Source organism: Myripristis murdjan, chromosome 14 (assembly GCF_902150065.1).
Source record: "Myripristis murdjan chromosome 14, fMyrMur1.1, whole genome shotgun sequence".
NCBI classification, from domain to species: Eukaryota; Metazoa; Chordata; class Actinopteri; order Holocentriformes; family Holocentridae; genus Myripristis; species Myripristis murdjan.
Window position 1 is genome coordinate 23,036,533 of NC_043993.1, and position 144,179 is coordinate 23,180,711.

Consider the following 144,179-nt stretch of genomic DNA (forward strand, 5'->3'; position numbering starts at 1 on the left):
ACAAATATTAACTAACAAAACAGAAACAGGAATGCAATGTGCATCACCAATATGTTTTCTGGACACAGTTTGTGTTTTAATGATCACACCAAACACAGGAAAAGATAAGCCACTTGTCATATCATTTTTATTAAGACAACAAATGGAGTAAATAGCCTACAACACCCCTTGTGTTTTCTACACCAGGCTATGGTGTAACTGAGAGCAAAAGTGGTTCAGGGACTCAAACCAGGCCCTTGAGAATCTAGGGGTCCTGAGCAAAAGCATGGATAGTTTAATTGAACTTCACCTTAATTTATGTGAAGTTAACCCAGGACATTGCAAGGATAATATAGAAATACTTATTTTCATCACAGGTTTCACTGTCCCCTTGTCATATCCTATCCTACAGCCTAAAGTTATGGTATTTCTGTAATAAATTAACCAGCGATGGCTATAAAAATTCTGACAGGGACACAATCTTGGTTAGTGTAGGTCTCTGAGCTAGTTAAAGTCGAGGAAGCACTGGTTTCAGAGGATAAAAACCTCTCAGGGACGCCTCATCATAAGAAAACTACAAATCCCACGATGCCTTGCGGCTCTGACTTTGGCCGCATTTCTTGTCGACGTGGGAAGGGAGGGACTCGGGCACAAACAAATGTCAGTTGGTGTAATGTTGGGCTACAACACCACAAATAACCGTGACATGCCAGGACGTTTTGATAGATAACTCCATGACATTGCTGAAACATGTGGCTTAAACCCGAGGAGATACTGCTGAAAAACGCGTTTAAATTATGGGTCACCGAGAAGGATAATGAGTATTTCGTGTTGCAAAGGAGACGGGGGTACGGAGAAGGTGGAGGCGGGCTGACAGGTAACGTTAAGGTTTATGTTTTCACTCACCGCTTGGCTAGCTGTCTTACCTCACATGTTTTGTTTCGGCAAGCAAGACGTGGCGCCGCTTTAGGCGACAAGTAAAGGCTCCTGTTGGGGGTTGTAGTCACATATTTTGTTTCTAAGGTGGTTTCTGCCATGTAAGGACAACAGGGTGGGTACCGGTGGGTATACGCCGCACAGCTGGTCCAACGTACAGAAATAAATCCGTATTGCAACAGGTACTGCGTTAAGTAACAGCCGGTTGGTGCAATTATCATACTTTTCACGAAGAGTTTACACCAAATTTACACGAAGAGTGGACTTGCCTGTTTATTTTGTTCGTCTGCTTAGTTTATTATCGTTAGCACTCGTTTAATAATGTGGTCCGTGGAAAAATAACGGTAAAACATTTATGTATCCTATTACAGCAGGTCTATTATTCATACCGTTTGTTTGTTTCTCAGTTGGCTTTGCATCCCTGACGTTATGAGCTGCCAGGAAAACACAGGCCCAAAATATGGCCTCAAAACTTTCAGCTGTCTTGTGTGGCCTGGCTGTTTTGTCTGGCCACGGGATCCGGGCTTATCCCTCCTGTTATCTCTGGGGTCAATTTTTACCCCATTCAATGTTTAATGTCTCTAAATACATCATTAATATGTTTTTTTCTCCCTCGACCTTTCCTAATTCAAGTGGGTAAACATGAAATTAACATGTTTTCAATGTCCTGGACAGATTTTGTTCCCACTGGTGTTTCTCTGGGGTCAAATTGCCCCCAGGCTTTTTTTTTTTTTTTTTTTTTTTTTTTTCCAACAAGATCAACATTTTGCACAAATAAGTTTTAGTTGTTTTAGATGACACTGGGTTACTATAACATAAAATTCATAATCGTCAAAAAAACTCCTTCTACTTTAGGGCTCTAACCTAATATAACCATACCTGTAGTAGTGTGAGAGCCAGTTTAGTTCATATGACATTTGGGGAGGAAAAGCATAATTCCCATAAACTTTGATATATATATAAGTGAGGGTAATTGGGGGAGGTTATGCTTTATTTAAAGGGCTGTTTAAGTAGTCAAAAAGACAAATCAAGCGCCTGACACATAAAACAATTTTTATTCTAATCATTTTCTGGACGTTTAAATAAAATATATTTGTGAGTTTGAAGTTAACGGGAGGGTTAAGACGTGTTATAAAACTGGTCCAGGGATCGATAAACATTTCTTTTGGAGTGGCTAAGGCCTGTGGTCCCTCAGATTTTTAAGTGCAACGTAGATGTGCAAAATCAATCCTGTCCACACTTGTAATTTAGTCTAAATTGATTTTCTGATTGAGATAACACCTGTTTATTAAAGCTTAATGCCACCTCACAGTGCATAAATAGTTGTGGCAGTAATAACACTAGCCATCTTAGCCAATGGTCTGTGTTAACCATATTCTACAAAGTCACAGCTAAAAGGTAATTAATGATAATGAATGGTGGTTTTAAAGGAGAAAGAGAGAGCCTGTGTCTTGTCTCGCTGGTCTAATAATAGTGGAAGTTAAACACTGCCTGACATTACATTCAGAGTCCTACTTGAGGCCCCTCTCCACAACAAGAGCCTTTTATGTCTGAAGTATCTCATATGTATTTAAGTCCATCCCGTATTGTTGGATGCTGTTCTACACCTTGTCAGCTTGATAAATTATGCAATCTATGATATAGGCTTGGCTTTTGTGTCCTGTTAATACATGACAGTTCACCAGGAAAACATCTGGAGAGCCGTGCCGTGCTGTGAGCCAGGCAGGCAGGGCAGTATTATGCTGATTCAGTCTTTGAGAGCGTAGCTGCGACCTTGTTAATTATTCATGGAGGGCATGTCAGAGATAAGTTAGAGAGATAACAGATTTGGCTAAATTTAGGTGCTGCACCCTGACATGGACCTGGGGGGGATATCATTCATTTCCCCACTTGTGTTTCCTGTTCTGTAATTATGAGTGAAGTATTAGTGAAGCTGTTGTGCATCTTTATGATGCCATGGAAAACATTTTCCATGGCTAAAGGTTGGCTAAACATAAGAGTATTGGCTTAACATTTTAGCCCTGTATGTTGCAGGTCTTCTGGTGGGAACTCTGGACACGGTGTTGGACTCCACATCCAAAGTTGCCCCCTTTCGCATTCTGCACCACACACCCGACTCACAAGTATACTGGTCAATAGCATGCGGTATGTCACTATTTTTATTATCTCCACTTTTACCACATCCCATTAAGGCAGACAGTCAAGATATGGTCAAAATCAAATATCATGGTACTATTGACTGAATACTTTGGTACTGATATTGTAACGATGCTGTAAAGAGGACTATTGATGCTTTCATAGGAAATTTACACACAAGAGATTTTTGACGAACAATCATGAGTGATGTGGATATAATGACCAAACGGGTAGAGGCGATAACAGCTAGAACCATCTAATAAATTCAGAAAATTGCACCTCTTTACTGTAATGCAGCCTTTGAAACACTTATGCCATATCAGGCTATTCAAAATCCCAGATGATATCTGTTCTCATATATAATATCATATATAGAATAATGTTGTTATAGCTCCCAGCAGTAGTTTCACAACATTGGCTTTCAATCATCAATATTCTCATGATTGTTTGACTTGAGTTCTTTGTGGATTTTCACTTTGGTTTTGGGTCAGGTGCAACCAAAGAGGAGATTGTTGAGCATTGGGAATGGCTGCAGCAGAACATCATGAGAACGCTCTCTGTTTTCGACTCCAGCGATGACATCACCAGCTTCGTGCAGGGCAAGATCAGAGTAAGAAGTTACCTTAAATGTTTTTTTACAGGATGCTCAGAAAGAAAATGTCACATTCTCAGTGAAGGGTATACATTACTTGTATAAATTTGACAATTCCTTCAAAATTCTGCTTAGATTTACTCTTTTTCTTTGTTATTTATTTAAGAGAACCAGATGCATTGATCTGTCTACACCGCTAACCTGTAGCACCCTTCTTATGTCTTGTGTGTCAGGGTCTTATTGCCGAGGAAGGGAAGGTATCTCTGGTGCTGGAGGACGACCCTGAGAAATTCCGAGAAGCACTTTTGAGGTTTGAGAAATGGTTTGAACTCCCACAGAAGGAAAAGCTGGTCACATATTACTCATGCAGCTACTGGAAAGGCAGAGTGCCCTGCCAGGGCTGGCTCTACCTCAGCACAAACTTCCTCTGCTTCTACTCTTACCTGCTGGGTGCAGAAGGTAAGTAATTTCACTGCCATTTCTGTGCTGCCATTTACTAATTTTAGTTGATATTTATCTTGATTATGTTGATTATTGGTAAAAGCGCATGCAGCTCCAAAGTTCCATCAAAGTGGACTTTGATGGTCTGAGAGGAAATTTCATTGAACTTCTGCTTTTGATAAGCCAAAATTGATTTAAAAAGCTCTAAGTAATGCCGCCTTCCTAACTGTGGGAAAGCCATTATGGTTGACCCATAGAAACTGAATGGAATTTGAAATGGAACCCATTCGATTTCCATGGGTAGACATCACAGCCCTGAAGCACATTTATAAAGAAAGGTAGATAATGGACAGCACAGTCTGTTGTTGACATGACACATCATTTGGGACATGGTGTTTTTCACACTGATCCTGTCGGTGTTTTTATTTGCACTGATATAGTTTAATAGCATCATGTTGCTTATTAATATGCCCTTTCAAAATGAATCTGCCGTTATACTGTGTTGAGTGGATAAAAACAGCAAGCATGTTTCAAATACTAGTTGTTCTTTTTATATTGCAGTACTTTGTAATTTAATAAAATTGCAAGATTAAAACTATTGCTAAAAAGTAATATTTTTGCTATTAAGACCATGATTAAGTTTGCATTGTGCTGTCAAATGTAAAATTGAATGTATTATTGTGCTGCAGCTACATTAATTGAATAAAGAATTTGGTAGCATTCATGTTGGTACATCTAGAAAGCTAAACATGTAGTGTTAAATTCTGAAAAAGCCATTGATCTGTTTATTGTGAGGATGAATTTCCTTGTAGCTATGCACTAATAATTGGCCTTTAACTATTGATTGTGCTAATTCCACAGTGAAATTGGTCATCTCCTGGGATGAGATCTGGAGGCTGGAGAAAACCTCTAATGTTATTCTGACTGAGAGCATCCATGTCCAGGCTCATGGGGAGGATCACTACTTCTCCATGCTGTTGCACCTTAATGAAACATTCCTTATCATGGAACAGCTGGCTGACTACTCCATTAAGCGCCTTTTTGATAAAGAGTCTTTCCAAAGAGAGCCAGCCCTCTCCGATCCCCTCCAAATTACCAAGAGGTACCATCAGCCTGCTGCACTGCTCACCTTTACATGATCTCATTAGTATTGATTGCCAACGCCGAGAACCAGAGTGAAGTCCTGAAGACATAAATCATGTGGTGTTTGTAAACAGTTCTTCATGTTTGTTTTAACAAGACAGGACGAGTGCCAGGAAATTCAGCCAAAAAGGAAAATATTTGAAAATCAATTTAGTCATTCACTTGAACCATTTCAAAAGCAACTTGAACACCCATTCATTGAATCATTATGATTATATTCCAGTCATTGAGAATGCTTAACTCCTGCTTTGTAATCAAGCGTTATTTTCGAATAAAGTTAAACAGTTGTGTCTAGGCTTCAAGCTGTGTATTCCTCAATAAGCATTCCTCAATAATAGCTGGCTTTGACCCAGTTATACAGAAGATTGAAATGCAAGATGCACTGACATTTGGTAGTACAATCCACTGTTAGGTGTGAGTCTATGGAGGTTGCTGTGGAATGATCTTGACAGTTTATTTAAGACTTTAATTTCAAGTTCTGCTCATCCAGTTTCTTTGCTCTCCCCCTCAGAGGCCTGGAAACTAATGCAAGGAGTGAACAGTTCCGGGCGTTTTTTAGGCTTCCCAAAGAGGAGAACCTGTTAGAAGTGCATGAGAGCTTCCTGTGGGTGCCCTTCAGCCATTATAACACACTTGGCAAAATCTGTCTCTCTGAGAACTACTTGTGCTTCGCCAGCCAAGATGGAAGCCAGTGCCACGTCATCATTCCAATGCGAGAGGTACAATGTATCAAAGCGCATACTCCAGCTTTACTGCTATATTAGTGAGGTCATGTGTAAACCTTAAAACTCAAGTTTTGGTAATTTTCATGATTTAAGTTCAAAGATTAAATGTTCTCTCTCTGGATTGAGAAAAACCACAGAATAAACTCAAAACTGCGTAGTGATCAAAAAAAAAAAAAAAAAAAAAACGCCTTTTTTCTACTTCCTGAAAAGTTGACATGTTGGAAAGTTTTTTACTCAACAGAAGTGAAAAAGACGGGTAACGGAAAAACTTAAAATAATGCTGAGTCTCAAAATTTACCCCGCACACCGATGAGTGACAGGAAGTTTTTCAGCAACAAATCTCTGGCCTCCATCTGATGAAGTGTGAAAAATACTATCGCAACTGTCTGCATAACTGTTGAAAATGATGAAAATGTATCTTAGAAAGGAATAAGATTGCAACACATCATGTTGTTCCTAGAGGTCTATCTGATGCAAACAATCTAGAACACTGACTGAAACCTCACTGCTTCAAGTCCTAGCACATTTGACAGACAAGCTCGCAGCAGGAAACTCTGACATGAAATGCATGCTTCAGGAAAGAAAATTTGTACGTTGCAGTGTAATCTTTGGGAGCACATGGACAGCAGTGGACACAGCTATTTTATAATATGTAGCCACTCAAATAAATATTGGATGCTTTGTCTTATTTAAACATAAATGCCTGAGTTAGGGATGGAACAGTTACCAGTTTTACTGTAAACTCCGATAAACTATTCATTGGCTAGTTAAACTGTTTAAAATTTTAATTATCATAATAACGTTTTTTGAAAAGTATTATTATTATATTATTGTATTATTATCATTACAATACAAACAGTTCATAGCACTAAGTAATACATTTTTAGTTTGCAATACAAAACTGAACACAGACTGAAATGATTTCAGTCTGTATTAGTAATTATTTAAGATTTTCAGTATGTTTTAACAATAGCAGAGTAACCGAATTTTTATATCTTCTATATTTGAAGTGAAGATTTTTTTTTTATTTGGTGATGTTAAATTTTGTGTTCTTCCAGGTTGTTAATGTTGAGAAGCCAGATTCCAGCAGCAGGGCTTTAACGGTATGTGTGCGTGGAAAGAGGGCACTGCGTTTCTCTGAGGTTCGGGACTATGAGCGACTTGCCAACACAATACGTAGCAGGTGTGGGATTACTGCCAGCCCCCTGCACTCTGCTTCAACAGAGGTAACCCATTTCTACTATTGTGTGTTCTTGTCCCTGCAGGGTCCCTGTGTAACAAACCCTTTTTTCTCAATAATTGCAGTTTGTTGTTTATTCTGTATTTGTTATGGTTTATTAATGGCAGTAGCAAATAACTGTACTGTGTCTTCTTTCTGGAGGCCATTCGAGGGGAGTGCCAGTCACTCATCAACCATTTTGAGGACAACCCAGACGACGTAACTCTGATGGTGGGACAGAAGGGCAGCAGCAAAGCTGTCAGCACGGAGGCTCTCATGACTGTTTTCCACCCCCAGGATGTTGAAAACCTTGACCCCAAAATGGTAAACATATTATTTTCGCATTTTGGGAAACCAGAATTCACTCACAAAATATCATTAGATTAACACTTACTTTGATACAGTTAACGCAGAGCTTCAGGTGCCAGAATGCATGATGTGAATGAAGACAAGGAGGGTGTCACTATTCATGTCATGTGCATCTTATATGTACATGTTTATTATAGTAATGCACATTATATCTTTAAAAAACACCAATAAAAACCTGTTTTGAGAAATGCTATCAATAATAATAGCTTATAGTGGTATGGGACATCACTTAGCATAAACACCAAGTAAAATATTGATTGATGGACTGATTTGTTTGTATTATTGTCATGCATAATAAATATGCCCATTTTGCAAGGGTTTAAAAGACACCAGAAACTATTAGGCAGATCTAGAGTGCAGCACTTACATTTCCAAATATAGTACTAAGCAGAGTCCAGAGAAAATTGTACCAATTAATTATAAATAAATTATACAATCAGACCTTCAGATACTTGTGTGAAGTACTAGATTCACAGATTACAAAATAGGCCTAAATATTTGTAATTATATAGTACTGGAAAAGTCAATTAAGAAAACAATTAGGTAAATAAGTAACTGTGGTGTGTGTGGTGTATATGTTTAACAGCTTAAAGAAAAAATGAAGGAGCAGTCCTGGAATATCCACTTCTCAGAGTACGGACGAGGCACAAGTATGTTCTTCACCAAGAAGACACGAGACTTGATTGTACGTGGTGTTCCTGAGGCCTTAAGAGGAGAGCTGTGGATGCTTTTCTCAGGTATATATTCAGCAGATACGTTAACATTCAATATTTATCATGTTTTATGTAATTTAGCATCTCTTATATATTGCAATTAGTGATTTGTGAAGCACTGCATCATTAAATATGTTGCATACTAACTGCTCACTCAGCATAAATTATTAAGTAGAACGTGGTGAGAGAGATATCAGTGCTGCAGCAATTTTTGTACTGACTGAGGAGTCTGTGCCTGTGTCTGTGTGTGTGTGTCCTTTTTTTGCCTCTGTAGGAGCCGTAAATGACATGGCGACTCACCCAGGCTATTACACTGAGCTGGTTGAGCAGTCTCTGGGCACGAGCACCCTGGCTACAGATGAGATAGAGAGAGACCTTCACCGCTCTCTGCCAGAGCACCCTGCTTTTCAGAGTGACACAGGAATATCTGCTCTTCGCAGGGTTCTCACTGCCTATGCTTATAGGAACCCTAAAATCGGCTACTGCCAGGTATTACACTTAAACTCTGTCTGGCTGTAGTTACAGGAAAATTCCAGCCTAAAACACATCAATGCTATTTAAAACGTTTAACCAGTGATTTACTTTGTCTTTCTGGTGCCCTTTTGTTGTTTGATGTTGTATTTTTGCTATTGTATGGCTAACTAGCCAAAACCTGATCCACTGACGTCACTGGGAGATATTCTCAGCACGGCTACAGTGGCATTTACTAGGAAAAACAGTTCATCAATCTAAAACAGCAATGTTAGCTGTCAGGTTTCAGTATCAGTATTCTGTAAATGAAAGAGAAGCAGCTTTTTTGAATGTTAAATATACAGTGAGAAATCCAGCAGAGCGGAGGGAGATGCCTTCCTTCCATTAAGCTCCATTGTAGCTGCAGCTGCTCTCTGTGTTTTTCACATTTAGACAGTTTATCAACTGAAAAGCAGAAAACAGCACTAGAAGCAGAATGTAAATCACTAATCCATCGCATGTTTAAAACAGTGTCAATGTGTTTTACGGTGGAATTTTCCTCTAACTCTATACATACAACCTAAGAAGTCCATCTATTAAAGCCCATCCTTTTCTCCTGTTCAGGCTATGAACATTCTCACATCAGTTCTGCTGCTCTACGCTAAAGAGGAGGAGGCTTTCTGGCTGCTGGTGGCCGTCTGTGAGCGGATGCTGCCAGATTACTTCAATCGCCGAATCATCGGTGAGAGGAGCAACTTAGGGTGCAAATGTCTGAAATGGTTATTGACGTTTTTAGTAAATTGCATCCTGGTTGCAGCAGCTTTCTAACAGATAAAGACAGTCAACAGTCTGGCAGTCAGTCAGTCGACATGAAATTGAAACAAAATGATCTCAGGAATCAAGATGTGTTCTGAATCAGTGCCTGTGTTTCTTCAGGTGCTTTGGTGGACCAAGCTGTGTTCGAGGAGCTAATTCGAGAGCAGCTTCCCCAGCTGGTGGAGCACATGACAGACCTCAGTTTCTTCTCCTCGGTCTCCTTGTCCTGGTTTCTCACACTCTTCATCAGCGTCCTGCCCATAGAGAGTGCTGTCAACGTGGTGGATTGTTTCTTCTACGATGGCATAAAAGCCATTTTGCAGCTCGGCCTGGCTGTGCTCGATTACAACATGGAGGCTCTGATCAGCTGCCATGATGATGCAGAAGCTGTCACCATCCTCAACAAGTCAGTGTCAGCTAGGATACTGGCCATTTGACCGCACTATTTCAGTTATACTGTACATTACAACTTAAAACGAAAACAATACAGTACTTTTTTTTTATTCATGTCTGTCTTTCTGTATGTTGTCCCTCCCTGGGCAGATTTTTTGATAGTGTGACCAACAAAGACAGCCCATTGCCGCCCACAGTGCAGCAAGCTTCAGTGGGCAATAATGACAAAGCCTCCCACGTCAGTGTGGACATCAGTGAACTGATCCGAGAGGCCTACGAGGTATTCCTAGAGACTCATAAGCCAGCATCAGTTTTAGTCAGCACAATTTGATGTGGTTGATTAAATTAATTGTATTTCTTCCAAGAAATATGGAACCATCCGTTCAGAGGAAGTGGAGAGCTCACGCAAGAGAAACAAATTATATGTAATCCAGACCCTTGAGGATACAACTAAGCAAAATGTTGTGAGTGCCCATCCAGCCAGACATAATTGTTGTTGCATTCCGTGGTTTGTGCTGTATTTAGGATTAATTGAAATTCTGTTTTCAGATTCGTGTGGTCTCACAAGAAGTCAAATTCAGTGCCTCACATCTTGATGAGCTTTATTATTTGTTCAAAGTGAGTGAACAGTTCAGCAGTTTTATTCAACATATATACACTAAAAATCAATATGTGTTCATTGTTTGTAGTTGACACAGTTGTCATGAAAAATTGAGTATCTGAAAAAGAGAGATCACTGTCAGTGTCTTAGCTTACAGTTCTCCTCAATGCCTTTTCAGAGGCAGCATTTCCTCAGCTGCTACTGGACAATGAATAGCCCAGTGCTGCTCCATCATGACCCCAGTCTGGCCTATTTGGAGCAGTACCAGCTGGGTTTCCAGCAGTTCAGCATGCTCTTCTCCCTACTGGAACCGTGGACTCTCTGCACTGGGAAGAGCAACCTCTCCCTCTGGGTCTTCCGCCTGATAGACGAAAACCAGGACGGCCTTGTCAACTTCAGAGAGTTCTGCTATGCCCTTGGTGAGTTCATTCATTCTTTGTAAAGCTGTGCCAGGGCTGCCCTTCCCTTCCATTACACTGATATGTGAGGACAAACTAATGTCACATCACCCTCAGTATCTCAGCTATTACTTTATGTCGCCTCCCCCACAGATACGTTGTACAGTGGATCATTCACAAATAAGCTGAAATTCCTCTTCAAGCTACATCTGCCACCAGGTAAGTGAAGAAAATATAAAAAAAAAATGCTGCAAGCCTAAATTAAAATTACAAAATGATTTTTTTTTCTAGTATTTATAAAGATTTCCCAGAGGGCATCAAAACTCAGTTCTAACATTGTTTCTGCCATACGGTGTGGGACATTTTGTCTTTAAGGTTGCACCTGTATTTGTCTGCCTGTATATAGACACAATCTTATGAACACAGTAACTAGAAAGCAATACATGATGTGATACTTTCTACACCACAGGTGCATGATCTGATTGGATTTAAGATATTTTGATATTAATGAGGAACAGTTTTCCTCAAACTGATGTAACACATTAATGCTTCAAGATATTGAGTTCATATCAATACCACCCATGTGTTTTGTGAAGATAGAATGGTGAATAGAAGAAGTTTTTTTTCTAAGCAATTAATTAATTAGCATTATTAGTTATCCCGTTAGAATACTTGGTTGTAAACATACCATGGTGATGTGTAAGTATTAGGCAGCTTAAGTGCCTCTTGAAGGGTTGTGGAGGAAAGGGAGAGGTTCTTCAGAAAACATGTCATTATAGTTATGTTCCTCTGGTTATATCTCTCTCTCACATGTTTAAATATGTAATAGGCCGCAAGAGGCTCAAATGTGGTAAATGTTTAGAAAACAGGATTCTTAACAGTATGAAAATCCTCACCTACCAGCAACAACACTGCCATGACATCACGGCTTTAACTTAATAGCAACTGACAGTGCAGCCTTAAGTAAAACACTAGGTCAGACAGAACAACATGAGTTACAGACTGAATTATTTCCAGAACTCGGAGTGTAACTCAGTGTTTGTTGAGTGAGCAGACTGCCTGGGGATCAAAACTGTCCTTGAATGTGTGATTATTGTGTGCATGTTGTGGTGCTGCCCTTCCTCGAGGCAGGAGTAAGAATAGTCAGTGGCCTGGTGAAAGGACTTTGCCATGGCAACAGTGAGTTCAAAGCTTGATGGAACCCCATATTTCAGTCTCTGTCTGCCCCACTAGTCTGAAAAATTCAGTGCTTGGATGTGGAGAGTAGCAGTGCAGAGGGAAAGGGAGAGAGCAGAAGCTATCAAATCAATCTCATTACATAGAATCAAACTTAAGAAAGGCACCATATATCACTTACCTCTTTAACCCTAGACAAAAAAGACATTGGAGGTTCAACATAGCACATCTTGAGGGTAATGGCTGGTATTTTTGTCTTAACATTTTAAATAACAAAGTTTAATGTTTCTACAAGATTTAATGTTTCTGATCCCTTTAAGGGTAATTATGGATATTTTACCAATGGAATAGATTCCCTACATCAAGGACTTCTGGAGGACTTGGGGATCTGACCCTGTGTTTTACTGAAGGCTGCACTGTCTTTTGCTATTAAGTTAAGGCTGTGATGTCATGGCAGTGTTGTTGCTAGTAGGTGAGCATTTTGATACTGTTAAGAATCCTGCCTTCTACACATTTATCAAATTTGAACCTTTTGCGGCCTATTAAACATTTAAACATTTGAGGGACAGATATGATCAGGTCACAGTCAAGCAAAAGAAAAGCACTGAAAGAGTCACAGTTTGCCAAGCCAATAAAAACCAAATGGAGAACCTTGTTTCATGTTTTACATAGCGCATACTGCTTCAGCACCAAGGACAGGTCCAATTGTGGTGCCACAGTGCAAACAAAGCATCACACACTCCATAGATCAGGGATAGGAAACCATGAATGTAGGGGTCTGTTTCTGCTGTTTTTCATTACATCCAAATATTACACCAACTGATTTGAAACCTTCAACCAAAGAGGAGGAGCTGATCAGTAAAATTGACCGGTATCATACTTAGTTGAAATGAAAACCTGCAGCATCCCCTCAGCCCTTAAAGGCACGCAGTCGCCCGCCGCTGCCACAGATCAGTGAATAGTACAGATGTCATTTGTAAGATGTCTGACAGGCCAGATCACCATACAATGCTTTAGCTGCTAAAGCCCTCCTGGGCATACAGTGTCAAAGGACACTGCTTCTTTGCTGTGATAAGTAAAAAAAAAAACCAAACAAACAAACAAAAAAAAAAAAAACGCATTCATGCGTACAGAAGATCACGCATGGATAGACATACACACTCATCTTTGGCAGTCTGAGTAGAGAAGGTCAGGGCATCTCCATTTGTAATACTGGAGTGAGAAATGACGAGACAGAATGCTTTCTTATTTCATTTTTTAATAAGTAAATACTCATTACTAATATTATATCCTACTAATAATATCAATAATAATAGGATATCATGATAATATAATAATACTTATTGGTTGGAGGGATGGACAGTAAATTTCTTTACTGTGTTATATGTACTGTTTTGTATGTGTATATGTTTTTGTGTATATGTTGTGAATATGTACACACATATACATGTGAATGTGTTTTATCAAATACTGTATTTAATGATACTGTATTTTGTAAGCATCTATGTGCTTTGTGCACCTATGTGCTTACAGAACACCCAGGTGTAAGTACACCTGGGCTCTCTGTCCCAACAGTCTTTTCATCTTTCCTGTTCTAAGCCACAGACTATCTTCCAGCTTTCACAGGTAGTCCTTTACACTCAAAGCACGAAAGAATCCAGCACTTTATTCCAATGACTGAAGACTCTTCTCACTTCACTAGACTCACTGGTCAGCTTCTTTGCTCTGTTTTCTTTCCTTTTTCAAACTCCCTTCTCACTTTTACCTTTCGCCGCAAAATTCTGTCATACTGCTTATTTGAACTGTTGAATTGCCATTGTTGGCTATCAGTGATCACAGTTTCTATATGCAGTTTTCTCACATCCTGCCTCTATATTTCAGCATTTGATCTTCCAGAAGATGGTGTCATTAGGAAAAGCCCTGAAAGAGGTAATGGTTATCCTACATTCATCACTTTACTGTGCCGTTTTTGGATCATAACAAAATTTCCTTGTGTTTCAGTTTGTATGTTTGTTAGTTTGTAAGTTTGTTTGTATATAAGCTTAAGCTTCAGCCTACACCTTTTCGGTCATTATAATTTTGTTGTCGCTGTATCCTTTGTTATCTATTGATTTGTATGTGTATACGTATTATTATTAATTATGACCCAAATAAACTAAAACTAAAACTAAAAAATGTTGCAATTTGCTCATTAATTTCACAGGCAGAGGAAAGGTGGACCTGCAGGCCTACCTGAAACAATGGCAAGATGAGATACTTAAGAAGGAGGAAACCATCAAGGACTTACCCAGAATTAATCAGGTAATTAAAACAGCCTTGTGGTTAAAAGGTTATTTATGTTCTTGCACTGACAGTACTCCCTGCTGCCAGATATAACGATAAGGGAGTCCACCCTTCAGGGTTGAATCCCCAGTGTCAGCAATCATCCACCCTGCTGAAGTGTCCTTGAGCAAAACACTGAATCCCTCCCAGTTCAAAGCATATACTTCTGGCCTCTGACCTTTGGCCTCCCCTTTTTACAAGGGCAAACAGAAATGGAAATTTATGCAAAGGGTCAAAGCTTGTGCAGGTAAGTTTTCTCCCTCTTAATTTTGACAACTTACTATTATACATAGAGAGTCCGATCCAAAATAAATGCACTGAGAAAAAAAATCTGGTCCTGGCAAAACAGCTCAAACAACCAACCACGCCAAGGAAGCATTGCTCGCTCAATCAGTCAGGTTTTTTCACACACGCATGTCCACTACTGCTCTGCACGCTCACTTCCCCTATCCCTAAAAACTCCACCTAGCCTATTTAAGCTACAGTAATTTAGCGTACTTTACCTTTGCTACAGAATGGCAGAGAAGCTCGCTAGTTCCTATTCCCCCATTGCATCAGCATCAGAGGCACACACATGAGCGTGTATGTGGTTGTGAGCAACGTGGACAAATTCATGTGTTTGAGCTATTTGAGTTTAAATTTTTAACAAAAATCCACCACTAAAAAGTTACGCTCCCTAGCTTCAATGAAACTTTATATTATTATAATGTAATGGCCCATGAAATATGCCATATTATCTGATTTAAATAGCGTCAATACATTCTTTTTTTTTTTTTTCATATCAGACTCAGTTCATCCAGTTCTCCAAGACCCTATACAACCTTTTCCATGGTGACCCAGAGGAGGAAGCTCTGTATCGCGCTGTGGCCCATGTGACCAGTCTTCTACTGAGGATGGAGGAGGTTGGACGGAGGCTGCAGGAGCCCAGCAGCCCTACGAAGCCCGCCACTGCCACTCGGGAAGGACTTCCATCTGAGGAGGCTGTCACCAGCCCGGAGAGCTCGGACGCCTCCAGCACCCACAGCGGTCAAGATGCAGGTTCCAGCCTCTCAGAGGTGGAGTGGTCTTTCTCCTTTGAGCAGGTCCTGGCATCTCTGCTGAATGAGCCTGCCATAGTTAGCTTCTTTGAAAGGCCAACACTTATTCAGACTAGACTGGACCAAGCAAAGGGCACCCAATTGAAGGTAAAGGCAAACAAGTGAGTGGATGCATTGTGGATCTAGCCTTCAGTCCAAGTCTTGAAATTATCATGAATTTCCTTTATCCACTTGTTGAGGGCAGTGGATTTTGAGGATGCAATCAGTACAATGTAAAGCATTAACAATGCTGCCATGAATAAAGGAGGTGCATAAAGGAAAACTGCTTCTCCAGCCAGATAATGATAGTTGATCACTGACACAGCGTGAGAGTAACTTAACCTAAACTTAGGTCTAGGAGGCGCTACATCTGTAAGTCACTGTAAACATCATTGTAACCGTCCACTGATGAACACCTTCAGTGCATTCTCACATTTAGCCTCTTTGCAGACATACTGAACGCTGTGGTTCCTCATATCTTAGATCAGCCATTTTTACAACAGATCTGATTAAGTGATGAAATACATCCTTACATGTACCTAAATTCTGTAGAATTACAGTTAAATATGTGTAATATTGCCCTTATACCACAGTGTAGTTATAAATTGATATTAGTAACCATTCAGTACTGTCCTCCACTCAGAAATAAGACAAAATACTTCATTTCTAGACTTCTATTCAGCTCATGCTGAAATAAAAATCCATGAAGAATGACTTTGAAAAGATTAAAAGGTGACTGCGAGAGTCCCCACGGAGATTCTCCAGAGATGTATTTTCTGTTTCAGAATTGTTGCCACTGCTGTAAAGTGAAATGTATGGTTGTAAATGTTAACACCCATGAATTCACAGCTGAATCCCCTCTCTGTGACAAGTGAGCAGCTCCAGGATTTACATCTTGATGACATGACAGATTAGTCAGGATTCTGTGGCTTCTTGCTTTAACAAAGAGTTGTTTATACTAAAAACAACAACAACAACTGTGGAATAGCAACATGTGAATTATTAAATAGAGTGTTAGTCTCCTTTAAACCTCAACTAATTTCCAGAAACACCAGCCTTTCAGTTGGGACAGGCACAGGATATACAGTATGGGGAATAGGAACGTACTGTAGCGTTGTCCCTGGAAGCCATACATTGCTTTAAGTGTGTGGATATTGGATATATTATATTGAGAGTATAAAAGATGCAATTATGCTATTAAACTGTTGCAATAACATACAAGGGGGAATGCTATGCTGCTCAGCCACAGCACACTCATCAGTCTTGTTCCTACAACAGTAGCACACCCAGTAACCACAGTATAGCATTACCTCAAGTATGTCTTATGCTGGAAACATGAGGCTAATGTAAAGTAAAATAGTAGTGTAAGAAAAAAAAAAAACTCTACGAAGCTGGGACAGTTTGGGAAATTGCCTGAATCCTCATTCAAGTGAAACATTTGGCAACTCCAGCAGCTGTGTATCAGTGGAACTCACCCAGTTGAAATAGACTAGAAAATGTGCTCTTATGTTGAAGGCTTAAAGGGAAAATATGTTTGCTTCATGTGCTTTTTGCTTCCAGCATGGTTTATGTTTTATTCAATATTGCATTATGCTATTATTTTCTTGGGGGAGTACAGCATACTGTACATAAGGGTCAGTTAAATCCTGTGGTTTATTTGGTTATTGTGTTTATGAAACTTTGACTGAACATTTATAATAGGGCATGACATAGTGGATTGCTGTGGATAAACCTACACTTACCTTTCAGAATACATTTTGCTTTATCAAATCTCAGGGGTGCAATATGTGTACAACAGATAAAGAATAGGTAAAGAAGGGTATTTTTGGAACAGGAGCATATATGATAGGAGTTTAACATAGCCTACGTTTGCCTGTTATGTTAAAGCATAGAGCATTTGAGGTGTAGTTACAGGAACTGCCACTTTATGCTAGCCTTCAACAAACAGCCTTCAGCTATATCAGTCTCTGCGAAAGGCCAGATATGTATTTTAGTTTCTCTTTTTTCATAAGTGCATTTTGTCCTGCATCCTTTTCTTGTGTTTGCTTATATCTGAACAAACCTGTTGCACAAGTTTTGAAAAGTTTAAAGATTAATTAAAGCTATACGTAAAGCCTGTAGCTGGACCAGCAACCACAACAGACCTCAGACCCGTTGGTTTGCAGGCAGTCCTGACTGTTCCGGCTGCAGCGTCTCATTCGCAGGGGCCAAATTTACAAACATGACCAAGATTTGTGTGGGGAAAAAGTGTTAAAGAAACTTAAGTGCAGTTTGCTTGCCTATATTCTGATGAGCTTGCCATTATAGGAACTTGATAGTTTTTTTTTTTATTCTTCATTAAAGGACTACTTATTTTTGCATTTTACTTGTTTACAAGATAACTTAAAGCCCCAGTGTGGAATTCATTTGACCTTATGATTGTTAATATCACAGAATCTTTGGAAGTTTTACATATTCAGTGCAAGACAAGTAATCGTTTGCAAACTCCCAGTACTGTTTAGAACTGAAAGTATTTAACGTCATTGTTTACATGCCCAACTAAAAAAAAAAAAAAAAAAAAAAAATCTCAGTAACATCTAACACATTGAAAACTCAATTTAAGATTGATTTAATAACCATACATAATCAAAGCTGGTGAGGCTGCCGTTTGGCAACTTTGGCCCAGGTGTTTCCAAGGCCTAATATGTAATTATGTTATGGCATATTGAGAGCAATTTTATTTTCAATGTATAATAAATGATATCTATGATAATATATATGAGAATAATTTCTGACAATGGTCTGACTATTTCAATGTGACTGTTCACCTGCAGTTTTTGTCTGCATTAGCAATAACTTATTAACATCTTCTAAACTCGAGAAAGATATTATTATATGCCATAATACAAATTACAAGTTATAAAAGAGTAAGCCTAATAATTGCCTCACTTTTTTGTTATTAAAAAAAAATGAAGATTGGCAGGTTTTTGTTTATTTAATTGAGCAAAATTCTTGCCTGTTATAAAATCTTTGAGAGTGTCTTATACATTAGAGAAAATTAAAGTGACAAGTTTGCTCCCCAAGAAGAAATAAGGGAAGAAATGAAAGCCGATGGTTAAGAAGAAACAAGCGTTTTGAGGCTCTGCTTGTTTTTGTAATTTTCCCCTTTGGACAAAGCTTCCAGAAAAATGGCACTTTTTTTCCCCCAAAGTTGATTATGTTATTCCTGCTTCTCAGATGGGAAATGATTGCCCGCAAGGGCAATTTTTTTCTCCCCAGAAAAATCAAAGGTAGAGGGCTGGACATCTTCATTCCCCTGGCTTGCTGTCAGTTTTATCATTGAGCATGAAAGTGCATTGGCAAGGGTAATGTTCCAGTTGCTACACAGTATATGGTTCACTCAAGTCCTTTATATGTGCAAATGTAGTTTGCAGGATTATGTCAGTTGCTGTTGATTAAAAACTTGTTTTGGAAATTTAAATGAAGCATACTTATTTCTGTTTAAGCTGCTTGATGATGATTATTTTTATTTTTATTTTCCAGACAGATGTACAAGAATAAAGAGTAGTCATTCTATGAAAAATTTGTTTTTCAATCTTTCTTACTCAGTGCCATCTGTTCAGATAGAAAACAAAACGTGCTATAAATTTAGTCACATCCTTCTCGACATTGGATCATTTGCAGATAAATGCCAAGCTCTTGCTGCTATATCATTACTGTCTCCTGCCATTACTGCACTGTGGTGGCTCAGTCGCTCTCCAAGTGGCTCAGCGGGCTAACACACATGCTGCACACACACACACCCCAACATGAATTTGAATCTGACTCAAGTTATCTTGTCCTTCATGTCAGTAATATAACTCATCAGTATTTATTAGTGGGCCTATGTTAGCCTATGGGATGCATAGGCTTCAGTTGAAGCCTGTTTGAGTTATCTAGGTTAATAAATCATGTTTCATAATCAATCTGTCTGCATCACTCAAGATAGGCTGACCTATTACAATTAGTCCTGTAGTTCTTCATTGTATAATCAGTATAAATGAGTGGACAGAGACATTGGGCCATAAGAGATTGTCATATTATTAACCTCTTCAGTGTTTGATATAGATTCCATCCATGCCTATATCATGAAATCTATAAAACACGTGCCTGTCCACCCAGAAAAAAAAAAAAAAAAAAACTATCTGTGGCCTGACCAATACATCAACAGCTTTACTGCAAAAGGACAGTTGTAATATGTATATAAAATTTTAATGTTCAGCACTAAACTGATGAACATATGAGTAAGACAGCTATAAATATTAACTTACTGTACCTCTCACACTTGTGGCCACACCTCTCAGGACAATATTGGCCTTAAATTATGTGAGAAGACTGACGGGTCCATGGCCAATTAAGGGAAATCCTCTGATAACCTTTTTAAAGCATCACTGAGCCTGATGATGAAAGGTAATTATACAGTTGGCTTCTCACTTTCTGACCTGTCAGTCGGTGATGAGGATGCTCATCATTACCTCTTCCCTGGGAGCAGGATAGGTCCATTAATTTAACATATGCTTAATATAACCTAGCACTAGAATTCAGCAGTGCTGTGAAAATGATGGGGAGAGTGCACTGCTGGCAGGTAGAAGTTCATGAATTACAATGCAAGACCTAGTTTACATTTCCCAGGGCAAGAGAGTTCACTGTCAGAGGTACAAATCATGTTATCACACAGGTCACACCTGTCAGGCACCCTCTCACTTTTCTTAAAATGACTTGAAGGCAAACAGCAAGGAACTTGCATCAAAGAGAAAGTACTGGATTTGCAGTGGCAGCAAACCTCTTAATGTGTCATGTTTACACCTTTGAAACAGGCTTTCATGAGATTTGAAGAAACCGGGTTAGAAATGATTTCATCTCAAGATACACTATATTTTTTTCTTGATTAAAAGCACCATACACCATTTAGGTGTCTGGCTGAGGCTTGTGAGGCATGCCATTGTCACTTAAAGAAACAAAATTCATTGTTTTGTTGTTGACACTCTGTGTTAGGCTACATGCTGGATTAGTTTGGTATTGGTTTGTTTTGTCCAGTCAAACAATAATATATGAATAAATGTCATTCCCTTAAGCTGAGTGTGGTGGTCATTGAGAATGACTTTCCGCCCAGCTGATCAAGACATGAAGAGAATGTAATCAGCCACAGATTTGTTGTAGTGATGATGCTTATAATATTGTATTTTTCATTGAATTCATATTTAGTCAATAATGAGATGCAACTTCAGTTTTCCATACTGAAGTTGGAGAGTTGCAAATTGTATTGTGTTGCACTCCTTGTTATGACTCCATATCGCTGTAAGATGATCTTTGTTCCTGTCCTTGCCCGCAGATTGAAGGTGAAGGATAACACAGAAATGCTTGAATCATTTTGCACGTTACACGTCCCTGTGTTGACATGAGCCAAAGAAAGCGCTAACGTCTGTCTGATTTACACGCTGCAGTAGGACGCCGTGATGGATGACATCTAAAGCTATCCCTCATCGTTGTGGCTCAGAGATTTGGTTGCACAGGGTTGTAACCCTGAGTTCATAACCTCAGCCCCTGTCACCTGTCTTTAATTGTACAACCTTTCAGCCTGGCCCTGCAAAGGGTAATGAGGCTGCTTTGGGAATTTGAGAATCCTATTTTTGTTCAGAGCATCAATGCGAGTCGATGCAAAAATTCTCCTAAAATCACATAGACACAACTTGCCAAAGCATTTCACTGCTTATTGTTATTACACTGTACAGAACCACATGGAATAATTTGCATGCAGGTACACAAACACACCACTTTAAAACTGATATAAATTATCTTTACCCAATATTATGGTAAAAACTGTTTAAATTTAACATGTTTTATATGGTGTCTAAGTCAGTAAAATATGTTGTGTATTTCTTTTGATACAAGGTCTCTCCTTTAGATTAAAAAAAAAAAATAGCAGCACAGCTTCACCACACACAGCCAAAACAGATTTGCCTGAAGCAAATAATAATGGTAATTATACTACAAAGTTTTGCCTTTTCTATTCTTGGAGAAAACACACACCTGGGATCCTTGACATGTTTTGTTATTTACTGGTAGTTTCAGACTGTCTCTGAGCCCACCCACCATTGTGTGGCTATTTTAAGACAGTGAACAAAGTGAAACAGCACACTTTTCCACACATAGGGCAATTATTTTTTAGAAAACAATGTTTTGGGCCACTGAGAGCTTCGCCATGCTCTTCATCGTGTATTGTAAGACATGCCATCATTTTGTAAATATCACTGCCACTTATCTTATGGTCTTAGGTGGCTATAGATCCGGTTGATATCCACGTTCCTGGATTCCTGATTTGACTGCCTGTCATTGCTTTGGCCCAGTTGTTTGAAATAACTTTGTAATGCAGGCGTGGGATAAGAAAGTTTTGCTCCCCTTCCCCCCATTTCACTCACAATGCTTTTCTGAGTGTGCATGAGAGCTATTTATAGCAGCAGAGAGGAACCTTTGAAGTGTTGCTCTCACCAGTGGAGATGTACGATGGTATGTGTTTTGGAAATGAGTGTCTCCGTGCCACACTCAGTCGCTGCAGCTGTAGGGAACCAAACAGGAGAGGGGAACCAAGCGGCTAAAAAGTTGCAACAGGCAAAGAAAAAAAAAAAAGGCAAATCCTGACACAATGTAGGCAGCGTTTAAATTTGCATGATGTACACTCTATTAAATTATTTCAAAACTTTTCTGCATTTACATGTATGATCAAAGATGTTTAATGTAGGCATTGTTAAAAATGTTATTTTGTTTGAGTGGTTCCATTGAAATTAATAATGATTAGTTATTTAGAGTCATCCTTTCCACAGGCCATATGGGACAAACGGTGTAACTGCAAAGCGTCCACTCACCAGGTTCACCTCATTTGAATTAGAGGAGCTGCTGCTGTCAGCCAATCAGGATCCAGTATTGTGATTGTCCTGCCTGTGAGGGCTTCACATACACTCAATAAAAACAATGTCAACTAAACTTCATTTATGTGCAAAACATGATGAAGAGCATTATTCTTGGTATAAAACACAATCACAAGTATGGGTTGTTGAAGTTATTGATCATTTCTATTATATACTTCTGAATAAATCTTGTTTGATATATCAGTTTCGCAGTTAGGTTGGATAATAAATTTTTTGGGCTGACTGACCAAACTAGATGAACTGGAGGGACTTCATATAGTCAAGACTCAGTTTTGAATTAAAGGGCGCCTTATTTTGTAGATAATTCAGTGAGTAAATCTCAGCATTTAATATCAATAACACTGAGAAAACGTCACAGTTATCACAAATTTCTGCTGATGAAGAGGTAGTTATGATGTCTCTAGTAGCAATTATCATCCTCAAAACTGAACATTTTGTCTGTTTCATATTGTGCTGTATATTAGTATGCAGTTAATATCTAATCAGACGATTTTCAGAGGTTTATGTCAGGTTCCTCTTTTCTGTGAAGAGCTGCAGACTTGGAGGAAAATGTGAACTCAATTTTGTCAGTGTGTATGTCCATTGTCAGCACATTTCTGAGAAGCTGTGGCCAGGAGGGCTTTGCCTCTCTATCCAGACTGAGCAGAAAGTACTACACACTTCGATCCAAGTGCACTTTTAAGAATACTAAACATTTGACAATCAAAGCACACTCTCATTTGGAGAATTAATTTTGTACCTAACACATGTAGTTATGCACTATTAACCACATTATTCAGTTGTTGTTGTTTTTTTCTCTCATGTGTGCATGTGAGCAGCCTCTTGGTCACCTGACATAGGACACTTGTTCTTACTGAGGGGGGCCTTTTGGATTTTTCAGCTGAAAACTTTGAGTCCTCGTGGTTTAAATGTTGATTATGATTTGAGGTGATATGTATAATGTGCTAGACAATAATTAATCAAATAAGTGTTCTCTAGCACCAAACTGTTTTCCACTTTTTAAAAAATAGTGATTCATGGCTGATGCTATTATAACCTCTAGGCTACTCTATTTATGTAAGCCAGTAAGCTTTTTAATGTGCCAACTTAATAACTGATCTAATGAAAGTAAATTAACTCTATGCTTCTTTTTTCCCCCCACAGCTGTAGCCTAATGTCCAGTATAATGATGAAATGGTGGTTTGACCTCAGTGGCTACACCTATTACCTGCTTGTTTCTGATTGTCTAAGCATCAGTCCTATAGATACATATGTGTGCCTATTTTGTATCTTGAAACCCTGAAGATGGCTCTGCCTGAAACCTACTTAAAAAAAGAAGCAGTCAAGGAGCTGGAGCTTGCGGCTTTCCTTTGTTTCTAAGCCACGTGACCAGAATCAGCCAATTCATCTGAGGTCTCCTGAGTTGTGACTCTTTGCCCAACAGTGGGATGATTTGTTCTTTTTTCTGTACAGTGTTTATCTACATCATGCCTCCAGCGCTGGACAAGCCGTGGGGGAAGCAACGTGTGAGCATAACAAATAGTGCAACAACAATAGGGCTGTGGTTATAAAATGTGTATGATATGAGGGAAATAAATGGCATTGCTTTTAGCTGATGCCTTAGGAGGCACATGATGTTGTATTAGGTCAGTCATCACTGTGTTCATGATCACCTGATGCTGAGTGTATGTCTGTGTGAAGGCCAGCATATTAAGGAAACGCTCCTTAGGTATCCATGTAAACAGTTTAATCAAAGTATTCTCACAGTAGGACAGTAATTAGTTCAGTTTGTGTATAAACAAATATGATCCTGATCACTAATGTTCAGTCGGTGAAAGCAATGAATAAAACTTGTTAAGCCAGTGAAACAGATTTGTCTCTTAGCATGATTCGCTGATCAAATCTCTTGGCATATGAGCTTTTTTCAACTCTTTCCTGGTGGAAAAACTGCCCATGTACAAGTATAAAGTTTATCTCTGGTAAAAGGCAGAACAGACCCTTTCAGAGCAGAGTAGCTGCACACTCAGACACAAACCTCCTGCTGATTCTCAGAGGTTATGTCTCCAAAAATATCTCACATTCACAGTGAAACAAGAAATTCTTGTTATTTCTGCAGCACATTAATAAAAATCCTCCTGAATAATTTATCCATATGTATTCAGCCAGCCTGCTGCTGGAAACAGTGGGCTTAGTTTTCAAGTACAGTACAGTGCATCACCTTTTGTACAGTTTTATGTTTTTTTTTTTTTTTTCTGTATTCAAGTAAATTGCTTGTAAACAAAAACGATCTTGACTCAGCACATGCATTTTCATGAGCCACACATACAGTTTCACAGGGCAAGGCATGACCCCTGCACTAGGACACAAAAGCCATCAGGAGAAACTCCAGTGGGCCGCCAGCTCATGAACAGCGCACAAACCTTGTATTCTTTCTTTCTTTCTTTCTTTCTTTTTTTTTTAATCTTATAGTTTCTAATAATGAGTTTTGGAGTGGGCTCATCCTGTGCTCCAGACAGAGAGAGAGTTGCAGAATCCCATCAGAGGCTACTTTCAGACAGCCAGTAGAAAGTAAGTTGATCAGATTTTTTCCTCAAATGTGACACAGATCTGTTTTTTTTATGTCAGTGTTAATAGTAAAAAAAAAAAAAAAAAAAAAAAAAAAACATTGAATCTGACATTCTCAGTTCTGATATGGGCCACTTTCATATGTGGTCCTAAATCAGATATGGATCTGATTGCTGCTGATGTGACTTAATGTGGCTCTTCTCCCACTGAGCATTCTTTGTCAGCAGTGGACAAAACATGAAGGATTTCAGTAACAACGACAAGGAGACAGAAGATTACAAATTTAATAGATATAGTGGAAGATGCATCCATCAGAGCCCCTTTCTACTTCTTGCCCGAACAGCTGACAGACGGCCAGCAGACCACTGATACCACAGCAAGCGGTTCAAGATTAATTCCTGCACCTGAGTTTTATCAACTGTGATGATGGGCTGTCATGCAAATTACACTTTTTTGCTGTTCAGCAGCATGCTTGCTGTAAATATAGGGGCAGATCTGTCCAAACAGATGTCAGATATGGGTCACATACAGAGGTGAATGTGAATAGTCAAGCAAAAAAATCATAATCAGAATTGGGTCATTTCCAGCAGCTGTGTGAATGCAGCCATAACTTTTGTACCTCTCTGGTCTGTCAGTCAGAGCAGCCCTGCAGGCAGACCCCTGTGGCCCCCTCCCTCCCCACTCACACTCTTTTGAGACAGCTAGGAAGTCGGCACCAAAAGCTGAAATAATGGGAAATAAGAGAATGGAAAAGCAAAATAAAAAGAGAAAGTATGACGCAAAAAAAAAAAAAAAATGAAAGAAAGAAAAGAAAAGGCATCTGCCACCATATTCATAAAACTCTCCAACCTGTTTTGCTTTGTTTTGTTTTAAACCATAAGCTAGAAATGAGAAATAGAAATATAGATGTATTTTCCTCCAATGTTTATAGAAATTACAAAAATAACAAAAAAAAAAATAAATAAATAAATAAATAAAATAAAATAAAATACAGCAAATACAGTTTAAATTCATCTTTACATGCCATCAATTATTATACCTTGCCTTACGAGCTCAGCCAATCAGCTACTGAAATATGGAAATGTGTCTCCACTAATGATTATTGTTGCTGGTGGTTTATTTTGGAGCACAGACCAGGCTGTTCATATGAAGTGTGAAGGCATATGATGATGCTGCATTGTTCACTGGGTAAAGTGGAGTGTTTAGTTGTGTCTTCTGCTTCATATTAGAAAGTAGGTGGCTCCTCTAAGGCTTGTTTGGTTCAGTGTACTTGCACATCATAGTGTGCATTTGCTGTGATGCAGACAGGTGGTGGTGTTAATGTATACGTGTGTGTGTGTGTGTGTGTGTGTGTGTGTGTGTGGCAGTGTTCAGAAGGTGGGAGATCCAGTGAACCTGTATAGGGACTTTTTTTTTTTTTTAATCCCAGTACAGGTTCCTATATATGGTCACAAGTAAGCACATCTCTGCAAATGCATTACTTGAGTTTCTTTGGAATACTTTTTTTTTTTTTTTTTTTGTCATAGGCCTAATTGCATTACATCCATGGTATGGTAGGGAAGAAGCTGGTAGGAAGAGCTGTTGGCTAATTGTCCTTCTAAAAATCATAGTCCCAGTTTGTCCCTGGGCCAACCCTAGATTTTCAGATCGTCCTGCCTGCTCTTGTTGTTGCTGTGCTTGCTTGACTGACTGTTTCGGCGTTTATTTTCAGCAGGCATCTCAAAGACGGGACTAGAGCTTTTCTTTTCCCTCACATCGTCTCCCTCCGGTTTACCTTTCCTCTCCACAGCCAAATTATCCCTGTTCTGCTTGTAAACCACTTTGCTGTTGTAGGGGCTGTAAGCAGGGTTCGGCTCTGCCATGCTGTACTTGGAGTCTGCGGGGAAAGCCTCGGGGTCTGCAGTATGACTGGCAAAGTAGTTATAGCTGGGGACAAAGGGCATGACAGCCTCGCTCGGGGTCTTTGGAGGCTCACTTATATTGCGCGATCGTCTGTAGCGGAGCCCCTGGTGACATTTTGTGAAACCCAGGTGGTACATTTCCACCAGGTTGAGGAGCAGGGAGATGCAGGCCACCGCCAGCATGAAGAGGATGAAGATGGTCTTCTCCGTGGGTCGGGAGATGTAGCAATTCACCACGTTGGGGCAAGGCGCCCGGTTGCAGGTGTACATGGGTTTGAGCTCGAACCCATACAGGAAATACTGAGCCACAATGAAGGCCACCTCAAACAAGGTCTTGAAGATGATGTTGAAGACGTAGGTTCGCAGCAGCACCCCATGCAGACGCACATGTCCTCTGTCGTCTTTTACCGGAGCCTTCTTGGCCTTGTTGCCCAGCATCAGCTGCTGCTTTTCATTCTGAATGGCAAGATCCTTCTCCTTCTGTTTCTCCTTTTCCTCCATACGCACCAAGTGCAGGATGTGGCCCAAATAAATGAGTGTTGGTGTGGAGACAAAGATGATCTGCATCACCCAGAAGCGGATATGAGAGATGGGGAAGGTCTTGTCATAGCAGACGTTCTGACAACCAGGCTGCTTAGTGTCACAAGTGAAGCCGGACTGCTCGTCGCCCCACACCTTCTCAGCAGCAGTCCCCAGCACCAGGATGCGGAAGATGAAGAGCACGGTCAGCCAGACCTTGCCCACAACGGTGGAGTGTTCCTGGGCACTTTCCAGCAGCTTCCCCAACAAGTTCCAGTCCCCCATACTGGCTCACATGCACTGAATAGTCAGTTTTATCGACAAAACCAGGAGAGGCACCTGTAAAGAAAGTGAAAATTCAATCCTTTGAACCCTTATGTGGGTTCAAAATTAAGAAAAAACATTTTTTACCCCATATTTTATGACACTGTCACATACATATTCTGTATCTGGTGCTTGCAACGCTTCACTGAAGCTACATCACATTTATTTAATGAACTACTCAGACCTAAGATGCCATTGTTTTATGGCTACACTATTGCATCAAATAGAAAATATCTAGATGAACTGTGCATCATTTTATACATATTTCCCCGCTTGTGATCTTCACTTCAGTTTAAATTAAAATGTTGTGGGTGTGAACAAAGCTCGGCCACACAGCATGTATTTGTAATGATGAACCCACCATTTGGACCGGCAATCAGTGCTAGTGGTGGTTGGCCTGAATGTAAATGCATGTGGGACACTTTATCCATAATGTTCATGAATGTTTAGAAACCCATATGCAACAGTCTAATTTTTTTTTTAAATGAGGTTAGCCCAGTGTATATGCCACAGTAATGTATGGGCCTTTTTCTTTTACATTGTATTTTGTTGTGGAATTTTACATTCACAAATTATACAAATATGCTCTTTACCTTTGCTAATCTACTTTAAAGACTTTCCTTCATTTCATCCAATGAACAAGATAATCCTGGGAAACAGGTGTCAAATTTATTCACGGCAATCTTCACATACCCAAAACATCCATTACATAGTGCCTCAGAGAAATGTATAACCAAGAGGGGTCACATCAGACTTCTTGCAGAGATCCACTGAAAAGGGAGAGGGCTTTAAAGATGTCTGAAAGCCCAAAAATATGGTATAAAATGTCTTCTGATGCCTGTGGGGTTCAAGCATCCAGAAGCCGCTGCACAACAAGACATTTTAGCCACATTGTGGAAATAACCCCTTTTCAAAGTAATCTTTCTGAGTACTTGTGTCAAGCTGAAATGAAAGACCATTAAATAAATGGGATGAAGTACTTTAAGTGCTACATTTGACATATATGAAAATAAATTGAACATGACAACCTGTACTTTAGATTTCATGCCATTTCACATTCAGTGCACAAGTGAATGAAGTCAAAACAAAACTGTGCTGTGTTACAGCTGTCTAGTTCATTGTATGCACATATTATTTTCCTTTATTGTGATTCAGTGTGCTCACTGTATGATGGAATATATTGCCATTTGTCATCTTAAGTTACACTTATATGAACGCATAAGTGTTTTGAGAGAAATTATGTTGCCATAACAATATAAAGCACACACTCCACAACCAAGGGAGCACCTCTCCTTCTAAAAAGGAGAATAGCCCATTGAGATTTTTCATGAATTCAGTGTTTGTATGGCTGAACGGCCTGTCCTGTCCTCTGTTGTTGAAAAAGGCCTTGTACACAGTTGACTGTGTGTGAGAAAAAGCCCCGGAGCAGGTTGGAGAGCCTCTTTGCCCTGGCATAGATCTTGTGACACCCAACAGTGACACGGGACTCCAGATTTAGGTTTCTAGATCATAACCAAGGGAACACCGGATACCTCAAAGCAGAAATTTAATTTCAGAACTAATGACTAATCAGAAACTAATGACCATTATTCTGAATTTCTGAATTAATTCTGAATTTTGTGTGCCTGTTTGGTGTTCTCAGTGCCTTGAACTCTGATTTTTCATTAAATTTGTCATTAAATAGCCTCAAAGTAAAAAAAAAAAAAAAAAAAAAAAAAAAATCCATATTGTATCACAGTCAGATGGTTGTAATGTTTCAATGAAGCTACATCACACTTATACTAAGTGAAATATTCAAATCCAAGATTCTGTGGGTTTGAATAAGGCTTGACCTGACAGCAATCACAAACCCACCTGCGGGTGAGGTTAAGAATGGACTGCCTGGCATGCAGCAACACTTTCTTTATAATCATCATTTAAGTATTTTTACAATTTGGCTTGGGTGTCCTACTGACCCAATATGTGGGCATGTGGATTACCAAATTTGATTAACAGTCCTGACCTGTTGTTTGGGCTGTACTATTATGATAAAGTGATTCCCTGTTGTTTTTCTTATTATCTAATTGCACAAACAAGTAACTTCATCCAAAAAGACTTACTTGATAATGCTCATCTCCTAAAATGCTGCAGATCCGGAGTCAGACACTAAGTCTGTTGATTAGGTGCCTCTCCAGTCCACAGAAGTGCCATGTCCTTCTGGACTGGTGATGAAACTACAGAAACTAAACTTCTGCCAAACAGTTTGAAGTCGTGGCTCTGGGATCCCACTGGTTGAAACCCACAGCTCTGACAGGATAAATGACCAGTGTACACGCTGCCGCTGTTGTTTTAGTGTGAGCGCAGAAGAAAACATTCCTTCTTGTAGAAAATTTTAAAGCTTGTTGCTGAAGAGGTGTTTCTTTACAACTGAGTGGCAGCTGGAGAGTCCAATGAGGTTGCAGGTTAGTCTTACATGTCAGTGCTCTAAATATAATTCACCATGAAGGGAGTGGCTTTGGGGTTGCTCTCATGGTGCTCAGAGGTCTTGGGAGGTGGCCCTTAACTGTAGAAGAGCATCAGGCATGGTAGACCCTTCCTCAGTGCTGGAGTGAGGATCAATTGACATGGGGTGAAAATTAGCCAAATCCTTTATTTATAGCAGAATATTGCACTTCTGCAGAAAAACAACAACACAATACCAGTATATATTTACATTTTTACGATAGCAGCACTCCTGTACAGTGAAGTCTAATAAGGAGTTATTTCATCATATGCTATTGTAGTCACTCCAACCTGGTAATTAATTGATTGCTAAATGAGCTCAATTAAAACAGGGAAAGGTGAAAAGGAGCCTTCAGTGAGAACTAAAACATATTATGACCTTTGACTTGTCAGCTAAAAGTAGGTTTCACCTCAATTCCTCCTCAACCTTTTCGAGAAAGAGTGTGTGGTTGGGACCACTATAATACAAATAGTATGAATGTTGCTCACTATATTTAATTTGTAATTAGGAGAAATCTTCCTTTAGTTTTGCTGGACGTCAGCCTTAACTCTATAGATGGCGTGTGCTGACATGTTCCAGAAAAAGAGAAGTGCCCTCTAGCTTGGCCACGGCAGGTCCAGCTGTCCTCAGGGTGAATCAGTGTCACCCACACTGACCCCTTACATGGCATGGCTATTGATAACCTAAAACTTTGCTCCCTGCCCTTCAGAAGCAGAACTTAATTGCATGTGGGCTGCCTGAAACATTTCCTCACAGGTGGCAACACGGCTAAGACATCTCAGGCTAAAGATGGCACGACTAAATGTGTGAGGAGGTTTTATTCAGTGGAGGGTCCACTCACACTGCCGACAACTGAGAAGAATCAAAGTGGCCGGCTCCGCTGTGCCTCTGGCTTTGTTTCCTGATAAATATTGCTCTCTAGTGACTTGTGGCACCAGATGTACCAATTTCACTTGGTCAGAATATCCTATAAAATGCATTAGGACAATTTGAAAACACTGTACTCTGGAACATTTGAACAACATTGTCAAACATAAGTCTTAAAAATTGCATAGGATTCTCTTCTATCTCTGCAGTCCCGTTTCAGTCGGGATATTTTGGGATTTCCCTACTGAATGCCTAAAAGATTTTATGGTCATGGTGACAACATATGACAAACATAAACCATTACATCTATTTTATTCCAGTGTTTACAAACAATATATAAACATATCCAGCCTCAAAATGAATTTATAACATGTTTAGCGATCATACTAACAGTACTGAGAGTTCTGTTAGTAAATTTGAAAACAAAAAAAAACTGAGCGCAATTCAAATTTTATTTTTCTGCTGCCAACAATTACTCTGTTTACATGTAAATGAAGGGCTGAGCCTTAAGAAAAGTCAAGGATCTGTATGAAAACTGATCGATGATTTGTGTGGCAGAGTTACATCTCAGTAAAAACATTGGAAGAGAGGCCGTGAATACAGATAGGATTCCAGTCTGTTAGATTAAATGTGTTGCAATTCAGGCAAATGCAAGGCATTTAATATAACATATAATGTAAATAATAAGACAAATTGCTAGAAATATTATTGCGCACTGTATTTAAAATAACATGTAAGCATGACAGACTTTAATGTAACATATTTTCACTTTTATCTTGGCCTCGTGTAATCCATGAATAACAAATAGTATATGATAATAACCAAAAATCACATTTTCCAGTTGGATACCTGTTTCTCATGTCTTGATAATGAAAATATTTTCTTCATTACAATATACAGTAGGTTAACCAGTATAAGTTGATGGTATTCTGCAAGACAAATTTATGGTAGGCCAAAATATTGCATCAGAAAAGTTACTAATTCATTATTTTGCCAAAAATCAAGAAATAATACTATTTCAGTACAACGTACAGTACAGTGTTTGGGTTTTCAATATCCAAACAATGGCATAGCATATAACTAATTGATGCATATTTCCTAAAAGATTTTTTTTAGGTTTCACCTGAAGTTTGGTACAAGCAGTTCGTAGAGTTTTAGTTTTTTGCACGCTTGGAAATGTGTAGAGTAGCTTAGAGGAAAATAAAAATAAATAAATAAATAAAAATGGGTGGGTCTTTTGAACCAGTTCACCAGTGTTTGAAGAAATTCATCATTTAATGTTTCATTTCCTCCCATCCATTGCCAGTGAATGGGCTTTTCACTGAGTGGAGATGACGAGCTGGGATTAATTATGTCCAATTTTACTGGATTTATTGTACAACCTACAACGGAAAGCTACTTCATCCCAAAGTTAAAACTCCCCTCAAGCTGAATTAATGGATGTTACCTGGATCTATGGCCATTACTCTCATAGCTGGCACTTCAATGTCCCTTTGTGCCAGAATGAAATCCATGTCTTTGTTAGTAAGAGCAGAGCTTTTGTGCGATCCAAGCCCCCATGGTTGAGTCTCCAGCATTGTGCAAATGCTTACTGCAGGCCTTCCCCACTAGGAAGACCACCTCTGCAACGTTGAGCAGAATGCAAACCCCTGACACAGCCAGCATGAAGACGGTGAAGACCGTCTTCTCTGTGGGTCTTGACACAAAGCAGTCCACTGTGTTGGGGCAGGGGTATGAGTCACACTTCACCAGCCGAATCATCTTGTATCCTGGGTAGATCATGTAAAACACATACATAAAGGTGACTTCAAAGACGATGCGGAAGAACAGGCTGATGACGTATGTCCACCACAGAGCACCTGTAATTTTCATCTTTTGGGTCTTGATCTGCTCCAGGTCTTTGGGGCTGGCCCGGCCACTCAGTTTGTAGAGCTTCTTGTCGACGTGGCGGCGGTGGGCCACATGCATTGCCACCAGCAGGGCTGGAGTGGAGACCAGGATGAGCTGCAGAGCCCACAGGCGGATGTGGGAGATTGGGAAGAAGTGGTCGTAACAGACGCTGTTGCAGCCAGGCTGCTGGGTGTTGCAGGTGAAGCCCGACTTTTCATCGCCCCACACGCTCTCTGCTGCAACCACCAGCACCAGGATGCGGAAAATGAATAGCACAGAGAGCCAGATGCGACCAATTCCTGTAGAGTGTCTGTTTACACCACTGATAACAGCATAAAATGATGCCCAGTTCATCTTCGGTTCCGGGTCTGAAAGACAAAGATGCAAAAAACACACACCAACTGGTCATCATCACAGAGAACATTGTGTTGCAAAGTGTTTTCCTATTACAGAATCTTGTTCATGATATTATCATGATAATCATTATCACCAAGTGATGTGGTGATCTTTGGAAGTGGTGAAGAGCTGTGCACCACTGTGCATCAAACCAAGTCACAGATTTCCAAGTCACAGTTCATTTAAGGTTAAAAAGAATAGCGATCCACAGTGTTTTTCTCCCCTGTGCTAATTGTCATTCATTCTCCTTTGTCCCAAATGTGCTTAAAATTCCAGCACATAAACTTCAGAGTTGTTACCAGGCTCAGCAGGAGGTGTAAGAGGCATAGGCAGCAATGTAGAGGACGATGTTGACCCGCTGGTTTAACATGGATGTGAATCCAGAGGAGAAGGGAGCCTCTCTGCCCCCTCTGGGTTTGGCAGGCCACTTAAGAGTGCAAGACTGAAGTCTGGCACAGCGTGTCATGTGACTTCCTCTCACCAGTGGCCATGTTGTAGCATGCAAATAAAGCTGACATCTGCTCTAAAGGTAACCGGGTTTATGACATTCTGTAATGCTTGCCAAGTAAACCACCTGTGCTCCGAAAGTGAGATGACTCCATGAACATCAGATTAAGTACTTACACTGGTTATTCACTTGCAAATGATTCAGGCATTTTGGAAAGGGCTTGTACAGTCTATTTTTTTGTGAGAAGGGGGTAGTACAGACATTGGCAAACAAACCAACTGCAGGACAGCAAAAGAAATACTGTGATTCGATTATATGAGCATCGGAAAGCAAACAATACCTGTTTTTATTTGAAGATCAAGCTGCAATTAATATTATCTAGCAATAGCATCTGTTAAAACCTTCCAAAGGGATATCTCCTAAATCTTCAGGGACAATTTGAATATTAGGCAGACATAAGAGTGAAACATAACCATAACCAAACATATCACAAAATGTATGAAAAAAAAATCATACTAAATTATCTACCATTTATTCATTTGCAAGTTTTGGTAATAAAAATGAACAATGAGGCAAAGGAATCCATTTACCTTCAGATGGAGTTGGAAAAAATCACGCCCAGAAACCTTTACGTTGACATGAGCCGTTTTTTTTTTAAGTCCGTAACTGTGAACAAGAGCATCAGAGCACCATGACTTTGCATTGCTAATGATCTCTCTCACACTAGCCACTGCCCTGCACTGAAGAAGTCATATGCTTCTGTGTGAAATATTTGCATACAATAGGTCCATTTACGAGGTCCAAACAAATGGCCTTTGAATGGGGATCAAACGTTTCAATTTCTGCCTACCCTAAACCAAGGAATCTGTGTGGGGCGTCCAGCCTGTCCCCCGTCCCTCATTGTGCTGTGTTCTGGAAAGGAAGTGGAGGAAGTTTTTGACGCAATATGGAGTAAAATGTACAGCGCTAAAACAAAGAATCTCCCATAAAATCTCAAAGATAAGAGGACAGAGGTTTATCATAATGACTTAAGCATTGTTCTGTGCAACATGGCCATCACCCCCTCATTCTTGTCTGTGCTCCAGCTTCTCTCCTCAACCTTTACATGCAGAATATTTAACTATGTAGTTCAACCAGTCAAGCATTTTGCTGAGCACATCCCTCCCTCGCTTGGTGCTCTATTGGACCAGGCAGAGGCTGACGTAGAGTCTGCCAGTGTGAAGAATTGCCTGTTATAACACTGAATAATCTCCTCAGCCTACTGTTACAACATGAATGTGTTCAAGTAGCTCTGCAAGGCCTGTCTGTGTATAAATGCTATATATATCTGACGTATCCTAAGAAGTGTGTGTTATATAGTTACTTAATGATCTTTTAGGCCTGCATAAACAAAAAAAAACAAACACATAAATAAATAAATAAGTGAGCAAATGAGTGAGCAAGCAAGTAAATGGGTAAATAAATAAATAAATAAACGCATACATAACACAAACATAAATATTTGATTTAAGTGTTATAAATCCTTATCTCAGTCAGAAGCCAAATGATGATAAATTGCTCTATGATGCTCTTAAGCCGTTATTATTATTATTATTATTATTATTATTATTATTATTATTATTATTATTATTATTATTAACAATAATATATTATTAATAATAAACTACCAACAATATATTATTGCCAGTGATGGTTTTTAGTTATCAGCTCTAAAATATTGCTACTACTACTACTACTGCTTCTACTACTGCTTCTACTACTACTACTACTACTACTACTAATACTAATACTAATACTACTACTAACAATACTAACAACTACTAATAACAATAACAATAACAATAACAATGATAATAATGATAAACTTAGAAAACTTATAAACTTAGAAGCACGCTGCTTTTGCTGTTTCATCAATTTGTTAGAAGAAAGAGCAAAACTCTTTGAGTTTTCTATGTTTTCATGACACATTTTGATACCCAACTGGCTGTAAAAGTGGTGCAGTGATTGGACAGCTGCTAATTGCTGTCAGAGAATGATGGTCATAATGAGCATTCAGTCAGACTGGGGGACAGGTAGTTTAGATTAGGGATTATTAAGGTCTGAACAAGAGCTGCTTTCAGTGAGAACTGCTGAGCTCAGTGACTTGGAGATCTGCACAGACTCACTGGGATTAAACTATTTCATTATAATGTAGTACTCTTATAATGATGCAATTTGAGGATATGATTCACAAAAGGTGAAGCATTATTAATTATGATTGGTTTATTAATTAGAAGTATGATTAAAAAGCATGTGCTTACAAGGCACGCAGATAGGATTGAGTTCACATCTAATGTTTTGGGTGTGGGTGTCTCCTGCTCTCTCTCTCAGTGTGCGTATGTGTGCGTGTGTGCAGGCCTGTCTAGCTCAGTCTCAAGGGCGACATCTGGAGGCCATTCAAGATCACTGCAGCACATGAGTGAATTCTTGTCAGACATGGGAGTGCTGAAGCCTCATTAGTGAGCTCAGTCATGTGGTGGTGTGACATTCCAGATGCAGGCTGACTACAATGCCAGTGTCTTCCCAAAACAACTCCGCAAATATGTTCAGTGAGCCTCTGCACATAAACACAGGCCTGAAACATAGGCCTCTCGGGAAAGAATTATGCTTCCAGATGTGTAATAATTTTGTGATGCAATACTTGACTGGTCACTTCTCTTGTTTCCCTCCAGTTAGGACAGAGGTCAGCCGCAGCACAGGCCCACTGCAGCTGGTGGGGATCCTCTGTCTTTCTGACGGACAGAGGAGAAGTTTTCTCCTAATCCTTGGACTAAAACCATCTCCTGCTTAACCCTCTGATGCATGAATTATGAAAGCCTGAGTCCAGATTTTTTTCTGATGTGTTTTTACACTTCTTAGGGCCTGAATATTTCTGTGAGTCTCCATACGTCTTTGAGGATGCAGGACTGGTATTACCATGTTATTATACTAGTATTAATATGTTTGCAGCAACAAGAACTGACAGTCTCTGCATGAAGCTCAATGGGGGGGAGCAGCAGAGAGCACTCTAACAGCTGATATGCAATTCTGCCATAGAAACCATTGCATTTAGGAGAAAATGACTGTTTAACAGCTGTCCACTGTAGTGACCGCTATGCGCCAAAGGGTTAAAGAGCTGCCTCTTTTAACCCCCAGACCATAATACTTAGTTGAATCAGGATAGTCATAAAGGCTATAAAAGGCATTCATATTTTCACAGCTTTAAGTATGATTACAGGTTGGCACATAATATTTTGTCATCATGCATCAGTCGATACATGACAATCTTGATTATCAAGCTTTATTATACACCCCTGTAATATTGTTAAGGGGCTAATTGTGAGTGTGTGATACTGAGTTGATAGAGACCTTATCATTGGCTAGTTTAATTTACATTACTACAGTGATGTTTTGCAGTGATATTGTATTGTATTGTATGTTTCTATTTTTTTCAATAGGAGTACTGTAGTTCTTCAGTGGTAAATCACTGCTGTGCTTGTGTAAACTGAGGTCAGTGGCACAGTGCAGGTTATCTGGTGGTAGCTTTGTTGGGTGCCAAACAGCGACTTGAACACACCCTGTCATGTGCTCCTAGACCTACTAAGGAAGAATCACGTGGTTTTTCTTAACACACCTCAGTACACTCACTGTATTTACATAGCTGTGTTACTGGATATTTAATCTCAACCAAGATACTGCTTTAAAGTTAGACTGCAGTATTTTTTTTTTTTTTTTTTTTTTTTTAGCTTCAGCAAGGCCCCACAGTGATTTGATTTTAGATTCATTTAACTGGGGCTTGAAAGAAACATTTAGAGTCACAAGAGGTCTCATGTCATATCATATAACAGCTTGACGTACAGTAATCTCACTGATCAGTTTGTAATGAGAGGGTTTGGATTATTGAGCTATTTTGAATGGAATGAATGACGATGTTGTTCTGGTTCTGAGACCTTTGTAAATTTGACTTTAGAGTCTGTTGAAATGTAATATGAATCATACTGTCTTTCTCTTTTCTGGAGAGGGAGAGTAAAAAGAAGAGTATGTGGAGAATAATCTGCAGATGGTAGGAGTCAGTTGTGGAGGATGCAAAAGTGGAGGAGACTGCCTCTTGTCTGGCTGTGGCTGAACAGGAGTAGTACACCACCCTGCCACACACACACACACACACACACAAACTCCTCCATATTATCCAGATTATGTCCTCAGCTCTATCTCTCATCTTCGCTGCTGCTTCGTCTCCATCAGTCTTCATATGGAGCCACGTCTACATTTTGAGACCACACAGTATCTTGACTCTGGCCTCCAGGCTCCATGGATATGACTTTAAACGATATTAGACAAAGCCTGTCTGTAAATGCCCTAAATGCTTCAGACACAGTCTCTTTTTAGGGCATGAGCAGGATCCTGACCACAGTGACAAAAAGCAAAACCTCAGCTGGGCTCTCTCTCATTTAACGAGTCCTGTTTACACGGCGGGGGAGACGATCCTACAGCAGGAAAAATTAGACTGAACAGTGTCCTAAAGACACCAAGCACCATATGCTTCCATGCAGGACACTTATATGTGTATAGTTTGCAAATAGATTGTAAATATTTCAAATAAAAAATAAAATGTGACACAACTTAGGCACAGATGCATATTTTGAACAAAACACTATCACTGAAATGGAATACCACCCCAATGAATGGTTGAAGAGTTCGTGCTGCTGTGATAGGCCTATTACATTTCAATGCTGTGAATGTCGTCTCACCTGCATAACAAGGTATTCAGACTGTCACTGCGCGTTTTTAACAGCACAACATCGTGACCTTAACCCTGTAAAGAAACAAAGCCCAGGATGTCTGCTGAAAATGAATGTCATGTAATTCATGTTGCAGTTTTAGCACTCCCTTCCACCCAGACAGACAATTTGTGGGCTCAAATTTGCAGCTCGAAGATTTACGACAGTACTTGAAAGCAGCAGTATCTCCATTTGTCACTTTGGTGTGCAGTGTGTGTGGGGGTGAAAAAGAGCCGCCTGGCCCTTTAAGAACCGCATGGGTGTGGAAAAAGGGATGTTTTGTGCTCGTCCATAGCCAGCTGGTTCCGTTACATTCCGTTTTGCCATACGCTCCCTTTTCAAAAAAGGTTGCAGACATTCTCTCGTTCAGCAAATTTTGATGTTATGATTTACTTAAACATTTAAGAACACCTTGTCATAGATACGGGTCAGCTGCCCCGTTTCTTAATCTCAGGAAATGTAGGTAAAGGACGGAGGAGTTTGGTGTAAGTGTGGATCATTTTTGAATGGGACGCGTCCGAGCTTTTCCAACCGCTCTTCTCCTCACGACACCGCAACAAGGAAAAAAGTGTCAAAGAGGAGTAGATCCTATATCACACTTTAAAAACGCGGCCGACGAGGAAAAGGAGCAAGTATATGCCTCATTTGCATCGTTGTCGTTTGGTGCAGGTCGTTTTGGATCACGGGCTGTTGCGGGCTGCCATGGACACCCTGGTTTCTGCTTTTTTTAAGAGATGAGAGTGTCTAACTAAACGTGGACTCGCCTAAACTGAGTTGTAACCGCCAGCATGCAGTAGACAGGTTTATTATATTGTACGCCCGAGTGATTCAAACTTCTTTTTTTTTTTTTTTTGGCTAACTAACCCAAAACAATGGGGCATCCTCCTCTTGAGTTCAGCGACTGCTATCTGGACAGTCCGGAGTTCAGAGAGACACTGAAATGTTATGAGCTGGAGCTGGAGAGGACGAGCAAATTTCTCAAAGATGTGATAAAAGATGGCAACAGTGTAATCAGTGCAATCAAGGGTAAGTATAATCCCGTCTAATCTCCATTGTTGTGCATTGTAATAAGTCTTGTGCACGGTGTATTTAGTGGCGTGGTGAAGGGGTGACATGGGGGGTTCACCATCACTAGGGCCTTTTCAGGGCCTTGGATTTATCCTAAATGTGGGTGGGTGGGAGGAGAGGCACATTAAGGGAGGTGCTATGGAATGAATGCTCCCCTGGAAGGAGACAGGCCAGCCTGCTGTGAAAGGTCATGGAGATTTCCTATGGTGATTTTTGGGAATGCAGTGACAGCTAATGTAGTTTGTTTTTTTTTCCTCTCCAGTGGCTTCCCTCTTTGTAGCATCTGCATTTACAGTAACTTCAGTATCTCTCTCATGCTGCTGGTCCATCAGCTCTCTAGTGTAGGACCAGATCCACTGATAGTATGGAGCAGAGCCAGAGACAGCTCTGATGTCTATATTTGGGTCAGTGTTGCACCCATGAGTGGAACAGTGTTTTGTTTGTTTTGACAAACTAACCCCCCCCCACCCCACACACACACACACACACACCACCCAAGATGCCATTCTGCTGTCCAGCTCACCAATAAGAAGCTCTTCATCTCAAAAACAGAAACTGGCATTGTAGGTAGTGTAGTGGTGCTGCAGAGTGGAGAGCGTCATATATTCAACCTCCATAATAGTCTGAGGTCACGAGTGCTTGCTCTTAGTGTGCACTGCATTAACAGATATTCAGACAAATTGTTTTTTGCTGAACACTCAGTCTCTAGTGATGATGTCTGTCCATGCAGGCCTGTGACAGTTTTGCATTTGCAGCAGTGGATTCCCAGGTGAAGGTGTCATTGCTCTGCGACCACACCTCCTCTAAAAACAAACAAACAAACAAACAAACAAACAAAACAAGCAGTGTTTTTTGGTGCTCTCATGATTTGTTGTTTGTGTTATTTCTTGCCTCTTGCCTGCCAGCTGTGTGTTTGCAGAGTGCTTTACTGGAAGGCACAAAAACAGAAGTAGTAAAATAGAAAAGAAAACACCCAAGAAACACACAAATATGCATTTTGATTGAGAATAGTTACGTAAAACAAGCATACAAACTGATGAATTACGTGCTTTTTTGTGCATTTTTGTCCATTGAGTCTAACGGGTCCTCCCTTGAGTGCATTTTTTTTAATGACAAGTTATAAATATTCATTATTGTTCATGACAGCAATTATTTCACAGTTATAATAGTGTTGTGTCAGTCTCATGAACACTTCAAATAAAGTGTTAGTCAATAGATGATGCTGACTTTGTTATTGCCCACATTGCTCAGGCAGCTTGCCTCATAGTATTGATCAGCCAGGCGCCATTTGATTCCATTGTGTCTGAGTGATCAATACTGGAAGCCAGCTGCAGCAGAGATAATGTACTTTGTTGGTGTTCAGGTGTAAGACTGAGTGAACCCCCGCCAAAGCGCCTTTCATGCTTTACACTTTATGCAGAAGATAAAAACATAATGCATACAAATAAAAAAAATAAAAGTGATATGAGGGCCTGTCTTATATTGTAAAGTGATTTAGTTAAACTGTTTACATTCAGAATTGCCTTGGACTGATAAGAATGGGATATTAAAGGGGATTTCATAACATTTGGTCGAAATTTACTACTTCCTAAGGAAGTTGGGGCTTTGTTCAGATGTTTTGATAAGATCAAATCGGCTTTGTTTCAGGTTACTCTTTGGCAGTGCAGAAGTTCTCCCAGACTCTCAGTATGTTCCAGTTTGATTTCATCGGCGACTCTCTCACTGATGATGAGATCAACATTGGTAAGATACGGATGTTATGCAAATGCACACTTTGTGCTTACTTCCTCATTAAGTCACAGTTATCACTATTATTTCTCCAAACTATCAGAGCAGTCGTTTGAAACAGTCGTTTCAGTGTATCGAGCAGTTTGGATAAAAAAAGTTCAATTTCAAGTTACATTGGCCTTATTCCAGTGGTTTTTCATGTGCAGAAAGTTACATAAGAATTGTAAAGTGGAAAGTAGTCAATAACTCTCCCTACGTAATGTACATAAAGAGTATGAAAAATGCAATGGACCTGGAGTGGGGTTTATTGGAATTATTTTTGGCATACAGCAGATCATTTATCACAACATGAGTGTACTTGTATAAGTCAGGAGACATCACGCCATGGAAACACTGTTGTCTTAGAGCTTGATAAGCCGCAGCTTAACTTCGGCTAAAAAAAAAAAAAAGAAAAAAAAATGGGACTTGTTTTCAACGTGTGCTTACAGAAGCCTAAATTAATGCACATTTCCATACACTTAAATAGGTGTGTTGTATTTTTTATTATTATTATTATTTTATGTATTTATTTATTTGTTTTTGTTTTTTTAATTAAGTCCTCTCTGTGTCTTTATCCCCAGCTCAATCTTTCCAGGAGTTTGCTGTTCTTCTCCAGGAAGTTGAGCATGACAGGATGATGCTGGTGAGTTAATCTACTTCCTTCAGACTGATTTTGCATCCTCTTTTTGACCCTCGCTACTGTTAGAAATTGACCCCTGCACTAATCATCACACATACAGGAACTTTTGATATGGTAGGCAGTAGGGCTCAACAATAGAGCAATTGAAATATAAAAATCACAATATGGCCAAATGAAATATCCAGATCACAGGAAGTGGGTTTTTTTTATATGGGGTAAAATATGTGACAAAATACCATCATAAATGAAGTATTGTTGTGCAACAGAGATGCTCCAGACTATAAAATGCATTCTCCAGATGTAAGAAAACATGTTTATTTGGTGCAAACCCCACAAAAATCACATCATCATCATTTGAATAGATTTTATTTATGAAAAAATGAAAATTCTGATCCAAAAATCATTCCCACCAATATTGTGATTCTTCGCAATATGATTTTTTTTTCTTTTTACTACCATACGGTTCAGCTCTAGTGGACAGCTAGTAATGCTCACATGCAGATCTCCCATTCCTGTGCAGTTCGGTTATCTACCTTGTAGAATTGAAAATATCTGATAAGGTGAATCATTTTTCACAGTAAGCGTCTACATGCCTAGACATGGTACAAATGACCTGTCTTCTGTCGGGGTGTTAATTAAGCAATAGAACACAAGAGGCTGCGTGTTAGAGCACATAGCATCACAACCATTAAACAGCAGTTACAACTTTGTGGTAAAAGTATCGTTTTGGTATCAAATGAAAACTGAAATAAAGTTGTAATTCCTGGTTTTAGTGCTCGGCCAAAAACTACAGTTCCCCAAACTAAAACTGTGTGTAGCAACATAAATCAATATAAGGATAGACTGTTTACAGCAGACATGCAATGTTATATCTGTTACAATGCTATGTTTTAGTCAGCTGCTACACAAGACTAGGTCAAAAGCCAGTCTATGTCTGGGCTGTGCATGGTCGATATGATGGTCAGTTTGTTTCAGGGATAGTCAGTGTTAGTGTCTGTAATATGTATTCCTGCATATTAAATGTTCATCTGCAGTTTTCTGTAGTGGTCCTAGTTATATTTGTTGTTAAAGTCTGCTGAAGTAGCATATCACCTGACATGTTTAAGCTGCATTTGAGTTAGAAAAAGGTTATAAAAGGTTGTACAGAGAGCTGTTCAGTTTCCCTCTGAACAATCAGTGGTCTGCAGTGTTTTCACGTCACCTTTTTGCAACGATTCATTTTGAAGGAGCAACGGCCAACTCCAACTCGCTGCTGACAACGGTAGCTGCTGCTGTTACTGCCCGGCCACTTTCGTGTTTACTAGTGACATTTATCGGCTGACCAATCATGTCACTTCATCAAGTGCTGTAGGGCTGGCCCCGCCGTGGGGTCGAGCCAAAAAGTGGAGGCCCCATGCCGTCTGCCTTGTAGCTTCTCATTTCATCTCCAGTTTGTTCAGCTCATCTTCTGTAACACAACATGAAGAGGAGTTTAATCCATAATATCAGTGAAATAAGATGGATAGTAATGTTTGCCTCATTTTTTTTCCTCTTGGGACTCATAATCCAAACCAAAAGTTACATTTGGAAGCACATCCATTTTTAGCAACCCAGAGCGCTTAACAGAGGCAGAATCAGCTGTAGGTGACAGCTGTTCCCTTGACGGCTGTTGTGAAGTAATACAGATGGAGTGATGCGGCTCCCGTGATGTTATAGTAAATAACAGGTCTCTCAACCAGTCAGATTGCTTGAATGCTGTGAAGCGAATGCTGTGGATTCACGTAATATTATCATATATATTCACATATTTTTTTATACTCTCATATTTTATTCTCAGTTGTTTTCTGGCGGTTATATTGTACACACTCTTACACACTGTAAATCACAGTGTACAATATATTTAAATATTTTTCTGTTATTTCTACTGAATGTGTGCTTAGTTTCAAACATTGTTGGTTGTCTTATATTTAAATATTAACATTTCCTTTATTGTCATTTACATTGTATTTTAAGTGCTGTATGCTATAGCCTCTGCAACAGCTTAATTAAAGTTTTCTCGTACTTTTTCTCCTCTCCAAGCCTGTTAAACAAAATAAGATCCAGTCTCTATTAATCTTTTCCGGCCCTATGCATCTGAAATCATGTCATGACATTTCTTCGTGTGAGGCATGAGTAGCAGTTCCTGTTTGACTGGGTTTTCTGGATACAGATGTTTTAAATATAGCATCTAGTAAGTTTGGGATGCTGCATGGCACGGAAGAGCAAAATGGCTCCGATTGTCATTATTTTTCATCATCACCCTCAAAATGTTTTTGTTGTTAAAAACTCTTTTCCTCCAGTTTGTGCATAACAGCTCATAAGTCAATTTGTACATTTTGTAAATATGATATAAAGCAACGTGCTGTTGATATGGCAAGTTGGTGTGTATGTTTTTCTTTTCTTTTCTTTTCTTTTTTTTGTTGAAGTGTACAGGAGTAACAACTGTTCCATGTTTTTCTGTGCAGGTGCAGAATGCGTCTGATCTGCTTATTAAGCCGCTGGAGAAGTTCAGAAAGGAGAAAATAGGAGTAACAAAAGTGAGTATTGTTAATCATTAATTTGCTCCTAAAGTGAAATGTGGTCCATTTTGTGATAGTGGCACATCACCTTTTAGAAGTATTAATTTAATAAGTCATTACCGAAACCAGCTCTCTGGTGTGTTAACAGAATGTGTTTTCTTTCATTAGTTTGTCCTATTTCTGTTTTGTCAGTACAACATACATCATCACTCTGAGTTATTAAGTATGCAGGCTGCACAGAAGTTAACTCTGTTTTCAACAGTAATACATGCAGCTCTTCCTCTTTGGCACACCCTTTATTGTGCGAAGGCATTTGTAAGGAAGTAAACAAGTTGTACCAGTCAGGGAAAAAAGATTGTATGTTTCTTAGGTTACAAGCTGTATGTGTTCCACCATCACCGTTTTATTTTTCCGGCAAAAATCATCAGGAAACAGTGGGACGCCAGCTTGCTTATTCAGCCTTCCTGTTAGTTTACTGCTGAACAAACGGGTTTTAGTTATTTCTCAACTAACCACTGTCTGTCAGTATGCTGCTGTGAAGTGGCAGTGCTCGAGGTAACATTAATATCTAAGGGAGAGAGGGGACTACACCTGCTTTGGCTTGGGAGAGATACAGAACTCTTATGATAAGTTTATTTAGTTTAGAAAATTAACTAAAAAATAATGCATGTGTGTGTACATTGTTCAAACTGTGCTGAAATGGAGGTAATAATATTGAAAGTGATACAGAAAAGCTAAAAGGCTGTAGTTGCCTTGAGGCAGAGGGTTAAGTGAGATTGTTTTGATATGCTTTGATTCAAACATAACCTTTCACTGTGTCACAACTCCACATCTTTCCCACAGGAGAAGAGAAAGAAGTTTGAAAAGGAAAGTGAAAAGTATTACTCTCAATTAGATAAACACCTCAATCTCTCTGCCAAGAAGAAAGAGAGCCAGCTTCAGGAGGTTGGTTGAAGTACAACAGATATTTTTCATCAACATTATGAAAAACTTTGAATCTGCTGCCTAACATGCCACTTGTTGAAATCTCTTTTTATTCCAACTACAGGCTGATGAACTCCTGGACAGAGAGCGAGTGAACTTCTATGAATCGTCTGTGGAGTATGTTTACCAGATCCATCAGGTGCAGGACAGGAAGAAGTTTGATGTGGTGGAGCCTGTGAGTGATGTCTCTTTTCTTGTTTGTTGCTAAGCACAAGTAACAAGAGACCCAGGAAATACACACTGCCGAGTTGACAAAAAGATGTTGATGACTCAAAAATAGTAGTCACAGTCATAGCAGTGCTGGGCAATTTGGACAAAATCAAATATGACAGTATCTTTGACTGACTACTTTAATGACATAATTGTAGAGAGAACTGTTGGTGCTTTCAGAAGACATTTACAAATGTGAGATTTTTCATAAGCAGTTGTAATATAAATATGATGATCGAGCAGGTGCAGCAGAGGACAATATTGCAACAGCTAGAACAGTCTAATAAATTCATAAAGTTGCATACCACCTTTAAAACTAGAAAAAGACAATGCTTGTGTCATATTACAATGTCATGTGATAATGATATCCAAAATCCCAGGTCTTCGATGTCCAGTGAAACCCACATGTCTCCAAATTTTAACTTTTCAAAAACTAAGAAAAACAGTATTATTTTTAGCTTGACAGATGTTTGACAGTTTATCGAATTGGTTAAAAATCTTTAATAAGCCCAAATGTTACAGAGCTTTCTGAACCTACTGAGGAGAGGGTAAATTCTCAAACTAAGTAAAAACATGAAAATCATTGAAGTTGGAGATTAGTGGTTTTCACTGGAGATCGAAGAGATGATACCCAGTTTTCAGTCCCAGTATCGATTAAAATGTTGATACAAAGCCCAGCATCACTGCATGGTAGTCATTACTCTTGCAGACAGATACAGCATATTGTCAACATTTCAAATCGCATAACATTTCCAGTCATCGCCATGAATGTTCTTCTTTGTGTACTTTGCTCATACTCCAAAATTAAAGTAGTCTGAAGTTTATTCACATGCATGTATTTTTTGTTTGGGCTGTCCAGGTCCTGGCGTTTCTTCACAGCATCCTCACACTCAATAACCTGACAGTGGAGATGACTCAGGACTTCATGCCCTACAAACAAGAACTGCAGCTCAGCTTGCAGAACGTAAGTGGTGTTGCTAGGAAAAAACGATAACAGAATCAAGATTTAAGATACTTTAATGGGTCTTCCAGAGTACAGTGACCAAATCAAACTGGCTGTCCAGAGTCCTGACAAATATCTGTAAAACTGTAGAATGTCCTGGTTTTCAACATTCACTACCGATATTGTCCCAGTTATTCACTATTCATGCCTGCGGTTTCAACTGAACATAAATACATTACATACCAAAACTGGTCAGCGTTTTTGGCTGAATCTAATGATGCCAGGGTCGAAGCAAACTGACCTTTACTTTCAACTCTGTGGCCCTTTGGAAGTTGGCAACGTCATGTTCAATATAAACAGTTTTCAAGTAAACTAGGTTTTGGTGGATTTTGGGAGAAAAAACTATCTTTCGTCTGCTGAGGCGCTGTCCATGGTGTTGAAAGGTGCGTTCAGCAGGTGTGCAAAGTGCTGAATTAACTGTCCCATACTGAAGAAAATGCCTATAGTGGATGCATAAGCACGTACATGTGTATGTGCATAAACATGCGGTACACATAAAGGTCCCGGTTTGTGGGTTTGAAAATATTGTCACCGTATTCAAGAGGTATCTAAAGTGCTGTGTGTGTGTGTGTGTGTGTGTGTGTGTGTGTGTGCATGCAGACAAGAAACCACTATGAGAGCACGCGGGAGGAGATGGAGGAGCTGATGAACAGAATGAAACACCCATCCCAAATGGGTAAAATGCACAGTATGCGGACTATGGAGGGTTACCTGTACTGTCAGGAGAAGTGTAAGTACACCAGCTGTTCATATGTTCTGAATGTATTGTCTATGTGTATTCCCAATTCCACTATTGCCAGCTGTGATGTCACCTCTTGCACTTTTGTCTCAAAAGGGGCGTTGGGAGTGTCATGGGTCAAATACTATTGCAAGTACCACAAAGACAGCAGGCTGTTGGTTATGGTGCCTTGTGAGCAGAAACCTTCAACTAAACAGGTAATGAAGTCAAAAGAGGTTTTTTGCCATATCACTCTGTGCTGCAATAGACTGCACAATCAGTCCAATCCAATCCAATCTGTACACATGTAATACTCAATTACAATACTCAGTTACACAATTTATTTATACATGCGATATTAGTGAACTGCTTTGCAAGTCTTTATTTTCCTCTCTCAGCTGATGTTCTCTCTTTAATGCATATACTTACCACTTTTTAGCTCTGCTTGATTTATCTTTTTATACTTTCAGGGCCCTGTAGAGCTGACACTTAAATCCTGCATCCGCCGGAAGACTGAATCCATAGACAAGCGCTTTTGCTTTGACGTGGAAACTAGTGAGAGGTTAGTACAGACAAAACTAAGAAACCGTGAGATGGGAAAACATGAATGCCTGGTGAGATAAACAGGTTGAAGGAGTGAGGTGAACAGGTGGTCTACAAGGACAGAGAGTGAGGGCAAACTGGACTGTAGCCCAAACAATCCCTTAGCAACAGGCTTAGGCTGGAAACAGATGGCAAACTGTGATTTCAAGGGAAGGAACACAATGAACTCATATTTATATAGGCAGTCCATTCAGTACAAAATGCACTCTAAAAGATATTTTAGCCATAGGCTGCTATGTCATCAGGGTTTGTTGCTGCAAATCTGTGAAAACACTTGAATTTTGATTTGGTATTTTAAAGGTTTAAAATTGCTTCAATTTTGCATTAAGTGCTTGAAAGTTTTTCTCTGAATATTGAACAACTAATGCGTGCCAGTGTGTCAGCATAACCAACAGTGTAATCAGTCTTTCAGTCATAAGTCTTTGAACCGAAGCTCAAGGCCCATGCCAGCACACACCCGTCCTGCTGAGGTGTCCTTGAGCAAGACGTTGGCTTTGCCCCAGCACCCAAACAGTTCTACATCTGAAAATGCCCAAACACAGGTGCACCTAATGCACACTTGATGAACCCTTTCCCTAATACCACCTCTTAGTGATATTTAGATTTAAGTGTATCCCACAATTCGCGGTAAGCGGTAATTAAGATGACAGGCAAGAAAACATTCCCCTGTAAGTGAAAATTATATTAGGTTAATTTAGCTTCTTTTATTTGGCAGTATGCCCATCATAAATTAAGCATTACTATCAAATTATTTGCTTATATCTTACCATCTTTTTTTATTTATAATGTTGTCTGATCCTGTTGTTTTAATGTTTTGATCACTGATTGGGCCTTTAATTCACATTTTTACAGTGTACAGAAACTTCAGCCTCTTTATGTCATTCTACTGCTGTGGTCTCCCCTGTTGGAAGTTCTTATGAATAAACTAATGACTGTCACCACAACTGGAAACTTCCTTCTTTTGACAAGTGCATCTTGATGTGCACTGACAAAACCACAAAACCCCTTGCAGCCTTGACTTCTGCTTGCACACTGTCCGGTTTCCGAAAATATGCAACTGAAGTGCCACTTAGACTGTAAGTTTGGATACTGAGACAAAGCCACTGGATTCCTGTTAGAGCCAGATGCTGCTGTGTAGCTGACCATGACCTCTGACCTTTGTGGAGGGAGCGAGTTAGTAGAGAGTGTCCCTGCAGAAATCAATAATGCATCATTTTATTGTCAATAAACTCATAACTGTAGTAACAGATTGAATGGTTTTCTCCTCCACTGGCCTGTGAACTGATCATCTGATGTTTCCAGCCATGCTTGTACTAAATTGAAGAGCAGTTTACACGAGATGTTTTCAACTTAAGCAGAAAAGTTCTGATTGACATTACATGACTCATTGAGGTGTATTGATATGCATGAGCTTCGGATCAAATCAGTAAAATGCTGAATGGGTAAAAGCACATAAAATCTTAAAAGCACACCCCCGCATGAAAGCAAAGCTCAGAAACACATTTATTGCCTCTCTGCTCAGAATTGGGGCTCTCTTAGATAACAAGGTTACATATTTAATTGCCTTGGCTGACAGCTCATAAAGTAGCAAGACTTTATTAGAGCTGGGTAAGGAGTGCAGTTGGTAGAAGGAGAGGTAAACTCATAGCACAGTTGCTTCAGTTAACAATTGATCGGGTCGCCTACTAGCTAAAAAATTTGGCGCAGGATTTTGTTGCCTCTCCAGTAGGTCTGGAAGATGTGTTCATCATTTCTACACGCCTGTGATGTTTGTCTCCATTTTCAGCTTAAGTCATTCCCCGAAGGGGTTTAGTGAAGTTAACCAAAGCGTCGACAATGCAGTCCAAGTGCAGAGAACAATGAATATTAAATAGGCATTCATGACTTTAATTGCTGCCACACTCATGAAATTTCAATCCCAACTTAAGGAGAAAGCTGTTTCTATCACAATCAGATGAAATGTTGTTTTGCTGATGTAAAAGACTCATTAAAATCTTACCTGAAACTGGAGGGGTAGATGAAATAATGGGGAAAAATAATTGTATATGAATATTAAGTAATTAAAAAGGAGGAGGGCTACCTTTTGCCTTCAGATCGCCTTCAGTCCTCTTCATCCTGCTGTCACAAAAGTAAGTCCTGAACTGTGTGTACTGAGGTAAAGAGGTTTATGCTTCAGCAGCGGTTCAGCATCTAATGATCCCATTGTTTGGAACATGGGAACATCATTAGGGAACGGGGTTTGCACCCAGGGGTCACCTGGTCCTTTAAAATTACACAGGCCTTATGTCCCACTGATCCAAAGGCCTCCCATGAAATTGCTACCACTACAGACCAACCATCATGCTAAGCAGCTTGCAACAGAAACTGTGGGTTGTAGGCACTCTTGAACTTTCTGCAGACACAAATACACATGGCTTTAAGGAAACCATTACACACTATTAATCACATTCTTTTACCATTCCTTTTTGTCCAGTGTGTCCAGGTTTTGTGGTTCTTACAAGTTTTGAGTCTTTGTTTACATACGTAGATGCCTGTGTTGCAAGACTGGCTGAGACTGTGTCACAGAAGTGTTGATTCACAACTGTGGTCACTTCTGAGGCTGTAGTTGTGTTGTGTGTAGCAACTGTGAGTTTTAACTCACAATCACAGTTCCTCTTTGTCAATATATTGTGTCCGTGTTTGTCAGATGTCATGATTTTTGTGATTTCCCCTGTCACATAAAATACTTTTGCAGCGGTTGATGTACCTGCAGTTCGGCCTCTCTGAGACTCTGTCGACATGTGTTGTCATATACACGCATAGTGCTGACAGATGTATTGTAAAATATACTCAACCTGAAGAGACTCACCTGTGATTGACTTGTGACTTTGTGATCCACATACTTCAAAGTCAAAATCCTTCTTCATGTGTTGTTTACATTATTTTCTCCACCTCCTTTTGCTTGAAAATTGCTAAAATTTGACATTTGAAAAGTTGTGAGATTGTTAAATATTAGAAGTTCAGAGAGAAGCTAATTATTCAGAGTGGCTGCATGCTGTAGCACTGCGACTTGTTTGAAGTGAATAATCTAATTGCAACCTTTTCCTTTCCAATGACATTTTGTTACTGTTGCCATAGAAACACGCCCGTCACTTTCCAGGCTCTTTCGGATGAAAACAGGAAGTTGTGGATGGAAGCGATGGATGGAAAAGAGCCGGTGAGTTTATTTTTTTTAATTTATCTGTTAAGCTTGTTGTTCTCCAAGGTGTTATTTCTCTTCTTAACTAAGCTGCTTTCCTATTGGAGAAAATGAATTCAGCAAGTTGACTAATATTGAATCAGTTACCTTGATGGGATGGTGATTGGTGAATGTCAACTCCTACATCTTTTTACTTCACTTTTTCAAACTGTGTATAAAGTTCCACCTTAACATAAGTTTTATAAAACTGCTCCATAGAATGACAGGTGGTTATTGCAGTTTATGACATTTTTGGAAGAACAGTTATTGAGATTTATGTAATGTTCTGCTTCTTGACCAATCTGCACCAAATTACATGTATTTTATTTTCACAAAGTCAGTCAAAGCAAGCCTTGATACCTTGAAAAGTTGAACCAAAACAAGGCAAAAACTGCCAGATAGTGTAGTGTGCTACTGCAAATGGTACTGTTCACTGAATTTATAACTTTAGGACAAGTTCTTGTAAATAGCTGTGGAGTACTGTTTTTTGTTTTGTTTTTCAGATCCACTTTGTAGGGTAATGACAGCTCATATTTGATGTTTCTGGCCCTTGTAGGATTGCCTCATCCCATGATGGCTTCTCAGTTAGAGATGATGTGAGAGGTTGATGTGAAACCGCACATAGGGGGCCTCCACCAGTGGCTTAAATGTCTAAATGCTGGCATCTGGTTAATCACGGCAGCTTGATGAATTAATACTGAATTTACACCATTCTGTATCTTTCTAATCTCTAATTTATAATGTTTTTTCATCATTTCAACATTTGAGCTCAGGGTCTTCCTGAAAACAGTGAGAATGTAACAGACAAAAAAAATGCCAATTTTGTGATATCTGCAGATCTGAAAATGTTTCAGAAATGCATTCTGGTACCACGCTCTGTCATTGCATCAAGCAGTTAGAGTGTATGAAATACCACATTTAATACCTTCTTTTGGTTGTAGTGAAGATGTGTAGAGAGATGTATATTTTGCTTTCAGTTTTGCTTCCTTTCTGCCACTCTTGTTACCAAATCAGATGTCAAATGTTATTTAAAAACACACTTGGTTGAAACAGATTAGAATATATTGCATATATTACATATATGTAATTATGGTAATGTAAATCTTGTGAGTCCAAGTCCTGAGGGGCTGAAATTATCGCTCTGCTACCAGGGGATGTGAAAATAACAGAAGGCACGCTTTTCAGTTCCTCTACAACTTCCCCACTGACTTCTGTATATCAAAAATTTTACAAGACCTTTTTCCCACTCAGTCTGCCCAAAAATTCTGAAGCAATGCCCAGATATCCACTGCCAAGCAGATTTTCCAATCTTGCATTTGGGCCAAGGATCCGCTCTGTCAGATGAAAACAGACATTGCTGGCATTCTTTTAAAATGAGTCCTTTATCACAAGCATGTGTCGAAGGTTTTTACATTCCATCTGCTATTCTACATCACCATATTACTGTATTACATTAAACACACACGCTGTCAGTGTGGCCAAATTGGAAACCTCTCTGGACTATGGGAGGAAAAAACAACCGCAAACATACAGAGGACATCAAAGCACAGGAAGGACTGGGCTGAGATTCGAACCAACAACCTTCTTGCTGTGAGTCAGCTGTACTGCCTGATGTCACAATTGTCATCTTGGTTCACTGAATGTCCTGAAAAAAAAAAAACAAAACAAAACAAAGCAAAGCAATGAGCTAACTATTGCATATAATGCTTCCCATAACATACATTCTGAATTCACAACCCAAAATTTTGTCCCAAACACAGATATCGCTTATGCATTTGCTTACTCATATGATGTTTGATTGATATTAACTGGGAGGAACATGGTATATAGACATTAATGCAATTGGACGTGTCTCTTTTTGTAAATGAGCTCTTATTTTGTTCACAGTGTGTCAAGGAAGCTCAAACCTATCATACAGTAGTTCATCTAAGCAACCTGTTAACTATGAATTTTTATAAAGGCAATACTATTCTCCACCCTCTAAAACATCTTAATCTCCTGTGAGTACTTCATCTCTTGAACCATCCTCATCCTCTGCTGTCTTTTTATACATCCCCTTCCTTCAATTTATAAAATCCCTCAAGCCCAGAGCTTTTCTCTGGAAGCTTGATGGATTTTTTTGTACTTTTAATACACAGTGGTGAATCCTTCCTTTCTCAGTCTAGAAAGTATTCTCAGTCATACACTTAAAACCTGGAAAGATACAGTGGCAATCATTTCAGTGGTCCTTCCCCGTGTCTTGAAAAATAGCTCTGGGAGGTGGATGAAACCCTGCGAAAAGCAATCTATGGGCCACGCTGACCCAAGTCTCAACGGGGAGCCAGCCGCTGAATTGCTCCCTACCTGTGTTTCGTTTCCCTCCTAGAGCCATTACAACTCTGTTCTGCTGCCTCATGCCAGTTTCTGCCTCAGCAAACTTGCCATGCCTTAAAACCAAGAAGTGGTTAACATGCACAAACCCCTATAACTTTTTCCAAAACAACAAATGTTATTTTAAATCGACGTATCACTTGACAGTTCCCTTTATACATTCTCCACTGAAACCTTTTGTGAGAGCAAAACCACTTGGCTTGAATTCCTTGGCCCAAGACAAATGCTTACGCTCTTCTCTCCAAACTGACTTAACAATTTGATGTTTTGGCAACAAACTCAGCTGCTGAGATGCACATAATCATGCAAGCGTTTTGGAATTATTCACGTAACTTGGTGCCGTGTGAAAACGACAAAACAGAGCACATTATTGGTTCAGCAAACATTTATGATTGTGAAAAACTTCCTCCAACAACTAGCCAACAGAGAGTAAACTTGGAGTTGTCTGTAATTGTCTCAAAACAAAACGTGGAACTGTGCCACCGGCAGAGAATTGGAGACAAGCTTTTTGTTTTGGTCTTTGTGTCTTTGCAGAAATCCTTGAAAAAGTAATGTAAAACAGAATTCACAACCATCTAACGTTTCATCTCCTTTTGTTATCATCAGTACGGATTTACAAAGGACTGAGCCACAGATATTGATAAAATCCACCAAACCCTTAACAGTGATGAAAGTCTGTTGAATGTTTCTAGACCTTTCAAAGTTATACCACAGACAAAGACACAGATGACTTGCATTCGTAGTAGCAAACGGATGGATACTGAACTTGAAATGAAATGATACTGAAATATGTCTTTTGAAAACGCAAATTTCTCCTTTAGTGATCAAAGGAAGTAAAAGAATTCAGCTTGCCATTGCAAACAGTTTGACCAGAGCTTTAAGATAAAAACCAGTGTGTTTAATGGTGTCTGGCTGTGAGGCATCCATTTGCATGCAGTTGTAAACATTTAATTCTAATGAAGGGAACTGCAGCTGAAATGCTGCAAGAGTAACTGTGTTCTTCTCTTTGCTTTGTCTCCCATTGACTGATGCACCTTGGTGGTGCTGCAAGGTTGTGACAGATTTTTTGTCTCCTCTTAGGATCAATAAATCATCTATACCTGATCTATTAGTGATATGTCTTCTGTCGGATGGTATTAACTTTATTTGACTCTTTGATGTTTCCCAGCTGAAACAAGTGCTTGTTTTGGCATCGTCTTTTGATATCAGAGCAAAAACAACAATTTCAGTCAAGCAAGTTCCTGACCGCACATTGGAAAAGTGAAGATTGATAAGGCAGTTGATCAAACTGGAACACGGTGACAAAGACTTTTGGTGTATCATTAACAAAATTGATTGTTGGTTCATCGGACACTTCCCTAATTTTATTACCTTAGAATTTGGTTTACACTTACATCAGATACTGAAATGTTGCATTTCCCACCAAGATTCTCAATTTTTTGCAAAGTTTGGTTACTTTAAGTGTTTATATTACAATTTTGTTAAATAAACATTGTCTTTTTTTCAACATAATACACACAAGATTATTTTAATCACAACTGTCAACCAGAAACCCTTCCAGTGCCACACAAAAATTCATACTTAAAACACAAAAAACTTTGGATTTGACAGTTTTGAGTTGGATAAGATCTTGACTGTTGAATAGTTGTATTTACTGTACATTGGCAGTGAATCTGCACTGCATGCTTGAAGTTTTCCCTCTCATCCTTTTGTCTTTTTTTCTGTAAGCACATGCACATGTGTCTCTGTTTCAAAGGCTCGCCCACAGTCTGCATTTCTCCTCTGCTTTTTCAACTTCAACTTTTCTCTCCACCCTGGATACCGTCACTATGTTCATAAAGTCATCTTCCCTGATTTGCTGTGAATGCAACATGTTTGTGTCTTGGAGACAGACTTGATTAAACATACTAAAATGCTCCAAGATCACAGGAGTAAGACAAACAAGTTCTGTTTCCACAAATCCTATAGTCCTCACTTTGCTTTTATATTGTTTGTGTTTTAGATCTATCATTCCCCGATTCACAAGCAAGCTGAAAGTAAGTCTCAACTTTGTATTCTGTATTGCATCACAGTGTATTTTTTATTTGTATTTTTGTTTATGGAACAGGGACCATGTACAGTTAAAAACATGAACATGCAAGATGTTTGATGCATTGGACAGAGATAATGCTTGATAGGTCATTTTCATCCCCACACAAATAGCATAAATAAGTTTTCAAATGAGGATGTGAATTTCCCCGGTGGGCAATCAGTACCATTCATCTTATTTTATGATCAATCAATGAAACACATTTAAGACTCTTTATGAGTGCAGGTTTGATTTCCTTTTAGCCAGATTTTATAGCATCAATGAAAAAGTGCGGATGTCTGAGGTCATTTTGATTTCAGTTCCAATTTTGGAACTGAAAGGCAACGCAACTCTAGCTTTTCTTACTCACTGTATTTATATTCATGTTTTACTCTTACATAACTGTTTCAAACTATCGCTTGCTGTTAAATTTGTCTCTTGTCACCTTCATAGTGGAGCTAAATGAAATTGGATTCAAGTTTGTGCGGAAATGCATCAACTATGTTGAAACAAAAGGTAAAAGACATCACATTGAGTATTTCTTTATCCCAGTGTTTTTCCAGTCCTGTTAGTTTGCCTGTTTGCCCTTAGGGGGCACAGTTGAGTCATTCGTTGTGTGTTGATGCCACTTTTGCACACTGGAAGAGCTTTTTGTTGGGAGAATGTATAATGTCAGCCATTATAATTATCAATCATGGTAGTCTGCTTCAGTTTATGTGGAATATTACTTGTCACACGTCTTCTCACTGAGTAAATACAGCACACACGTAAGATCTGGTCAAATGTTTCTCTGGAACGGTAAATTAAACAACTGCTGTCCTACAATATATTTGCGTAGAGGAGAGACTCATTTTTAGTAGTGTAATCTGAAGCATCATCCAGAGAGTAAACATTAGGAAGCCTGAAACTTATTAGTTCAATGAGACATTCGCAATCAGGGAGGAACATCTGTCTTTTAATGGAGGAGGCACATGTGGTACATTTCCATTGCTGTGTATATTTCTGCACAGTACACTCCCCCTTTCTTACCTCCAACTCCTCTGTCTAGGAGTCACACAAGAAGGAGTGTACAGAACAGTTGGCAGCAACATCCAAGTGCAGAAGCTTTTAAATGCCTTCTTTGGTAAGGAAATTAATGAGACAGCATCGTCCCTCCGTCCATTGTGTGTTTCTCAACTGTGCTTCTCTACCTCACCATATTTATTAAGTTGAATAGAATTTGTAATCTTTTAATATTTGAAAATATTCTGACATGTTTTATAACTGTTTTCTTAGAATTCAGTCTTATGACTCCAGTATGTCGTCTCATTTTGCATATGTTGTATTTTGTCCTTGTTACTCTAATTTGTAAGCAGATTGTTTAGAAATTCATAAGATAATTACCTCTACTATGTGAAAGTACTTACAATGATATAAATTGTATTTAGTATCTTCTGCTTGTTTATTTTTGATCTGCCCCTTCACAGACCCAACATGCCCAGGAGATGTGGATTTCCACAGCAGTGACTGGGACATTAAAACCATCACAAGTGCCATGAAGTTTTATCTAAGGTTTGTCTCTCTCTGTGTGTGTGTGTGTGTGTGTGTGTGTGTGTGTGTGTGTGTGTGTGTGTGTGTAAGAAAAACAGAGTGGTATTGTTTCAGATATGTGGCTGTGACTATGAGGATCATGCTTGACATCATGAAGTGTTTATTTTCCTTGTACTCAGGCAGAACTCCACACTTTTTGTATTTTGATGTTGGATTCCTGTCAGGGGTGGTCTTCTCTGCTGAAAGACACTTTGTGGCCACCAAAGTTTTCTTTCTGCCCTGTCTGTACTTGGCAAATAAAAGCATTTGTACTCGAGATGAGGGCAGCATCGGGGTGCCGTGGTTACCACTGTTGCCTCACAGAAAGAAAGTCCATGGTTTTACTTCCAGTTGGCCGCCTGGCCAGCCAGTGTCCTTTCTGTGTGCAGTTTGCATGTTCTCCTGTGTGGTTTTCTGCCAGGAGCTCTGGTTTCCTCCCACAGCCCAAAGACATGTGAGGTGAATTGCCCCTTGGTGTGAATGTGTCTGTCTGTGTGTCTGCCCTGAGATGGACCGGCGACCTGTCCAGAGTGTTTCCCCGCCTTCCGCCCAAATGAGCTCTGGGATAGTTTCCAGCACCCTGCGACCCTAATTAGGATTGAAAAATGAATGAATGAATGAATGAATAATTGAGATGATTGTGACCCAGAGGGTTTAGCCAGTTTAGTTTATATAAGCTTCCTGACCAGAACAGTGAGATTTACTAAGTTTACCTTGAACTCAAACATCTCAGTCAGTTTTTTTTTTTTTTTTGTTTGTTTTTTTTTTTTTTTAATTCTGCAGTCAACCAAGTTTGACCAGACTAACCTTGGTAGGACAACAAGCTAACAGCCGACACTGTCAGTGTATTAGTGAGATTTTACTGCTCACAAAAGGATGTGGTATAGTTACTAGCTTCCTCTCTTGGGACATCACACTTCCAGTTAAGCATAGCAAAAATGTGAACGTGGAGGTGTCAGGTGATATTTTCCTTTTATATTCAATTTAAATGTTAAAATTGCCTGGACAGTCTTTCAGTGCCTGACGTGTTTTTCTTCGGCTGCCAACATTATAAAGTTTAAAGGTTGCATAAAGGTTGCATTACTACTGTTTACTTTTAGGAGCTAACACATGCCAGCACCACTATGGCCAACTCCCCCTCCTGAAATACCCTACAAAGTATAAAGGTTATTTATCAAAATGTTTATGTATAACACATTGTGAGATGCTGGAGAGACACAGTTTTCCATGAAATAAAGCATGCAACATTAAGAACAAGTGCAGGCCCTCTGCCACTCGTGCATGTTCTGGGGAATGCAGGTGGTGGGAGAATTGTTTTTGTATATTTTGGCCTGAGGGTGGGGCCAGAGGAAAGGGTTCATCCACTAGGTAGCATGAATGAGCTTTTCAAATTTTATGGCAAACTGGCCAATAGATTTTGAGATGTAAAATATTACATTTTGTCCTGAGGTGGTGCTAGAAGAAGGGTCATGGGGCCACCAAAATCAAGAGGAATCTTCCTTTGGGGAGAATGAATGCATCCACTAAATATGGAAACCCACTGATTAGATTCAGTGATGTCCTGTGCAAATTTAACATTTTGTCCTGGAGTGTTCATCCTCTGGAGAGCATGGATGTGCTTGCTGAGTTTCATGGCAATCTACCCAGTAAATTTCAAAATATGTTGCCTTGGATTAAAGTGTTGAACAGATGGATTGATGGATGGACCTGTAATATAGTGAGTCTAGTAAAATAATTGCGACTAGTTAACACAGCGTGGTGATCAGAGACTCAAAGCAGTCAGCGAGGTGTGCGAGCTTGCAGGTCAGCAGCAGTGCGTGTGTGTACCAACAAAGCTATTACTTAGAGCTCGGAAAAGAGAACACCTGCACGGTCCGGTTATTAAACATTACAGGACCAACATGGCCCTGCCTACCAGTGGGGCAGAAAAAAGACCAAAACTCAGTCAGCTAAAACCTTGAAGAGAACAGTAACATAACATTAATCCAGGGAAACAAATATTCCTGAGGTCATGTTGTAAGTCACCATTTAACACAACAACATGTATTTGGGATGAAATGTGTTGTCATTAGCTGAACTCTGAAGTGTTAGAAGTTTGTTCTACTCCAGCAGTTCAAGCCAGCAGGTAGTGAGCACAGTGATTATTGCCCACAGTTTACCACATAGGTAACCAAACCAGTAGAGAGTAGAAAAATGTTAACAGGCTTTGTCAGGCACCTGGAAATACATTGACTGTACATCAGGAAGGAATGTTTGCATTTTAGCTCTGGCTTCAGCTTTACCTTGACTGTGAGGCAATGACTTTGACCAAATTTTCAACAAGAAAGACAGACAAAGGTCTTTGAAAGAAGACACAAGAAGACACACATCCTTTCGCACATGTGAACGAGCATGCCAGTCAGAAAAAAAAAACTGAATCATGCTAATGCTTTGCCAGTGTGTTTCCAGGAATCGGAACACATTAACTTCCTCATTTGTTTTCCTAAGTGCAGACAATCCTTCATCATTTACCTCACATAAGAGCAGAAAATGATGTATTTAGGGAGCTTGCCAAAAGCTGGAACCATGGCTCAATTTTTTGGCCATTTTCTTAAACGATTGACTAATCAGACAGTTTTGTCTTCAAAGTTGATTAATGCATTATATACTGGAAGCAGCCATCCTTAACTCTGAAATGATCTGATGCTCACTGTTCAACTAGAAGCGAGGATGGGTACTTTTAAAACTTAGTCCATCATAGATAACTACCTGGTTAATATTAAATCAGTTGTGGTATCAGTCCAGTCACTCTGTCTGTGCTGCCTTGCCAAGTACAGATAGAGGTTCAGGCCTCCAAAAAAAAAAAAAAAAAAGAAAAAAGAAAAAAAGAAGTATATAAAAATAAAAATCAAACGTGGAAAAAAAAAAACAAGTAGCACTGAATAGAGTAGTGAGAAGTTGTAAAAATTACAGTTTTTATTTAAAATGTAACAGTTTAGTCTACACAGTTTAGTCAAGTCCTACACTGTAATTAGAATAGGGTTATCATAATTCTTAATAATTGTGATAAGTCATCAGTTTTGAAAAGAGTTTTCCCCATGAGTTTTGAAACAAAATGCCTGGGTAACCTAATTAATTGTAGGGAATTGCATTTAGGGCATTTAGGGTACTATAAGCAAATAATTTACACATCAGAGTGTGCGGTGATCAACAGATTCATTTGTGCCAAAAACATCTCTGCAAATATTTTACGACCACTTTGTGTTTGAAACGCATCAGTTTTAACCCTGTGATCGCACAGGGTGGTTAAAGAGAAGAGCTAACTTGCACCATGACCTGATTTTTTTTTTTTTTTTTTTTTGAAAGACGTGACCTTGTGTTTTGACTGTGTCTCATGATTTATTCATAGGATGTCCACCTACTCTTAAAGGAACACATTCTCTAATTTTGACCTTGTGTGCCACAACAGAGTCTCTTGTCCCTTGGCCCCTCCTGACTCTCAGAGTCAGCTGCAGTGCCCCTTGAGTGCGCAACTATTTAAAGCAATATGGAGGTTTGGTGAAGTATTGGTTTGTATATGTTACTTTTAGTGATTATAAAGCTGTAGAAAGTGACTCAGCCACATCAGTTATTTATGTGGTTGCATTTTGAGAATTGACAATTACAGTTTCAAGTCACCTTCTTATTCACCCCAATGTGTCAGCTAAAAATAAAGCTAAAGAACATGAAGATAGTTGACATCCCACAAAAGGTCATAAAAAGAAGCTGCAGGTTTCTGTTTGTTTACATCAGAAATTTACATCAATCTCATGTTGTCTTCCTCATGTTGGGTCTACTGTTTTCATGTATTTCCCTGCCTTGTCAGAGCATAGCACATGCTCTTCTTCAAAATCCCTTGCTGTCCGGCTATATCGGCTAATTACTGAGCTAAATAGCTTCTAGCAAGTAATTCGGCTTGCTTTGTTTACATTCTTAGTGCAGCGCGATTTGCACTAACAGGATCATGTCTTGCGGGTGGATGGCTTCGTTGCCTGTGCAGTAATAAAGTGGCATCTTTTTCTTTGCTCTCCAGACCCTGCCCCTAGCTATTTGTTTCAAGCTTCTTCATATTTTACTCTGACGTTTATTTTTTGCATCCCTTTTGAGTGAATAATGAGATGATTGAAACTGATCACCCACATTCAACATTTGTGAGTGAGTGACTTTCTCTGGCTTTATAATCACGATTCTAAAGCCAGGTAAATCGCCCATTTAAAAAAAAAATTCCATATTCCTTTAAGTGTCTTGCTCAAAGACACTTTTGCCGGGTGGTTGCTTGCCAATACCAGTCAAATCTGTGTGCTGTGGTTCAGGGACGATTTCTCTACAGACCACCCCTCCCTGCCACCCGTGAGAGAGCTGCTGCCTGAGAAGAGAAATTTGAGATTGGAGCTCTAAATTACACTATACACTACGAGAAGTGCTTGTGGCTCTCATTTATTTGATTGTGCAACCAGTGATGGCTGTTTTTTTTTTTTTGTTTGTTTGTTTGTTTAGCAGTGGGTTGGTCGGTTGGTTGGTCTGCAAAAATTGGGCAGCCACACTTTTCGTCCTAGGCGGCTGAAATTTGACATGGAGGTCAAGTGTGTCTGTGTGTGTGAAGGTGTGTGTTTGTGTTCATGCAAAGTAGTTAAAAGGGCGCTTGGGAATTGAAGTGGCCCATCCCAAAAAGGCGCATAACTTCCAAATGGATTCACAGACTTAACACAAGATTTTTTGGGAGGTTGGTCATGAGCCAAAGGAACTGATTGACTATTCAGGCCAACTGTCAAAAAAGGGGTGTGGCAGTGGGAGTGGCCTATAACACAATGATTCAAAGACAGACAAACACACCACACACACACACACACACACACACACACACACACACACACACACACAGACACCACAGAGGATCCTTTTTCAGCAGTGTGTGTTCACCCCACCATCTCTTTCTGTTGGTCCATCAGTTCACTGGTCCACAAAGCAGCTTTTTACCTAGGGGGCTGAAATTGCCATGGAGGTCAGGTGTTTGTGAGGTTGTGTGTGTGTCTGTATGAATGCATGCATGCGTAGACGCATGTGTGTACCTGGTTGCAGCTGTTTCGATTTTGTGCTTGTTTTTCTTGTGTCCTCTGTCCTCTGTCTTCAGTTTGATGCAGTGAGTTAAATTACACTGTGCCCCTCTTGTTTAACAGATTGTTTGTATTTGTTTGCAGGAGTCTGTCTGAGCCTCTGATGACCTACAGTCTACACACAGACCTCATTTTAGCTGCAAGTAAGACGTGATTGGAAAATTACCCTGCTCTAAGAAGCTGTATTTATGCCCAGCTTAATAGAAAGATAGTCCCTGTTAACGTTTATGTCTTTGGCCCCCAGTGCAGCTCACATGTTGTATCTGAATACAGTGAGTATCATGTGCATTCAGTTTAGACCTGGAATTGGTGTTTCCGGTATGAAATGTAAATACGTGTCATCAGCACCACAAAGTTCCCTTGTAAAAAAATTGTCAGCAAGATCTCACACGCAAGAGGAGGCTAAGAACTCCCAAATTGGCTTTTGATTGCTATTTTGCTGAAAACCTTATGCCAAGGCAAGCCAAGATTAAATACTGGGAGCCAAGAACCAAAAGTTTATTTTCTTTCCCATTCGGTCTACAAATAGTCTCTTTGTAATCTTGAGTTGATTTATTGTACATTTGTGCTACATGAGCATTGGTTCACTCAGAAGAGTTCAGTGGTTCAAGAGGCCAGCTGCGAATGTGAAAGAGAAGACAAAAACCTCCTACACCCTCCCCACACTGTAAATGAAATCTGAACCCCTTTTCCTCTGTTGGTCACACAACATTTACGATAAGAAGGAAAAAAAAAAAAAAAAGGTTAACGAAGTAGCGCCAGCCTCAGTCTTTCAAGGTCTTTCAGACAGCTTAGTTTCTTGGAAATGTCATGCACACCAAATGGGGGCTTGTTGTTATCCTCCAGAATAACTTTGGTTTGTGACATGCTTTTATTAGTCCAGTCCCATTGTCACAGTGTGGGCGTGCCCGGCTCTGTTTTGTAGTTTAACATCCCATGATTACATGATACAACCATATCATTTCTTTCTTTACTCGACACCAGTCCTGTTAAATGAGAACGTTTTCCTTGTCTCAAGCACTCAAAATTGAGTTTCAAATTACAGCAAAACAAGACCTGAAAAAAAAAATACAGTATGAAGATGTCTATAAAGTCATGTATATTTTTACATTCATTAAATATAGCAGGACTCAAGATACAATAGTGCTATTTTCTGACCTAAGTTAATTATATGAAGTATAACAAGAGATTGACCAAGGGGACTTTAATACTCAAGCCAGCTACAATAGTCAACAATAGTTATCACTTGAGGCATTAATTTTCACTTTGCCTCTTTCTCTAGGGAAGACTTTTATGTTTATGATTTGCAGTAGATACATGCACAGTTTGTGTTGCATGCTCTGTATATATGCTCTGGCAAATTCTTCTTTTACATAACTCGTTGTTTTGTTTGTATTGTAGAGTCAGATAATCTGGACTTTCGACTGAGTGAAATTCATTCACTTATCTACAAGCTACCAGAGAAGAATCGGGAGATGCTGGAGGTGCTGATTCAACACCTGGTCAAGTAAGAGCTGACTCCTCCCGACTTCCAACTTTTGCGATGTACTGCAGCTTGTCCCTGTGAATGATACTGCTGTCGATTGACCTTTTGAGCTATAAATAGTACTTCTTTTATATATTAATATATTACTAATTCATTGCTGATATTTGTTGACAGTGTTTGCAGCTACAGCCAGGAAAACCTGATGACCCCATCCAACATGGGCGTGATCTTTGGACCCACACTGATGAGAGCAAAGGAGGAGACTGTGGCGGCCATGCTGGATATCAAATTCCAGAATATTGTCATTGAAATTCTGATCGAAGGCTGCAAAAAGGTACATCCTCATCGGAGATTACAAGCTCCTTCCGTAGTTTGAGCCTAGAGGAGTTACAAGTCATCAAGCAGACCAACTTTTTAATGACATTTCATTTGAATAATCTGCTTCAAATCCAAATCCAAATCCAATTTATTTAAAAGTGTACAGAGGAGATAGTGTTTTGTTCATTACACAAAATGAGAAAATTGATGTGAGCATTCAGGATCATCAAAGCTTTAATGCTTGATGATGCCATTTATGCAACTTTTAGTTTGTGCTACTGAGTAATGAGCACTATGTGTTTTAGTGAAAATCTGTAATTGTAACTTTTTCCTGGTTTTTCTAATGTTGCTACTTTTGTTAATTGTTTTATTGGGCTGTATGTGTTTTGGTGACTGAACAGAAGTCTTATATTTTCATTGGTGTGAACACAGATCTTCAGCGGTACACCAGAGGACAGTGCCGCCCCACCTGTCCCTCCTCCGCGGATCACCCCGAGAAAGCGGCAGCCAATCACAATTTCCAAGCGGCCACCTCGAGTCTACCCGCCTCTTAATCCCGACCTGTTCCAGAGCACAGAGAGTAAGTTATCAGGCTCTTTTGGCCTAATCGTCATTATCATCCTTAATCATCCATTACCATTATTCCATATTGTCTGTCGGATATATTGCATATTATTGTTGTTATGATTTTTAACATGTTTAGCAGAGTGGTGAGCAAGCTATTTTTCCAACATAGAGCATTTTGTCATCAAATTCAGTTTAATTTTGGCCATCATTGTGACCTTTTTTCAGGTTCATCTTTTAATTTTTCCCTAAATGTCTCAAGCATGATCAAATGATTTATTTCTGTCTAAATCCATAATTGAATGTGTGACTTGGTTCCGTCATACACTGTGGCAGAGAAATTTGAAACATGTGCAACCTGTCCTGCCCTCCTGCAAATATTTAATTTGTTTTGCCTAAGACGTTTAGCAGTGGGCATTAAGTGTTTGTAGCTTGGCTTGCAGTATGACTGTATTAGATTAAAAACAGCACTTCAGTCATGTTTGTTTGTTTTTTTTTCCTGCATGAATGGTTAATTATTCTGTGGTGTTTAATTGGTTTGTTTCATTAATATAGCTCTTGTTGGATTAACCATTTCCACTTCTTGAACTTGATTTGCTTGTTAAAAAGCCCCTTTTTCTATTCCCAGACAATTCCCTCGGCTCCTACAGTGCTTTTAGCTGGTTCAATTTGTGCATTAAATTCATTTGTATTTGCGGGACATTCTGATGTTACCCTCATAGCAAAAAAAAAAAAAAAACATTCAAAAAAGTAGCACATGGTTGAGACCTAAAGTTACTTTGATAGCAAGTTATAAGGAACATCCATCTTATCTTTCATTTGAATGTTTAGCTGTTGCCACTGGGTCCACCCCAAGATTACAGTGGCTTGTTTTAACCATTTAACTTCTGTTGCTGCTCTCTGACAGATGGCCAAAGTGACAGCTCTCCACACAGACCACAGGGGGTGGACGTGGACGGCGATGTCCCAACGAGCCCCACACCCCTCCAGCGGACCAAATCCACAAACCATGCTCCACTCATTCCTAGAGAACCTCCTCCAAGGCAAGCTTTGCTGCCCAAACCAGCCGCTCGTCAGGACAGAAATTCAGACGGTGATGTTGGCAAACTGTTTGGCAAGATGGAAGCGAACGGTGAGACTAGAGTCACTGTGAACCGAGCGTCGTCCTTCCAGAGCAGAAGACCACCTCCCATGGGCACAGCAGCCATCAAAGAAGGTATCAAATTCCCTTTGCAGTTTTGTCAATATAATAAATCCTCTATTTGCAGCTGAATTTACTCCTATTTACTTCCTTGGCTGTGTTGGATTTTAAAATAGCTAGTAAGGAGTATCTTGAGCTGCCTTATTGCGTGCAGCTACAACCAGACATTCAAAGGTGGCTTTCTTAGCTACTTTATTATTATTTTCCACTATGCGGTTTAAAAAATAAAAACAGACAAACAAACAAACAAAAAAACAAAAAAACCTTCAGCTTTCCAGGTTTTAAGTGAGCAGTGTTACTTCATGAGGACATTGGTCATCAGCAGGGAAACCGAGTGATGGACAGTGTATTATGATGGCATAGCAAAGATAGCAGATTATAAGGGTAGGTGCTGTTCTTTGCCTGAGCGCTCTAAAGGCATGCGCACACTGCCAGTCTTTTAAAACTGCAGTGCAACTCTTTCAAACTGTCACATTTTACAGAGAGGAAATTTGTAATTTAGCAATGACTGATGTCTTCCTGACAGCAGTCAATCTGAGGAGTTGTTTTTCAATTGTATGTGAAATGCCTCTGCACGTGGTCAGTTGCACTCTATTGATTTCTTTTAAGCTGTTACATTAGGCTGCTTGGCCTCCCTATGACTCATGCATGACTTATTGCACAATCTACAAATGTTTATTACTGGATTGAACTTCAGAAGTGTAAAGGGAACTAGATGTTTCCTAGATTTTTGATGCTCTGCGCCTGCCTGAATGGACTGAGGTACAAATCTGACCATTTTCAAGCTTGTCAAACCACAACTGGTCATCATTTCATGAAACTTTAGCCAACTGCCACCTTAGAGAAAATGTTGAGTAAGCTTTACCAATTACGACACCATTTCCAAATTAATCAGCTCAGGGTGCCAAAATTCCCTCAAACTGATTTCCCTGAATCTGGTCGACTGGATGTTAGTAAATTTGCTGACTATTGGTAGTCATACTATAGACTTTGGTTGCTAAACGTGGCTGCTGCTTAGCTGACATGTAGCGCTTCATGGGTTCACAGGATTGAAACTTGATCTACCTGTCTGTAGCTCTAGTTTTAGAATAATTCATATTAACTCTTAAAATGACACTAAAACATAGTGGGATGACTTTATCTTACATTTTCGTAAGAAACACATTTTTTATTGCATATAAATATTGGACTGTACATTAGCAAGCTAGACAGCTTATTCAAGTGACTTGTGTGGATATTCCCGATTATCACGATTTACAGTTATCCCAATAATGGAAATTCACAAACATTGATCTTTCATGATTTTTTTTTTTTTTTTTTTTTTTAATTGTGATCCATGATAAAATCCTATATTGTCCTATCCTTAATTCCATATACTGAAGATTTTAATTCCAAGCATTCCCAAACAGCTCTAAACCCCCTCACACATTCCCATTCCCAGTCATTATTCTTGCTTATTCTTGTTTTCCAGGAGATTGCGAGGGACTAAACAAAATAAGGTCCCCAGAAAAACATGCCATTTGTAGACCTCCAGTCAGACCTCCTGAGCCCCCGACCCGACACCCTGCTCTGCAGAGGACCCCAAGTGCAGGCAACAGTGAGACTAGTCCTGCATCCTAGTAAGTAGTGTTCAGAGACTCACTCACCTTGTGTGTGGTATGACTGTCGGTGCCAGACGAGCTGGGTCCAGCATTTCACAATCAGCCTCATGGCACAGTGTGTAGGGTTTACAGAGGGCGCTGCAATACTCAAAAACAACAGGTGGGGGAAAATGTCTCGACAGCTCAGTGCAGCTGCAGTGTGCTGAGTGTATGAAAATGGTCACTGTTACAGAACCAATAATAACTAGAATAGTCATATGCATGTTTACTCTGCCTCCTACTCTGTTAATGTTTGTATCAAGAACTTGTTGTTTAAAATGTCTTCAGTGTAATAAACTCATTCACTCATTAACACAGCCTTTAATGCAATGAAAGTGGTCATGTCAACACTTTACTCTGACTGTGATCTGAGATTCTTTCATCTTTTTCCTCCTGCAGTGTTGCCTCCAAAACAAAGTTTTTTGAGAACGCCTCAAGGCAAGTGGGAAGGTATGTTAAAGCCATTCTGTCCATGCTCCAATTTCTGCTACTTTTTAGTTCAGGACACCAATCAGATATGCATGTTTGTTTATGGTACAGTTGATGACAAATGACAATAAAAAGAGAAGAATGTATGCCAAATACACAGCCACAGCCAGTTCAGTCAGGAAACGCGTGCACCATGAGGTATAAACATTTATTGCAATAAATGGTTCTTATAACCCTTGTGGTTCCTCACTGAAACCAGGAAGGTAAAACTCCTGCAGCTCTGGGATAAGAAACATTCAGCACATCCAGTGTAAACTGCCGTTCACATCATCCATCATCAGCTACAATTTTTGCAGCTGCAGGACGAATGTTATCCAAAATAGAGTCAGTGAAACTATAATATGGATATTCTGCTGTCCACTGCCCCGCCCTGACAAATGTTTTCTTTTGGTCACATTCCTTACACCACTGTCACACTCAATCTGTGGAAGTATGCACTAATCTGAATGTCATTCTGATTAAGTAAGACAATCTGTTACAGCCTCATTGTGTTTTATTATGATGCAGGGCTGGATCGGATTAATCCTAATTTTGCAATGCCAGTGCATTTACAAACAGAATTGGATGTTATCCCAAGGAAACCCAGTGTAATGAAAATGAAACACTGATGTTGCTCTGTGGAATGTGGCTATTTCTTGTAAGTCTGCCACTGGGAAGAGGTGATGAAAGTAATCCTGTCCTGATGACTTGTGCTCTGATAGATGCCAAAGCTACCTCTGCACATTTTGTTAAATTGCAAGGGGAAAGAAATAGGTCAAATGGACGAATTCAGTGTTTGTGCAAGCAAAATTCTCAAAGATGAATTTGTACATGTAGAAGAGATGCACACTCTAGATCTATAAAACCGACTTTAGGATTGCATTGTTTGTACTGTAGTACATAATGCAGTGCAAGTATTTTCCTTTTTTTAATGCTTTAGTGTGTGTTTCCAACTCCAGAGGCTTTGAAGGGGAAGCATGAATCTGTGTTTTTATTGTTGCTGTGTTTGTAAATTGTCATTGTTTGTGTGCAGGCACAACTTCTTCAACATAGTGTCAGATAAGGCTGCTCCCACTGATGACATAATGCCGCCACTGAGATGTAGAAAGGACGTAGCAAACTGTAGCACCCCCTGCTTTATGATCTGGATCCTCCATTGTAATTTTCGTTTCCTGTTTTCCTCTTTAGTCAATCAGTCTCTCCGCCAGCACCAGCGATGATGAATGTAAAAAAAGAGGTGAGCTTTACTGTGGTTTCACAATCTATTCACCAAATCTGTGTCTGTCACAGAGATTCTATGCAATAATAATGGATTAAATATCAAATTGTTTTCTCACCCCCACAATTGACACCAACTGTTTTTTTTTCTATTTTTTTCTCAGAATTCAAGTTAAGGAGCCTTAAGCCACCTCAGGGACCTGAATGTGACAGCTATACCTGTTGTTGGGAGCTGAATTCACCAATAAAAACTCAGCTGCACTCAGTCAGTACTGATCATCTTGGACAAATTGGGGGGAAAAGTCTCTTGTAAAAAAGTGAAATAGTTTTGTTTGATTTGTTGTTGTTGTTGTTGTTGTTTTTCAGCTCAACAAACAGTTGAGCTGAAAAGTATTCTGTTTCCTAGCAACACAGTAGCAAATTGACTTTGGGATAAACAAGTTCAAGTTGCAGCAACAAGTTCAGTTCGATCACTCCAAAGTTGGATGTTGTAAAACATGTTTATTTTTCCTGCTTTCATACCAATTGTCAGTGAAGCCAAATAATATTAAGATATCTTGTCATTTTCGGTGTTACAGTATATAGATGACTCTCAGCTGGTTGCATTACTTTGTGGGAACTAACTGCTGTAATTGGATGTGAAGCTTAATTTGACCTTTTCCTGATCTTCATGTCACTGCAGTGTGTTCAGCATGGCAGTGCATACACAGTGTTACACCCTGCCTAACATTGCCTGTGTTGCATGAAATAGATGTCCTAAAGAATACCAGCTGATTAGATTGATTCAGTCAGTTTAATCGTAATTCAGTTTAATGTGAAAATAAACAATTTAGCTGTTTATCTCTAGATTCCATGAAATGGAGCACGAGGTGGCCTTGACACACAAATACTGCATGTCATGTCAGTGGATTTGGAGTGAGCTATCAAAACCATCCGCTTCGAGAATCTATTGAACAGCATTAATAGAAAAAACACACAAAAAAAGTCTTAATTCTGTATCAGAATTTAATTTCTTTCTTTTTTAATGTTCTTATCAAAATAATTTTTATTGTTTAAAAATTGTGTGCTAAGTTTCTACAATAGTAAGGATGTCATGCTTGTTGCATGTCTGACTTGTCAGGAACTGTTACCTTGCTGGGATGAGAATCAAGCAGAAACTGAAAATGTCAAACCAACATGTTTTATATTTTAGACTGGCGCATAGGAAATACTGCTGGTGTCATCCAAGGAAGTTGAAAACTCTATAAGCTGACCAAGATAAAGGATAAAACTTTTTTTTTCTGATGTGGCACAACAGTAGGCCTGGGAAACAGGACACTTCTGTTCAGAAAGATTAATATGTCATCTGTATTGTTTATAATTTGTTGGTGTTTAGCGCTTATTGCCTCCATACCTCTTAAAACTACATTGCCACTGACAGAACATTCAACTAAAGTGAAGTTAAAGGGTTTGGGTTTGGGTCAGCATTCATTTGGATCTGCCGTCCTTCTACTCCTCCTGGGAACTGGACAAATTAAATTCAGATGAAACTAAAATCATGGACTGTTGAAAAGTCATCATGTCTGTGAAAACCAGTCTGTAATGAAGTTTTACAGTTAATGTGTGTCAGGGCAACTGGCTTCAAGAATTGAAAAGTAACTTGAATTAATGAAAAAAAAATTAAATGTATTTGCTTTACTTTTCGACTTGCAGCCTGTATTTTAGTCAGTTAAGCCCCTGTTTCCATTGGATCTAGGCGAATGTAGGAAATCAAAACAGAAGTCAGTTTAAAAATGGATAGTAATAGGATATTTAACAAAAAACACTCCAGATTTCCTACCTAGCTGTGTCAGTACATTCCCTCACGTTTCACGTCAGTGTCACGCTATACCTAACGTAGCTAGGTAGATGAGGTTGTACATTAGATGCAGCCTGTGTTCAGCTGAATGTGATGTGCATCTAATGAACTGTTGGGACTCAGTAGCAAGTTACTTATGAGCAGAACTGATTGTGTTAGAGAAAGAATAACAGCACTCCATTGTTTTTATTTTTTGTTTGTTTGTTTTTTATTGCTTTGTTCTTAAAATGATCCATTATTTGGGATAACCAGACTTCATTAATTTGGCTGTTTACTGAACGTTTTTCAAAGAGTAAAATAAAATGAAGAGTTCTTATGGCTTGTGAATATTGTAAAAGAATTGTGTGTGTGTGTGTGTGTGTGTGTGTGTGTGTGTAATAACAGAGGAATCTTTTTGTTAGTTTTTAATCCTGCACAAGGTTTGAAATTAACTTTTATATTACCAGCCGTCATGGCTACTGGATTTAAAAGTTACTAGCCATTCTGGATTTCCATCAGCCCAAATGCTGTTAGGCACGTCTGTAGTTAGACATGAATTGACAATTTGTGATCGAAATGCTATCCTATTACCAGTTTTAACATCTAAATTTATTGACAGGTCTCTTAATTAAGGACTACAAGACACAAACTAAACCTGGGTTTCAATTTTTTTTTTTTTTTTTTTTTTATGCGAGACCGTGTTAAAAATGCATTAATCTCAAACAGAGAGAGGAGATGAGGACATTCAGTTGAGGGAAAAGGTAAATTTTATAGTGTACGTATACAAGGCTGTGATATAACTGGGCAGCAGGTTGGTGTGATCAGTGATGGTGATCAGCGGTCGAGGGAGAGCAAGTTCTGGCAGCTCTGCAAATCCCGTATCCAGCAAGCCAATGTGCTTTTTTTTTTTTAAAAAAAATTGAGACTCAATTTTCAAAGCGAGAGCGAGACAAGATGCCAAGAGCAGTGCAATAAATGATCGATGGGTCTCCGTGTGTGTGTGTGTGTCTAAAGCATGCTTTGCTGTTGTGCTATTCAGAAACAGTCATTCCAAACAGGAGGCAAACGAGAATTGAAGGAGGTTCAATGTATTTAAACAGTGCAAACTGTGGCCTATTGTCAAATCAATATTTTTACAGCATTATACATTAAGGAGGAATGAGGCTTCACCTTGCATCAGATCTTGTGACATTTAAAGCCAAAACTTAGCTCAGCCCAATTTAGCCCCAATTCCGGCCTGGAATGGAGCTCTGCCCACTTCACCCCTTACACTAAAACACTGGCCCTCTGCCCCCTCCCACCTCACCCCTTCGTCTCTTCAACCTCATCCAAAGCGCCTCTGAAACTAAAGTCTGCTGATAAATCTCAGATCAGCTGCAGGAGTGCCTCTCGCTGCAATCCAAACTGCAGCCACAGAAAGTTTGTTCAAAGCAGTTGTTTACCTTGTCGCTGAAAGTCAGCACCTTCACCGCATTTTCACTGACTGTCCTCCAGAAAAAGAAAAAGCTACAAGCTTATTATAAGTTGCAGGTACATTTAAAAGTTAAGCAACCTCGGGGCACCCCGGTGACTCACCGGTTAAGAGCGCGCACCATGTACCAGGGCTTAGTCCTGACTGCAGCGACCAGGGTTCGAATCCAACCTCAGGTCCTTTGCTGCACGTCATCCCCTCTCTCTCACCTGCCTTTCCTGTGTATCTCTACTGTGACTGTCAAATAAAGCAGAAATGCTAAAAAAAAAAAAAAAAAAAAAAGTTAAGATACCGCTAGCAGTCTTGCAAATGATCTGGTTTGGCATAAAGACTTAAGTCTCAAAGGAGATACATTTCTGGTGGCCTGTGATGAGTTACCTCATTGTGGGCCACTGATGAGAATTATAAACCTGACGGTCAGCAGTCGATGTCATCATTGTTTTTTGGCATGAAGTTGATGTTATTGCCTCTGCCTTCCTCTACCGCCTGTAGAATCAAGTCAAACTGATATTTTTATCTTATATTTCTTATCTGTTAAAATAATTTGAAACAGGCCGATAGACCATACAACATTTTCCTCAGTGCTGCAGTTTGTGTAATAATATGTCTGATTTTTTTCTGGTTCTTTCTCTGCAGATTTATTGGCTTATATGAAGCACTGAGCAAAAATTAAAAGTGAAAATAACCCGGTCCGACAGGATTCACTACCCAACATAGGCTAAGGAAAATATAACATGCAAAAAACAAAGTTTGAAACACAGTTACCCCTTGAACATCACTTTAATTGCCTTCAAAAGGTGATGCAGCTAAACACGTCACAAAAGGTAAAAAATCATACAAGAAATTACTTTCAAAGTTAATTGTTCAAACATCCAAACAGACAAGCTCATCAATATATACACAGGTTTTGTATCATGTATACAAAGGACCAGCTTAATAGAAAGTACACTGAGCACATACCATTGACATTGTACAGTAAAGCACTGTAACCTACTGTGATTAAATGATATCGTAATAACTATTAAAAATCTTCTGGGGCATTGGGGTGGCTCATTGAGGTGCGTGACATGTACTGGCAATGGCATGGCTTCACGTTGAGCTCATGACCCTTGCTTTCCTGTCATTCTCCTTGGTGCATAATAAGCTACAATGGTGTTAAAAAAGGATCTAGAAAGTATTTCGAGCCACAGAAAAACTGAAGCACAAATGGTAGCAAAACGTTAATTGTTAGAAAGAGCGATCACAGAATAGAGAGCAATCGAGGAACTATAAGTGCTGTCAGAGAACAACAGCGTCGCATATCCCCAAAACGACGAAACTGGCTCTTCCTCCCGGAGTAATTTCCTCCAGGAAATTTGAGAAGATTCAAATAAACAGTATTTGAGTTATCATGTTCACAAACTCAAAGTGTCACCTACTGGTGGCATTACAGGGAAGTCAAAAGGACTCTTGCTCTAAGGGTCATGAAAATGCGCAGCAAATCTGAAAAAAAATTCAAACAGCATGTGAGTTATGGTGCTCATAGCCAGATCTGTGGTGGCAGATGCGGCAGCAGTCAGGGTGAATCCATCCAATGCCGCCGTTTCGGGGATACAACTAATAATGAAGGCATAGAATTATTGTATTTCCATTTCATTAATCATGGAAGAATTGTCAACTAAACCTGGACTTTAGCAAAACTTGAGCATGAAGTGCTGACCTAAAAATGTTTATTTGTTCAAAATTTGAGTTACCACTTTCTTTCTTCCATTGTCAAGTGCAATATATGTGTATATATATATATATACATATATATATATTACATTCCTCTTCCTCTTCTTATATATAAGTTTGACTCGATTGTAGTTGGGACTGTTGCTTGAGGCTTTCTCAAATGGCAACAGACATTTATTCAGGCGTCAAGAGTAGGCTACACTGATTTTTTTCTGGTGGGGTCAAATCTCATGGATGCACTAGTTCATAGCTGTTCCCCTGCCAGCGCCTCCCTATTAAATAGCAAATACTGTATAAAAAGACAAATGTTGGTGTAGAGTTAGAAGATTGTCACAAAAAAAAATAGTGCAGTTGCGGCAATATACCCTTCAACTTCACTGAATTTTATGAATGAATCGTGTGCAAAAATACTGTGAAATTTACTTTCATTTATAATCCACTTAACAATGTACACTGTCAACATGTTATCGTGCATTCAGATAGATGGTTCAATGCACTGGACAATGATGACACTATCAGTGACTTCAATGACCAGTCAATCAATTTACAACACAGACACTTGGAGGGACAAATGGCTGTCCATGCATTTCTTATGTAATGCTACAACTACTCATACAATTTAGCAAACACCTGATGCATGCATCTAAGAGTTTTTAAAGAAAAGTGGGATTGTTAAAATTGAATTTGGAATGTACACTTACTTATGAAATAAGGTTGAAAGTCATTGAATGATGTAGTATAATCCACTTGGTTAATTTGATTTTTTCCTATGTGCTCATGAAACAGCAAATAGATAGCATAAGAGAGTTGGAGTCATTTAATGAAAGTCACACTATCTCAGAACACAAAATCTGCATAATGTAGCCTATTTGTATGGAATATGCAGCACTTTCACAGAAAGTATTCAACCCCTTTGACATCTTTCCACATTTTGTGGTGTGCAACCTGAATCTTTTTTTTTTTTTTTTTAAATGAATTACAGATATAACTAATTTTAATCAATTGATACTTTGTAGAACAAAAATATTTACAGCTATCTGGAAGTAATTCCACATATTTTCACTGGGATTCATGTCTGGGATTTGTCCGAGTCACTCCAGGGCTTTATCATTCTTGTCCTGAAACCAATCCATTGATGATTAGGGTGCCTGTTTAGTGTTGTTACATCTGTCAGAGTACAGGGATTATGTTTTTACCCATTCTGTTTAATTAGTAGCAGGGTATCTCTAAACACAATAGAATAGATTTGCATGAAACTTTGTGAGGGGAAAATTATCAACTTTTCACACTAATTGGCCAAAGTGGCTTCATATGAAAATGCATGTAAATAAAAAGATTCATGCAACACGATGAAACTTTGGGGAAAGGTTTGTTTATGTGACTCACTTTTCACAACAACTGGCCAACAGGAGTGTGGCGGAGGGCAATATTAACTTTTCTGAGTATCCAACATGTGGACCTGGCATATCTTGACAACTGCATAGTGTTGGATGAGGAATGCTTTCTAGTGTTTTACTGGAACATAAGTCAATACCCTAAATGAGCTCTTTAGCACCATGAGGGTGGTTCTGAGGGTGCCTGTATTTGACTCCATTCATTATTGTCTCTGTGCTTGCAAGTGTCCCTATCCCGCCTGCTGACAAGCCCCCCCCACAGACTGATGCTGATGAATCATTTTGCTCTGTATTGATGTTGCACCTGGTTTCTACTTCACACAGGGCTTCGTTTTACATTTGATGGACTCAATTTTCATCCATGAGACTACATAATCTGTGGTCTCATGATTTCAGTCTTTCACATGCTATTTTTCAAACTTGTGTAAAACTTGGCTGCCATTGCAGTCAAGAGTGTGTGTGTGTAGCTCTGTCAGAGTGGGCCTTGGGTTCATGGTGTGTCCTCCCTGACCAAGGACCTTCTTGCACGGTTTAGATGGATGACCTGATCTAGGAAGAGTCTGGCAAGTTCCATCTTTTTTCCATTTCCAAATAATGTGGCTCTTGTGAACTCAACATCCAAGATATTGTTTGATATACCTCCCCAGATCTATTGCTCCTTACACCTCTGCAGACAAACTTCATGATATTGATCAGTGACTCAATCATTTATTTATACAGGGAGGGCCATTGAGAGCAAGCTCTCTTTTTCAAAGATGCCCTGATTACAGTACAAATATGAAGCAATATAAAATAATAAAAACAAGATATAAAAGCAACAAAACACACAAACAAACAAACACAAAGTATATGAGAACAATAAAGAGGAAGAAAGCACACAAAAGCAATAAAACAATAAAAAACATCGACTCAATAAAACAATAATTCAATGAAAATGCATGCATTCACACTGCTCCATGTCAGTTAAGAGACTGAAATTGAAAGGGATTAGCTTGTCTAATTTTGGAAGCTTCTTGAAGCTTGGAAATTGTTCCACTTGTATGGAACATTATCTTTGAAGGCTAGTTTCTCAATCTCAGTTCTGACAAGACTTTTGAGGATAAAATAGTCTTGCAACCCAGTGCAGTGTGAAAATGATCTGTAGTTAAAAAGACATGTATGATACCCAGGAAGTTTGCCAAGGAGTGCATTGTAAATAAATAGAATGTAGTGCCATTCCCTTCTCACTGCCAATGACTGCCACCCATCTTTCTCATACAGTATGCAATGATGTGTTTTAAGGCCATCCCCAGTTATGAAGCTAAGGGTGAAATGACAGACTGTATCGAGAAGTTTAAGTGTTGAAGCAGGAGAGAACATATAAATTACATCACTATAATCCATAAGAGATGAAAGGGTTGACTGAACGATTGACTCTCTGTAATGCTGGGTAAAACATGTCTTATGTCTATAAAAGAATGTCAGTTTTGTGTTCAAGGACTTAGTTAATTCATTAATGTTTTTTGAAGTACAGCATGTCATCAGTCTAGACACCAAGTTATTTATAAGAGGATACTCTTTCAATCAGTGTCCCATTAAGTGTAGTAATATTTACTTTCATGATTCTATTAGTCTATTTTCTTTAAAACAGTCTGTTTTGTTTTATCTAAGTTTAACAGTAATTTAAGATCAATCAATTCAAGTTTTGAAGCACCTGGCCATCAGTGGGTGCTGTTATATAGGTAATAGGGTCATCTGCGTGCAGATGAGTTGTGCTGTTTGTAACTTTTTTTCGCCTAATTCATTTATAAACATTGTGGTTAAAGTGGGCCTAAAATGGAACCCTGTTGCACACCTTTGTCAACACAACCACATGTTGTGTTCTACTGCTGAGATAATTTGCAAACCACTTACAAGGCTTCTCATCAAATCCAACACCAACATTCATATGAATAATTCCTTAGCCCTTGTGATGTAAGAAGCTTTCCATACTGAGAACTACCTACATTCTGAGTTTGCTCCAAATTTGAGTCACAACCTCCAGAAATGCAAGGGGTGCTATTGATCAGCAGAGAACATAATAACTTATGTTTTGAATTTGGGTTCATGACCCGTTGACTTGCTTCCTTCTGATGCAAGCCAACAGTCCAAATCATAATAAAGTTATTCAAATCAACACTCCTGCAGTTAGACAAGTGATACTTTAGCCAGCTATCAGTCATTACCACTGGAATATTAAAACCAAGGGGAGTGTCATAAAAATGACTCACCGAGTGTCAGTTGTAAAAATACTGAATGGACAAGGTGAGCTCCATATGCAGTGGCAGGATCCAAGATCCACACACATTCAGGTGAAGTCTATTGTTTTTGATGAGATGTGGGCAGTTCAGGAAAGGAGCAAAATTATCAACAAACAAAATACCTTGAGATTCACAATATCCCTTCAGCCATATGTGAAGCTGATGTCGTCAAGTTAGTGTGAAGGAAGAGGCCTAGAAATGACACATCGGATCTCCAAATACAGTGTCAGTAAGACCTATAAAGACGTTCTGACGCCTCTCAGCTTGCTGGAATTTAATGTTGTTAAAAGCAACATGTGCCAGGATGCTTTTCACCATCGGATGTTGTTCAAGGAGCGATGGAGTTTTAGCAGTGACATCCTCCTCTTGGGCACCACGATAACAGTACGTCACCACTCCAGGAACCCTAACATCCCTAACCAGGTTATTTGTCAGCTTGACGACCTGGGATGATATTAGACGTGGAGCACTCCTTCCATCTTTCTCCAACCAGGCCTGCCAGCAATCATCCATGGCTCCAGCTGTTGTGGGGTCGAGCTGAGTGGGACCTGAAGCCCGGCTCTTAGGCTAAATCAAGGTTCTTCAGTGTCTTCAGGAGAGAGACTGTGGCATTCAGCTCCTCCACCACGGCAGTTTGTGCTGGGCCAAAAGACACTAGAGACTCCAAGTGCTTCTCCTCCTCTCAAATCTTGTATAAAGTGGGTATTCTATCCCGTAGCTCTTAGACCTTTAGTAGACAAATGGGGTTTCATTCTAAATTGTGTCCTCTCAACTGAACTTTCCTCAGGCGGACTACTGAGACAATCAAGTTATAGAGACATGCCATGGACATTTAAAGGAATTTGGATGTGCCTTATGTGACTCATAGCACTAGCATTTCATTTAATTCATTTTATAAAAATCCTCTCTAACATTATGTGATTATGTGTAGATCACTGACAAAACATCCTAATTTAATCAATTCTGAACAAGACAAAATGCGGAGAAAAGTGAAGGGAGTTGAATACTTTCTGAAGGTAAACAGAGTTTGGATTGCTTCTCATCGCAATGCATGAATGGAACAGATGTTTTTGTGGCAATTCGAATTTTAGTGCAAGGACTGTTCACTGGTCAGAAAATGGTTAAAAAAACATTCAGGTTAGCATCTCAAAAATTGGAATCTGAATTTGAAGTGGTGCAGTGTAGAAGTACAGCATCAACATTTGTTAAACTGTCCAGTTTTCTCCAACTTCAGTTATGCCCATCAAATGACTGTTTTAGTAAACTTACCCACTAAATTCTTTAAAATGACTTGTAACAACATCAAGAAAACAGCTCTACAAGTATGCTACCAACATGATGAGAAAAAGGTTTAAATGCAGAGTGACAATAAGCATGCAGTATATTCTAAAGACACCTGCATTGTACTGCATTGGCACAGTCAAACAAAGGCCAGCTATAAAGCCAAAATGTATAAATGCTTTAGTCCTTTGCATTCTTCTTTGCAATCATTCTTTCTGATGAAAAGAATTCAGACTGTCAATCTGTTGGCTTGAAGGTTCGGCAAGCAAACAACAAAAGGTATCGTACTCAAGGTGTTACTTGGAAAAGTGTCACTTTCCTCAAAATTTACATGATCTTGCAAGTACCACTTGTCTTGTATAAGAATTATTTTCAGAAGATGAAAGTCAGTAGTGCCGAACAGGTGCATCATTCCCTGTCTCAAATACTGTCATTCATGTGCACTCTACTCATAAATACAGAGAGACTTTTCTACAAGACCTGAGTTGCCCAGATGTGACGTTGATGTTGGGGGCAGAGCGAATTAAAGTCAATCACTTATGGTTACAATGCAGTTTTGTATTGTACAGAGTGTTACTGTCTGGCATCCCATGTAAATAACTAATACTTTTGTCTATTAGTATTTGCACTCTAATTTTTAACTGCCATGCTGTTTTGTTTCTGATCAACTAAGACATCGGTTACATGCCTGACAGATTTTCTCTTCTTTTTCTCCAACTGCAGCACAAAGTAACACACTGCTGCCTGATTCCTGAAGTTACATTTCTGGTACCAAAAACCATGAAAAGTACTATTGTTATGTGATGAAAACATCTGCATGTGTGACAAGTTCTACTAATGACAACCAGTTTCAGAAGTAGGACCGTACAAGGATCACCTGAAAGCAGTAATTATACACAGATTTTTATTCAACCAATGAGAAATTACTTTTTGCTTATTTATGTTAGCCAATTCTCATTGCCAGCATTCTTATTTTCATCTTTTAGTTGTTAATATACTTGACTACCACTCAGTCGTATGTGTCAGGGCCAACAGGTGAATGAAATGTCATTTTTAATATTACAATTAAAGGGCAGTTTTTAAGTAGAGATTGCTGTGCTCATTCATCTTTACAGACTTGCTGCTGATGTAAAGCAGAACCTCTTCTCCAGTTGTTTACCCCCAACCACAGAAACAGACTCCAGCTGAGGCTTTGCAGCTCTCGAGATAAAAGTTGAAGTTTTAGAAAACAGTTCAATTACGTATAAATGAAAAAAAAAATAAAAAAAAACATGCAATAAGATAATGGTTACAAAATAGGGCTAAGTGCTATTAGACTGAAGATGTACAGACTGAAGATGTACAGAAACAGTACAAAGCCTTAGTTATAAGTTTTAGGAGGGAGCCAAGATGAGTCACTGTAGATGACAAAAAATTGTCTATTTGTGAAACAGGATTGGCTTGGCCAAACCTGCCAACATCTTTGGTACATGTACTGAGATTATTTCTGCAATCATCTCTGGAAAGCTGACCTTTGTGTTCAGTGACCGAGCCTGGATGAAAAGGTCAAACGTAAACGCATGGAGTTTCATTACAACCTGCAACAGGAGAGAGACACAAATAAGTTACATTATGAAATTTTGTTAAATAACAAACAGTATTTTGGCAATGATAGGTGCTCTACGGGAGGTCATCAAAATGTAAGATAAGACAAACAAATACTAACTCTGAATCTAAAGATCTCTAAATCTTTTGAAAAAGCTAAAAAGCACAATCATTTTATGTTACCGGTTGTAGAGAATCCATGAGGCGGGTGAGCTCATAAAATCTCTGAGAGCAGTTGGTCTTCCTTCGATAGTTAATGAGCCGATCAAGTTCCTTGATGTAGGTGAGACGCAAATCATCAAAGTACTTCTGACTCTTCAGACCCTCGACTGGAACTGGAAAAACACAATTTTCTGCATCAGCAATAGCACATAGGTAATTGCAATACACATACACTTCTAACAAGATTAAACAAAAATGTGGCATTTGTTTTCAGTCCATAAATAACGTACAGGATACAAGTTCTTATTTTCTGAGAGTTCTGCAAGCCACATTTATGTTCAGTACACAGGGACTCATTAAGCTGAACGTGTAGTGCAGCTTAACTTACTAATGCTTAAGAGGAGCAAGGCCTTCATGCAGAGGAACTCTTCCTGAGTGACCTGCAGCAGGACAAACTCCTGGGACAGATGTTTCATCTGTATGCAGTTCTCGTACATGGTTGAGATGTGCATCCGATGACTGTGGAAAAAGAAAATAGATGTGAAAAGGTCAGGGTGAGACGGGACATAATATTATAGGCTGAAATCAGAGATGGCAAGGGATAAGTTGCTTTACATTGGACATGAATGACTGTCACAGAGGGTCAGATCAGTGTGTGTTAACAGTGTAATGGGGGCAGTGAGGGTAAATTGACTTTATATCTATATAGACATATACTATATATATGCTCTTTGATCTGAGCAAGCTGATAAAAAAAAAAAAAATCAGGAAATCAGTTATGTTACTTTAGATTCCTTTCATTTATACTTAATATAGCCTAATATTTCAGTAAAACTTTCTATATAAGATGCTTCACACTCATAAAAGGTTTGTGAGATATGCCATGGCTGACCAATCTTCATTTATTGATTGGTGAGCTGAGAATATCATCCGATCCATTCTCCATACACACTTATTCATATTGAGTGTCACAAAGGGCTAAAGCCTATCCCAGCATGCACTGGGTGGAAGGCAGGGACAGGTTGCCTGTCCATCAGAGAGTGAAGCCACAAACAAACACACCCACATGCAGGCAAATTAGAGTAATCAGTTCAGCAGACGTCATCAGTCTGTGGGAGGAAACTCACGCGAGCTGAGCTGAGATTCACACCCAGGACCCTCTTCCTCCTTCCAATGAGGCCCCACCACATACGCCAAGTTTATGTAATATTATGTTGCTTATTAAATTAAATTTGTAATAGCTATTTTGAGTGGACAAATGGCATTTTTTATGTAGATGGCTGCAAACTTTATTACTAAAAATGTTTCAAAAAACTTGTCTAAAACAGTCTATGTGTCTCATTACCATATGTACCATGTGTATCAAAAGAAAAATCTTTGGTTCAAGTAGGTATTTAGCCCTCTTATGATGGCATGGATTACTTTTCTTACTTCACTGCTAAAAGTTTCTGGATCTCAGAAACAGTAAGAGCAACAGCAACCAAACTTTGCAGGTTGCAAATCTCACACACTGCTCAGGCAACAAAAAATACATCAACTGACAACATGGTGGCACTATAATAATGAACTTTGTGTTTGTGCTTTTACCTTTTGAACTGTGGGTCTATGAAAAAAGGCTTTTATTTTCCTAGATTCTGTGGGTTGAGTTGAATCGACTTTTGTGGGCCACACCCATTTGCACCTTGACAGATTTTCCACCATTTTGAATTTTGATTTTTTTTTCCTGCTACTTTCCGCTATCTGAACCATGCCAGTAAAAGCTGATTTTTTGATTTCTGATATTCATAACCATTTTTGAAGTTTGAAGTTTATGAAAAATGCTAACTCTCACAAAAGCAGCAATAATTCATCTGTTCAAATGTTTGTAAAATCAATATGAAACTCAGATCATGCGTTCTCTTCATACACCAAAAAGTTAAAATCTCAGAGCTCAGCTATGCACATTTATGTCAATTTTTTCCCCTCACATTCTTGTATCATGTGCAATTCAACATATAAAGTTTGGTCAAGATTGGTGATGACTGGTGATGAGATGATTGGTGACAAATTGACAATTGTCTTCTAATAAATAATTGCCAAACGTGGAAAAGTCAGCAGGTTCTGTTTCTACAGAAGATTATCCAACCCAGCACCAACCTTGACCAGCTCAAAAATAATTTTGTGTATGTGGCATGTTTACGAATTCTTCTAAACTTCATGACTGTGTCACAAATGCCAAAAAATGCCACCTAGTTGACAAAATATCAGGGTGTGAGGTTTGATTACAGCAGGTCACCCGCACGCTGCCAGTCTCACAGGCTTGCAGCATCATCAGATTGGTGTAAATCAGGTCAGGACCTCTGTTTGAAGTATGCATATAAATTCATGCGAGAGAGGATGATTTTTGGCAAATATCCTATTATGTTATCAGCTTTGCATTCAATTTTTTGACACTGTGGACACTGACTATGCTGTTGGTCACTAAAAAACATGTTTTATAAAACCATTGTGTTTGGATTATTTTCATTTGGTTCCACAAATCTTAAAATTTCAGTTGGTATGACAAGTAACATTCCTCACCAACATCCTGATCTAAACAGATTTCACAGTTGTTGTTGTCTGTGGTAAGTAATATTCAGATTTCAATGGCACAGTGTATCAGTTTCACTCGCCAGGGCCATAAGGCTTTGAATACTGAAAAACTAATCTTCGCTTCCTCACTTTAATGTCACAGTAACAAAAAAACGCAGAAAGAGGAAACTCGGTATAAATGGTGCTGAGAAGCCTGCAGCCATTTGTAATTTGGTTCTGAAGATCTGGAGAGATATTTCTTTGTGTATGTGCATGAATGAAAGAAAGAAAGCGATGGAGAGAGAAAGGCACAAAGATAGAGACAGAGAGAGAAACTGGCATCTGTGTTATGTACAACAGCCAACAGCTCACTCACAGGAGGTCACTGCTGTAATCACAATGGGGAACAAAGCATGTTGGTCAACCTCTGATAAGATAATTTAGCAGAGATAACTGAATTCAGGATTTCACAGCTGCACGTACTCATTGAACACGAGATCAGGGGCGAAGTAAAGCATCCTGCCGTTGACATTCTTGTAGGACCTCCAGCCCAAGGCAAACACCATCACTCCCATCCATGAATGCTGAATGACAGTCATCTGGTCATCCACATGCAGATTTCTAAAACCTAAGGACAAAAGAACCAGCAAAACTTTATCTATTACATTTTCAACGTAGCAGTTGAGCACAAACAACATTGTAAAAGCTGTAGCTTAGTGAATGTTGCTATGCTGTGAAATAAAATTTGCAACATTTTCAAACCTTTTCTATGTATTTGTATGGTAAAACTGCAACTGAACTGCAGATATTATAAATTTTAGGAAAACATGTCAGCTGATTGTTTTTATGCACAAAAACAACAAGAAAATCTAATTTTGAAAGCAATGGGATTTTGGCTTCATCATTAACTTAAAACTTTAGGAAACATGTATCATTTTAGATCAGAAATATGTATATTGAGGTAACTTATGCTCGATCTCTGCCTAGTTCAAGACATCAAACTCTTGATTTAAGTTAAAGTGGCGTCAAACACTGTTTCAGATTGACAAGTTAAGATCCCCATTTGATTCAACTATGTCACCATAGCAACAGGTCCCCGGTCCACATGAGTTAAAGTTGTAGCTGCTTCTTATCCAATCAAATACTGTTGTGAAGTCCAATTATTTCCCAGTGTCCAGTGGTACACATACCGCGTCCCAGCGAGGAAGCCACCAGATAGTTTGCTCATATTTCATTATGTGTTAGCATTTTTCAGCTCCTTATTCTCCTTATTTTTCTCCACTAAAAGTGTCTATGCCTTCGTATTCATAATTTAAGAGTCAATTGCACTATACAAATGCTCAGTATAACACGCTTATCAGCTGTGTTCACACTGGTGATTGGTGAAGATAGCATTTCCTCTTCACTTCACAGGGTGCAAAGTATATGTATGTCAGTGAGTCACACAAATTTCCATTGTATCATTAGGGCACTGTGTACAGCAAAATCTTCATTCAGTAAGTGGCGAGTTTTTTTGATATTGTGTGTCATCTCTTTATCATGTTCACTTATTGTGCTTGAACGCTGGTGACTGGTGCTTGTGGCTATATATTGTAATATAAGCCGTGTAAAGTAAATCTATTCAGCATGTGACATTGATGTTACCTAACTCCTTATACTCAGGATATGTGTCCAATAAGCTACGGCATCACTGTCAATGATAGTTTTAGGATTGACAGTTCTCCTTAACTATTCTGAATTTGCAGCACACAGCTGTTTCAGACTCACAAGATAAGGTCCTGGTTTGATTTAATTATGTCACCGTAGCAACAAGACCCCGGGCCACATGGGTTAAAGATGTAGCTGCTTCTTATCCAATTACATACAGCTTTGAAAAGCAATTACTTCGCAGTGTGCAAGTGGCATGTGAGTATGACAGTATTTTTTCCAATCAGGACCAACCCTACCTCTAGCCTGGAAGAAACTGTCCTGAAAAGGTAGCAATGCATCACAGAAAAGGGTGAAAAGTCTAATAAAAGTTGATCAGGACACGACTGAGGCAGATGGATCATCTATAGAAATTTTCTTGTTGTGGAAAATCCAACAACACCAACATGAATAAAGTCCTCTCCTTTTTAGTAGTCCTGCTCTTGACTCCATGCACTGTTAAACCTACCTGCTGCTGTTTTTTACACTGACTGCTGCCGTCACTTATCTGAGGTTTTTATTTATACAGCTGCTATTTTTATATATTTTTATATTTTTATACTCATTCTTTTATTGTGTTATTTGTACTTTATTGATTGTTGTCTGTTCGAACTTGTTTGCCGAGAAAGCGGCGAACAGAATTTCGTTGTACAATGTACAGTGGCAATAAAGAATTCCGTTCGTTTGTTCGTACAGCTGTGTGTGGACCATAATGAATTAATCTGCCGTCAGTCCATCTTTCTCCTCCTGCTAACTTCACTTTGTAAACTGGTATTGCTCTGCTACATTTCACAAGTTCCACTGACAATGACTTGAGTTGAGCTGACAAAGACTGATTGTGTTGTGGAAAAATCTGCAGCTTGAGCAAACAGAGTTGTGTTTCTGGTTCCTACATGGTGCTGCTGCAAGTAACATTTAACACATGCAGCACAGGTAAATATGACAGGGATAACTGGGATTTTCTTTGAACCAAAAGTTGCAGAAGTGTGGCATTTACAGGTAGACAGCCTTGTCAACAACTAATGGTAAAAGTGATACCTATATATATATATATATATATATATATATATATATATATATATATATATATATATTGCCATATATAATAGCCCAGTCACAGCAATTTCTGCAAAATGATTTGATAATTCATATCTGGATGAAATATCTATTTATTTTTATATGACAATCCTAATGACTACAATTAATATTTAATGTTGCATTAAAATACCAATAACAATAAAGCTGCCCTTACATTGAAAACAGTTCTAATGGAAATTTCCAATAAATTACACTGTTGTCATTACTTAAGGTGGGGAATGAATTCTTCCCAGAACCAAAATAATTAAATTTCCAGTTATCATTTGTGCTTTAGTTTGTTATTTATTGAGTTGGTAGACAGTTGTAAAAAGATGAATATAGTGTGCTGATCTGTTGCTGGTCTGGTGAGATCTGTGTGCTCTGCCCCACCTGTGCCCTCACTTCTTGTCACCTGTGCTCCTACATATACCACTGTGCATATAATGATCGCCCCCCAAGTGTTCAAAATAATAATCCTAAGATATATCTAAATTAAGCATTACATGCCAACAGTAAACATAAATGGCTCCTTCAACAGCCAAGACTTAAAAAATTTGACCTCAGCCATTGTCATACCTGGCAAACATTTTGCCCATTTGACCACTTTGACCAGTTGTCTCTCGCCGAGCTCGTTGAGGCTGGTGAGCAGAGCGACGGCGGAGTCTGGCTGAGCGTGGTCGTGTCCTGCATTCACCACCTCCGGCTCGATGGACTCCAGGATGTTGAGGAACACCAGCTGCGAGTGGTAGTTCAGGCCAGATTTAGGGGAGATAGACTGCATAACCTCGGCGGGGTCCTGCACAGGAGTGTCCTCCTCAGGGTTTCTCAGTTGTCCGATCTTCTTTAGTTTACGTGCTGGGAAATAAAATAAGAAGAAAAAAAGAGAGATTTAGCGGTGCAAAAGTATGACAGGATGACCTTATCAGTTTTTCAATCTAAAAAATGAAAGCACCAATTATTGTGGTGGTTTTCTGTCACTTCTTTCATTCATTTTCTTGACCCACTAGAGCCTATCCCAGCATTCCCACCGTGGAGCAATCAGCACTTGATGTTCACTTATGGGCAATATAGAGTCTAATACACCTGACGTGCATGTCTCTGGACTCTGAAAACAAACCTGAACATCTGGAGGAGACATACACAAAATCACAGTAAGTTCTAAGCAAACCCCAAATCTCCATAGAAATGGCTGGGGAACTGAACCTGATTCCCTCTTTGTTGTAAGGTCCTGGCACATGACACTCTTCTGTGTCATCAGGGATACTACTTTTTACACTTTTCTCAGTCTTTTTAATTCTAACGTTGACCAATTATTTTTTTCTTTATAGCTGTAGCGAACAGAGTCCTCAATGAGGTGATGTAAAAACTCGCATCACATCACAACTTTCATGGGGTTCACCTTTTCTCTGTTAATGGGTTTCCTTAGAAGCTACTGGCAGATCAGCAACCTCAGCCTGCAATGCACCTCGCTGGTTACCACCCACCATGAAACTGAAAAAAGAGGTAGAAGCAGGGCGACCTTGTGGCTCACCTAGGAGAGCGCGTACCACGGACCAAAGCTAAGTCCTTACTACAATGGCCCTTCCTTTCTCTTCTCTGTACTGTCACTGTTAAATAAGATAGAAATGTAAAACAAACTAACAAAAAAAAAAAAGTCAGTCTCATAGATGGGAGGGTTTTAGGTGATAGGTGGATGCCATGGTAGGGAGAAAAACAGGTCAGGAGCTGCCAGAGTGTAAATTGCTCTGATATTCTGCTTAAACAATGTTTCTATTTTACAAAATGACACTATAACTTTAATGCAAGATAGTCTGAGGCAGGCTGCCTTCAGTCTTTGTCTAACTGTTACATTAAGCAAGCTGGCGAGCTCTAGCTGGAGTTAGGGTTAGCCTTGCATTTCCACTGTGAGTATTTTACTGTGTGTGAGCTATAGATTATGGTTTAGCAAGATTCTGAGGAAATGAAATAGTGATTGAAATTTTGTGGGACTTTGAAAAGTCATGGAACGGTAGCCTGTGTATATACTGTCAGATGTAAATTAATTCCAGATTAATGTAACTATTAAAAGGATTGTAATATTCATATTATTTGGTGATAGTATTCACTCCCTTAGTGGTAACAACACGATTCCTATATTTGACACAGACACATAGGAGAGTCCACTTACTGAAAGATTTAATTAAGCTGTATATGTTTTATGTTCTACCATCAATGTACAGAATGACTTTAATTACCATTTTAGTGTTCACAGCAGAGGGTTGTCTCGCCATATTTTTTCTTCCAGTTTGTCAAATGATATTGATCATATTTTGTAGTCTATGCGCACACATGATGCACCCATGGTAACCCTGAAACCACAGAGTCGCCCCCACCCCCATCATAACAAATCCCAGTTTAACCCCTGGTAACTGCTCACCACTGAGCTACTGTGCCAAGAATTTATGTACTTCCATCTTGTGAATCATCTGCTGTGAATGTCTCATTTTGTAACTGCGCTTCTTAATTAATCTTTTAAAGGCAAAATCCATTTTAGTTTTGTAACCACCATGGGTAACCCAACGATTCAAACTCTGATCTACTAATAACGAAATAGATATCAAATTATGTTCCTTTTGGAAGAAAACTCTTGAACAGATGAGGCCCATCTGATAGAAAGCCTGTGGTCCTCATATGTGAGTCCTTGCTGGTTCAAAACAGTTGTAACTTAGAAATACATGTATGAATGACTTTTTTTTCTGTTCTACATTTACATATTTTTCCAAAGAAGTTATTACTGCAAGTGGCAATGGTTTGATTGAAATATACAGCTTACAATTTTGCACGAGTATGTGTGCATTCTTTTCTTAAGGGCATATAACAAGGACTGAGAGACAGAAAACCCCAACAAATGTATGAGAAGCCTGCTCTCCGACCCCCAGTAACACCGAAACCACAATTTCATATCCCACAGGGGCTGGAGATCAAACGGCACTTACAAGTTAAATTGGCTCTGTGACTTTGAATCTATTCGTACAACACATGGCAGTCTTCCACAAAATTTGGTTGAAGTAATTATATCCTGCTAATCAGTTGCCAAATACCATAGTCTGAGCTTAAACCTGTCCTGTAACAACAGTCAGGCTCTAAACAACCATTAACAATTCACAATCAATCATTCATTGTTATTTCTTGAGTTTCAGAGCTGCTGAGAAACAGTTTAACTCCGGTTTAACCATTTTTTTCAAAATCTTAGTAGTTTAGTTATGAAAGCTGTGTGAGAACGGGTCTCAATCAATCAATTACCTACAGCAAGCTAAGTGGGATACACAGAAACACCCTAAAGATTACATTTTCAAAAAGGGTGTATTGTATTTTTGAGATTTGACTAATTTCTATCATAAATCTTTTAAAATATAGAATGTTCCATGCTGTTCTGCCACTTCATTTACACCATTAAACGTAATGGGTAACAGTAATTGGTGAGTTAACGCACTTGCAACTTCCACCTTTTTGTGTAAATGAATATGTGTCATTAAAATTGTAACCTGGCATGTCACTTAAATTTTATTAACATTGAGATGCCATTATTTTTTAAAGTCTCTCTCTCTCTCTCTCTCTCTCTCTCTCTCTCTCTCTCTCTTTCTCAAAAATAGCAGGTTTGAAAATAAACTGCAAATTTGGAAGCAGTTTAATTTGCAGAAATATTTCCATTTCTGATTAAATATCCCCTCATGTAAAAACTGTTAATTAAAAATCCCTAACACGGAGCAATTGAGGCATAGGTGTTTTGCAGGTCTTTGCATAGTGCACTCTGTGATATCTAACATCCAGAAAAAACCTACAACACTGAAGGTCACAGTAAACTTGAGCCATTTTTAAAATTACTCCATCCCAACATGTCCAGCCACCCAAAACACTGACCAGGATCCCTCCTTGGGCTCCTGATCAGCCACCACATGAGGATAATGGTGCTGTCTGACATGGGCACTTCTTTATGAGAACCACAATGAAATGTTGAATATCTCTGGGTATTATCGTACGAGGAACTGGGTCATGCCTGCCCCTGACCATTATTTGGTCTTCTACACAAAATTTGATTCGCGGCAACTCACAACCCTAACCAGTCCCATGACTGTCACAGTCTGATGCTGCTGGCGGTTAAAGGGATCCGTTTGAGAAGGAAATTTGCCAGTTAAATTGATCTTGTCTGTCTCTCAGAACTTGCTATTATTCAGTCAAATCACTGATTTTTTATTCACATGAGAGGGTGAGAGCAAATACGAATGGATAAGCGAGTGTGTTCGTGAGCCTTGCAGTGCATGCAAATCAGATACTTGAGCATTAGATGTACATTCCTGCATTACTGCAAATCATTTCCTACTTTAGGTTGCTCTGATCAGTCCTATTGTAAATGGAAATATGGAGTGTGCTTTCCACCATTGTAATTATTTCCACATTATGGCTGCTTATGGGCATTTTTATACAGGACAAACATAAAAGCTGCAATGACATGCTAAGTAGCTAAAGATGGGCAACTAAAAGCTTATTGTTACAAAAAGAACTGAAATTTTAAGAACATATTTTTCACCCTCCACCCAGCTGAAATGTTTATGGAAACCTAAACATTTATTTAGCATGGGCAGCTGATAAAACATGCTGCAGCTGAGCATTATAGTAACAACTACAAATATTTGGTTTCCCGGTGCTACTGATGTTATGCAAAGTACAAGTAAGAGTACATATATACAGTATATGATCACTGCAGTTCACAGGTGTGGGAGGGTGCCACACTTATAGGAGGTTGTGGGAGGGGTACAAAGAATAACGAAAACACAGCCTTGACCCGCTTCTGTGAATACCCAAATTGTTGAAGTGAGTGTGCCATGAGTTATTCATTTTATATTTCCTCCTAACACTCAGCAACCCCTGCTGATACGCACTATAGTCTTAATGCTTCATGAAAGCAGAAAGTACACATTGCACTTTAAAATAGCCTAGTAGTCAGCAAGTACAATCTTCAAACCAGGACCGGGACCAGGACCAGGACGAGGTTTGGCGACCTTCCACCCGGCTGAAATGTCTTCTTGATGGAAATCAATTCAGTGTCACATCATTTTTGTTACTACTGGTTCCACCCTGTAATTCTGAAACTCTACTGTTTTTATTAGGATTCTTGTTCTTTTAAAATTATTTGCATCCCACAGACTGTGTCCAAGGGCAATGTAAATATATTTCAAATATCTCACACTACTGGGGCAATAGTAGTGTGAGATTTTTCTCCACTCAGAATACCTTTTGCGCACACTCACATACCCTTAAAATTTTCTATGATAGTTTACATGTTTTTACTACTAAAGTAAGAGCTTTGTAAAAAAAAAAAAAAAAAGTCCTTGTAAGTCCTTAAGTCCTTACAAGGAATTCAAGTCCTTACTTTTCTCTAATTCTTCCGCAATGTTGATTCAAACTCAGACATTTTGAATAGAGCATACATAGACTTGCTTGATTCCAGCTATTACCAAGCTCTGAAAATCAAAACCATCCTGCTGTCTTGTACACAGGAAGATGACAACAATGATATGCAAACAAGAACTTCCAACTAAATTGCTTTAATCAGATTTTACAAATGTATTTCAACTGACTGAATCAATTTGGATGCTTGTATCTGTTTGGCTGTGGCTCACCAAACAAAGGACATTTTTGAAATAGCACTCTGTCAGGCAACATTTCACCTGTAACTGCAGGTCCATTGCCAAAATGCTCTATTATTGAGATTTAGAACTTCTCTAAAATGATGAATCAAGCTTATATTTTCACTATCAAGTCATTTGCCTCATGGGATTAGACCCCAGGTTGCAGCTATAATGATTAGTAGTCGTATTATGGAATTTGGGTGATTACTGTAATAATTGGTGGCCAAAACGTGGCTAACCTGGTACCAGCTCCATGTAAAGTAAATGAATGGTACTAATGTTTGGCTGACCAACTCTGTGGTGGGAAAAAAAAATCCTGCCACTGTTAACTTTGCCAAGTAGAGTATGTTTTCGCCTGAGTTTGTTGGTCTGATTCTCTGTCTGTCTGTCAACATGATATCTTGAAATCTGAGAAGATTTCCATGAAATCCATGATAGGCCTGGGGCCACGGAACAAGTGATAAGATTTTGGTGGTAATCCAACAATAATGATCGGAGACAGAGACTGTTTGCAGGGTTAAGAAATCACTTTAACTTAAAATGTTAGTGACAGTGGTAATATTTTTGGGTGTAGCAGCTGTTGGAGAATTGCTCAGCACTCGCAGAGATTTGCCCTCTAGTTTCCCGATCGGTTTATTAGTGAGGGCTTTCACATGGGGAACAACTTCTTGGCAAAGTGAAGATTCCTCAGTTTGCATTACACACATATAAAGTGTTATGTGATACTCAGAAGACAAGTACTTGTGTAAACTAGGCAAACTAGATTCCACAGTTTGTGCAATATTTGTGTCACTTCATTTCAACATACACTCAGTGGTCACTTTATTAGGTCCACCTGTACAATCTAATACAATCCAACTGTTGTGCTATAAAGTTTACCTCTCTGCTGCCTATAATGCTCAGGTTTTCTTTTTGTCACAGTAACAGAGGTGCTCATTCAGTTCTATGTTTGGCATTGAGCTCATAGTTAGTGGTGTTGTTGTACTGCAGTTTACTGAGGGGTGTTTCCATTATTCTGTCCCCTTCATGTATGCAAATATGGAGGGCAAAAAATTAGAAACACCTCTCAGTATAATATAGTCCAATACAAGACCTCTACAAACTACAACCTCAGTAATAAACATATAATTAATTTTACACATTCTCCACAGTGTCAACAAAAACTGAACATTATGAACTTTGTTAAAAGGTAAAATTTATGGCAGAGCTGTTGCACTGAACTGTATTAGACTGTACAGGTGGACCTGATAATGTGGCCACTGAGTGTATATTACTACACAGAGGTGATAAGGAATTGGCAGACTGGAATTTCTAATCTGCATTCACGGCTGAATGCAGACGTGCACATGAGGTCCATCCAGGTTACTTTATATTTCCAATGCTTTGTCTTCACTGTGCTCCCACAAAATGAGACTGCTATGACAGTTTAGCCTTAACAACCCTGTTCAGGCTCTATTTCGGGGTGTAATTAACATTCCCAGAGTAATATGGAGTTTAGCTATTCAAAATGAAAATCTTCAAGCAATTCTGATCTACTCTTTTCAATCTGGAATGGAGGCAAATTCAACAAATGCATTATTAGATAGCAATCCAAGGTTCAGAAATCTCTTTCATGTTCCCTTCGACCTTCCAGTCTATTAGGACTGAAACTAATAATGCACCTTAATCATTTAAAATACAAATATTATGATTTCATTATTAGACAACTGCAACAGTACAATTAATTAATAATAAGCAAACAAACAGAAAATTTACATGGGCTTAATAATGAACATACTAAGTCAAATGACTTAAATATATCTTTTTTTTTTCTCAGTATATTATGACCTAGCTTTGAAGTATTTTTAGGAAGAAAAAGGTTGGGATAATAGGGCACAAATCTATAATTTTTTTCCTCCACTACTACGAATTATTGTCATAAATTTTCCTGTGAGATGCAGCAGGTGAATTAGATGTCTATGATGAGAACTTGAGTGAAAGAGGGCTCTTTTTAGCCACATCCATGGAAGGTGTGCCTTTTTACTGACAATCACAGCATTACATCGCATTTTCCCCCCATGGGCTTGTCAGTGACTGGTGGCAAAATTACCAGCATTTCTGCTGCTTTAATTCACATGTCTCATGTCAGCTTTGTGCTTCTCAGTACAATTTTCACCGTTAACAGAATGAGAAAATGGAAGAGAGTGAAAATTGAACACAAGACTAAAATTAGTCCACCACATGTCAATCTTTACGGCCTAATATGACGAACAGGTCTGGGTGACAGTAAGGAGAAGTGAATGGAATAGGTCTAAATTGCATGGCAGCTCAGTCAGGGGCTTGATTATCAGTAACATCCCCTATTGTGCTGATGCTACAATTGAAGAGAGCAGGCTAAGATGTGCAGTATGGAGAAAATCAAGTATTTGGTCTGGGGAGACCATTAATAGTGTCACCGTTAAGACTTCACTTTCTCTTTACCATGCTTTGCTCATACACGCTGAGGTGCACAGAGGCTGCAATAGTTTATACTGAACATATTCTACAGAGGGCAAAATTTGTCAACTGTGGCTGACAAACCCATGGAGGGAAATGCAGTGTAACACAGCAACTGCAAGCAAAGCAAACAGTACAAAATGAAGGAATGAGCACAGCAATGATACACTCCGAGAGTAATTGTTTAAAAATCTAGCACATTTTAACCCGTTTGTGTGATCAATATGTTTGGTACTCTGAACCCCCAAGACCTCCTACCTCCAAGAGTCATTCCAGCTTCAAAACACTTCTTCAGCCGACACGAAGGGCAATTCTTCCTTCTTAGCTTATCAATAGTACAGTCATTTCTGCTTGCACACAGGTATTTCTGCTTGCCTAGACAGAGAAACCATATGTTAATCATCACTTTAATTAAATAATCTGATGATGGCAGAAATGTGTCACTACAAAAAACAAAAAAAAAAAAAAAACACACACAATGGATGTTCCCCTTCATTCAGAGCATTAAAGAGAGACATTTTATTAGAACTGAAATAAAATGAGCTACAGTAGCTCAAAAAGGGGCATCAGATGAGGCCCTTTAGGATTTACCTTCTGCAGCTCTCTTGAAGAAAACTTTACAGCTGCCACATGTGAGGGCACCATAGTGGCAGCCGGACGCCTCGTCTGCACAGATAAGACAAGTCCTCTGTGGTGGAAAGAAGAACTCCATGGGGAACATGTGATCTTTGCCACCATCAAACCTGGAGCCAAACATAGCAGAATATTTATGAGTTGTATGCACCTATAGAAATCACAAAACATTTTCCCCAAAGGTTAAAACCCCAGAATGAAACGCAAGTGTTTCATAGACTTTCCATTCTTTTATTTTATTTTATTTTATTTTATTTTATTTTTCTCAAATCCATAAACTCATGATTTTTCATTTATTTGTACTTTTATTTATTTGTACATTTATATTTAGAAATTAATGGGTTTTCTGTTTTTTCAGTCAGTGCTGTCTTATTGTTTTGTATGGATGTTGCCATGTTGCAAGGCCAATTTGGGACAAATAAAGCTGGACCTTGAACCTTGGATCAGTGGGGAAAGTTGGTCAGTGCCATCCTGACCCAGCACATACTTCACCACTGGTTTTCGTGATGTTACATTCAGAAACTACAGCCCATTTGTGTTTAGCCCTGCTGACTGCCATGCCACCTTGAGGCTTTCAGGTGGCCTGAAGAGGAAATCTTTTCTTTGCTGTCCCATAACCAAGCTTCACACCAAGTGCCATGCAAATCTGTCTAGTATTTTTTTAGCTATCCTGCTGATGGACAGATGGACAAAGCTGAGTTTCACTTCCTTTGTGGAGCTGATGAGGGCAATACAGTATCCAACAAAATAAAACACAAGGAAATAACACAAAGCCCAAAACACAACATAGTATGCTGGAAAGACATAACAGGCTAACCTAGCCTAGCCTGTGTGGGATCACTGACCACTGAACCTCAAAGAGGATGAGTACAAACTTGAACAACATGAGGACAAAAGGGCAGAGCAGCTCAAAGGGGTATGACCAGAACGGCTGAGTGTCCAACAGGTGCCAAGACAAAACACACAGACTGATCTGGGTCTAAATGACATTTTATAACATTCACCAGCACCTGCTCCAGACCATGATCAATTAAATCAATCCAGTTTACACAAGTCTAAAACAACTATGCCCACTATCGCTGATACCATGGCTCATACGCACACACGCACACACACACACACACACACACACACACACACAGGGTCATGCAAACAATACAACCATAGCAATATTAAACTGTGCCCCGCCTATACAGCCTCACAGTTTCTGGCTAAGATTTCTGAATGCTTTCCAGTTGGGGGGAAGCAAAGACTGTGCCGACTCAGGATAGTGTGGGAAAGATGTGAGTGCCAGCGGCAGATCCGAGGGGGGCGCGATGTGTGTCTAACCTCAGCCTTGAACACAGAGAGACTAGAAAAGGCACAGACATAACGATACCTCACTGATGCGAAACTTAAGATGTCAAAGTTCTTTGTAAGACAGACAAGGACAGAGCTTAATTGTAACACTTCCATCGTCTTTAATTTACTAATTTGGGTGAGGATGGAGGGTGTACAAAAGCGTAATTGCTGGGTATTACTAGGAAAATCAAACCAAGAAGCAAATTGAAATTGCAAAAACAAAATGACATTTAACCACACTTAACTTTTGCATCTAGTGCATGAGATCTACACTATAATATAAGAACATAAATTTCACAGTACTACTGACTAACAGTTGTCATTAAATTCACAACTCTAATAAGTGACAAAAACCAGAGTGGGACTTCCAAACTGGACTAAAGAGATCTGTGACAGACGTCCACTGTTAGAGGTGAGAGTGATCAGAGGTCGTGAGACCACATTGCTTATTTACAACAAGCCCAGCTGCACTGACTGATAATTATTGTGGTATTTAGGCTCTATTGGCCATGGTAAATTTGTAAAATATGTATGAATGACAAAAAATTATAAGGCACAGTTTTACAAAGTAGCATAGGTAACTGGTAATAATCCCCAGAATGATTAAATAAAAAGAAAGAAAAGAAACATTTGCACTTTTGAGGCATTAATGATTCAAGCACTCTATTCCATAAAGGACAGTGTCCATTATGTACAGTTTTTACAGTAAATATATTTTCTTTTTTAATTCATTCTCTCACAGTGCAGCATCTCTACCTGAATAGAAATGTGATTTTTTTGTTATAGCGGTCATAATGTGTGGTTAAAGGATTTTTGATGAGTTGGTTTAGGTTTTAGAGTGTGTACAGATTTAGGGGAAAATATTCTATAATTTTCCATAAAATCAAAGAATTCAAAAACAAAGGAGAACATGCAGAACATGCACACACATTTTCTGGAACCAGTATGAATAGAAATGTTTTCTTCCTGAACATTCATATGATTTTTTAACATCATATTTTTATATCTTAAGAAAAATAAATAATAATAAAAAAAAAACCCTTTGAGAAATTAGCAATACATTTTTTTTTTTTAGATATTCATATAACATTAAGTTCTCAATACCAAATATTTACCATTACACCATTTATACTGTCTGGATTAGTAGCCAACATTAAAGAAAGTGCATCATATGTGCTTCAATGTCCAATTTGAAATCATCTTGAAATCAGCAAGGCTTGCAAGTCAGCCTGGAACCAGTGTGTGCAACAGAGCGTGCTTCATACACAAGTATACAGTATTATATGAGCAAAGTAGTTTAACAGTTACTGTGACTTATGCATATATGCTATACATTTAAGGTGTTGGAACTATTTTACAAAACTGCTAAAAGGAAATTAGGTTATAATCAAAGATAAAGAAAGGAACTATATCAAATGCCAAATTTTTACTTTACTGTAAGCTAGAAACATACTTGTCCTGAGATGAAAAACATTTTATGCAGAGCAAAGTGTGTTGAGGGCCAGTTACAGTGCATTTATGCCAAATACATTATATTATTTTATTCAACACTTCCTCATGTTAAATCGGCAATTGCCAAAACTATTCACGCCACCCTGGTGCTGAAAAAGCTATCTCTCTCTCTTTCTCTCAAAACTCTCTCTCTTTCTCTCAGCACAAGGTAGGGGGGTGAGGTGTTGGTGTTGAACAATGAGATGGGGGGTGAGGGACGGAGGGAAATCTCATGTCACAAAATAAAAATGCAAACAAATACCTCCTATCATAAACACACACTTGACTAAAAATGCTAAAATACTAAAATACTAAAAATAATGCCCTATATATAGACTCTTACATCGCTGCAAAAAATGGAAATATACTGTTCTATTAACTAATAAAATAAAAACGACCATGTTTTGAGTTGGTTTAGTCTTAATCTTTGATTGACATGGGCTACATGGGCCCTGGGGCGGGCAGGCGGGTGGGGGGTGCATAGTTGTGGGCATAGATAGTGGGCATAGTTGTTTTAGACTTGTGTTTAAAACAACTATGCGGCCTTATAAAAGAGGTTATAAGAGAGGTTCCTACTCCAAAATGTTCCAACATAAACTAATGGTTTGTCGTTGTGTCTTTTGGGGGGTGGCACTGTGTCATCTCGCCTGGGACTGCAGCCTCCTCTGGTGCAGGAAAATAATATTGATACACTGGAACAAATCCTGTGCACACATCCACACAGATGCACATATGCATCCACAGACACAATGTTTCAGCATTGATTTAACCAGCCGGCACCAGTCAATCCATCCTTTACCCACTGTTTATCCAGGACTGGATCACAAAGAGCAATAGGACATCTTTTTTCCCCGGCATCATCTCCCAGCTCCTCCAGGGGATCCTGAGATGTTCCCAGCCCAGCTGGGATATGTAGCCCCCCCACACATATTCATGGTCTGCCCCAGGGTCTCCTCCCAGTTAGAAGAGCCTGGAATATCTCCAAAAGGAGACACCTAAGATGCAGTCTACGTAGATGCCCAAACCAAATCAAGTGGGGTTTTTTTTTTCGACATTAAGGAGCAGTGGCTCTACCCTGAGCTCCTCCTGGACATACATCCTGTCCCAAAGGGTGATCCCTGGCACCCCACGAAGGCAGATTTGGAACGTAGCTCAACCACCAAGTTGAGAGCTTTGCCTTCAGGCTCAGCTCCTGCTTCACCAAGACAGTCTGGTACAGCGACTGCATACAGCTGTTGCAGGTGCTGCCCTGATACATCTGCTGATCTTCCACGACATTTTACACTAACTGGTGAAAAAGACTCTAAGACACTTGAATTCCCCCACTTGAGGCAGTAACTCACTCACAACTTGAAGGGGGCAAACCAGCATTTTCAAACAGAGACCCATGGCCTCAGCCTTGGAGGCGCTAACCCTCATCTCACCTGCTTCCCACTCAGCTTCCAAAAAAAATCCCAATGCTGGAGGTGACAGCTCGATGAAGCCAACAGGAGCACATCATCCACAAAAAGCAGAGATGAAACCTTGATGCCACGGCCTTGTGTGTGCTAAGCCCCGCCCCTTTATGGGCGGAGAGTGGGCCACTGCTACCTTGACCCGTGACCAACCTCTCCACCAGAATGTTACATGGATGAGTAAAGATAATGAATTGTTTTTAAAACAAGACCGTGGTAGTTTTATACCAGTAGCTGTTGCATTACGCCCAGCTAATGGGGATTCTAATAAACAAATAAAAAATGGCCCAAATATCAACAGAAAAATGATATTGGATCAATACTGTTATCGTTTTTCTGAGTTGCTCCCAGGAAGCCGTTGAAAAAAAATCTGAACAAACCACCTGAAAGATTCTTCAAATTGTAGAGCAACACAAAACATAATTAGGAGAAGACCAAGGGTCCACAACTGAAAAAAATAAGCTCCTGCCCACTGTCCACTTGATTTGCCATTAAGTCAGTGTTGTTAAGTCAGTGCTTTGGTACAAAGACCCTCATCAGGTGAGTATGTTGTTGTGTTCACCCACTGTAAAAAAAAAAAAAATGACCTGTATATTTACGGGCAAAGTAAAAAGCCAAACTAAATGCAGAATATCAGGTTCATGCTTGAGTAATCCAGAAAAATTTTGCCATGTAAATTTGCACTCTCCCTATCCAAATAAATAAATAAATACATACGTAAATAAAGTCATATATCAGAATAAAAGGAACACATTCCATTCATATTTTTTTTCATTCGGCACATTTACAAGTAGGCAAATGAGCTTCATGAATGTGGAGGCAATCACGCTTGTCCCAAACAGTGCAGAATTAAGTGTGGTTGTCCTCTGCTTCTGTATCATTAGATGGCAAGTTGAAATGATTAGTAAAAACTGTCAAGTGACAAACCACTGAAAATAATATTTATTTGCAGCAGGACTGCAAAAACAACAACAACAACAACTACTACTACTACAACAAAACTGTGTAGATAATACTGTGGAAAGCAACAAAAACCCAAAATGAAGCGTCTTTTTTTTTTTCTTTTGCTCTCCCTCTCACCTTTCCTCTCTGCCTCACATGAGAAACATGTACACTAAAAGGTGCATCTTGACAAAACATGTTGTATTTTTGTTGCTAATGAAAACATTAAAATTATGGCACTTATGGATTTTTTTTTTTTATCTTAACACAGATATTATCATTTAAATTTGTTTAAAGCATAGCCATTTATAAAACAATATTGTAAAGGAAACTGCTCAGATATTTATAACATGTGTAGGTGAAGAGTTAAACTCAAGCTTGTGCTTTTTTATTGTAGACTTTTCACCTCTCACCTTTTTTTCAACTGATCATCATCAAAAACTGACACTTTCAAGACATTTTCAATCGTAAGCATGCAAAAGTTTCCATCCAAGTATATTCCCGAGAAGCCTGTTTAAAAATTACACTACAATCTCAATTTGTAAAGTCTGTTTGAAAATGAACTTCTTTTCCAGTAGTTTGCAGAGCTAGAACATTCATACTAACTTATATATTTCTTATAAACTCTGCAAACATTGTTCCATCAGTGCAGAGAAAAAATATCCTTTTTCTGCAGCTCTGTGAATGTCAGAGCTCTCCTCTGTCATTTACTGCAGGTAAATCCCTTTGTGGTATTTGGTTTCCTACAGTAACTGGATGGATTTTTATCTGTTCCAGCATAAAACTAAATGACTTTATTGTCTTGAGTCACATCAAAACCTGAAACACAGCTTACCTTAAGAAACAAAAGCTATGGCTGCTAAGAAATTATACATTAACCATTATGCAGATATGTTTTTGTGATGACGAATAAGTCTTTTGGTATATTCTAGCATTACAGCAAAGTCTGATGTAAACTATAAAGATCTAAGTTATGGAGAGAAACACTTGCATCAATGACATGATGGTCTCTTGTGGATGGATATAAGCAATCTGAGTCATTTGTCACAATACACTGTGCTCAAAAATGTCCAAGTTTAATTAGAAGACATACTCAGCACTTCAGAAAAGTACACTGTGCATGATTTATTCCCAAACAAGTCTTTCAGCTTTTTCCATCCAATGACATCTGTTGTTATGTTAGTTATATAATGTTTAGATTTTTACTTTAAGCATACCTTAGTTTGTATTCATCAAGTCTATCCTGTCTGACCATTAAAAACACAATGCACTGTATCAGCCTATAGAGTAAGAATGAGAATGACCTGGAGAAGGAAATGATTTGTGATATCTTAAGTTACATAATGCGTAAAAAAAAAAAAAAAAAAACTATTTCTACGTAATTTCTACATTTACTTTCCAAAAGAAGCTCACCTGGCCTCGCTGTAGGAGACATCCATCCAGTCGCCGGCTTCATTTTTCACGTAGCTGGAGTTGGGATAGGGCGGCCTGCCCACCATCCCCGCAGGGTGCCACTGCTCGGCGCTCGGCAGCTCAGGGCGCATGGCGCTCCTCTCATATGGATTACATATGAACGTGGTGTTTGCTCCTGCACTGAGCGCATTTGCGCTGTGCCTTGAGCCTCCAAAATGAGAGCTGCGGTTGTCACTGTAAGTGTAGTTGGTGCCCCATACTGTCCCAAAAGGTGAACTGTTGATGGCCTCGGATTTTATTTTGAAGCTGCACTGTTCTTGCAGGTACTCAACATACTTGACCTCCATGGCTTCAGCGACGTCTCTCGCATGTCCCGGGTGTTTGTAAGCATGGGACGCTTTCTCCGTGACAGTGTGGCCGAAGTGTGGCATGCTGTCTGCAACTAATGGGCCATAAGGGCAAGAGTCAAGGCGCGCTGAGTCCAGATAATCTATCTCCTTTGAAGTTATGCCATCAGCCTGACTGAGTCTTAAGTCTTGCTCATCCGCAGGCGCACGAATGGAGGCGAGTTGTTGCAGATCCGCATCCTCTGAACTTTCAAACATTTCCACCAGTTGCTTTCCGCTGTGCAGAGGCCGGTCGTTTGGGTCGGGGCACTTGTACTCACAAAGAGCCGCCTGGGCTTCGGGACAATTCAGAGGGGCGGCTCCTGCTCCAAAGAAATTGTCTCCTGGCATCTGGTCATTTGTCACACTCGGGGAGAGGGGGAGAGAGGGATCCAGGTCGCTCATTTCATTGGGCTCCATGGCCAGTCCCAGCGACACAGACACAGCTTTACGAACCTCTCTGGCTGTTTCTGAGATCGTGGCGCAGGCAGAATTTGAGCGGCTGTTGCCCACACGGTCGTCAGCGTTTGACTCCCCTCCTTGATGAAGCGCAGCTGGATGACTGCAACGTTTTTCCGTGTTACAGACTTGCGGGTTCGTGTGTCCAGATCCGTAAATGTTTGCGCCTGCATTGTCAGAATGGCTCACCCCGCCGGCTCTGTTCCCCGCTGAGTTTTTAGTAAAACGGACACGACTTTCCTCAGTTTGTGGCGCCCTGGATACGCTCACTTGTACCATGTCGCCTTCCCTCATGTTTTCACCTCCTGGACATATTTTGATAAAATTAGATAACTGTCGGTTAATTTGGCTCATTTCCCAGGGATTGTTTATTCGTCAGGATCCGGACTTTGAACGAGTAAAGTCTGATCAGCTTCCAAAAAATTGTCGCTGTTACTCCTCTGTCCAACTCTCACGTTGTGAAAAACGTTTTGGTAAAGGTCCTCGAAAACTGTACAGTAGTCACAAACTCCTCCTAATCCATCTGGGATCTCCATAGACGCTCAAGTTAGAGAGATTTGGGGAAAACTGAATTAATTGAAGTTCAGATGGTCTATGTAAATAAGTAATGAAAAATTTCACTTTTCACCCCTTTCCAAGATAAATCATCACCATCACATGGAAAAATACGAAGGTTGAGGAGAAATAAACACAAATCCCCTCAGCATAGCTATCCATGTCATAAAAGATTAAACTGAAATTTGTGCTGCATCGTTAATTTAGTAACCCAAACGCCGACTCTGTCAACTATTAGCCTATGTTTTGTTTTCTGTCGCGTCTTCAGTTTAAAATTATTGTGTGTGTGATCATTACACAAATCAAAGTCTAACATATCGCCTGTGTCCAAAGGTAGGGTGTCTGATTTGGTTGCGTTACCAGAAATCATTTGTGCCAACTTGTGGTGTAGCCTAATAACCCTAAACCCAGCCACCTCTCCACCATGGTCAGGCACTGTCTTCTTTCATTGTTCTTCTATTACAGTATGAACTAAAAAAGCTGAACGTTTAATGTTTCCCACGTCCTCCAGTTTGTATACATGCAGAGTTAATAGCCTACCTTATTATTTGGAGTAAATCCAGTTATAACGGCATACAAATTAGGTATGGACCTAATGGGTGCCAAAGCAATAGAGTGGGCATTTAAGACTATGATGGGCAATCACACAGTTTTAGTCCTTTGTCATGAGCACTTCGCGTAATTGCAGTGACAGTATGAATGAAGGCGCGCTGTCTTTAACACCATTTATACCTTAGACTGCCCGCAGAGGTTGACTGGAGGAGACAACCCTCTACATTTGCCACACAGCTTCCAAACGTAACAATTATTGGGTCAAAGGGAATGCAAGCTGTTTTTATTTATTTGCTTACATGCTTAGTTTTTGATGCCATTGGATTTTGGGTTGCTATTTGTTTGTTTGTTTGTTGTTTTTTTTAGAAATAAGGGGAATTGCAGTAATGATAACAGTCTGCAGCAAATTTCCAAACAGTTATCAGTGGTTCAAAAATTATATTATTTAAAAAGTAGGTTACAGATTCTACCAGTTTCATGCATTTGAATTAGTTGTGACTTCCAGAAAGTATTAAAGATGGCTTCATTTATGTTGTAGTCTAATAATAGCAAAACAACAAATGCAGTAACGAGCAAAGATGCTGCGCCATCACAAACTTGCGCACTTAAGGCACTTTATTTGGTCCAGATGTGGGTGTTTAAACTTGATATTTAGTTAAATGTTAGAAGACTTTTCACTGCTCAAGAACTAAGGGGTGGTAAAGGGATGAAATACGTGTCTAGTGAGCAGCTCACTTTGCACAGAAAAAAGTTTGGATAATGTAAGAATTATTATTCAATTATCATCAGATCCTACAGGGATTACACCTCTCACAGAGAAGCCAACAAGAAATATTTAAGCACTATCATACTGTTGTTCAGTGAGTAGAGTGCAGAATCAGCACAGCCGGGGAAATATTTTTGATTATCAGGGTTTCATGTAGACTGAAAAAAATGTAGTGCTGAAAAGTGTTTTAGTTTAAAATGTTTAATAAATTATATATGCTTTGATGTTGACCAGGTTGAGGTAAAGTGCAATAAGCACTGTATAGTACAATAGGCATATAAGTACTGTGGTTAAGTATAGCTGCTTCTGAATGTTCACGTATTTGTCTGTGTCTCTGAAATGTAAAAAAAAAAAAAAAAAAAAGTGGTTAACAGGCAGCTAATCAACAAAGGGTACATTAGGCTTGGTTGGAAAGTTGGTTGTATTTATTTATTTTTAAAACAAGCAGTATCTCATTTTTCTATCTATACACACAAATTTATTTGTACAGAGCATTGGTACTAGTATCACCACCACCACTACTACCACTACTAGTAGTACTATTTTGGGTGCTAGGACCAATAAAACTCTTACTGTTGTGAGTATGACTACATTTAAGTACTTCACAGAATACACATCACTCTTTGTGGTACTGTACTTGTAATGGTTATGCAGAGAGGTGGACCCAAGTGCAAAATCAGCAGGCAGCAGACAAATGTTAAGCACAAAGCAGTGACTGACTCAGGAAAGACTTTTACTGGGCAAAATATTAAATTACATTATAGTTGCAGTAGGTGTGGTAAATAGGAGGTTAGGCGGTTGAACAGGCAAAGTCCAAAAGGAGAAGACAAGGGCAGGGTCCAGGTAATAAACAAAAGATCATGAACCACAAGGAAGACTAAATGCTAGGAAATAAACCGCTAGAAAGAATAATCACTAGGGGATAAACCACTGGGAAGATTTAACACATGGAGTAGAGTTGGTATGTATGACACTGGAACAAATATACACTGACTAAGAGACTAAATACATTAACTTATCACAGGCGAAACAAATCAGGGCATGGCAGCATAATCACAGTGAAGGCAAAACGCAATTAAGTTCTCCTGAAAGAGGAGAAATATCACAAAATAAAACAATGACTGAAGAAATCAATGGATGAAACAGGAAAGACATCACCAAGGGCAAGGCAGGATGGGAAATGATGTCCCCAAAGACCCCCAGGCTGGACACAAGATGGAGGGCCGTCAGGGGAGGAGGAGTCTCAGAAACATGAGGGAAGGACAGATAGGTGAGGATCTAGTAGGCGGGTGTTGTAGCTTCTCAATTTTATATGCCAAGGCCTTCTCAGTAAGGGTGACCGTTTTTGTGACATTCCAAGTATCAACTCCATTTACAACTGAACCAGCCTTTGATCTGCTCATACTGACAATAAGAAGCAGTATGCATGTAATAAAACATCAAAGAGCATCCACCACAATCCACCTTGCATCAATCTTCTGCATCCAACTTTGGCATTTTACATTCACAACAAGCGATCCACTACTCTACACGTGACTCAAAACGTGAACAACAGCAATAAACACGCGCATGCAACAATCAGCAACCACAGAATCCACAATATACGGAAGCAACCATATTCAAACTGTGTCCAAGCAGTAAACTCACGGTATGAACAAACTGAGTTACATATACCCTTGGTTGCTAGTATGCTGTTGTCCATCCATTCATCAGTCAAGTGGTCCATTGTTTGACACGCTGTGTCCAATTAATTGCACAAATCCTGCATTATGGCTGTTTATTATAAACATACACATAAACACTCTTGCATTTCATGATGCTCTTATAGGTATTGTGATTGAACTGGACAAAAATGATTGTGGTCACCAGAAAATAACAGCACCCTACTCACCCCCTCTCTGTTGCAAATAAGACTGACAATGAGCAGGTGCAGATGATAATTAATTGCTACTGTTATGCCCCAGTGATGCATATACACATCACCACCTAGACACACACAACCCTACAACTACTATTAATGACTGAGTGACAGGTGTGAAACCCAAATACATCACTTACTCCTACAACAGAGAGAGTCTCGTGGATGACCACAGAGCAGGACAGCCAGGCAGGTGAGGTCTGGGGCACGGCTGGAACACAGGGCAGAGGGGAAGGAGAAATTTGTTGGTTGGTCACAGCACTGAATACCAGAATGGAGGCGCTTAGGTGGGCATGGATGACCAGCATGCTGGGCTGACGGGCAGAGTAGGTCTGGAGGATGACCCAGAAACTGACCCTTCTGGAGTCCAGTGGTCTAGGTGGGACTGCTCTGGCCGTGAAGGCAGAACAACTCTGGCGGCCAGTGGCGCAAGTGGGACCACTCTAGAGGCCAGTGGCAAAGACCAGTGGCCTTTGCCACAGGACCAGCAACGGGACAGCTCTGGAGGTTGACCAGAGGGCAGGAAACCAGGAAGACTGCACCTAGCTAGTCTCTGGAAGTGGGGCTTCTGGAGTCACAGGAAGCAGGGAACTGAAGCTGACCTTCCTCGGAGGACTGGAGCACAACCACTGATGGGGCTCACAGAGTGAGACCTCAGGAGACCCTGGCTCAATGGCTGCAGAGGGTCAGGACCCAGGGACAGAAAGACAGGGACCTGGACCACCCAGACAGGGAGGACCCCTGAACCACAGGCTGTCATGGAAGGAATCCCACAGAGAGGCAGGACCCAGACACCTCTGTCAGACAGGAACAGGCAGATGGGGAGAGACCAACTCAGGAGGACAGGAGTCAGACAGTGGTGACAACTGGATGCTGGGCAGCACGGACACCTGAGAGTGAGACTCCACCCTCAGGGTATGGTCCCCAGAGGACAGTCACAGTCACTGTCCTGGCAATAAGTTTGTGCCAGGACACAGTGGCCATCAGCATGTTGCTTGACTTGACTCTGACTGACAATCACAGGAGAGCCAAGTAAGTGAGTCTCCACGTCCAGTGACACTAACGGACAAAATTCGGGGCTGATGGCACACTGACTTTCTCCTAGGAAGGGAACAGGGCAGCTCGTAACCCAGAGACTATGACAGTGATAACCCTGTGGAGGAGACTAGCAGGCAGGGACTGGGACATATAAATGATTTGGGGACATTATTCTAGGTCCAGATGGTGCTGCTGGGCAGACAAGACTGCAGTCTCAATATCAAGACAGCTGCAGCAACAATGCACTGATCTGGCAAGATAGTATTGGGCTCAGAAGGACAGTCAGGGGAGGCCAATCAATTAAAGAGTGTCAGGCTTGATGTTCTTGGATTGTGGACCGGGTGAAGGAGAATGAAGGGGAAAAAACAGAGCCTAGCAACCTTATCAGAAGTTTAACAATGCAGATGAATTACTTCTTGTGGTCAGTCCAGCCCAGTCTAACAAGTGCCTTCACTCCTCTTGTGCCATCGTTACTGCTAGCAGTTCCCAATTACCTTAACCATTAAGAAGGCAGAAGGGTAGAGTTTATTATCTACAGGAGAGCACATGGAAAGGACAGCTCCCACACCTTCCTCAGATGCATCAACCACAACGATGCACTGAGGAACTGGTTCAGGCAGGACCAGGATCACAGGCGAGGTAAACCATTGCTTTAGCACCTGAGGTGCCACAGGTGACCAGATGTACAGGACTGCCATAGAAGTAAGGGTCATTGGGTGCTGCGAGGGCACTGTAGTTCTGGACTTTGGGCCAATCCATATATGATTTGTGCATAGATTTACCCTGTCCAAAGCCCCTGTAGTTCTACAAGGTCTCACCGCTGGATGATGCCAATAACAACATCTGGCAATGAAAGAATTCCTGTTTTTCACAGCAGCTGGAGCAGATTCTTGACACACAGTAGATACTTATAAATTTTAGGTACAGTATGTTTTACACAAATTTGCCTTCACAATAGACTGACAGTTTGGGTTGAAAATTGGCAAAATGTTCCTTGAATGACTTTCTTACAATGCCTGCCAACATCATTACAGATTTACCACCATATGTAGGCATCTGGTATCTGTTCAATGACACTGACGGACATAAGGCATTGGAAGGCATCTGTTGGCTTTTTCCAAACACAAACATATTTGGATATAGGAAAAAGCTGAAAGACAACTCATCACACCATGTTTTTTTTGCCACTGTTTAGAGGTCCGGGTTTTCTGCTTGTTAAAAAAGTTTGTGTCTTTATATGCTGGACACAAATGGTTTCTAAATTGTAGCTGTACCCTACATGCTAGCTTTGTGTAGCTCACAAGAGAGTATCGCAGGTTTTGATTCAATGGTGTGGTAATATCTGAGACTGTACTGTTGTAATGTTTACTAATGCTTATGCTGTGTGTCCATCAATTCTTGTCATTAAGCTTCTACCCGTGATGCTTTTCTCTTTACCACAGTGAGTCTGCCTGGCATATGCTGTCACGAGACTGTCCCTGTGTCTCCCAAATGATTAACAGTAAATGTTTAAGTATAGTTTCTGTTAATTTTTCCACTCGGTGTATTTAAACATCATCATGGCATTTATGTAAGACTGACTTCATTGAAGTTTATTCACCATCTTTGGCATTATGTTTGATAGTAACTATACAGACTCTCCCATTTTATTTATTCTGGTTAGCATTCTGTGTTCGCCATCTGTTTCCAGCTTTAAAGAAGAATAAATTAAAGTAGATATGCCAACATTTAAAAGGGCTGAAAATTTCCAGGAATCCTTTGAAATAATTAAAAATACATATAAGTTGCTCTGGACATGTACTTATCAAATTTAACCAAAACCTGAATGACGGCAAGCCATTATCAGACAAAAATATATGAATTAAGCAAGCCATTAACAATCCTTCCATGCAGCAAAGCAGGAAGCCACAGCAGGCCACCTTAACACCATAACACCATTTTCTACCATGTGCCAATTAAGCCCCTGACTTTGCACTTGTGCTATTGGCACATAACTCATTTAACACAAACCTTTCATCATACAAACATGTCATTACCACACATTTTAATTCCTTGAAAGTTTTAGTCTTATCAGTTTTTAGTTAATTTGAAAAACTGAACTGACAATTCAGTATATTTTAAGGAAGCTAAAAAGAAAAAAAGTGTATTAATCTACCAGTCTCAAAGGAACAATTACCAGAGAGGACCAGGACTTCTGTATAAATCAGAGTTGCACACGATGGTTGCAAAGCAACACAAAGAAGTCCATCTGTGTCTGTGGAAAGGATCCACACATTTGGAATAGTGCAAAATGTGTTGTTAGAGAATGGTTAAACAGAATAATGGCATATTCATAGGTTATCCCTTGAAATAATAATCATAACAACATAAAAACTGCAATGACAATAATACAAATTATTTCACACCAATCTTCTAAAAAGATACAAAAGTGTATGACATCTTAGTATTATTATTGTTTTTTGCCAGGTTATGTCATAATAACCAAATAATAATATTGTCTTGTTATTTTTAAACAATTTTTCATTTTTGCAAGATCATTTTTATGAGAAAAGGTTTGGGAGCCTGACATTGGTTTCCAGACAAATTTGGTAACGTCGTTGGTGTTAAGCCTGTATTGTTGCTGTGCTACAATTCTCTGCTTGATTGCAACTCACTTGGCAATGGAACAGTGTCACCAGCCCTGTGACATCTTTTCCCTCTGATTTTCTGATGATGAAGGTAAAGCTTCTGTATATGGTTCTTTTTTTTGCTGTTCAGCATGGCTCCTACTGCTGCTCACCTTATCTACCCAGCTGTCCTGCTATTTATCAGGTGCTCCAGAGCAACTCAGGATGAGCTGATGAAGCTTTATTGCCAGTTCACAGGGGTACTTGCGCTGCATTGTTCACTAGTTCATTTGAATTTATTCTGGTCCAATCATGATGCTACTGGAAAAATAGTATTTCCAATCATATGCCCATGTGTGTACATGAGGAGACCTTCTCCTGGCCTATTCAGAGTATCCCAGTTAGGACCGGAGCACCTCCTCCATTTGCTGTGCTTGTGTATTGGCAACCACTCTAGGAAACCTCTTTTCAAGTTGTCTCCAACAGGGAAAAAGGTCCAGGCACGACAGGGTTCCTTGTATACTGCCTCATAAGCAGTGCCAGTGGCTGCGTCTGAATTCAGGGGCTGCAGCCTTCGAAGGGCCCAGCCTTCACAGTCCAGAAAGGCTGTGTCCTCTGTGGGCTATGAAGGCCAAACAGGGCACTCTCTGACATGGGACAGTCTGGTCAACAGAGCGCCTGGTTGTGTCTCCAGCTGTTCCTGCCCAGCCCTGGGCCTATACTGTATCTGTGTAATTGTTATATGCAGCATTTTTTAACATGTTGTCATTAATTAGTTAATCATAATTTGTCATTCAGTCAGTTTCTGGGTTAAAAAAATCCTTCATTCCTTCATTCAATTTTCTAAATTAAATAATTTTTAAGTGTCTTTTGTCGTCATTAATCAGGTTGTCATGTTATGAATTAAACAGTTTCTAAGTTAATTTTTATCCATTCATTCATAGTTATTATTATTATTATTATTATTATTATTATTATTATTATTATTTTATCAAATACTGATTTCCTAAGGCCTAATATTTATAAAATTGAATTCAAGACTTTTACATTACACACACTTCTTTTATTGAGGCTAACACAAACAGAACTATAAATTTTGCAACAGACCTAATGCATATATACATACATACATGCACATACATGCAATGTACTATATGTAATACAAAAACTAATCAGTTCAGCAGCTGTTAAAATTAAACACTTCACCTAGAAAATAAAGTTGAAGGCCCAGTAATATTAAGTTATGATATCATACAGTAATCATAACTTCGTATGCCATGTTTTTGAAATTGTCAGATCTCCCATGTATTTATACCAGATGAAGAAATACGTTTGTCTAGTATAAAAGTAGAGGCCAGAATAAAGGTTTATCATCTATACAAATATTCTCCTTTAGCCACAGCAACTGTTCTGGCCTCTATTGAATTTTTTTTTGATGGAGGAGACTATAATTGACACCATAAATATTGAGTTTATTGCAAAAATGGTGAGACATTAGAAATTCATGAATTTAGGAAATTTTGCATTGACATCCAGTTATCCCTCCTCTTTATTTACGTTGGAAATGCTTGTAAACATCGCTGTAAATAATAAAAAACAATGAATACAGACACTTTCAGTCAGATGATGGTGAATCATTTGAATAAACGAATTTCTGCTGGAACTATTTGCACCTTTCTTATCATCTGCTAGTTCATGTAGTCACTCAGCAAAGTTAACACATAAAATAAGCCTAAAAAAAGCATTATGCTTTGAATAATAGCAATAATACATAAACATTTAAAATAAGTACAATATTAATACCAATGCACAAATGAAACAGCATGTGCCTCTCTTCATGCTGCTTGTCCAAGGCTGAACTGAAAGCAGCTTCAGGCTTTGCAGAGGAGGCATGAATATCCATGTTGCTCTGAGAGAAACCATTCGGATGCTCCCATGAAGTCCAGCTGCTGGTCTGCCTGCTCGCTCCACATGGAGGCTGCAGCCATTTCCTCTGTTCCTGCTTCACTCTGGACCACCAAGCTGGGCAGACAAGACAATGACATACAGACCTGGCAGATTTAAGACTGCAGAGCAAGTTTTTTAATATTTGGAATAAAAACACAAATCTCTCCCTCTCCCTCTCTGTCTCTTTGTTTCTCTGACTGTACTGACAAACATGTCAAACTAAATCTGACTCAGAGGCAGCACTGATCTCCACCTGATATAAATCCTAAACATAACCCTCACCTTTCAAACCACTTCAGGCTACGCAGATGAGCTGCCGGGGAAATAAAAGCCTCTCGTCTTCGGTCAGAGCTCCAGCCAGCTCACAGCAGATCTGTGAGCAACTAGCAGGGCTGGCTAACTAGTTAACCCCACAGGCTGTAGCATGTTGTTGCTGCTGAGAACCACTCCTCCTAAACTCTGAAAACCTTGGATCAAATTTTTGATTCACTTCCAACAGTGTAAAACTAGAAAAAAAGCTTTATTGTCATTATACATTGAATATAATCTATAATATAAATACAACAGGTGCCAATCCATTAGTGCTTAAAAACAGATAAAACATGACAAGATATAATAGCTATAATAGCAAGTGATAAAATAAATAAAAACAAATAAACAATATTGCACAGTGAAGATATTGCACTGGATTATTGTTTGTTAAGTGTTCTTACATCCCAGGGAAAAAAAGTTAGTCTGGAGGTGTGGGCTTGAGGTCAAACAAATGATGGAGGAGTCTTTGAAGATCGATCTGGAGGCAGCAGGAGCAGGAGATCTCTTCCAAGGAGGGCAGAGGGCAGCCAGTATTTGAAATCTACACAGCTGATTTCCTGCCTCAAAAATGATTAGATGTAAATACAATGATGAAATTGTCAAAAAAAATTACTGCAGTTGTCCTGTTGCTGCTCTCCGCTACTCCCATCAGTGGCGAAATGAATTCTGGGATGTGTTGGGCCACGAAGGATACACCAGTTGTGTCCTCCAAATTCAGCCAAAAGAAGGCCGCATGTCTTGGCTGTGTTTGAAGGAGCCTTTCATCATCTTTTCAAACGGGACAGCCTGGTCGAGCTGCCGTGACGTAATCTGTCTTCAAGTGCAGTTTTGGAAGGCTGAGGCCCCTGAATTGAGACCCAGCTGATGTTACACACACTAGGCCTGTGGTGTGTACCATGTACCACCCCCTCTATGTTCATTTCTTTGGTATATAGGCCTTTATTTGCTTTTTTGTTTTATTAGCAACATGCTTACAAGTTAGTTTGGGGTTTTGCAACGATTAAAAAGTCTAGATTTTTATTACAATTTGTTTTAATTCTGTCTCTGTCTGACCTAGTCTCTTAAACATATCATATCATATCAAATCTTTTGCTTCTAATTATACCATCAGATGAAATGTGGACTTTGTTCTCACCTAAAACACAAACAATACTTTGTGTCCACATAGGATTTGTTTTTAATTACATTTTATTGTTTTATGTGCTCTTTGTCTCTCACTGTTATGTAAGAATTTATTGCCCCACAAATTTGTTTTGGTATTGTATGCCAAAAAAGTTTTCCAGATGCTAACACAACCTTGAAACAGAGCGTTGTAAGTGGTGTTACTCAAGGGTGTCTGCAGACAGCAAGGCCATCTGTCTCATGTTGATGTTGTTTATCTTTTGCTGCCTTTCTTGTTAGTGCTAATTCCATTTTAATATGATAAGAAATTATGACACTAAAACTAATATTTGAAAGACAATGTTACCACCATACACTGTTTGAAAATGTAAACTTCATCATAGCATCAGCAATCAGCTGCTGATGCAATGACTAAAACATTTAGGAAGGGAACAATAACGACAGAGGCCACTTGTGTCATTAAGAGGCTCATGGCAGGTATCTATTATAAAATATTAATGCAAATAGTAACATTTTCTTGCTGTTGATTACATCTGTACAGTTACTAATAACATAAAAAGCACAAGGGTCCCCAGTTTGTATTTATTAAATGATACACTGGATCTTCAGCCAGACCGGAAAAAATGCAGGATATTAATTATGATCACATACTTCGCTAAGAAATGTATACTTTTACTTTGGAATGATGATTCCCATCTGACTTTCAAGTTCTTTTTGGATCAAATGTCAGTGTTTTTACCACTGGAAAAATTAACCTTGAAAAAATACAACTGTGGTCATATTTTTCAAGAATTTTGGTCTCCATTATTTTCAAAATTGGAGAACTTTTCCAAGGGGGACCAATGATTATCTCTACTGTAGAACTTGTACCTTATCCAGATGAATTGACCTTAACATAAAATATACACTATGTGTATGTACTGTATGAGGAAAAAAAAAATAAGCATGTGCTGTGCTGTATGTATGTATATATGTGTGTATATATACATATATATATATATATATATATATATATATATATATATATATATATATATATATGTATACGTGTGTGTGTGTGTGTGTGTGCGTGTGTGTGTGTGTGTGTGTGTGTGTGTATATATATTTGGAGAGAGTTTATTGATATCAATGTTGCTGCCATTTTTTATTTATTTATGCATGTATTTATTTATTTCTTTTTGTTTTTTTTTTGTTCTCCCTCAATGTATTTGTCTGATTTTGCACCTTTTATTTATTTATTTATTTTTCTTTCTTTCTGTTTTGTTTCCCTAGGGAATAATGGGGAGGGTAGGAAATAATGTGGGGAAAAAAAAGAAATTGTACAAATTACTGTTACTGATGTCGTATCAGAGCGGACATTTTTTTTTTTTTTTTTGTTGCTGAATCACTGTGAAATAAAATGACGAAGAAAAAAAAACCACAAGGGTCTCAATTTTTTAACTCTTTCATTAGGTGTTTAAAGCATCTCTCAGCTAAACAAGTAATAATGGACCTGGAAATGCCTCATGGGGTTGCAGGACAAGACTGCATGAGGGTGATAATCTCTGTAACCCATACCAGCAGAGCTGTTTGAGAACTTAATGTTTTAAAGTAGAACATCTGTTTCTTTGGTCACCGATTTAGCTGGGACAGCAGAGTGCTTCTTGGCTCGGACTGGTATGGCCATCCATGAGTGGAATCACTGTTGGTCATTAATACATCCCTGCCCAAAAAGGCCTTGGGGGCTTTTTGCTATTATGGGCCCCAACCAAAACTCTCACTTCGCAGCAATTTTAGTATATTACAAAAAAGATTAGAAAATAATAAAATGACAAAATAATAAAAACTAACTGGTTTCTGAATGTATTTTGTGAATCATTATAAATGACTTAATGATTAATTTAGTTTCTTTTACTTTTTTTGTTTTTTATTGCTTTAAAAGGGCATAATAAGAACTTAGTTGTACATTTTCAGTAAGAAGTAATGGGTCGGGAGAAGTGATAGGTCTGGAGATCTCTGAGAATGAAAAAAAAAAATACTAAAAGACTAGCAATAACTGTTCATGGCTTCTCTCCTCTACAACATGTGAAATCTCAGATATTGTTGATTGTATTTTAAACGTAAACTAATCATAGGCTAAACTTGAGCAAATAACAAGTCATCACTATGCTGCAGCATTTTTTTAGAATTATGCTGAGAGCCCAACAATCATTTGTTTTCTCATCTGTGAGTCATGTTGCAAAATCCGCTTTAACTGGATTTTCATTAATAATGGGTTCATGGTGCAACTAACCATAGTTATGTGGCATTTCCAAAAGTACAGCCATGTTCAGCAGTGCCTGATGAAGAAGTTTGAGAATCAGGATCATTGTAAGGATGGCTATGTGTGTCCATTTATATGTCCATCCAGCACTTTTCAAATCTATTGTGTGGATTGCCATGAAATTCAGTGAGCACATTCACGCTCCCCAGAGAATGAACCCTGTCAGCTTTAGTGACCTCACTACCTTTCCCCAAGCACCGCCCACAAGACAAACCTTTGACTTATACGTAACATACTTTTATTGTAACAGGCAAATTGCAGAGTAATTTGCAAAGTTTGTGAAATGCTGATGCTCATGCCAAATGTGCTGACTCAGAATCTATTGTGCAGATTGTCTCACCAAAGGGTGAACATCTAAATTTAGGTCACTCATGACACAAGATATCACTAAATATAATGAGTTGACTGCCATAATATTTGGTAAGTGTATTTATGTAGATTTCTCTTGATTCTGATGTCCCATTACCTTTCCTAGGCCATCCTTAGGGCAAAGTTTAATATCTCAAAATCTGTTGAGCAGATTGCTATGAAAATGAGAAAGCACATTCATGCTACCCAGAGGGTGAATCCTATCAACTTGAACTGATCTTTCCTCTGGCGCCAACTTCAAGACAAAGTGTGCAAAACCCAATTCTCCCACTACTTACTTATTTACCACTAATTTCCCTGACCAAGCCAGTGGACCGTCTGCAGTGTGGGCAAACATAAATGTGACAAAGATATTCATTATTTTACATTATTATTTATACTAAAAAAAAAAAAAAAAATAGATAAATAAATAAAATCCCTGACTGTTGTTTTTGCATAGACTGTGAAGACGTGATGCAGATTCTACCTGTAGGGACAAAAACAGCCTTAACATCATGGAAATATTCCCATTATTTTAATTTTATAGGTGTAAAGCACAAGTGTGTTTGTCATTCCTATTACTTCCCTGCACAGTTAATTACAGGGGTGGACGGCTATGCAACACAATGACTATGATATTAAGACATAAGAATAATCAACATATGCAAGACATTGCAATGGGACTAGGTTTTTAGTAATGTTACTCTAAAATGTTACTTTTTTCAAAATATGTTATGATGTAACAAGTTTCTATTAATAGCAGTAACATTGTAATGTTGCTGCCATTGACATTGTGAAGTCACTTTTAAAAGTGAGTATGCCAGAGGATTGGTGCTGCACTGGCCTTTAACACTGATCTTTGTTTTCCTCAGGCTGGCCCTCTGGAAGTTTCAATATCTATTTTTTTGTCACCAGGCTGAGCTCTTTTACCCATACCCTGCATGGAGAAGAGATGTTGTGGGAGGCAACCTTGGCATTTTAACATAGTGACTATTCCCGTGGAGCTGATTCTACATTTGCAGGGTTGTAATCGTTGTGCTATTTGTCTCTTGAAATATGCTGGCGCGTGTCCTGCTGCACTCCCATTTAATGTCAAGGCTTTGTCTCAGGCATATCTGGTAGAACCCCTCAAGCAGCTTGAAAATGCCAACAGTGGACTCTGGTGGGCTACATGAGAGTGGGGAAACTGTACATGCAAAATTAGTGCTTAGCAGACTTTCTGTTGCAGCTTGAGGAAGCTGTTAAGTACACAGTTTTCATGGTGTTGGGTGCCCTTACCCCAAGGCTGCAGACTGCCAAGCAATCTGAAGAACAAGAAGGCTTTGGTGGATGAGTTTGGTGTTGCAGTCTGGTGGAGAAGGTGACTGTATTTTGCTTATGTTTACACGTAGTCCATTTTTTTTTTTTTTTTTTTTTTTTTTTTTTAAGATTTGGGACTGAACATAGTCTGTTGTTAGCACTGTCGTCCCACAGTGACAATATTCTGGGTTCAAATCATGTCAGTAATCCTTTCTGTGTGAAGTTTCCTTATTCTGCATTCATCTGGGGTGCTCTGGATTCCTCTAACAGACCAAAAACATGCAGCTCTGGTGAACCGATTATTCTAAAGGTGTGAATATGTGTTACACCTGTAATGGACTGGCAACCTGTCTAGAGTGTTTCCCTGCCTTTCAACCAATGTATACAAGAAAAAAGGTTCCAGCCACACACAAACCTGATTAGGAATAAATTGGTACGGAAAATGGATGGATGAAGTGAGGCTGTCCATGCCAACACAGGCCAGGATCTTCCCTGCAGTGGATATGAGAGAGATCCCTTGTTAATTCTCAAACTTTAGCTTGTCACCTTTCTGGAAAACACTGATGATGACTGCCTCCCTCAAATATGAGGAGATGCTGCCTTTATTCCTGCAGCAAAGGAAAAATGGTTTTCCTGAGAGCTGATGCCTCCTGGCACTGGAGCACCTCAGCCATCAACACCACTGATTCTGAAATGGTTGGTGGGCATATGTGAATTCTGGTAGATGGCTGCTCTTTCCAGTGTTGTTCGGTCAAATCTGCGTCCATCGGAGGAACAAGCAATCAAAGACTGAAGTGTGACATGGCCTGGCGGCAGTCAGTGCCTCACTGTGAATGACTGGATTCAATAAATGGTGGTTTTGAAACACATGTTTGCCACACTATATCTCTCTACATTATAATGAAGTGAGAGTAATAGTTGAAAAATGACACAAAGAGCTCAAAATTAACTGGGTCTTGTCCAAATGTGTGGCACATGTTGGAATTAGTACAATTAGTACATCTATTTACAAAACACCTGCTCATGCCACAAAAAAGCAACAACATTATGATGATTATGATTAATTCTGTTGAGGCTTGTTCTGTTGAGGCTTGTTCATGTAATCCATTCCAGCATCAACATACAGAACAAAATTTGTCTCAAACACAAGGTCCTGTTTTTTTTTTGTTTGTTTGTTTTCTTTTCTTTTCTTTGAAAGAACAACAGCCTACCCAATTTATTTTGGAAATACCACCACAAATAAATAAATAAATAAATAAATAAATAAATAAATACATAGCAGCCCCCTGGAGAAGGAAACAACATACAGGTGACCTTACATCTTAAATTTGACTCAAAATAACCTTCCTTATTTGTGAGCCTGTTATTCATTTATTTACAGCTTGTTAGTCATTTATTGTCATAGCCATTCTACCTATTTTTGGAGAGCGATCAGAGGGCACTGTGGTGCATCTACAGCAGCAATGAAACAGACCGGGGTAATGAAATTATAGAGTTTCTCTAAAAATGTTGACAGACTCAGCGATGAGACTGTAACCTCTTTCTTTTCTGACCAGGTCTTCTTTAAAGCAAACATCTGCAAAAATCATGTGTCAACATGACACATCTTTTTTTTTTTTTTTTTTAAGATTTTTGTCTTAAATTACAGGATTTAACAACAACTAAATATCCCTTTTGTATAATTTCTCTTCACACCTCTTACAGGTGACAAAAAGATGATTACTCAAATTACACTTTCACTGCAGAAATAACTGACAAGAATTCACAAAAACAACTTTAGTAGTATAAGATGCTGAATTTTACTTCAAGCTGAAAGAGGGTGCAGATAAAGTAGGGAATGTGTGGGGGAGAAGTGAAGGAGAAGCAAGGTTTCCACAGGGAAAATGCCAAGGCTGAGACATTAGACCTTTTCATCTTTGTGGAAATTCAAGGTTACAAACAAACCAGATGACTGGTTTCCAGTTTGGGCTCCAAGCTCTAGCTGGGGGGTCTCCAAAGATCATAAGGAGAGTGTAAGACCTGAGGTAATTCAGACCTCAAGGCCAAGTGATGAGAATTTTCATATGGCATTTCTTGTAGAATATCAGTCAACACAAACATAAGTTAATCCTGCTTTCACTTGGCTAAAGTGACAAGCAAATTGGACCTTACAGAGATTTCTCTTGTGGAACCTGACTAGCCTTTGAAGACTTTTTTCTAGGCAAGTGGAACATTTTTCTACGACCAGGACATGTTATTTACAACACTGCCACTGAAGAAGCCAGTTTTTGAAAATTTTGTTTAAGTTTGACTTCTTTTATTAGAGGTCTTTTCACTTTTCACTGGCAAATCTTGCCAGTAAATCTCTAACACAAAATGCTACCTGAAGGAACTGAACCATTGGACATACAGAGGTGAAAATGATATCAAACCTCTTGTCTCAGTCAGAAAACAGATAGAAAGAATAATGCCAACAGTGACTCTGTGCTGTTGGCTGAAACATCAACACAGGTGGACATGCTGAAGATGACAGTTCACAGGAATGAAGGAGGAAAGTCAAGGTGGTCTGCCAAGAGTTTACAGGCCAGAGGTCTCAAGGTAAATGTGGATCAAATGAGCGATCCTTGGAGTACACCTGCCACTGGATACAAGCCAGGGCCTGGCCAATGGTTGAGGGGGAAAACACCCATAACACACAACGAGCCTGGGTTACATCACCGATGGTGCATCTGCATACATCAGAATATACATCTATGAATCAAACTTTGTTACCTCCAGGCTTCTACATCTGCCAGGTTAACTAGCTGACGTGTCAGTCGTCCTTTCCTCTGGCATCAACTGATTGAAATACATTTTTTTGACCTCAATACTGCACACTTGTGCTGAATTGTTTGTGGGGTAGGCTCTCAAAGGTTACTAAGTTAGGAGACAAGTAGAAAAAGAAAGAAAGAAAGATAGAGAGAAAACAGGCCCTATCACTTTTCTCATTAGATGCAGGTGTTAAATGTATCACTCAGTGCCCTTATCTGTGACATTTTTGTCTGGCAGTCGTCCATGGCCTTCAAAGCGCTTGCTCCCACTGGAACAAAATTCAGTCCTTCAAGGGGGGTGGACAAAGTGAGGGAAACACCTACCAATGTATGAATATCAACCACCTAATAAGGAGCAGGGCCACCCTTCGCCTTCATAACAGCTTCACTCCTCCTTGGACGGCCGTCATGAAAGTCCCGAACAGCTTGCAGTGGTATACTGGACCATTCTCCTGGAAGGAAAGCCCCCAGCTCTTTGAGAGATGAAAGAGGTGGAAACGTATTTCCATAAAGGTTAAGTAATGTTTATATCTGCTGATGGAAGAAGCCATGTAAGGTGTATCACTTCATCCTGGTGCTCATGTTGTTGCCATGGGATGTCTTACGGTGGCTGCCCATACCATTATTTATCCAACTAAGCTCTTTCCCGGACTTTCTCCTCTGTACAAAATAGAAAAAAGAAAGAAGGTCCCCATTTAATGTGGGAAAAGGTGGATCTAAAAACACTCAGCTACTGTCCTCACAAGTTGTCCCTCTTTATTTGAACAGGAAAGTGCAACTCGTTTATGGTGCCAGTCATTCATACCAGTCTCCTCTATAGTGTACATGAATATTACCTTCCAGAGCTCCATATTTTGTAGACCATTCAATTCTCATCTTCACTATACATGGGGTCCAGGGATAGGGGCTAATATCCACCACAACCATTAACAGCTGGCGGTAAACTTATAGAGGTTGAAGTTATCATTTGATTTCTCAATACATAAACCAATCCAAAGGATGAAAGATGACATACCTTTTTTATTTGTTTATGGTTCCGGCTTTGTGCCTCTGACACCCTGGTTAGGGTTAGTGCAAAATCCATTCATCCATCCATTTTCTATACTCAGTTATCCTAATCAAGGTTGTGAGGGTGCTGAACCCATCCCAGCATGCACAGGGCAGAAGGCAGGGAAACATCCTGGACAGGCTGATGGAATGAAATGTACTATATAAATAAAGTTTGTTTGATTGATTGACTGACATGCCATTGGATGTCAGTGTTGAAATGCATGATCGTATCTGAATCATTTTTACATTTACCCTAAACAAAGGAGTATATCAAAATATACTGGCGCTCCTGCAGTTCTAGTATTATCTGGCACTCTGACCTTTAGGAAACTACTATGTTGTTTGTAGAGGATAAGACATGCAATCTGAATGATTTGTTACTCTGAAAAGGAAAATTTGTTTCAAAAGTACCTTTCAGTCTTACGCACCATTTCAGTCTTGAATGTGCAAAAACTTGACAAGGTAATTAGGTGTGGTTCTTGTCAGAGGCATCATACTCTCTCGTATTCAGGCTATAAGTACCATAACTTAAAGCGTTATAAGTACATTACAAGAAAAGTGGAGAGGCCACAACTCAGCTCAAGCTTCTGTCACATCACAGGCACAAGTTGTGGCTACTGTGCAGCCATTTATTTTACTTTAACCACACGAGTCTGCCACAGCAAGGGAGGGGAGCACCTGTGTGGCAGTCAAAACACAGAACATAATCAAGAAGTTTGTTTCTCATTCTGTGGTACTATCTTCTGTCATCATATCCATACTGATATTTCAGCTACTTCTGGTTTTGCCACTTCTTGCTGTTTTATTCCTCAATCCAGATGGTCTTCCCATAAATAAATAAAAAAAAAATCCTTCACAGCATCATCAGAGACAATACAAGCCACCTATCTAAAATCAACATTATGGATTCTCAGTCACAAGTTTCTCATGTTTTACTACAGGCTTCAGTGGTCACAATTTTACAATTAAGTTTTTAGAAGATCTGATTCATAATATTATTAATCTATTATTAATCTTCTACTTAAAGATCAGGAGAATAGCCACAGCTTGTTGATTGTTGTTCCACTAAGTTCAAAGAGGACATTATACAAGATTTTTAGTTTCTCTCAATGCAGCTCTATGACACGGATCAGAAATTAATAATGTTAGTATGGGTTTAACTGGTAACGTGACATTTCCATGTCAATAAGTGCCATTTTGCTAATCTCTATTTCTGATTGATATTACATAAAAGGATTCAGCCTATAGCCAGTTAATGAAAGCTTTCACAAACCCAGTGTCTGGTAGGTGTTTCTAGTGCACAGCAGGTGAGCATGAAGAGTAATTTGAAGAGGCCACTCATACTAGTTAGCATAAGCAGCGGCAGCCACCAAGTCTGACTCAGATGTTGCCAAAATCAAAAATACAATACATTTATAAATAACCACTTAGATAAGTATCAAGTATCATAATACCATAAAGTATCAAGTATGATAAAGTGTCAAGCATCATAATACCATAAAGTATTAATGATTAGTTGAAATAATAATAATAATAATAATAATGATAATAATAATAAAAAAAAAACAATCAGAATAGGCAGAGCTTTTAGTTGATTTTAAACAGTCAAATCAAACAAGAAGTTTTGAATATTAATTTGAGGTAAAGCAGATTTTAACCTGAGTGAAACAGCCCGAGGCCCAGGTGTTAGTTTTCCAGCCTCATCCTGTTCATCACCATGTCAGAGTAGCAGAGCCACTCCTCAATGATACTTGAGGCATTATGGTATGTGGAATTCATATTCTGCCATCTTTTCTGCCACCAGGTGGTATGATGATGCACTACGCTAAACACACTGCCATGCTGCTCCCTTGAAGTTGCTCCCACACCACACACACACACACACACACACACACACACACACACACACATACACGGGACTGAGGACTTCATCAAGTGAGGATGCAGATTAAAGCAGAAGTCATAAATGTTGCCTCGGCTGTGTTGCTCTGTTCGACTGTAAAATAATCAGGGGTTTTGTTGGCATAGAGAGGCTAGCTGGAAATAAACCTGCAAACAAACAAAGGGGGTTTATTACAGTCAGGCCACTGGCAACATTGCCAAACTGCCCCTGAGCAAGGCACTGGACCTTTACTGTGCTGCAGCAGCCTTATACTCTTCAATCTCCCGTATTATTTAATCATTCACTGATGTGGTTTTTATCTCTTTTTACTGTAAAGTGTCTGAGTGCTAAGAGAGGCACTATACAAATAAAATTTCTTCTTGTAATTATTATGAGGTTTTCTGTGTTTGTTTTAGTGATAGGTACGAGAAAAGACAGATTCTAGTTTTCTACTGTGAAGTGGATAATAATCATCTTCCTCAAGTGTATTGTAAAGCAGAGGTATGGTACATAATTCCAAAAGTAATCATACAATACAAAAGCAAATTTTGAAGGTCTAATTGGCTTTGGTGCATGGTGTAATTTTTGGCCGCCCTTCTACTTGACACCACCAGTGTCAGAAATGCTTGCTTAAAAATGCTCTCTTATGGAGAGAACTCTATTGTGAAGTTTGCGGATGACACCACCATCATCGGCCAGATTTCCAACAATGATGAGTTTTCATATTGGGAGGAAATCAACCATCTTGCAGAATGGTGCACAGAAAACTTACTGCTCAACGTCAGCAAAACCAAAGAGCCGATAGTTGATTTTAGGAAAAAGGAGGGAAAGACACACAACCCTGTCTACATCAATGGAGCTGAGGTGGAGCAAGTGAGCAGTTTGAATTTCCTGGGAATCAACATAACAGAGAACCTGACATGGACTTCACATATATCTGCCCTGGTTAAAAAAGCTCAGAAACAGCTGTATTTCTTAAGGAAACTTAAGAAAGCAAAATTCCTACGCCAAGTTCTTGTCAGCTTCTACAAAGGAGCGATTGAAAGCATCCTGACTGGAAACATCACAAACTGGCATGGGATGTGCACGGCCCAGGACAGGAAGACTCTGCAACGAGTGATTAAAACTGCCCAAAACATCATTGGCACCCATCTACCAAGCATCAGTGATATCGGGGAGGTGAGGTGCCTGCGCAGAGCCAAAAGGATCCTAAAAGACAACAACCACCCCAGCCACAGCCTGTTCACCCTGCTGCTGTCAGGCAAAAGATACAGAAGTATTCGCTGCCGTACAACCAGACTACAGAGCAGCTTCTTCCCTCAGGCTGTGAGACTACTAAATGCACCATCTGCACTCCTCCAGGCTTAATAATTCTATTTTCTACACAATCAATCAATTAATCAATCAAGAGGGAACCACATTTTAATTTCATTATTCAACCTGTTGTATAATGACAAATAAACTTCCTTCTATCCTTGTATCCTTAAAAATCTTAGCTATACAGACTATAGATCTACGGATCTACAGTAAAATGCAAAACAACAAAGAAATGAGATATTATTTTAAACATTTTTTTTCAGGTGGTCAATTTAAATGATTTTCACCACTGATAAACTGAAATTTCAAAGAACTTCCAATAATTCCAACAATGATCAAGCAATGAAAAATGAAAGAAATGAATGTTAACCACTAAAAAACAGACACTGCTCTCACCTGACATGGGAGTTGAACACGGGTGGATTTTATTGCTCCCTTGATATGGCACCACAGTGTCGCTGTTTACAGGACCACTAGAGGTCGCTTAACTTTAAAATGTAACTATAGATCATAATAAGCTGCTGTACAAACAACCAATGGAGTCGTTTTTTCCTGGAGGACATTAATAACACCAATAATACCAATACTGTATTACGTTGTAAAATTTCCGCAAACTGTTATACTGTTATACTGCATAGTTTGACACAAACAGTTAATGAATCAGAGAATCAGTCAGTGAATGAGAAGTAACACACGATACAATACATAAATTGGTCTCAAACGTTTTCTCTTGTCAATCAAGCTTTTAATTTTGCAGGAGGTGATGAGGAGGTTTTTGTTAGCTCATGACATTTAATAATTATGATTTCAGTGATTTATAGTTTCTAAGGCTACTTGGTGAAAAGCAGCCCATCCAGGGATTTCTTTCAATCTACAGCAGGAAGCAGGAAGACACTTTCATGTCCCGCTCCCCAGCTAGAGGGGTGTGTTGTCCCGCCTCAAGAGAGCATTGAGGGGGCCGTGCTGAGACACCCTATCATGCCTTAACCCTTGAAATTGAATTTCTGTCTAAGTGAAAATAAAGGGACAAATGAAACTGTTCCTTTCCCCTGAAGCAACATTTAAGTTTAGCCTTACTTTTTGCACTCACTTCTGTCACTTGCAGTGGCACTTTTAGTATTTCAGTCATCTGAAAATCACATTTCCAACACATTCTCCTGCAGCAGACTGTTTGTCAGTGTTCTGGGATTCTTTGATTACTTTACAAAAAGTAATTTTGTCTATTTGCAATTATTTTTAGTCAGACTGGGGAAGAGAAATGCGAGGAGGGATAACAGCTAATGAAGTCACACCAACTTAACATATTAAAAAATGACTCAGTTGTAGATAAGTCAAATATAACTTAATTTTGCCTGAAGGTCATACACGAGGAAGACTATTGTTTTTTTTTTTTTTTTCACTTTACATACAAGTTCATATTCATAGTGGTGGGCTTGAAGGATTAAGTTAAACAGCAAGTCACCCACTTATCATCCTTTCAGCAGATTTATAGTGTGTGAGATGAATACTGGAGGGTCCCTGTATATTTGCCCTTTCATAGAAGACAATAGTGGAAAAGGAATCTGCAAAATTGGGCAACAGTTTTGAACAGCTTTCACCAATACTAACTTTACAATTATAGTGTAAACCAAAAGGTTAGAGAGAATATCATCTGGACATTTGAATTACAAGGTCAATGTCCAAAAGACCAAAGGTCAGAAATGTCTCATATCTCAGCTGATAGATGAATAAATCCTTGCTTTCAAATGTCTGACAAATACAGATTCAGAGCACATTCAAAACCATAATGCTTTGCATTACATCGTGTGAAGGAGGTGCACAGGTCAGTGAACCATTTAGGACACACATATTGAACGCTGCTCGAACTTGAACAAGCCTCATTTTTTTTTATACTGGTTCCCTTGGACTGGTGTCAGGAAACTTCCTCCACATCTCAACACCTTTTAAACCTTTAATCCATATGATCACTACCTCACAGCTTTACACACAAATGTAACCAGCATGGGTGTTAAATGAAGGATCTTTCATGATCGTAGTGACTTTATCAACCTAGAGTGTACTGCCATAGAAGGGCATTCATTTTTCATTAAGATTTTAAATATTGAAATATGGTAGAACTTGTATCTGTTTCATTTTACAACTTGCCAGTACACTGTGGATATTTTTGTGGCATGACTCAGGGCATCACTACTATTTACTGTGTTCTTAACAACTAATAAAAAAAAAATGTTATAGTTTGATGGTGAATCTCATTTCAATTAGCACTATCAGCTCCATACAAAATAAACACAGAGACACTGAAAGTTGACAGGAAAATGGAGTTTTGAGTGCACACACATACTTGGACATACCTGATTCTGATTGGTTGGAGGGGTGTTGATGTATTTCAGGTGAGCAAACTCCTAGTTGCTCTCATCACTGTTTAAAATTAATGCACCACACTGTTGAATGAAACTATTGTGAAGAAGGAAAAGAAAAACACAGCTTATTAACAAAACCTGGAAGAGAATTATTTTATTTTATAAACTTTCAACATCATGTCATCACCTGTGAGTCACGGCAGGAAAATTTGACATGAAATTGTCACAAACATCAATTGTCATAAACACAGGTGTTAGTAATGACATTAATTAAGGTTCAGTTCTGTTTAGGACTAACAGCGCTCGGGTCTTCCTGGTTCATTAGACCTGAATGGAAGATAACTTTTGTTAAAGTCATTAGTGACACGTGTGTTTAACCTGCAGTTTCATGTCAAAATGGCAGCTGTGAAAAAGAGCTATTGCACCCTCCTTGCAATCCTCAAGATCCCTCTATACCTCATTTGCTGCCGCTGTGTTGCCCTGCACTTCCCAGAATGTGGAGCGCTTGTCCAGCAAACTTCTGTTAAGCCTTTTTCCCTGGGTTTTTGTTTATGAGTTGATGAGTAAATTAATGACTTTTATTTAGTAATATCATTAACACACATTAACACCAGGAGAGCCTGCAACCACAGAGTTTTTTTTCCTGTTGGCCACTGAGCTGTACTGGAGCTGTTGATAGCTAAGTGCTTTGCTCAAAGGCACCTTGGCATTAGTTAACTCCATTATACCTGCCTAAAGCCTGCCTCGCTAACACACCATTGGCCTAAAACTTTTTGTTGATCCCAAAAAAATCCCCCTGATTCAGGCACTGGCTTTACCTACAGTTATTGCCTTTTCTGTCCCAGTATTACTATTACAACATAATTATTTTGTTATTACCACTCCCTCATGTCCTTTCCAACTGGACACGGTGCAGTGCAATATTTTGGATGTCGCCGAGCCCCTGAGCACCATGGAACGGAGAAGCGCTGTTTTCCATGTGCAAGTTTGCACCCTGGCAACATGCATACCAGCTGCCTGAGTGGCTTCTTGGTCGGCTTGCCTACACAGCAAGACCACAAGGACAATTTGATTAAATAGCTCACATTATTTTGAGCAGGGGACCGTGTCATGTTATTTTCTTGAAGTTTGTGGTAAATTTGCACTGCATGTATGTACTGCCCTCCTGTACATTACCTAGAAAAGTTCATTGTGTGAAGTATTTCTGACTTTACTATCAATTGCCTTGTATTAGGAGGACTTTGTTGTATTACCTAAGGGGGCTCCTTAAAATACTGTACCACTAAGAACTGGTGCTGATTTTATTATTATTCTATGCTTTCCTAAAAGCAACATGTCGTAGAGTCCATGGACGTTTCTTTGTTTTATGGATGGTAGTTTTTTTGTATTTATACCTGACAGCACCAGTCCACCGCTGAGTGTATCCTCACTGTCTGTAGCACGGGTCCATCTCAGCTGTTTGTCAGAGTCTACCTCCCCACTGCATATGCTATGGAAACAACTTTACTTTTTCAAATGTGTGGTAGAAAGATGGCTTACATAAGAACTTAATTGTGTGTGTGCTTTTACAGAGCAAAGATTTAGCCAGTACCTACTTTTATGATGAGCATATGCAGAAAATTAGTTATGGTCAAAGGAAACTTAAAGTATTTGTGATAAATATTGAGTGTAGCTTATTCATTCTTGTGGACCATGAAGGTGGGCTGAAAGCCATCAGCCATTTCCTCAATCAGAGACAACCACAAACCACCTAGTGCAAACTCTGTAAACGATTTGGCAGACTGCTTTGAAAGTGAATCTGTGACCTGTGCGCAGAGCCAATTTCAAACTAACTCTGATTTTCTCTTAAATCTCCCCTTAAGTTGCTTCAAAGTTTGATTTTTTTTTTTTTCATTTTCCATACTGGCACATGCATATTGTATAATGGCTGCAACTCTTCAATGAAGCAACATCACGTTTTTACTGAGTGAAACATTCAAACCCAAGATGCCATTTTTTGCACCATTATATAAAATAGAAAATACATTGATGACATGTACATAGTTTAATTAATGTAGTTCAGCAGGACATATTGGTATCTTTGGGTCTCCACCAGAATTGAAAGTAAAGTTCTTTGGATTTGAACAAAGCAGTGTACATTTGTAATGACAAAGCCACAGTTGGGATCAGCAGAGTTGAAGAGATTAAGTCATAGAAGTTGCAATGCTGATGATGGATTTATTATATTTTATAGAATATTTTAACCCTTTGATGCATGAATTAAGAAAGCCTGAGTCCAGATTTTTTTCTTATGTGTTTTTACTCTTCTTAGGGCATGAACACTTTTGTGAGTCTCCATACTTCTTTAAGGATGCAGGACTGGTATTACCATGTCATTATACTAGTATTAATATGTTTTCAGCAACAAGAATTGACAGTCTCTGCATAAACCTTAATGGAGGGGAGCAGCAGCGAGCACTCTAACAGCTGATATGCAATTCCACCATAGAAACCATTGCATTTAGGAGAAAATGACTGTTAAACAGCTGTCCACTGTAGTGACCACTATGCGCCAAAGGGTTAATGGATTTGGCCTATTTGGGCTCCACTGACCTTCTACGAGTCGTAAAGTATTTTACTGTTTCTTATTTGGACATAAAAGGCAAAAATTCTCACTTTAAAAACACATTAAGAGGATTTTTTTAATTTTAAAGTTGCAGTTTGAAACCACTCATAAGCCTGCAAAGCTTTTATTTTGACAGTGGCAGCCTCACTCAGAAGATCTCACCAACCGGGAACTTAATTTCAAGTTTCCATTAATGCTGAAAATGATTTCATTTCCAGAAGTATAACCTTGGCATTCATTCAAATGGGGAAATTGCAATGGATTTATTAATCCAAACAAGCTGATTTCATAAAATTGTGCTTATGAGTTCGCATCAGTGCCTCACACGCAGCATAGATAATGAGTTAGTTATTTTTTTCATGGTTCAGATTGTAGATGTAGAACTGAACACTTGGACTTGGCCTTTTGAATAAAAAAAAAAAAGACTCAGGGGCCATAAAAGAGAGGATTTTGCCTTTTATATTAAAGCAGTTACATAAACACTAATAGTTTTCTGATTCAGTAATTCAACATATTGTTCAACTGTGAATTTTCTTGCTGCAAAAGGCTATAATATTTACCTTTAAACTAATTTTTGCATTGAATTATGTAAGTTATATTCAAAAGATGTTCATGTTTAAGAGTACATGTGTAGTGCTTCAGTGCTGACTTCAAGCAAAGGTCTTGTCTTGCAGAGGGAGGAAATAGAAATAGAAATGGTCACCATCCAGAAATTCCAGCCCAGAATCTGGCAGCTGCTACTGAAATTTGTGTAAGTCTTTTTACCACGGCAATAATTCTCTCTGATGTCTTATTTATATCTGTCAGACATACCTCCTTCAAGAAAATTATCTGCTCTTTCTTGAAGGTGCTTCTTAACTAAGTGCCATTGCATGAGATTTAATTGAACATATAATGATATTCAGTCAGTCACTGAGCAAGTAATTATAAGAGCTCAGTGATGTGTTTATTTGAATCACTTTTACAGTAGTAGGTAGGGTGCAAGTAATCCTCTTTTAACCATGGCTCTAACTCAACAATCTCTTCCAAAAGGATGCCTGGTTTCTCAAAGTCAGAGTGACATAAGGAGAGTAACAACCACAATGCACGGGGTCACGTTGCACCGTGAGCAAGAAGGGCAGGGCATAGCTTATTATTTCCACAGCATCATAATTTATAGAGCGAATTATTTATAGTTCATTCAGCCCTCACTAATACTGAAATAATGAATTGTTGTTTAAACATCCTGTCACTGGTGACGCTCATGCACATGGGAAAATGTAATTTACTCGTTCAGTTTAAAAATACAGCGGCCCAGGGTGCCATAAACACCACTGATATGTTACAAATCCTTGTAACCCCTCCAGCTTTGGTCTGAGTGCTTGACAACACTATCCTACGCATCAAAAATATGAGCTACTACACTGGAAAAATATAACAACACATCAAATAATATATTTCCATATAGAGGCAGTGGTATTTTTCAGTTTTACAGTATATTGCAATATATGCACAGATCATGTGCGGCTGTGTATTTTTACATAGTGCATCTCCATCTATCTATCCATCTATCTATCTATCTATCTATCTATCTATCTATCTATCTATCTGTCTGTCTATCCATATGTATATATGTCTGTACTGCAGTTAATTAACCTATATAATCTGAGCCTGACAGGCTGGACCTGATGGGTGGTGTGTGTAGTTGTACACACACCACTGACACAGTGTCCTCTGGTGGACCGGTGACTGTATTAAACGCTATGGCATCATATTGGGTTCAGTGGATATTCACCAAAAGATACTCACGCCCACTGACACATGATTAACCATCCCACCAAGTTTCATGCAAACGTCTAGAGATATCCTGCTAACAAACAAACAAACAGGAAAACATAACAGATGAAAACATAGCCCCATCCGACTCTGTTGTCAGAGGTAATAACTCACTATATTAACATTTCATTCAGAGGAAAATACACCTAAAGATCACAGAGCCCTCCTATTGACCAAACTATCAGTGCAGAACTCTTGAGTGACTCTGCTTGCAAATATTAGCTTGGTGGAATTCACCGACCTGGAGCTCTGTATCCGTTCACACTCAGCACAAAGTCAGATGAACCCTTTGTGCAACACATCTGAGGGTCGCTGATATGCCTTTTCCACCAAAAACGTTTTGGTTCTTGAATTGGTTCGGTTCAAAATTGCTAGAACCAAGGTGCAAACTGAGGAGCTTGCAGACATTTTGACCAGTTTTTGAAGTGGAACCAGTGCATCATCGATGGTGGGTGTGCACAAGAAAAGTAAGTACACATGAGTACAGTGTCGTGGTGAACCCGTCTGCCTGCTGTCCACTGCAGCACAGAGTTCGACCCCTCATACTTGCTGGAATAATTAACCTACATAACCTGAGCCAGACAGGGTTCAGACTGAGGATAATAAACTGTAAATCACGCTGGTACCTCAGCCGGTGTGCTCATTCTGTCGCAGAGAAATGAGCAGGATGTGACAGGAGGAGCACAGCTGTTGCCCATGAGAAACATTATATAAAATGTTTTCTTTATTTGCAGATGAGTGCACAACTGTGAAGGAGTCTTTGTTTACTGCTGGCAAAACATTTTAACCATTGTTTGTTGTTAACCATTGTTAACCAGACCACAAAGTTGTTTGCACGCTTTGCAATTGAGAAGTATCTGGTTCCAGCTGAGAACCAACTTTTCTGCTCAGGAACCAATCTATATTTGGTAGAAAGGCAAAGAATGGTTCAAAATTTGGTGCACAAGCCAGAACAGAGCTGGTTCTTTGTTGGTGGAGAAGTGATATTAGAGGCGCCAGTGTGGCAAAGAGTTACTTCCAACAACAAGTCAGAGGAAAAACTGTCGAATTTATATCAGATGTTCTTTCATGTGCCATTCATGAAGCTGAAGATACATTTCAAATGGTGCACTCTGGCATTTTCAAAATTACACTTATTAGTCCAAAGAGGGTGCTAAATTACAGGTCAGAACAAGATCACACATTTGTTATTGACTGGTCATGAGGATGACTATGACTGGGTGTCTGTGGCACTAAAATTCATGGCTGCAATAAATCTGAAAATCCTGCATCATTTTGGATGGGTTTATCTCAGAGGGAACTTAAAACAAGGCAGCACTCAACAGGCCCTTGCTTTGGCATCTTTTTTTAATGTGATTTAAAGCCAGTTTTGAATTTGATCATGCTTATTCATAAAATATAAGTGATCATTTGTTGTGTTGTGTGGATTTTTACTGTTCAATAATCAAAACACCTTTCAGGACATGAGATTTTTACTTGTTTTGTGTGAATGTTGCACAGTGTGGGAAAGTGCTACCAGGCTTTTATTCACCAACACAAACTGATGAGGGAGCAAAGCATTTTTCTCACAATAAAAAACAAATCCTTTCCAACTGTTGAAACTTAAGTATATTCTTTTGAAAGTATGAAGTTTTGGAAATGTTAAAAATGGTGAGGCTGTCCAGATAGATATTAACCAACCAGCCGAGCAACAAAAGTGACCGAAAGTTAAGACCTTAGAGTTTCTGCTGGAGGTTCATGGCTCATGTGTTTCACATATGAAATTTTTGCTCAGGGTTATTCTTTGTTCAGTTTTACGTTTCATAATTCAAAAACCTTAGACCTCCTCCAAATAAAAGTTACAAAGCATGTGTCCTTATTTATTTATTTATTTTTTAAATTGATTCAATATGTGTGTATTTCTCTTTGGAAAAAAACAACTTCCTCTTCCTCTGAGGCCACTCATGTAACAGCTGAGCATTGTAGTTAGCAAAGATCTCAACATTCATATTTGGCCTCTGTTTTTTATTTTTCTTGCTGAAGCTAAATGGTTATCATATCTTTATCTCGATATCTGAAAAGAACCAGAGAGTCCTGCAGCCAATCACATTTTGATAACAGCAGGTACCAATATGTGGACCATTTGAACATGAAGTTTGGCTTCTTTTTATTCCATCATCACATGGTCAAAAAAGCTGTCGCAAAACTGTGGCAAAAACTGCCTTAGATAAAGCAAACCAAACGATGTGCAAAAGCAGCTTCAGATATCGTCATAAATAGGGCCATCAGGGCAATTTGGCAACATCCCCACAGAGAACTGTGTTGCAGTGCTGCAATGCCAAAAAATGAGCCTGAACAAGTGCAATTTCCTCTGACAGGGGTCCCTGGCTGAGGATGGCTTTTGTATGTGTGTGTGTGTGTGTGTGTGTGTGTGTTAAAGACTTGCTACATTTGTTATACTGCTGTTTATTTTATTGTTTTATACATTACATGATGGGGTCAGTGATTTCAAAGAGGCCAAACTATCCTTGGATACTCATTGGCTTTTTAAAGCAACAATAGATGTCAGAACCCACACACCCAGAAAGTAAACTCGAGTACCACAAATCGTTCTGGATATGAAGACAAGATAAGAAACTGCTCAACCATGGCAACTATCAGTCTGCTTTTACTCAGCATTCCTCTGTAACCGCAAACACCAGCTTCTCCATTTGAACAACAGACATGAGCAGAGTCTATGCAGATAAACGCCTAACAAAAGACCAAGACAGCATGAGCAGAAAATCCAGATGTGTGTGTGGAGGCAAGAGAGATCCAGGGCTGGATCTCTGGGTATTTTTCCACTGATAAAACTGGCAAACTTGAGTTATAGAAACAAAATGTTATATTCTCTGGTTCAATTTTAACTGCTCTGGACATATATATATATATATATATATATATATATATATATATATATATATATATTTTTTTTTTTTTTTTTTTTTTTTTTAATCATTTTTTAATAAAATATTGTTGCTATTGTTGCTAAATAATGCAAGGCTGTAATGATAAAGGACAACATAAATGGGAATACTCACTCATCATTCTCAACATATACAAATAGCTCCCATATTGGAGTTGCATTTATTGATTATTTACAATAGTTACATTTGTTTAAAGGCAGTGAAGCTCTTTGTAGGAATCTAATATAGATTGTTGTTTTACCCTTTACTGTGGAATAAAAAATATGCCTTGATAAAATTCACCATCTCTCTTTCTCATTTTGATTTTGACTGTCACTGCTTCAAACAGCTGTAAAACTGAGCTCATAGAAACAGCACATAACAAAGAATGGTGCTCTATCGCCTTCTACTGGGCAAACAGGTTTACAGCAACAAAATGCAATGGAGTAGAAATGGCCATAAGCATGTCAGTGTAGTTTTTAAAATGTCCCTCACTATAAAGCTTTGGCATTAAAATGACCTGCATTGATGAGGCACATCATAAATCATAAATGAGAATAAACAAAAGGATGACAGAGCTTCTATATTGCATGAATGACAAGTGAAAACCCACTTAAGCAACACAGGCCATGTTTCCAAACTGGCCAGTTTGGAAACATTTTGATGCTCAACACTGCACCACGATGGGTTTTCACACATTTCTTAAAGATGGCTGTCGACAATGAAGTCCCCTCTGGAGCATGCAAGAGTAGAAACATGCATAGAATACAATCTAAATCACATTACAATGTCTGCATTTTCAAAGGCTCCATTTCCCCCATCCCCACTACGTTTGGTGAATGTTTTTTTTGCCAAAGACACATTCTCATAGGCTTAGTGTGGACAGCAGAACAAAACAAAGGAAAATAGGTGCATTTTCAAATTTACCATGTGGACACACCCAGAGTTTTCACACTTATATTTCATGGTGTGCTCATTGCATCCTGTTGGTGAACAGAAGCAGTATGTCAGCATTTGCACTGAACTTATTGTTAACTTTCCATCTTGGTTTGCTGTGTTTTGTGCAGTTTATTAGGGGTTGATGCTCTCTCTGTCTGTGTGATGAAGCGCTCTTAGGAGACTGCTCTGGCCTTTTTCAACTTGTTGAGTCACACGCAGGTGCAATATGTGTGTCAACACCAAGGAATGTGAGTGTAATAGCTCCACATGCCCTGCTCAGTGCAAACACTTTCTCAGTTTAATGGGGAAAAATACAAAAAAAAAGAAAAAAGAAAAAAAAAAGAAAAATCATGTACATTTTGTAACTTTTGACAAAATCTCTAGAGCCATTTCATAAGAAAAAAAATCTCAAATATGAGTCTGTTTTGTGAATATCATACAAAAAAATAGCATTTGTAAAAATAAATTGATAAATAAATAGCATCTATTTGTGTATAGAGATCTGTTTATTATGTTAAAGATATTTGTGATTATTGGCACAGATGTCCTTCCATCACAAGCTTGTGTAGCGTACAAAAATAGATGTTGTGTCTTTTGCTCTGTAAAATTTTGGTCTGTTCACGTTGGTACTGAACATGGAACAGATATGAACAGGCAATAAAATAAAATGAAAGTACGATAAAATCAGACATGAGCTGCATTTTGAAATGGAGCATGACGGCTGCTCTGTGAGGAAGCTTTAATAAACATAACAACATACCATTTCATTAAGTGCAGAGAAAGAGAGTAAAAAGCTGCATGTTGATTTCAGTTTATTTCATGTTAATGCTGATTTCACAATATCACAAGATTATTTCAACAACAGAAAACAAAAAACCTAGGTAGAGTTTTCACTTGATTATTTAAACATTTCCAAATTGTAAAAAAAAAAAAAAAAAAAAAAAAAAAAAGATACTGACATTTTCAGGTTGCATTTGGAGATCAGTGGAGACCAATTACTTTCCCATTATGCAAAATTTGGTTAACCCACAAGAATGTTATTTCAGTATCAGTGAGATCAGTTTGTCAGATTTTTGGCAGCAATTTCTTTCAGCGGCTTATGGATGTTTCAGCAGCCAGCATAGTGAAACATTATATATGGAGACATGTTGATAAGAGTTTAGGATCACAACACATGCAAGTGCAATAAAAGCAGGTACTTGATCAACAGTACTAGTGCATACGGTGTGGTGCATACGGTGTGGTGCAGTATAAATTACATGCAAATAATGGATGCAGTCATGAACTGCGGAGGGAGTGTAAATTTACAAGTGCACATGACTTACACCCCGTGTTATTATTAGCCTCCTAATGCAGTAATGGGCAGTGATACAAGATGTGTGAGCACTCACTGAGGACTTACTCTGCAGCCATTAACAGGCAATTAAGCTCAAGAAAGCATTCACATTTGCACTTACATGAAGGCTATACAACATATCTGTTCAAAAACAGGAAGCATGAGGGGGACAGATAACAAGTGCCGTGTTCAACAAGTCGGTTGGATGATAAGACACGTTCTGCAGTTCTCCCACTCACTGCAGGATTTAATTTTAACCCCTGAGCGATTGCAAATTTGCTTACCACAACATCACCTCTTTCACCTTTAATAAAGACTGCAGATATATATTGTTTTTTTCAGTTTGAACTTATCTTTTGACAGATCATGTTGCAACCAGCCACTAAAAGATCCAGTGGGACACATGATGTTAAAGAATCACTATATACTTTAAAGGTGCACTGGTGCAAGTTTATTAGTTGATATCATGGAATTGTAACTTTTTGAGTCTTAAGTCTTAAAGTCAAAAGGAAAATCTATAAATGTGTGCGAATATAGAGTATGAATGTGGATCTAATGTGCAAAGCTGTAAATGCATTTTTTTTAAAAAAAATCCATTTGCTCCATTTTGCATCACTGGCAGATACTTCCTCAGCATATCATATCTCCTCATTTCTTATTTAACGCACCTGTTATACCTCATATTTAAGTTGGTGATGTGTCTTTTAGAACAATCTGTTGCATCAAAAGAGTAACTTTTGTTTTATTTTGAAGCCCCAGGGGACGCCAGGGGACGTCACTGTTCACTAAAATCGCCATTAGCAGCAGAGGTTTAACATTCAGTAGTTTGCCTGTAATTAACTATATGAATTGTCCCTGTGCAAGTTTTGCTTCAGCCAATATAACCTCAAAATTCTACAGAAACTAAAAGCAGTAAAATCCTTGTTTTCTGTGATCTTCGTCTCCAGGAAAGCACATGGCACGGTTTGTAGTCCTGCAGGGTTGACTTGCCAGTTTGTTGGGTTCCCTTGAGGAACCCGTGATCAGTTCCAGGGTAAGTCTGAAGACAAGTGACACCGCACTTGGGGTATTTGACAAACTGACACTCAATCATACAGAGTGTCCAGCTCAGCTTGTCAAATACACTAAGTGGGGGGCCTGATCTCACAAAATCAAAGCTGAATCTGTAGAACAAATGAACAGAAAAATTACCCCAACTACACATTTTATCAAATACTGGTTACAGAGTGCACTGGATGACATACTCACTGATGTTTTCACCTCAACATTTCAGAAGTTAGACGCTGTTTTGTTACCTGGGTGTTTGGATCTGTTGGCGGTGAGGCAGATGTGTCCCAGTGCAGCGCTCTTCTCTCTCTCTCTCTTGTCATCCAGTAAGAGTTGACGATGATGATACTGTGTGTCTGTGTGACCAGTAAGCTTCACCATGGCAAAGAGGAAGTCAAAATAAGGAAGATAGCTGCAGAGCTCATTCTCAGGAAATATGTGGAAATAAAGTGTCAACATGTCACAGTTGTGAAATGCTGTCGATGGCAGCATGACAGTTTTGTGATAATGCTTCTCTGGAAGATAATCATTACTTTGTAGGTCATTTTGACATTCATGTGATATTAGTGGTGTCTTAAAAATGATACATAATTTGCTATGGTGTGTTTTATTTTTTATCTACTGTATGGCATTTTTAAGGTTACTGTTAATGTTGATGTCAGTTATAATACAAGTGCAAGTTTAAGATTAAGTTTATTTAAAGACCAATATCAGTGTTCACAGTCTTAAAGGGCACAAGTTTACAGCAAACAAAAAGACACTCCCTGACTTAATCCTCATAGCAGGACAGGTGTAACATGAAGAAATCATGAGAGGGACCGCAGAAAGAGGAGCCCCCTTCATGGCCAGACAGGTGTGCAACAGGTGTCGACCCAGTATGCAAGTTACAAGACAATGCAGTCAAAATGCATAGGCAAATGCAAAGACACACAAGCAGACAAACTGAGACAGCAGAGGCAGCAGGAGGCCTCGATTGGATCAGGTGACCCAGGACGATGACCAGCCAAAGAGCAGCTGCAGCAGGCAGGATGAGGGGGAGGACTTGAACTTAACGCTGTGGTCAGTGATATTTTCTCATTTTCGAAAGTCTCCTGCTCCTGCTCCACTGGCTGCCGTTAGCAGCCTCTGCCTCTTCCTGCTTTAAAGTCAAGCTTTAGTGTTTAGTCTGCACTGCTGAGTGGGTCACTCTCTGTCAGTTTCCCCCGTCAAGGAAAAAGCACAACCATGAGTTCTGAAAAACTTTCCCCTGCAGATATAGGGTCAGTTCATAAGACCAAAAACCCCTGACAGCTTCTCCCAAGGTCATGTCACCCTTCTTAACCAGCCCGGCCACTTCCTGCAGCCACTTCCTGCAGCCCCCCCTTCAGTTTCTGAACTCCACCTCATCCTGCAGCAGAACGTACTACTCTCACTATTAATGCTATGCTATTTAGCTTTGTCCTAGCATTCCTGCAGCACAGTGCACTGCAAGAATGTATGCACAGCCCTATGTAACTTCCTCATATGACAATGAACCCACGGGTCACTTGGTATCCTTTGTGTTAAGGATTATTAGATGTTGTATTTGACCATAGAAAAATAGATTAAAAAAAACAAAAAAACAAACTAATCTTGAAATAATCACTCATGCATTTTGTATCATGACTTCACTTACTACAGAAGTAAATTCCAGTGAAATTAAACTATTTCTCATTTTGCTGAGGGCCCCCTGGAAGCCTCAAGGACTCCCGGGGGTTCCTGGACCCCACTTTGAAAACCACTTATAGAGGTTCCTGCCTCCTGTATGTCAACCTTGTTGTTCTTGTCTTATGGGTCAGTGTGGACTGCATATTCTGCCATCAATATGTCTGTGCACCAGTGTTACAGAGTCAAATTCTGGTTTGAGTTCATTTTGATTGATTGTCTATTAACTATAAACTATTGACTCAGCTCAGGGTCATGCACCTCCAGAAGTTGTATGGGAGCATCAGTGGCGATGACAGCAAGGAGGACCACAGTCCAGTGGAGAACTTTGCCAGGCGTGCATGGAGAACTGTTTGCAGTTCAGCATCAACAAGACAAAGAAACTGGTTGAAGGCTTCCAAAAACACCCATCAGTATCCAACATGAGGAGGTGGAGATGGTGCGGAAATACAAGCACCAGGTTTACATTAACAACAAACTGGGCTGACAACATAGAGGCTCAGTGCAAGAGGAGGTAGAGAGTGCACAGGCCTCATCTTTGAAGACCTGCAGCAGGAAGCCCTGAATCCAGCGGCATAGGGTTTGAGTTTCCTCACCGGCTGCTGAGGGATGATTGTGTTGAATGCTGAGCTGAAGTCGATGAACAGCATTCTGATGTAAGTGTCCAATCATGTGTGACGGGGTAATAGTCACTGACACACATCACTGGGGATCTTTTTGGCACAGGGATGATGGTGGTCTTTTTGAATCTTGCGGAGACCAGCCTGGCTCAAGGAAATGTTAAAGGTGTCTGTAAGGACATCTGCTAGCTGGTCAGCACAGCCCCGAGCACCCTGCCTGGAATGTTTCCAGGCCTGCAGCTTTGCACTGGTTGACTCTTGATAGTGTCTTTCTTGCATGGTCGCGTGTTGCTGAGAGCTTTAAACCATGCATAGAGGTCATTCAGCCTGTCAGGGAGGCGAGCGTCATTGTCATCAGCCTGTGGTGTGAACCTGGAGTCAGTTAGGGCCTGGATGCCCTGCCACAACCATCTGGGGTCCTTTGTACCGCAGAAGTGGTTGTGGGTCTTCTGTGAATACTGCCGTTTTGCTTTCCTGATGGCCATGGAAAGCTGAACCCTCGCTGATCTGAGAAGCCCTTCATCACCAGACTTGAAGGCAGCATTTCTGTCGCTAAGCAGAGCATGGACGTGAGCCGTCAGCCACAGCTTCTGTTGGCAAGTATGGTTAGTTAGTTACTTCTCCTCTCACTCATCCCTCTTCATGTGCAGATGTGCATGTACGTACATATTATTTGCATCTGCAAAGTGAAGTGAATACCTGAAGTTGCATGGCACTGATAAGGCTGCAGTTTCAAAGTACACTTTCAAGAAGCTTACAAATAATTTGTCATTCCAAGCCAACTTTGCAGGACTGTACTATTTCTCCCATTGTCCCTTTGACTCCATTGGTCAAATTGCTCCTTTCCCACTTTGGAGGTGATAAATGCACATTAGCTGGGTGACTGGTATTACAGTTTGATTATCCACAAATAGGACATACACAGTGCATAGATTGGCCTGATATACATTACATAGCTCATTACATGGTCAGTCTCAGTCACAATGTTTTGTTAAACAGTTTAAAGAATGTATGACTTTGACTGAATAAAGCTTCCTCTTTATTCCTGAGGATTTAAATGTGCAAAACATATTACTATCATCTTTTTTACATTGCTATTGTGATTAGGTATTACAGGGCTTGAAGAGGGAGTGGGTAAAGTTGTAGGGGTCATATTACAGTGTAGGAGGGGTAAACAGCATGCAGAGACATTTTAGCCAGACAGATATATTTGAAATGACCATCTGAATGTGCTGTATGACTTTTCTTGGCAATGCTTATCATGTCAGCAACTTCTCAGTGTGGTATTTGACGGTTCAGAGTGTAAAACAGGCACTGTAGACTAACTGTCGTTTCAACACCTTTTTTCAAGCTGCATGCACAAATATTGGGGAAGTCGACAATGGGAAAAAAAAACCTGTTTGGTTGGTGTTGAGAAAGATATGGTTGATTTTCATCAAGTAGTTAAACAAGAATTAACTGAATTTCCTGTTGCAATAACTGCTGGAAATACTTAGGTCACAGTCTAGCATAAGTGAAACACATAAGTAAAATATTAATCAGTAATATCTAGCTGCTGTGGTTAAATGCAGCACCAGATAAATCTTCATGTACAAGTAGAAAATACAAGTGCAGCCCACACACTGCAGAAATTCATACAACTTTGTTTAATTTCTCTTTTATTTAAAAGCAAATGCACTACAAAAAGTAGCCATAAGATGCTGTTATGAAATGTTAAGTGCTTGTTGCAGATGTAAAAGCAAGATAAGCATTCTGCACACTAAACCTTAAGATAAGAATTTGATTCGCTATTAATAGATGTTTTCTTAAATACTTATTAAAAATGTCAAATAAACTGCTGCTGTGTCCCATTAGCACTTGCACAGGCTTGTTTGCAGTGAGACTATTAAGTACATGTCTGATTTTTGAGTCTGAGAGCATGTGCTCCAAGTGTTATTTTAAGGAACACAATGAAACGTACAGTACCCATTACTAAAGAAAAATTTAAATACAAAGGTCAGCATTAATTCTAGCAAACTTCATTGACTCCAGTCACACACAAGAATACAAAATACTTCCAGTTCATATTCGGCTCTATGTCTTTTGGAGCCTTAAGTCTATTAACATGTCAGCAATTAAAGGTTTGATGCAAATAATTATTTGCAAAGCATTATAGTGTTTTCTGAAGGTCATGGACAAGCTTCACTAACCAAATACTTATTTCCCTGAATAAATTAAGTGAAATCCATTTCTACTGTTTTTACTCAGTGCAGCTCTGTTAACAATGAGGGTGAAATGCCACCTAGTGGCTCATTTTTGTAAAACTGCACCTGCTGTAGAAGTGGCCCACCCTCGGTATGAAATCCACTGAAGTCTTGAGCAAGATACTCCCACAGGGGTGAGCATTCACACAACTGTCCAGTTGTTGATTGATCATAGTGCATGAGCAGCAGGAAAAATTAATTTTCAGCTGAATCACAGTGCTTGTTGGCATATCTTGCCCAGAACTGCAGTGGGATTCATAGTAATACAGTGCAACAGTATTGGCAATAGTTTTGAAGGTGACTAGTGTTAGGCAGATACTATAAATTGATGTGTAACAAACTGACTGTTCTACATTAACTAATCATTTTTCATCATTAATCCATGTATGATATCAACATTAATGCATCAAAGTGTGTATGGATGCTCATGAAAGACACAACACAGACAGTTTAAGTACAAATATAGACAGAAAAAACATAACAAATTTGTCAAAGCAGGATGCCGTTCACTCGTTCTTTTATTGTTGAAAGGAAGACTTGAAGCAGAAGGTCTGACGATTAACCAGGATAAGGCACTGCCTGTTACTGTATGATTTAAAACAGCAATCATGTTTTTATTCTAGTGGATTCCAGGTATTTATACATAATTTACAAAAAAAATGTGCCTACAATCTAATTACAAATTTGTCTTTTACACATAATGACATGTTTCAATGAAAATTTCAAATTACACTAAATTCATCAATGCTGTCCTTTGAATCACAGTACTTCAGATGGTACATAATGTATAAAAAAAAGCTAATCAAAGACCAGTATAAAAAAGGTAATCCACAGTAGCAGTGACTGTGCATGTTTGTTTAATGGCAGATACAGGTACTGTAAGCAGAAATGGACAAAAAACTAACCAACCAACAAACAAACAAACAAACAAACAAAAAAAAAAACACATGAAAATGTATCTTGGCACTTGGTCCTTCAATATCAAAATAAAGAACAAAATATGCGCAGGAAGAAATGTATTATTACTAAAATACATTCACTTTGTACTTGCAAAATACTGTGAATAAATCTTTGAAACTCCACAAACAAGTAACATCCTTCTCACTGCTTCACGCCTGCATAAAATCTGAAAATATGAGATAAAATTTTGACTGGATGCAGTTTATTCTCAGTCTGTAGATTTAAGGTTTTCAGTGGCTGCAGAATTTCACACTCTCGATCAAAGGATTATATGGGTATTAGAAAGAAAATGATATATGTTGAACAGGATACCCTGCAGCATTTACCCCTCAAGTCTGACTGCAGGCGTTTCACGAGGCCTATAAGAGACTTTACAGGCTCCTTTGGGTGCTGCTTGATCCAAGTGTCTCGTCAGGCTGCTTTCACAGCACTGAACTGTTCAAGGCCCAACCCTGCGTTTTCAAATTGGTATTCTCTCTAAACAAAAACTCTTTGAGAAGTATTTCTATATTTTCAAAATACAAAAATACGACACCTGAAAAATCCAAATTGCAAAATACACAGAAGTAATTAGAAACATAATTCAAACACGTGTATTGGAGATACCACCCGTCCAGGGCAGGGAGTCAAGTTTGACTAATTCTGCAAAGGTTAACTGAGGTTCTCTGCGCATATTTAACATAACTATGTCATTTTATTCATGAAATACTGTCATGATCTCAAAAAGATGTCCTCCTCGGTGAAGGTGAACATTCTTGAATATTTAAGTTCAGAAAGCAGTTTTCAGCTTTCCAGATCACTTTCATAAGAGTTAACTACACCTCAAAATGTGACTGCCTGTTACAGTTTCACTCCTTGTCCTGGGTCAGATTGCTTGAAAAGATCTTCGCTGCATGGGCTACATCAGTGCACAAACATTTTATATTTGATTACATAATATCAAACAGCATTCCTCACTTATAATCCAAACTAAATAGATAAAGATTAAACTTAAATTATGCTAACCCGATTTTAGTTTTGTGGTGCCCTCAACAGACATTTTCTTTTTCAACTGCGACAGCCGCAATCATGAACGGTCAGGATGATGAACATGTGGCGTCAGATTGTTTGTTTGATCATATACAGCCAAATAAGCTTAATATTATAGAGGAGCTGAAAGATTATATGAATAACTTCCTCTTGTATCCC

The 144,179-nt window shown here is 39.2% G+C and overlaps 6 protein-coding genes across 12 annotated transcripts in view; 2 read left to right on the forward strand and 4 right to left on the reverse strand.

Annotated features, from left to right (window-relative positions):
• The first annotated feature begins 628 nt into the window (after nt 1-628).
• tbc1d8b (TBC1 domain family member 8B) lies at nt 629-18,071 on the forward strand. Of its 5 annotated transcripts, none has more exons than XM_030068513.1 (21): nt 629-856; nt 2,950-3,060; nt 3,543-3,661; nt 3,877-4,102; nt 4,946-5,186; nt 5,739-5,946; nt 7,011-7,178; nt 7,334-7,495; nt 8,127-8,277; nt 8,528-8,742; nt 9,328-9,445; nt 9,640-9,925; nt 10,063-10,192; nt 10,278-10,376; nt 10,462-10,530; nt 10,692-10,932; nt 11,065-11,130; nt 13,705-13,797; nt 13,969-14,016; nt 14,291-14,388; nt 15,195-18,071. In XM_030068513.1, exons 1-21 carry the CDS (start codon nt 730-732, stop codon nt 15,609-15,611), a joined length of 3,393 nt encoding a protein of 1,130 aa, XP_029924373.1. In that variant the 5' UTR covers nt 629-729; the 3' UTR covers nt 15,612-18,071. The 5 variants fall into 5 exon arrangements, with proteins under 5 accessions (XP_029924373.1, XP_029924374.1, XP_029924375.1 ...); XM_030068514.1 differs by having other exon boundaries at nt 13,705-13,713; XM_030068515.1 differs by lacking the exon at nt 13,705-13,797.
• Nucleotides 18,072-26,607: 8,536 nt separating this feature from the next.
• Nucleotides 26,608-27,678, reverse strand: gja2 (gap junction protein, alpha 2). The gene has a single exon (XM_030068783.1). The coding sequence runs from the start codon at nt 27,676-27,678 to the stop codon at nt 26,608-26,610; it is 1,071 nt and encodes a 356-aa protein (XP_029924643.1).
• Nucleotides 27,679-31,418: 3,740 nt separating this feature from the next.
• gjb1a (gap junction protein beta 1a) lies at nt 31,419-34,502 on the reverse strand. 2 transcript variants are annotated; one of them, XM_030068833.1, is made up of 2 exons: nt 34,391-34,502; nt 31,419-33,324 (listed from the first exon to the last, which is right to left on the reverse strand). In XM_030068833.1, the coding sequence occupies exon 2, from the start codon at nt 33,308-33,310 to the stop codon at nt 32,588-32,590; it is 723 nt and encodes a 240-aa protein (XP_029924693.1). In that variant the 5' UTR covers nt 33,311-33,324; nt 34,391-34,502; the 3' UTR covers nt 31,419-32,587. The 2 variants fall into 2 exon arrangements, with proteins under 2 accessions (XP_029924693.1, XP_029924692.1); XM_030068832.1 differs by lacking the exon at nt 34,391-34,502 and adding an exon at nt 33,652-33,704.
• A 4,394-nt stretch (nt 34,503-38,896) lies between these two features.
• ophn1 (oligophrenin 1) lies at nt 38,897-71,544 on the forward strand. The gene is made up of 24 exons (XM_030068831.1): nt 38,897-39,625; nt 41,315-41,410; nt 42,016-42,077; nt 44,558-44,629; nt 45,455-45,556; nt 45,660-45,770; nt 46,665-46,769; nt 47,409-47,538; nt 47,644-47,744; nt 47,997-48,088; nt 51,247-51,325; nt 55,719-55,752; nt 56,238-56,300; nt 56,833-56,907; nt 57,251-57,335; nt 62,570-62,628; nt 63,887-63,992; nt 64,146-64,305; nt 64,722-64,869; nt 65,761-66,069; nt 67,526-67,673; nt 68,094-68,144; nt 69,351-69,399; nt 69,545-71,544. Exons 1-24 carry the CDS (start codon nt 39,472-39,474, stop codon nt 69,554-69,556), a joined length of 2,403 nt encoding a protein of 800 aa, XP_029924691.1. The 5' UTR covers nt 38,897-39,471; the 3' UTR covers nt 69,557-71,544.
• A 4,935-nt stretch (nt 71,545-76,479) lies between these two features.
• On the reverse strand, nt 76,480-103,010 carry ar (androgen receptor). The gene is made up of 8 exons (XM_030069254.1): nt 101,812-103,010; nt 95,129-95,280; nt 94,796-94,912; nt 86,970-87,248; nt 84,114-84,258; nt 81,469-81,599; nt 81,102-81,253; nt 76,480-80,911 (listed from the first exon to the last, which is right to left on the reverse strand). Exons 1-8 carry the CDS (start codon nt 103,008-103,010, stop codon nt 80,753-80,755), a joined length of 2,334 nt encoding a protein of 777 aa, XP_029925114.1. The 3' UTR covers nt 76,480-80,752.
• A 39,521-nt stretch (nt 103,011-142,531) lies between these two features.
• Nucleotides 142,532-144,179, reverse strand: part of LOC115371636 (moesin) — a 25,005-nt gene continuing 23,357 nt past the window's right edge. For both annotated transcript variants that reach the window (XM_030069097.1, XM_030069098.1), the window contains one exon: nt 142,532-144,179. This exon is cut by the window's right edge and continues 2,361 nt beyond it. The gene's annotated coding sequence lies outside the window, so the exon portion shown is untranslated.

What these genes read in the sequence shown, in the direction of transcription:
- tbc1d8b (XM_030068513.1), top strand. Translation starts at nt 730, where the DNA reads ATGTGGCTTAAACCCGAGGAGATACTGCTGAAAAACGCGTTTAAATTA. An exon ending in AGGTGGAGGCGGGCTGACAG is followed by an intron (nt 857 to 2,949) that starts GTAACGTTAAGG and finishes TGTATGTTGCAG; the next exon opens with GTCTTCTGGTGGGAACTCTG. An exon ending in CTAAAATCGGCTACTGCCAG is followed by an intron (nt 8,743 to 9,327) that starts GTATTACACTTA and finishes TCTCCTGTTCAG; the next exon opens with GCTATGAACATTCTCACATC.
- gja2 (XM_030068783.1), bottom strand. Translation starts at nt 27,678, where the DNA reads ATGGGGGACTGGAACTTGTTGGGGAAGCTGCTGGAAAGTGCCCAGGAA.
- gjb1a (XM_030068832.1), bottom strand. Translation starts at nt 33,679, where the DNA reads ATGCCTCTTACACCTCCTGCTGAGCCTG. An exon ending in TACACCTCCTGCTGAGCCTG is followed by an intron (nt 33,325 to 33,651) that starts GTAACAACTCTG and finishes TTTGTCTTTCAG; the next exon opens with ACCCGGAACCGAAGATGAAC.
- ophn1 (XM_030068831.1), top strand. Translation starts at nt 39,472, where the DNA reads ATGGGGCATCCTCCTCTTGAGTTCAGCGACTGCTATCTGGACAGTCCG. An exon ending in TGTAATCAGTGCAATCAAGG is followed by an intron (nt 39,626 to 41,314) that starts GTAAGTATAATC and finishes GCTTTGTTTCAG; the next exon opens with GTTACTCTTTGGCAGTGCAG. An exon ending in AGAAAATAGGAGTAACAAAA is followed by an intron (nt 44,630 to 45,454) that starts GTGAGTATTGTT and finishes TCTTTCCCACAG; the next exon opens with GAGAAGAGAAAGAAGTTTGA.
- ar (XM_030069254.1), bottom strand. Translation starts at nt 103,010, where the DNA reads ATGAGCCAAATTAACCGACAGTTATCTAATTTTATCAAAATATGTCCA. An exon ending in GTCTCCTACAGCGAGGCCAG is followed by an intron (nt 95,281 to 101,811) that starts GTGAGCTTCTTT and finishes GTTTGGCTCCAG; the next exon opens with GTTTGATGGTGGCAAAGATC. An exon ending in ATGGGCAAAATGTTTGCCAG is followed by an intron (nt 84,259 to 86,969) that starts GTATGACAATGG and finishes TTTTGTCCTTAG; the next exon opens with GTTTTAGAAATCTGCATGTG.